Genomic DNA, 144,179 nt, shown 5'->3' on the forward strand with positions numbered 1-144,179 from the left:
CCTATCGGACGACTTTGCTTCATTAGAAGCAGATATCTCTTCTCAAGAAGTAATTAATGCTATAAAATCTCTAAAAAAGTCCAAAGCTCCAAGACCTGATGGCCTTACCGCTGAGTTTTATACCACTTTCACTTCTATTTTTGTCCCTAAGCTCTTGGCGCTCTTTAACTCTTTTATTTCAGATGCAAAGGCCTCCAGATCCTTTATGGATGCATTGATTATTATAATTCCTAAGCCTGATAAAGATCATTCCTACTGTAAAAACGTTCGTCCAATTTCTTTAATTAATTATGACTGTAAAATTTTCGCTAAAATCCTTGCCACCCGCCTTGAAAATATAATTTCCCAATTAATTAAAACCAACCAAGTAGGATTTGTCAAAGGCAAATTGGCATCGGATAATGCTAAAATGTTTGCTAATGTTATCTCTTATGCCAAAAAATTTAAATATCCCCTCGCCGCCCTTTCCTTAGATGCAGAGAAGGCCTTTGATCGTATCAATTGGCAGCGTTTGTTTGCAACTGTCCAATGGTTTGGTTTTGGGCCCTCTTTTATTTCTCTTGTTAAATTATTATACTCATGCCCCAGAGCTAGTATTTTTGTTAACAATCATTTTTCCAAGTATATCCCTTTGTCTAGAGGCACTCTTCAGGGTTGCCCTCTCTCCCCCTTACTTTTTATCCTCTGCCTTGACCTTTTTTGGAACGTATCCGGGTTAACTCACAAATTAAGGGTTTTCTGCATAACTCTATTGAAACAAAAATCTCAGCATTCGCTGATGATATCTTAATTTACATGTCCAACCCCACTGATTCCCTTCTACCTTTTTTGGAGGAAGTTATATTCCAGCATTTCTGTTTATAAGTTGAATCTTTCAAAAACGAAAGTCCTGCCACTAAATTCCATATGTTACCAGTTCATGTTTGACAATACTGAATTTGCCTGGTGTCCTTCTAAAATTAAATATTTGGGAATCTGGTTTTCCTCTTCCTTACATGCCACGATTAAGCTCACACTTAACGCTTTAATTTCCAAGATACAGTCACTCCTATTTGGTTGGTCACCCTTATTTCTATCATGGTGGGGTAGATTAGACACCATAAAAATGATGATTGCTCCACACGTTCTCTACACCCTCTCAATGCTTTCTGTTAAAATTCCCCTTTCCTACTTTTCCCAAATCAATTCAATATGTACAAAATTCTTGTGGAGTAACAAACATCCTCGTATTGCCCTTCCCAAGCTCATTCGCCCTAAGGGAGAAGGCGGGGTTTGCTTTCCTAACTTTAAAATGTATCACTCTGCATGCTTACTCAAACAATCCTTTGCATTAGCCTACGATTTTGGTATTACTCCTCCTCCCACTTGGATTATTTTTGAACGCTCCCTCCTTAAGGATTTTTCCTTTCAGGACGTCATTTTCATGTCCAATAGTACTTTTTTATCTGGCAACCCTATCTTAAAGTACTCCCGTAACCTGTTATACACTACCTTTTCTACTGGTTTCACACCACTCCAATGTTTCCTATATTCCTCCCATTGGTTTAATAAATTTCTTAAGTATAAGGGTTAATCTTTTTATTTCAAATACTGGAAAGAAAAGGGTATCCTCTACGTACATCAGCTGTTACATCATGGTTCCGTTCGCCCTTTTCTCGCCTTACAAGCTCAATACCAATTACCAGCCTCCAGCCTCGCTCAGTATACTATTATTTCCACTGCTTTGCATTCTCACTTGTCCACTCTTGTTTTACCTGATGTTACACCATCTCTTACCCCTTTCTCTCCTCTTTTTATGCTCTTTCCTTCTCACAAACCTAAAGCTGCCCTTGTATATAAGTTACAAATGTCTTATATTGTTGAAAGACCCAAATCCCACATTGAAACTGCCTGGGAATCTGATTTATCTGTTTCTCTCCCTATTACGACTTGGGATAATTTGTGGTCTAAAATATACAAGGTCTCTGCTGCTGCACGTATTACGCAATCCTTGTATTTTATTTACAACAGAGCCGTTATTACTCCTGTTTGTATTTCTAGATTTTTCCCATCCACTTCTCCAATGTGTTGGTCCTGTTCTACTGCTATGGGTACACTAATTCATCAACTATATGAATGTTCTAAGGTTCACTCGTTTTGGAAATCGGTTTGGAATATTTGTATGAAAGTTTTTCATTGTGCTCTTCCATTAACCTTACAAAATGTTTTTTTTTGGTTCTTTATCGCCTGATATTGTTGTCACATCCCCTGTTTCCCTGTTATTTGATCTTTTCATTGCACTTGCTTTTAAAGTTATCTTATCTTCCTGGAAAGATAATTCTAACATATCTTTAGTAACCTGGTGGAATTTTGTTTGCGATGAACATAGGATTTCTTCTGTTTCCTCTATTTCCCTTTCTCAAAAAATTAAGTCTGACCTCCTATGGTCGCCTTTTACTACGTATCTTTCTACTTCTCCTCCTGCTTTATAGTTTCCCTTTCCTTTCCCCTCCTCTTCTTTTTTCTTCTCTTTTCTTCTTTTCCCTCTTTGTCTATCTATCTATCTTTCTCTCTATCTCTTTCTTTTCTTTTTTGATTCATTTCTTATCACTCTGCTTTTTATTTAGTTATATTGTATTTGATATATTATCCTCTGTTTATTTTCATATTTTACGCATACATTCGGTATTTGTATTTGTATTTTATTGGTTTTTTTCCCTTTTCTTGCAAAACTCCAATAAAAATCTTTTAAACAAAAAAAAAAAAAAAAAAAAATACCATGGACCTCTACAGAGATGCTGAAAGAGAATGACAGCAGTACTAACATGGCTGCAAATCTAACTGTATCAGAGAGGGTCAAAGCCTGGTTCCCCTCTAGCACAATGAACCTTGAATTACGGCATGGGGCGACCTCGACAACCCATCGAAATGCTCTTCTGTCTAAACAAAGGCTTGGTGTAGTTTACATAATGAACTGGACCCATTTGGCCTGAGCTCTGGTCTGGTTGTCATTGTTGATTCCACCCAAACAGAGCTGTCGCCGAACAGACAATAACAAACAATGACATTTTGTGCAGTGCACCTAGTCCTTGTACAAAATTTGCCAAAGCCTGATAATGTGCCTATAAAAAAGTGTAAGTGTAAGCAAACCATTTCCTGAAAATATTATGGAGACTTGTAACCAAGCATATGATGTTCTTTGAATATTATTACCAGTCAAATTGAAGATAAACTGTTTCAAGTGTCTGTAAAAAGGACATGCAATAAAAAGGATTTGCATGGACACTTAAGGTGCAAAATGTGTTTTTCTCAGTGCATGACATAATATACAACACTTTGTCAGTCTGTCCATCAGACATTGTAGACCTTTTCCCTCAAAACTATGAGACACCATTTTACTACCTCTTTCTTGCACGCCTTTTTCATTCTTTATGTAACTTAAACTGTAACTTTTCCACATATGACTGGAATTCAAACATGGAACTTCACTCAACATCTGTCAAACTGCTTGCAGTCCAGGAACCACTTGCATGTATGTTGCTCCATATTCTTTTGTTAATCTTGCTTCTGTTCTGATACCGCCATAGGAAATTCATAAGTATCAGTGTTTCAAATATTCTGCTTAAACAATCAGGATGGGTAATAAACTATTTAATTCATCAATCGCTTAAATTACTATATTCATATTCTTTTGAATCATTGCAATAGCATTCATAATGGAATTATAACAACAATAGTAGCAGTATCCTGTGTGGGATACTCCTTGCCTCCTTGTCGTTAATAGAACTCATTTTTGAAACACAAGCTAGAAAACCTTTTATTCTACGGCAGGACTGAATGCTCAGATTATGCTTGTTCAAAGCTTATACACAGCCACAGAAACAATATTCACAATAGGTTTGTAATACAACTTCCTAAATGTTGATTCTGAGGACCAATCCGCTGCTTTAATGAGATGTTCTATTCTAGAGCATAACAAGTAAGCTTTGGAAGTCATACATCTCCTAGCAGAATATGCTCCAAACTTCCGGACATCCAGTGGCGGATCCTTGGCTATCACAGAGGAGTGTTACCCCATTGCTTTCAAGCAGTGCGAGAAGAGGTAACATAACATGATAATAACTTTCAGTTATTATCATTTTATGTTTGTGCTGCTTTGCAGGCGGGCGGTTGGGTGCGGCTGCTCTGCTCTCGGAGCAGAGCAGGGGAAGAGTGGTTTGCCCATTCCTAAGTGCACAATGACTGCTTGGTCAGTGTAGTAAGTAACACCAATATACGATGAGAGTTGAAAATGAAGTTTATTTGTCTTAACAGGTGCTGCGCAGCAGCCGGCTCCATCAACAACAAAGTCACAGTAACTGCCACATATTCCAAACATAGAATTCCAAGTAGAATGCCTTTGGCCACGACATCATGGCACAAGCTTTCTAAACATAGGAGAAAGACACTACATTATCCTCCTCCTCATAAACGATAAAACACAGAAGAGAAAGAAAAACAAAAAGAGAAAGAAAAGAAGAATAATGAAAGAGAAGAGAAAGAAGAGGAAAGCAAAACTCTAATACTTAGCAGGAACAAGGCATTGATGGCAACTCCTGCGTAAACCCACCATAGTGGGAAAAGAAGAAGAGGAATCCTCAGCTCGACTACACAGTGAATTTTGATTGGTGCAATTTTGATTAGTGCGCCCAGTGACCTTTACAACTCTAGAGACATTCCACCTATTCTTAAAATGAACTCTTAAAGCATTGCCACATACCTTCTCTAGAGTGAAAGGTTCAGAATATTTTGAGCTGCCCTTTCTACTGTGAACAGGAATCTTAATGTGTACAATATCGACAATAGCAAATGGTTGAGAAAAAGATCTTTTCCTGGTGTCAAAATATGACTTCTGGCAATATTGGGCTTGAGCCACATTATGTCTCACAAACTCATCCACATCACACCAAGAGTCCATTTTTACCCATTTGGACATCCATCCAGGACAAACTTTTGAGTAAGGTTTCCTCCGTCGCAATATTTCGTAAGGGGACACTTTGGTAGACGAGTGAGGTGTGGTGCGATAAAACCATAACATGGATCTCACAGCATTCTGGACGTTACACTTTCCAGCCAAAGCCCACTGCACACAGTTGTTAAGTACTCCATTCATACACTCCACCAAGGCGTTGGTTGGTGGGTGATAGAGTGCACTTTTGGAATGTGTAATACCACCTTGGCGAAAAAAACAATCAAACTCCTGACTGACAAATTGTACCCCATTGCTGCTTAAAATTGTGGAGGGAAACCCTTCACGCAAGAAAAGATCTTTCAAGAAGTCAATAACATTTCTTGAATTGGGTTCATTAATAAAACGTACTTCTGGCTATTTCGAATAATAATCTATGGCCACAAATGCAAATCTGGAATTAGCAGGAAGCATATTGAAAGGTCCAATCCCAATCTTTTCCCAGGGCCTATTAGGTAACTCAATGGGTTGAAGAGGTGGTGTTCGGACCTTCAAACTCTTCTCAGAATTAGAACACACAACGAACTCCCCAACAAACACGTCAACATCTTTGTCCATTTGTGGCCACCAGAAGTGTTCATGTAATCTTTTCTTAGTAAAGGTTTTGCCTAAATGACTTTCATATGCACCCAAGATCCACCTAGCTCTAAGCACATCAGGGGGAACCAATCTATCGCCACATACTAAAAGACCATCCTCAACAAAAAGTTCACCAGAAACTTTAACAAAGGTCTGCATGGAATAGTGAGTATTTTTCTCCCTTGGCCAACCACTTCTCCCACATTTAATAACCCCACAAAGTAAAACATCTTTGGATAGTTGATCTCTCCACTCTGTTTCACTAACAACACATATATCGTCCAGCACAAGAGAAGCAACAAACTAATCTTCATCATCATCACAGTCATTTTCATTATCATACTCAACAGGGTGGTTAGAGAAATAATTTGATCTCACATTCTTGTTTCCAGGGATTTATGTAACCTCAAAGTCGAATTGCAACAACTTAGTTGATAAACGTGCGATCCTTGGGGTATGTTCCTTTAGTCTGTCTCCGGAAAGGATGGATACTAACGGGCTGTGATCCGTTCGCAATTTGAAATGTTTTCCCCAAATGAACTGACTAAACTTTCTTATAGCCCACCAGCATGCTAACAACTCCCTCTCAATAACAGCAAAATTCAATTCCGAACTCCGTAGCACCCTAGAGGCATAGCCTAGAGTGTGCTCTCGTCCATTGATGTTTTGGGTGAGCACGGCACCCAGACCCAGGCCGCTGGCATCAACTGTGATGGTGCACATAGCATTTGGATCAAAAGGTTTGAGTACCTTGGGACTAGGGGTGGGCGAAATTTGCGTAATCGCATTACGCAAATCTCCGCGAAACGGTAAAAAATCTCCACGAACACGCAAAAATTCCGCGAACATGCGGAATTGCTTGTTTGTGATGCTTTTTTACTGTTCGCAACCGCTGTTTGCGTGCTCGGGGGAAATATCTTGCGAACACGCATTTGAGAACGCGAACAAGAAAAACATTTCACAAACTCACAGAACGCAGAATTTTGGGCAATTTCGCGTTCTCCGCGGAACACAAAATTACCCAAATTCCGTGAGCGGAACGGAATTTACCACCCAGGCCTACTTGGGAATAACTAGCTGATGCTTAATCCACTCAAAAACCTCTTTACAACGGTTATCCCAGAGAAAGGAGACATTTTTATTGAGCATATGGACAGAGGTTGAACTCCGGAAGCATAATCCAGTATAAATTGTGAGTAAAACTCACACAGGCCAATGAATGACTTGAGGCCAATTTTCTCCTCGGGAGCGGGACTGTCTACAATGGCTTTAACAAGACCTGGTCTTGGTTCAACACCATGTTCAGAGAGAACATATCCTAAATACTCCGCTTTCTGTACTCTGAAAATACACTTCTCTTTTTTCAAAACAATACTTCCATCACGCAAAGCCTTCAATACACAAAACAAGGTATCATTATGTGAGTCACACGTTTCACCATGAACTAACACGTCGTCTTGGAAAACAACCACACCTTTAACCTCTTGTATGCTCATGACGAGCTGAGCTCGTCATGAGCCCCACCCGCGGGGGGAGAGCCATGCTCCAAAACAATGCCCGATTTTATATATTATAATCAAACTATAAATAAAGTTGTGCCCCCTCCCGGGTGGCCAACAACTTAAAAAATGTGCCCCCTAAGGGGGAGCGACCCTTGCCTAAGGGGTCGCTCCCCAAAACTAAATACAACTCCTTAAATGGCCCCCTAAAGAGTGGCCCTTGCCCAAGGGGCCGCTCCCCAAACCAACAAACATTGCTATTTCATAAAAAAAAAAAAATCCTGGCTGGTGGTGTGAATGTTTTGTATGTGTCACATGTATGAAATGTGTATGAATGGCCTGTAAAGAGGTTGGTGCCTTGACGTGGCTTTACAGCTCACGAGCTGTGAGTCTGTGGTTCAGTTTCTCATACTTTCAATTATTGGCAGTGCATTTCATGTTTGTGAAATAACTTGCGAATACAATTGTATGTACTGAATCATCACTCACCCTCGTGCCAAATCCAACCAGTATGTGTGTGTGCTTGCGGATTAGATGGCTGTGCAGTAATATTTGTCTTTTTTCTCATTCTGCAGTAGGGTGTACCTTGTCCCTTTTTGTGAATGTTGTAATGTGTTGCTTTTCCTTCTGGATGGTGTCAATGGTTTGGTGTGTATCATGTATGAAAGGTGCATGAATGGCCTGTAAAACAGTTGGTGCCTTGTCGTTGCTTTGCAGCTCACGAGTTGCGAGTCACTGGTTCGGTTTTTATGCATTTATTTATTGACAGAGCATTTCATTTCGTTGAAATACCTTGTTAATAAAATTTTATGTACTGAACCATCACTCGCCCTCGTGCCAAATCCAACCTGTATGTGTGTGTCTTTGAGGAATAGATAGCCGTGCTGGAATGTTTGACTTTTGAGTAACTCTGTTAAGGTGTACATTACAGCTATGAATAACTTACTAAATGTAGATATTATTGTTAAACCATGGGAGTATATGGTCATATCTTTCTTGTGAATTCTAAGGTTTTTTTTATCCACAATGTCCTGCAAACTTGAAAATGTCTGTCACAATTTCCATGCAATATTGTCCCAAGAATCTCACGCTCTCGAATTGAAAACTTAATTCAGTCAAAACAATTTGGTTTTGCAAGGGGGTTCCCATGAGTTTTTGGCCCGGGGCTCGGTGGCCATCTAGGGATACCTATCTAACCCACAAATTTCTGCAAACTAGACACCTGGGGGACTCCAGTGAGGTATGGCTTGCGTGGGTCCCTCATCATTCTCCTACCCAGAATCCACTGCAAAGCTCAATTTTTGTAAAAAAAAAAGCTTTTTTCTAACATTTCTATGTGGTAAAGTTGTGGGATCTGCGTGGATCCTCAAATATCCTCCCACCCAGCGTTCCCCCAGGTCAGACGTTGAAAATGGTACCTCACTTGCGTAGGTAGGCATAGTGGCTGCAACTGGAAAAGGCCCAAATCATACGGTGGAGACTTAATTAATTACCTACAGCAAATCTACCTTATTTTGTGGGGGTGGGGGGGCACCTGTGTTTTTTGCCCCAGGCTTGGCGGCCATCTTATGAAAAGTACCAAACCCAAACAGTTCTGAAAACTAGACACCGGGGGGAGTCTAGAGAGGTATGGCATGCATGGGTCCCCCCCACGTTTTCCTACCCAGAATTCCCTGCAAACCTTAAAATTAGGTTAAAAAAATACTTTTTCAAACAGTTTTGCGTGGGTTCTCCGTGCCGGTACCAATGTCCTACAACCCAGCATTCCCCTTGTTCTCCTGAGTAAAATGATAGGTCACTTGTGTGGGTGGGCCAAAGCAGAACAGGCCAAAAAAGTATTTTTAAAATATTGTAGAATTCGACATTTACAAGAATGCACCGTGAATTCTACTGTTTTGGGGTCATCCTAGTCACAGGCCTTTGGCCCACCCACACATGTGAGGTATCATTTTACTCGGGAGAACAAGGGGAACGCTGGGTGGTCGGACATTTGTGCTGGCACGGAGATCCCACGCAAAAATGTATGGAAAAGTGTTTTCTTAACCTAATTTTAAGGTTTGCAGTATATTCTGGGTAGGAAAACGTTGGGCAACCCGCGCATGCCATACCTTGCTGGACTACCCCGGGTGTCTAGTTTTCAGAACTGTTTAGGATTAGCAGTTTCCAAAGTTGGCTGCCGAGCCCCGGGCCAAAAACTCAGGTGCCCCCCCAAAAAATAAGGTAGTTTTGCTATAGGTTATTATTAAGTCTCTACCATACGATTTGGGCCTTTTCCTGTTGCAGCCACTATGCCTACCCACGCAAGTGAGGTACCATTTTTATCGGGAGACCTGGGGGAACGCTGGGTGGGAGGAAATTTGTGTGAGCCCAGTGATGCCACGCTTTCCCACACAGAAATGTGTGAAAAAACTGATTTTTTTAAGCTAAAACTGAGGTTTGCAAGAGATTCTGGGTAAAGGAACGCTGGAGGATCCACGCAAGCCATACCTCCTTGGAAGCCCCCGGGTGTCTACTTTTCAGAAATGTGTTGGTTTGGTAGGTTTCCCTAGATGGCCGTCTAGCACGGGGCCAAAAACCCAGGTAACCCCCCCTTGGAAAAGCTGGTGGTTTTGACATAGGCAACTTCAAAATTGCATTACATTACAGCTATGAATAACTTACTAAATGTAGATATTATTGTTAAACCATGGGAGTATATGGTCATATCTTTCTTGTGCATTCTAAGGTTTTTTTTTATCAACAATGTCCTGCAAACTTGAAAATGTCTGTCACAATTTCCATGCAATATTGTCCCAAGAATCTCACGCTCTCGATTTGAAAACTTAATTCAGTCAAAACAATTTGGTTTTGCAAGGGGGTTCCCATGAGTTTTTGGCCCGGGGCTCAGTGGCCATCTAGGGATACCTATCTAACCCACACATTTCTGCAAACTAGACACCTGGGGAACTCCAGTGAGGTATGGCTTGCGTGGGTCCCTCATCATTCTCCTACCCAGAATCCACTGCAAAGCTCAATTTTTGTAAAAGAAATAGCTTTTTTCTAACATTTCTATGTGTTAATGTTGTGGGATCTGCGTGGATCCTCAAATATCCTCCCCCCAGCATTCCCCCAGGTCTCACGTTGAAAATGGTACCTCACTTGCGTGGGTAGGCATAGTGGCTGCAACTGGAAAAGGCCCAAATCATACGGTGGAGACTTAATCAATTAGCTACAGCAAATCTACCTTATTTTGTGGGGGGGGGGCACCTGTGGTTTTTCCCCAGGCTTGGCGGCCATCTTATGAAAAGTACCAAACCCAAACAGTTCTGAAAACTAGACACCGGGGGAGTCCAGAGAGGTATGGCATGCATGGGTCCCCCCACGTTTTCCTACCCAGAATTCCCTCCAAACCTTAAAATTAGGTTAAAAAAACACTTTTTCAAACATTTTTGCGTGGGTTTTCCGTGCCGGTACCAATGTTCTACAACCCAGCGTTCCCCTTGTTCTCCTGAGTAAAATGATAGGTCACTTGTGTGGGTGGGCCAAAGCAGAACAGGCCAAAAAAGTATTTTTAAAATATTGTAGAATTCGACATTTACAAGAATGCACCGAGAATTCTACTGTTTTGGGGTCATCCTAGTCACAGGCCTTTGGCCCACCCACACATGTGAGGTATCATTTTACTCGGGAGAACAAGGGGAACGCTGGGTGGCAGGACATTTGTGCCGGCACTGAGATCCCACGCAAAAATGTATGGAAAAGTGTTTTCTTAACCTAATTTTAAGGTTTGCAGTATATTCTGGGTAGGAAAACGTTGGGCAACCCCCACATGCCATACCTCGCTGGACTCCCTGTCTAGTTTTCAGAACTGTTTGGGATTAGTAGTTTCCAATGTTGGCTGCCGAGCCCCGGGCCAAAAACTCAGGTGCCAGCCCAAAAAAATTAGGTAGTTTTGCTATGGGTTATTCTTAAGTCTCTACCATACGATTTGGGCCTTTTCTTGTTGCAGCCACTATGCCTACCCACGCAAGTGAGGTACCATTTTTATCGAGAGACCTGGGGGAACGCTGGGTTGGAGGAAATTTGTGTGAGCCCAGTGATGCCACGCTTTCCCACACAGAAATGTGTGAAAAAACTGATTTATTTCAGCTAAAATTGAGGTTTGCAAGGGATTCTGGGTAAAGGAACGTTGGAGGATCCACGCAAGCCATACCTCCTTGGAAGCCCCCAGGTGTCTACTTTTCAGAAATGTGTTGGTTTGGTAGGGTTCCCTAGATGGCCGTCTAGCACGGGGCCAAAAACCCAGGTCCCCCCCTTGCAAAAGCTGGTGGTTTTGACATAGGCAACTTCAAAATTGCCTATGTCAAAACCACCAGCTTTTGCAAGGGGGGTTACCTGGGTTTTTGGCCCCGTGCTAGACGGCCATCTAGGGAAACCTACCAAACCCACACATTTCTGAAAAGTAGACACCCGGGGGCTTCCAAGGAGGTACGGCTTGCATGGTTCCTCCAACGTTCCTTTACACGGAATCCCTTGGAAACCTCAATTTCTGATGAAAAAATCGGATTTTTCTCACATTTTTTTGTGGGAAAGCGTGGCATCACTGGGCTCACACGAATTTCCTCCCACCCAGCGTTCCCCCAGGTCTCCCGATAAAAATTGTACCTCACTTGCGTGGGTAGGCATAGTGGCTTCAACAGGAAAATGCCCAAATCGTACGGTGGAGACTTAAAAATTACCTTTAGCAAAACTACCTTATTTTTAGGGGGGGGGGGGGCACCTGAGTTTTTGGCCTGGCGCTTGGCGGCCATCTTTGAAAACTACCAAACCCAAACAGGTCTGAGAACTAGACACCCGGGGGAGTGGAGGGATGTATGGCATGTGTGGGTTGCCCAACGTTTTCCTACCCAGAATTCCCTGCAAACCTTAACATTAGGTCATAAAAACACTTTTCCATACATTTTTGTGTGAGATCTCTGTGCCGGCACAAATGTCCTACCACCCTGCGTTCCCCTTGTTCTCCCGAGTAAAATGATACCTCACTTGTGTGGGTGGGCCAAAGCAGAACAGGCCCCACGCATGCCATACCTCCCTGGACTCCCCCGGGTGTCTAGTTTTTAGAACTTTTTGGGTTTGGTAGTTTCCCAAGTTTGTCGCCAAGCCCCGGGCCAAAAACTCAGGTGCCCCCCCCAAAAATAAGGTAGTTTTGCTATAGGTTATTTTTAAGTCTCCACCGTACGATTTGGGCCTTTTCCTGTTGCAGCCACTGTGCCTACTCACGCAAGTGAGGTACCATTTTTGTCAGGAGACCTGGGGGGACGCTGGGTGGGTGGAAATTTGTTGATCCACGCAGATTCCAGAACTTTCCACCACAGAAATGTGAGGAAAATGCGTTTTTTTGTAAACATTTTTACTTTGCAAGGGATTCTGGGTAACAGAACCTGGTGGGAGGCAGTTGAGTCACCCCATTCTGAATTCCCCTGGGTGTCTAGTTTTCTAAAATGTATAGGTTTGCTAGGTTTCCCTAGGTGCCGGCAGAGCTAGGGTTCAAAAACGAAAGGTAGGCACTTTGCCAAAAAAGGGCCAGTTTTCACTGCGAAATTGAGGTGCGACCACGTTGCGTTTTGCGCTGTTTCCTATCGCAGGCACTAGGCAGACCCAGGCAAGTGAGGTACCATTTTTATCGAGATGCCTGGGGGAACGCTGGGTGGGTTGAAATTTGTTGATCCACGCAGATCCCAGAACTTTCCACCACAGAAATGTGAGGAAAATGCATTTTTTTGTCAATTTTTTAGCTTTGCAAGGGATTCTGGGTAACAGAACCTGGTGGGAGGAAGTTGAGTCACCCCATTCTGAATTTCCCTAGGTGTCTAGTTTTCAAAAATGTATAGGTTTGCTAGGTTTCCCTAGGTGCCGCCAGAGCTAGGGTTCAAAAACGAAAGGTAGGCACTTTGCCAAAAAAGGGCCAGTTTTCACTGCGAAATTGAGGTGCGACCACGTTGCGTTTTGCGCTGTTTCCTGTCGCAGGCACTAGGCAGACCCAGGCAAGTGAGGTACCATTTTTATCGCGATACCTGGGGGAACGCTGGGTAGGTGGAAATTTGTTGATCCACGCAGATTCCAGAACTTTCCACCACAGAAATGTGAGGAAAATGCATTTTTTTTGTCAATTTATTTAGATTTGCAAGGGATTCTGGGTAACAGAACCTGGTGGGAGGCAGATGAGTCACCCCATCCTGAATTTTCCTGGGTGTCTAGCTTTCAAAAATGTATAGGTTTGCTAGGTTTCCCTAGGTGCGGGCAGAGCTAGGGTTCAAAAACGAAAGGTAGGCACTTTGCCAAAAAACGGCCAGTTTTCACTGCGAAATTGAGGTGCGACCACGTTGCGTTTTGCGCTGTTTCCTGTCGCAGCCACTAGGCAGACCCAGGCAAGTGAGGTACCATTTTTTTCGGGAGACCTGGAGGAACTCAGGATGGGTGGAAATGTGTTGATCCATGCAGATTCTAGAACTTTCCACCACAGAAATGTGAGGAAAATGCGTTTTTTTGTCACTTTTTTAGTTTGCAAGGGATTCTGGGTAACAGGACCTGGTGGGAGGCAGTTGAGTCACCCCATTCTGAATTCCCCTGGGTGTCTGGTTTTCAGAAATGTATAGGTTTGCTAGGTTTCCCTAGGTGCCGGCAGAGATAGGGTTAAAAAACGAGAGGTAGGCACTTTGCCAAAAAAGGGCCAGTTTTCACTGCGAAATTGATGTGCGACCACGTTGCGTTTTGCGCTGTTTCCGGTCGCAGGCACTAGGCAGACCCAGGCAAGTGAGGTACCTTTTTTATCGGGAGACCTGGGGAACACTGGGTGGGTGGAAATTTGTTGATCCACGCAGATTCCAGAACTTTCCACCACGGAAAAGTGAGGAAAATGCATTTTTTTGTCAATAGTTTAGCTTTTCAAGGGATTCTGGGTAACAGAACCTAGTGGGAGGCAGTTGAGTCACCCCATCCTGAATTCCCCTGGTTGTCTAGCTTTCAAAAATGTATAGGTTTGCTAGGTTTCCCTAGGTGCCGGTAGAGCTAGGGTTCAAAAACGAAAGGTAGGAACTTTGCCAAAAAAGGGCCAGTTTTCACTGCGCAATTGAGGTGCGACCATGTTGCGTTTTGTGCGGTTTCCTGTCGCAGGCACTAGGCAGACCCAGGCAAGTGAGGTACCATTTTTTTCAGGAGACCTGGGGGAACGTGGGGTGGGTGGAAATTTGTTGATCCACACAGATTCCAGAAATTTCCACCACAGAAATGTGAGGAAAATGCATTTTTTGTCAATTTTATAGCTTTGCAAGGGATTGTGGGTAACATAACCTGGTGGGCGGCAGTTGAGTCACCCCATCCTGAATTCCCCTGGGTGTCTAGCTTTCAAAAATGTATAGGTTTGCTAGGTTTCCCTAGGTGCCGGCAGAGCTAGGGTTCAAAAACGAAAGGTAGGCACTTTGCCAAAAAACGGCCAGTTTTCACGGCGAAATTGAGGTGCGACCACGTTGTGTTTTGCGCTGTTTCCTGTCACAGGCACTAGGCAGACCCAGGCAAGTGAGGTACCAATATTTTCGGGAGACCTGGGGGAATGCGGGGTGGGTGGAAATTTGTTGATCCACACAGATTCCAGAAATTTCCACCACAGAAATGTGAGGAAAATGCATTTTTTGTCAATTTTATAGCTTTGCAAGGGATTGTGGGTAACATAACCTGGTGGGCGGCAGTTGAGTCACCCCATCCTGAATTCCCCTGGGTGTCTAGCTTTCAAAAATGTATAGGTTTGCTAGGTTTCCCTAGGTGCCCGCAGAGCTAGGGTTCAAAAATGAAAGGTAGGCACTTTGCCAAAAAACGGCCAGTTTTCACGGCGAAATTGAGGTGCGACCACGTTGTGTTTTGCGCTGTTTCCTGTCGCAGGCACTAGGCAGACCCAGGCAAGTGAGGTACCATTTTTATCGGGAGACCCGGGGGAACGCTGGGTAGGTGGAAATTTGTTGATACACGCAGATTCCAGAACTTTCCACCACAGAAATGTGAGGAAAATGCATTTTTTTTGTAATTTTTTTTAGATTTGCGAGGGATTCTGGATAACAGAACCTGGTGGGAGGCAGATGAGTCACCCCATCCTGAATTCCCCTGGGTGTCTAGCTTTCAAAAATGTATAGGTTTGCTAGGTTTCTCTAGGTGCCGGCAGAGCTAGGGTACAAAAATGAAAGGTAGGCACTTTACCAAAAAACGGCCAGTTTTCACTGCGAAATTGAGGTGCGACCACGTTGCGTTTTGCACTGTTTCCTGTCGCAGCCACTAGGCAGACCCTGGCTAGTGAGGTACCATTTTTTTCAGGAGACCTGGAGGAACTCAGGATGGGTGGAAATGTGTTGATCCATGCAGATTCTAGAACTTTCCACCACAGAAATGTGAGGAAAATGCGTTTTTTTGTCACTTTTTTAGCTTTGCAAGGGATTCTGGGTAACAGAACCTGGTGGGAGGCAGTTAAGTCACCCCATTCTGAAGTCCCCTGGGTGTCTGGTTTTCAAAAATGTTTAGGTTTGCTAGGTTTCCCTAGGTGCCGGCAGAGATAGGGTTCAAAAACGATAGGTAGGCATTTTGCCAAAAAAGGGCCAGTTTTCACTGCGATATTGATGTGCGACCACGTTGCGTTTTGCGCTGTTTCCTGTCGCAGGCACTAGGCAGACCCAGGCAAGTGAGGTACCATTTTTATCGGGAGACCTGGCGGAACGCGGGGTGCGTGGAAATTTGTTGATCCACGCAGATTCCAGAAATTTCCACCACAGAAATGTGAGGAAAATGCATTTTTTGTCAATTTTTTAGCTTTGCAAGGGATTGTGGGTAACATAACCTGGTGGGCGGCAGTTGAGTCACCCCATCCTGAATTCCCCTGGGTGTCTAGTTTTCAAAAATGTATGGGTTTGCTAGGTTTCCCTAGGTGCCGGCAGAGCTAGGGTTAAAAAACGAAAGGTAGGCACTTTGCCAAAAAAAGGCGTGTTTTCACTGCGAAAATGAGGTGCGACCACGTTGTGTTTTGCACTGTTTCCTGTCACAGGCACTAGGCAGACCCAGGCAAGTGAGGTACCATTATTTTCGGGAGACCTGGGGGAACGGGGGTGCATGGAAATTTGTTGATCCACGCAGATTCCATAACTTTCCACAACAGAAATGTGAGGAAAATGCGTTTGTTTGTCAATTTTTTAGCTTTGCAAGGGATTCAGGGTAACAGAACCTAGTGGGAGGCAGTTGAGTCAGCCCATCCTGAATTCCCCTGGGTGTCTAGCTTAAAAAAAGTATAGGTTTGCTAGGTATCCCTAGGTGCCGGCAGAGCTAGGGTTAAAAAACAAAAGGTAGGCATTTTGCCAAAAAAGGGCCAGTTTTCACTGCGCAATTGAGGTGCGACCATGTTGCGTTTTGCACGGTTTCCTGTCGCAGGCACTAGGCAGACCCAGGCAAGTGAGGTACCATTTTTTTCAGGAGACCTGGCGGAACGCGGGGTGCGTGGAAATTTGTTGATCCACGCAGATTCCAGAAATTTCCACCACAGAAATGTGAGGAAAATGCGTTTTTTTGTCAATTTTTTAGCTTTGCTAGGGATTGTGGGTAACATAACCTGGTGCGCGGCAGTTAAGTCACCCCATCCTGAATTTCCCTGGGTGTCTGGTTTTCAAAAATGTTTAGGTTTGCTAGGTTTCCCTAGGTGCCGGCAGAGATAGGGTTCAAAAACGATAGGTAGGCATTTTGCCAAAAAAGGGCCAGTTTTCACTGCGATATTGATGTGCGACCACGTTGCGTTTTGCGCTGTTTCCTGTCGCAGGCACTAGGCAGACCCAGGCAAGTGAGGTACCATTTTTATCGGGAGACCTGGGGAACACTGGGTGGGTGGAAATGTGTTGATCCACGCAGATTCCAGAACTTTCCACCACGGGAATGTGAGGAAAATGCATTTGTTTGTCAATTTTTTAGCTTTGCAAGGGATTCTGGGTAACAGAACCTAGTGGGCGGCAGTTGAGTCACCCCATCCTGAATTCCCCTGGGTGTCTAGCTTTAAAAAATGTATAGGTTTGCTAGGTATCCCTAGGTGCCGGCAGAGCTAGGGTTCAAAAACAAAAGGTAGGCACTTTGCCAAAAAAGGGCCAGTTTTCACTGCGCAATTGAGGTGCGACCATGTTGCGTTTTGCACGGTTTCCTGTCGCAGGCACTAGGCAGACCCAGGCAAGTGAGGTACCATTTTTTTCAGGAGACCTGGCGGAACGCGGGGTGTGTGGAAATTTGTTGATCCACGCAGATTCCAGAAATTTCCACCACAGAAATGTGAGGAAAATGCGTTTTTTTGTCAATTTTTTAGCTTTGCTAGGGATTGTGGGTAACATAACCTGGTGCGCGGCAGTTGAGTCACCCCATCCTGAATTCCCCTGGGTGTCTAGCTTTCAAAAATGTATAGGTTTGCTAGGTTTCCCTAGGTGCCGGCAGAGCTAGGGTTCAAAAACGAAAGGTAGGCACTTTGCCAAAAAACGGCCAGTTTTCACGGCAAAATTGAGGTGCGACCACGTTGTGTTTTGCGCTGTTTCCTGTCACAGGCACTAGGCAGACCCAGGCAAGTGAGGTACCAATTATTTTCAGGAGACCTGGGGGAACGCGGGGTGGGTGGAAATTTGTTGATCCACGCAGATTCCAAAAATTTCCACCACAGAAATGTGAGAAAATGCCTTTTTTTGTCAATTGTTTAGCTTTGCAAGGGATTGTGAGTAACATAACCTGGTGGGCGGCAGTTGAGTCACCCCATCCTGAATTCCCCTGGGTGTCTAGCTTTCAAAAATGTATAGGTTTGCTAGGTTTTCCTAGGTGCCGGCAGAGCTAGGGTTAAAAAACGAAAGGTAGGCACTTTGCCAAAAAGGGGCCAGTTTTCACTGCGAAATTGATGTGCGACCACGTTCCGTTTTGCGCTGTTTCTGGTCGCAGGCACTAGGCAGACCCAGTCAAGTGAGGTACCATTTTTATCGGGAGACCTGGGGAACACTGGGTGGGTGGAAATTTGTTGATCCACGCAGATTCCAGAACTTTCCACCACGGAAAAGTGAGGAAAATGCATTTTTTTGTCAATTGTTTAGCTTTTCAAGGGATTCTGGGTAACAGAACCTAGTGGGAGGCAGTTGAGTCACCCCATCCTGAATTCCCCTGGTTGTCTAGCTTTCAAAAATGTATAGGTTTGCTAGGTTTCCCTAGGTGCCTGTAGAGCTAGGGTTCAAAACCGAAAGGTATGCACTTTGCCAAAAAAGGGCCAGTTTTCACTGCGCAATTGAGGTGCGACCATGTTGCGTTTTGTGCGGTTTCCTGTCGCAGGCACTAGGCAGACCCAGGCAAGTGAGGTACCATTTTTTAAGGAGACCTGGGGGAACGCGGGGTAGGTGGAAATTTGTTGATCCACGCAGATTCCAGAAATTTCCACCACAGAAATGTGAGGAAAATGCTTTTTTTTTCAATTTTTTAGCTTTGCAAGAGATTGTGGGTAACATAACCTGGTGCGCGGCAGTTGAGTCACCACATCCTAAATTCCCCTGGGTGTCTAGCTTTCAAAAATTTATAGGTTTGCTAGGTTTCCCTAGGTGCCGGCAGAGCTAGGGTTCAAAAACGAAAGGTAGGCACTTTGCCAAAAAACGGCCAGTTTTCACGGCGAAATTGAGGTGCGACCACGTTGTGTTTTGCGCTGTTTCCTGTCGCAGGCACTAGGCAGACCCAGGCAAGTGAGGTACCATTTTTATCGGGAGACCCGGGGGAACGCTGGGTAGGTGGAAATTTGTTGATACACGCAGATTCAGAACTTTCCACCACAGAAATGTGAGGAAAATGCATTTTTTTTGTAATTTTTTTTAGATTTGCGAGGGATTCTGGATAACAGAACCTGGTGGGAGGCAGATGAGTCACCCCATCCTGAATTCCCCTGGGTGTCTAGCTTTCAAAAATGTATAGGTTTGCTAGGTTTCTCTAGGTGCCGGCAGAGCTAGGGTACAAAAATAAAAGGTAGGCACTTTACCAAAAAACGGCCAGTTTTCACTGCGAAATTGAGGTGCGACCACGTTGCGTTTTGCACTGTTTCCTGTCGCAGCCACTAGGCAGACCCTGGCTAGTGAGGTACCATTTTTTTCGGGAGACCTGGAGGAACTCAGGATGGGTGGAAATGTGTTGATCCATGCAGATTCTAGAACTTTCCACCACAGAAATGTGAGGAAAATGCGTTTTTTTGTCACTTTTTTAGCTTTGCAAGGGATTCTGGGTAACAGAACCTGGTGGGAGGCAGTTGAGTCACCCCATTCTGAAGTCCCCTGGGTGTCTGGTTTTCAAAAATGTTTAGGTTTGCTAGGTTTCCCTAGGTGCCGGCAGAGATAGGGTTCAAAAACGATAGGTAGGCATTTTGCCAAAAAAGGGCCAGTTTTCACTGCGATATTGATGTGCGACCACGTTGCGTTTTGCGCTGTTTCCTGTCGCAGGCACTAGGCAGACCCAGGCAAGTGAGGTACCATTTTTATCGGGAGACCTGGGGAACACTGGGTGGGTGGAAATGTGTTGATCCACGCAGATACCAGAACTTTTCACCACGGGAATGTGAGGAAAATGCATTTTTTTGTCAATTATTCAGCTTTGCAAGGGATTGTGGGTAACATAACCTGGTGGGAGGCAGTTGAGTCACCCCATCCTAAATTCCCCTGGGTGTCTAGTTTTCAAAAATGTATAGGTTTGCTAGGTTTCCCTAGGTGCCGGATAGAGCTAGGGTTCAAAACCGAAAGGTAGGCACTTTGCCAAAAAAAGGCCCGTTTTCACTGCGAAATTGAGGTGTGACCATGTTGTGTTTTGCGCTGTTTCCTGTCACAGGCACTAGGCAGACACAGGCAAGTGAGGTACCATTATTTTCGGGAGACCTGGGGTAACGGGGGGGTGCATGGAAATTTGTTGATCCACGCAGATTCCATAACTTTCCACAACAGAAATGTGAGGAAAATGCGTTTGTTTGTCAATTTTTTAGCTTTGCAAGGGATTCTGGGTAACAGAACCTAGTGGGAGGCAGTTGAGTCACCCCATCCTGAATTCCCCTGGGTGTCTAGCTTTAAAAAGTGTATCGGTTTGCTAGGTATCCCTAGGTGCCGGCAGAGCTAGGGTTCAAAAACAAAAGGTAGGCACTTTGCCAAAAAAGGGCCAGTTTTCACTGCGCAATTGAGGTGCGACCATGTTGCGTTTTGCACGGTTTCCTGTCGCAGGCACTAGGCAGACCCAGGCAAGTGAGGTACCATTTTTTTCAGGAGACCTGGCGGAACGCGGGTGTGTGGAAATTTGTTGATCCACGCAGATTCCAGAAATTTCCACCACAGAAATGTGAGGAAAATGCGTTTTTTTGTCAATTTTTTAGCTTTGCTAGGGATTGTGGGTAACAGAACCTGGTGCGCGGCAGTTGAGTCACCCCATCCTGAATTCCCCTGGGTGTCTAGCTTTCAAAAATGTATAGGTTTGCTAGGTTTCTCTAGGTGCCGGCAGAGCTAGGGTACAAAAATGAAAGGTAGGCACTTTACCAAAAAACGACCAGTTTTCACTGCCGAATTGAGGTGCGACCACGTTGCGTTTTGCACTGTTTCCTGTCACAGCCACTAGGCAGACCCTGGCTAGTGAGGTACCATTTTTTTCCGGAGACCTGGAGGAACTCAGGATGGGTGGAAATGTGTTGATCCATGCAGATTCTAGAACTTTCCACCACAGAAATGTGAGGAAAATGCGTTTTTTGTCACTTTTTTAGCTTTGCAAGGGATTCTGGGTAACAGAACCTGGTGGGAGGCAGTTGAGTCACCCCATTCTGAAGTCCCCTGGGTGTCTGGTTTTCAAAAATGTTTAGGTTTGCTAGGTTTCCCTAGGTGCCGGCAGAGATAGGGTTCAAAAACGATAGGTAGGCATTTTGCCAAAAAAGGGCCAGTTTTCACTGCGATATTGATGTGCGACCACGTTGCGTTTTGCGCTGTTTCCTGTCGCAGGCACTAGGCAGACCCAGGCAAGTGAGGTACCATTTTTATCGGGAGACCTGGGGAACACTGGGTGGGTGGAAATGTGTTGATCCACGCAGATTCCAGAACTTTTCACCACGGGAATGTGACGAAAATGCATTTTTTTGTCAATTTTTCAGCTTTGCAAGGGATTGTGGGTAACATAACCTGGTGGGAGGCAGTTGAGTCACCCCATCCTAAATTCCCCTGGGTGTCTAGTTTTCAAAAATGTATAGGTTTGCTAGGTTTCCCTAGGTGCCGGCAGAGCTAGGGTTCAAAACCGAAAGGTAGGCACTTTGCCAAAAAAAGGCCCGTTTTCACTGCGAAATTGAGGTGTGACCATGTTGTGTTTTGCCCTGTTTCCTGACACAGGCACTAGGCAGACCCAGGCAAGTGAGGTACCATTATTTTCGGGAGACCTGGGGTAACGGGGGGTGCATGGAAATTTGTTGATCCACGCAGATTCCATAACTTTCCACAACAGAAATGTGAGGAAAATGCGTTTGTTTGTCAATTTTTTAGCTTTGCAAGGGATTCTGGGTAACAGAACCTAGTGGGAGGCAGTTGAGTCACCCCATCCTGAATTCCCCTGGGTGTCTAGCTTTAAAAAATGTATAGGTTTGCTAGGTATCCCTAGGTGCCGGCAGAGCTAGGGTTAAAAAACAAAAGGTAGGCACTTTGCCAAAAAAGGGCCAGTTTTCACTGCGCAATTGAGGTGCGACCATGTTGCGTTTTGCACGGTTTCCTGTCGCAGGCACTAGGCAGACCCAGGCAAGTGAGGTACCATTTTTTTCAGGAGACCTGGCGGAACGCGGGTGTGTGGAAATTTGTTGATCCACGCAGATTCCAGAAATTTCCACCACAGAAATGTGAGGAAAATGCGTTTTTTTGTCAATTTTTTAGCTTTGCTAGGGATTGTGGGTAACATAACCTGGTGCGCGGCAGTTGAGTCACCCCATCCTGAATTCCCCTGGGTGTCTAGCTTTCAAAAATGTATAGGTTTGCTAGGTTTCCCTAGGTGCCGGCAGAGCTAGGGTTCAAAAACGAAAGGTAGGCACTTTGCCAAAAAACGGACAGTTTTCACGGCGAAATTGAGGTGCGACCACGTTGTGTTTTGCGCTGTTTCCTGTCACAGGCACTAGGCAGACCCAGGCAAGTGAGGTACCAATTATTTTCAGGAGACCTGGGGGAACGCGGGGTGGGTGGAAATTTGTTGATCCACGCAGATTCCAAAAATTTCCACCACAGAAATGTGAGAAAATGCCTTTTTTTGTCAATTGTTTAGCTTTGCAAGGGATTGTGAGTAACATAACCTGGTGGGCGGCAGTTGAGTCACCCCATCCTGAATTCCCCTGGGTGTCTAGCTTTCAAAAATGTATAGGTTTGCTAGGTTTTCCTAGGTGCCGGCAGAGCTAGGGTTAAAAAACGAAAGGTAGGCACTTTGCCAAAAAACGGCCAGTTTTCACGGCGAAATTGAGGTGTGACCACGTTGTGTTTTGCGCTGTTTCCTGTCGCAGGCACTAGGCAGACCCAGGCAAGTGAGGTACCATTTTTTTTTGGGAGACCTGGAGGAACTCAGGATGGGTGGAAATTTGTTGATCCATGCAGATTCCAGACATTTCCACCACAGAAATGTGAGAAAATGCCTTTTTTGTCAATTTTTCAGCTTTGCAAGGGATTGTGGGTAACATAACCTGGTGGGAGGCAGTTGAGTCACCCCATCCTAAATTCCCCTGGGTGTCTAGCTTTCAATAATGTATAGGTTTGCTAGGTTTCCCTTGGTGCCGGCAGAGCTAGGGTTCAAAAACGAAAGGTAGGCACTTTGCCGAAAAACGGCCAGTTTTCACGGCGAAATTGAGGTGCGACCATGTTGCGTTTTGCGCGGTTTCCTGTCGCAGGCACTAGGCAGACCCAGGCAAGTGAGGTACCATTTTTTTCAGGAGACGTGGCGGAACGCGGGGTGGGTGGAAATTTGTTGATCCACGCAGATTCCAGAAATTTCCACCACAGAAATGTGAGGAAAATGCATTTTTTGTCAATTTTTTAGCTTTGCAAGGGATTGTGGGTAACATAACCTGGTGGGCGGCAGTTGAGTCACCCCATCCTGAATTCCCCTGGGTGTCTAGTTTTCAAAAATGTATGGGTTTGCTAGGTTTCCCTAGGTGCCGGCAGAGCTAGGGTTAAAAAACGAAAGGTAGGCACTTTGCCAAAAAAAAGCGCGTTTTCACTGCGAAAATGAGGTGCGACCACGTTGTGTTTTGCACTGTTTCCTGTCACAGGCACTAGGCAGACCCAGGCAAGTGAGGTACCATTATTTTCGGGAGACCTGGGGGAACGGGGGTGCATGGAAATTTGTTGATCCACGCAGATTCCATAACTTTCCACAACAGAAATGTGAGGAAAATGCGTTTGTTTGTCAATTTTTTAGCTTTGCAAGGGATTCAGGGTAACAGAACCTAGTGGGAGGCAGTTGAGTCAGCCCATCCTGAATTCCCCTGGGTGTCTAGCTTAAAAAAAGTATAGGTTTGCTAGGTATCCCTAGGTGCCGGCAGAGCTAGGGTTAAAAAACAAAAGGTAGGCATTTTGCCAAAAAAGGGCCAGTTTTCACTGCGCAATTGAGGTGCGACCATGTTGCGTTTTGCACGGTTTCCTGTCGCAGGCACTAGGCAGACCCAGGCAAGTGAGGTACCATTTTTTTCAGGAGACCTGGCGGAACGCGGGGTGCGTGGAAATTTGTTGATCCACGCAGATTCCAGAAATTTCCACCACAGAAATGTGAGGAAAATGCGTTTTTTTGTCAATTTTTTAGCTTTGCTAGGGATTGTGGGTAACATAACCTGGTGCGCGGCAGTTGAGTCACCCCATCCTGAAGTTCCCTGGGTGTCTAGCTTTAAAAAATGTATAGGTTTGCTAGGTTTCCCTAGGTGCCGGCAGAGCTAGGGTTAAAAAAAGGAAAGGTAGGCACTGTGCCAAAAAACTGCCAGTTTTCACGGCGAAATTGAGGTGCGACCACGTTGTGTTTTGCGCTGTTTCCTGTCACAGGCACTAAGCAGACCCAGACAAGTGAGGTACCAATTATTTTCAGGAGACCTGGGGGAACGCAGGGTGGGTGGAAATTTGTTGATCCACGCTGATTCCAGAAATTTCCACCACAGAAATGTGAGAAAATGCCTTTTTTTGTCAATTGTTTAGCTTTGCAAGGGATTGTGGGTAACATAACCTGGTGGGCGGCAGTTGAGTCACCCCATCCTAAATTCCCCTGGGTGTCTAGTTTTCAAAAATGTATAGGTTTGCTAGGTTTCCCTAGGTGCCGGCAGAGCTAGGGTTAAAAAACGAAAGGTAGGCACTTTGCCGAAAAACGGCCAGTTTTCACAGCGAAATTGAGGTGCGACCATGTTGCGTTTTGAGCGGTTTCCTGTCGCAGGCACTAGGCAGACCCAGGAAGTGAGGTACCATTTTTTTCAGGAGACCTGGCGGAACGCGGGGTGGGTGGAAATTTGTTGATCCACGCAGATTCCAGAAATTTCCACCACAGAAATGTGAGGAAAATGCATTTTTTGTCAATTTTTTAGCTTTGCAAGGGATTGTGGGTAACATAACCTGGTGGGCGGCAGTTGAGTCACCCCATCCTGAATTCCCCTGGGTGTCTAGCTTTCAAAAATGTATAGGTTTGCTAGGTTTCCCTAGGTGCCCGCAGAGCTAGGGTTCAAAAACGAAAGGTAGGCACTTTGCGAAAAAACAGCCAGTTTTCACGGCGAAATTGATGTGCGACCACGTTGTGTTTTGCGCTGTTTCCTGTCGCAGGCACTAGGCAGACCCAGGCAAGTGAGGTACCATTTTTTTCAGGAGACGTGGCGGAACGCGGGGTGGGTGGAAATTTGTTGATCCACGCAGATTCCAGAAATTTCCACCACAGAAATGTGAGGAAAATGCATTTTTTGTCAATTTTTTAGCTTTGCAAGGGATTGTGGGTAACATAACCTGGTGGGCGGCAGTTGAGTCACCCCATCCTGAATTCCCCTGGGTGTCTAGTTTTCAAAAATGTATGGGTTTGCTAGGTTTCCCTAGGTGCCGGCAGAGCTAGGGTTAAAAAACGAAAGGTAGGCACTTTGCCAAAAAAAAGCGCGTTTTCACTGCGAAAATGAGGTGCGACCACGTTGTGTTTTGCACTGTTTCCTGTCACAGGCACTAGGCAGACCCAGGCAAGTGAGGTACCATTATTTTCGGGAGACCTGGGGGAACGGGGGTGCATGGAAATTTGTTGATCCACGCAGATTCCATAACTTTCCACAACAGAAATGTGAGGAAAATGCGTTTGTTTGTCAATTTTTTAGCTTTGCAAGGGATTCAGGGTAACAGAACCTAGTGGGAGGCAGTTGAGTCAGCCCATCCTGAATTCCCCTGGGTGTCTAGCTTAAAAAAAGTATAGGTTTGCTAGGTATCCCTAGGTGCCGGCAGAGCTAGGGTTAAAAAACAAAAGGTAGGCATTTTGCCAAAAAAGGGCCAGTTTTCACTGCGCAATTGAGGTGCGACCATGTTGCGTTTTGCACGGTTTCCTGTCGCAGGCACTAGGCAGACCCAGGCAAGTGAGGTACCATTTTTTTCAGGAGACCTGGCGGAACGCGGGGTGCGTGGAAATTTGTTGATCCACGCAGATTCCAGAAATTTCCACCACAGAAATGTGAGGAAAATGCGTTTTTTTGTCAATTTTTTAGCTTTGCTAGGGATTGTGGGTAACATAACCTGGTGCGCGGCAGTTGAGTCACCCCATCCTGAAGTTCCCTGGGTGTCTAGCTTTAAAAAATGTATAGGTTTGCTAGGTTTCCCTAGGTGCCGGCAGAGCTAGGGTTAAAAAAAGGAAAGGTAGGCACTGTGCCAAAAAACTGCCAGTTTTCACGGCGAAATTGAGGTGCGACCACGTTGTGTTTTGCGCTGTTTCCTGTCACAGGCACTAAGCAGACCCAGACAAGTGAGGTACCAATTATTTTCAGGAGACCTGGGGGAACGCAGGGTGGGTGGAAATTTGTTGATCCACGCTGATTCCAGAAATTTCCACCACAGAAATGTGAGAAAATGCCTTTTTTTGTCAATTGTTTAGCTTTGCAAGGGATTGTGGGTAACATAACCTGGTGGGCGGCAGTTGAGTCACCCCATCCTAAATTCCCCTGGGTGTCTAGTTTTCAAAAATGTATAGGTTTGCTAGGTTTCCCTAGGTGCCGGCAGAGCTAGGGTTAAAAAACGAAAGGTAGGCACTTTGCCGAAAAACGGCCAGTTTTCACAGCGAAATTGAGGTGCGACCATGTTGCGTTTTGAGCGGTTTCCTGTCGCAGGCACTAGGCAGACCCAGGAAGTGAGGTACCATTTTTTTCAGGAGACCTGGCGGAACGCGGGGTGGGTGGAAATTTGTTGATCCACGCAGATTCCAGAAATTTCCACCACAGAAATGTGAGGAAAATGCATTTTTTGTCAATTTTTTAGCTTTGCAAGGGATTGTGGGTAACATAACCTGGTGGGCGGCAGTTGAGTCACCCCATCCTGAATTCCCCTGGGTGTCTAGCTTTCAAAAATGTATAGGTTTGCTAGGTTTCCCTAGGTGCCCGCAGAGCTAGGGTTCAAAAACGAAAGGTAGGCACTTTGCGAAAAAACAGCCAGTTTTCACGGCGAAATTGATGTGCGACCACGTTGTGTTTTGCGCTGTTTCCTGTCGCAGGCACTAGGCAGACCCAGGCAAGTGAGGTACCATTTTTTTCAGGAGACGTGGCGGAACGCGGGGTGGGTGGAAATTTGTTGATCCACGCAGATTCCAGAAATTTCCACCACAGAAATGTGAGGAAAATGCATTTTTTGTCAATTTTTTAGCTTTGCAAGGGATTGTGGGTAACATAACCTGGTGGGCGGCAGTTGAGTCACCCCATCCTGAATTCCCCTGGGTGTCTAGTTTTCAAAAATGTATGGGTTTGCTAGGTTTCCCTAGGTGCCGGCAGAGCTAGGGTTAAAAAACGAAAGGTAGGCACTTTGCCAAAAAAAAGCGCGTTTTCACTGCGAAAATGAGGTGCGACCACGTTGTGTTTTGCACTGTTTCCTGTCACAGGCACTAGGCAGACCCAGGCAAGTGAGGTACCATTATTTTCGGGAGACCTGGGGGAACGGGGGTGCATGGAAATTTGTTGATCCACGCAGATTCCATAACTTTCCACAACAGAAATGTGAGGAAAATGCGTTTGTTTGTCAATTTTTTAGCTTTGCAAGGGATTCAGGGTAACAGAACCTAGTGGGAGGCAGTTGAGTCAGCCCATCCTGAATTCCCCTGGGTGTCTAGCTTAAAAAAAGTATAGGTTTGCTAGGTATCCCTAGGTGCCGGCAGAGCTAGGGTTAAAAAACAAAAGGTAGGCATTTTGCCAAAAAAGGGCCAGTTTTCACTGCGCAATTGAGGTGCGACCATGTTGCGTTTTGCACGGTTTCCTGTCGCAGGCACTAGGCAGACCCAGGCAAGTGAGGTACCATTTTTTTCAGGAGACCTGGCGGAACGCGGGGTGCGTGGAAATTTGTTGATCCACGCAGATTCCAGAAATTTCCACCACAGAAATGTGAGGAAAATGCGTTTTTTTGTCAATTTTTTAGCTTTGCTAGGGATTGTGGGTAACATAACCTGGTGCGCGGCAGTTGAGTCACCCCATCCTGAAGTTCCCTGGGTGTCTAGCTTTAAAAAATGTATAGGTTTGCTAGGTTTCCCTAGGTGCCGGCAGAGCTAGGGTTAAAAAAAGGAAAGGTAGGCACTGTGCCAAAAAACTGCCAGTTTTCACGGCGAAATTGAGGTGCGACCACGTTGTGTTTTGCGCTGTTTCCTGTCACAGGCACTAAGCAGACCCAGACAAGTGAGGTACCAATTATTTTCAGGAGACCTGGGGGAACGCAGGGTGGGTGGAAATTTGTTGATCCACGCTGATTCCAGAAATTTCCACCACAGAAATGTGAGAAAATGCCTTTTTTTGTCAATTGTTTAGCTTTGCAAGGGATTGTGGGTAACATAACCTGGTGGGCGGCAGTTGAGTCACCCCATCCTAAATTCCCCTGGGTGTCTAGTTTTCAAAAATGTATAGGTTTGCTAGGTTTCCCTAGGTGCCGGCAGAGCTAGGGTTAAAAAACGAAAGGTAGGCACTTTGCCGAAAAACGGCCAGTTTTCACAGCGAAATTGAGGTGCGACCATGTTGCGTTTTGAGCGGTTTCCTGTCGCAGGCACTAGGCAGACCCAGGAAGTGAGGTACCATTTTTTTCAGGAGACCTGGCGGAACGCGGGGTGGGTGGAAATTTGTTGATCCACGCAGATTCCAGAAATTTCCACCACAGAAATGTGAGGAAAATGCATTTTTTGTCAATTTTTTAGCTTTGCAAGGGATTGTGGGTAACATAACCTGGTGGGCGGCAGTTGAGTCACCCCATCCTGAATTCCCCTGGGTGTCTAGCTTTCAAAAATGTATAGGTTTGCTAGGTTTCCCTAGGTGCCCGCAGAGCTAGGGTTCAAAAACGAAAGGTAGGCACTTTGCGAAAAAACAGCCAGTTTTCACGGCGAAATTGATGTGCGACCACGTTGTGTTTTGCGCTGTTTCCTGTCGCAGGCACTAGGCAGACCCAGGCAAGTGAGGTACCATTTTTATCGGGAGACCCGGGGGAACGCTGGGTAGGTGGAAATTTGTTGATACACGCAGATTCCAGAACTTTCCACCACAGAAATGTGAGGAAAATGCATTTTTTTTGTAATTTTTTTTAGATTTGCGAGGGATTCTGGGTAACAGAACCTGGTGGGAGGCAGATGAGTCACCCCATCCTGAATTCCCCTGGGTGTCTAGCTTTCAAAAATTTATAGGTTTGCTAGGTTTCTCTAGGTGCCGGCAGAGCTAGGGTACAAAAATGAAAGGTAGGCACTTTGCCAAAAAACGGCCAGTTTTCACTGCGAAATTGAGGTGCGACCACGTTGCGTTTTGCACTGTTTCCTGTCGCAGCCACTAGGCAGACCCTGGCTAGTGAGGTACCATTTTTTTCGGGAGACCTGGAGGAACTCAGGATGGGTGGAAATGTGTTGATCCATGCAGATTCTAGAACTTTCCACCACAGAAATGTGAGGAAAATGCGTTTTTTGTCACTTTTTTAGCTTTGCAAGGGATTCTGGGTAACAGAACCTGGTGGGAGGCAGTTGAGTCACCCCATTCTGAAGTCCCCTGGGTGTCTGGTTTTCAAAAATGTTTAGGTTTGCTAGGTTTCCCTAGGTGCCGGCAGAGATAGGGTTAAAAAACGATAGGTAGGCATTTTGCCAAAAAAGGGCCAGTTTTTACTGCGATATTGATGTGCGACCACGTTGTGTTTTGCGCTGTTTCCTGTCGCAGGCACTAGGCAGACCCAGGCAAGTGAGGTACCATTTTTATCGGGAGACCTGGGGAACACTGGGTGGGTGGAAATGTGTTGATCCACGCAGATTCCAGAACTTTCCACCACAGGAATGTGAGGAAAATGCATTTTTTTGTCAATTTTTCAGCTTTGCAAGGGATTGTGGGTAACATAACCTGGTGGGAGGCAGTTGAGTCACCCCATCCTAAATTCCCCTGGGTGTCTAGTTTTCAAAAATTTATAGGTTTGCTAGGTTTCCCTAGGTGCCGGCAGAGCTAGGGTTAAAAAACTAAAGGTAGGCACTTTGCCAAAAAAAGGCCCGTTTTCACCTCGAAAATGAGGTGCGACCACGTTGTGTTTTGCGCTGTTTCCTGTCACAGGCACTAGGCAGACCCAGGCAAGTGAGGTACCATTATTTTCGGGAGACCTGGGGGAACGGGGGGTGCATGGAAATTTGTTGATCCACGAAGATTCCAAAACTTTCCACAACAGAAATGTGAGGAAAATGCGTTTATTTGTCAATTCTTTAGCTTTGCAAGGGATTCTGGGTAACAGAACCTAGTGGGAGGCAGTTGAGTCAGCCCATCCTGAATTCCCCTGGGTGTCTAGCTTAAAAAAATGTATAGGTTTGCTAGGTATCCCTAGGTGCCGGCAGAGCTAGGGTTCAAAAACAAAAGGTAGGCACTTTGCCAAAAAAGGGCCAGTTTTCACTGCGCAATTGAGGTGCGACCATGTTGCGTTTTGCACGGTTTCCTGTCGCAGGCACTAGGCAGACCCAGGCAAGTGAGGTACCATTTTTTTCAGGAGACCTGGCGGAACGCGGGGTGCATGGAAATTTGTTGATCCACGCAGATTCTAGAAATTTCCACCACAGAAATGTGAGGAAAATGCGTTTTTTTGTCAATTTTTTAGCTTTGCTATGGATTGTGGGTAACATAACCTGGTGCGCGGCAGTTGAGTCACCCCATCCTGAATTCCCCTGGGTGTCTAGCTTTCAAAAATGTATAGGTTTGCTAGGTTTCCCTAGGTGCCGGCATTTCTAGGGTTAAAAAAAGGAAAGGTAGGCACTTTGCCAAAAAACGGCCAGTTTTCACGGCGAAATTGAGGTGCTACCACGTTGTGTTTTGCGCTGTTTCCTGTCACAGGCACTAGGCAGACCCAGGCAAGTGAGGTACCAATTATTTTCAGGAGACCTGGGGGAACGCAGGGTGGGTGGAAATTTGTTGATCCACGCAGATTCCAGAAATTTCCACCACAGAAATGTGAGAAAATGCCTTTTTTTGTCAATTGTTTAGCTTTGCAAGGGATTGTGGGTAACATAACCTGGTGGGCGGCAGTTGAGTCACCCCATCCTGAATTCCCCTGGGTGTCTAGCTTTCAAAATGTATAGGTTTGCTAGGTTTCCCTAGGTGCCGGCAGAGCTAGGGTTAAAAAACGAAAGGTAGGCACTTTGCCGAAAAACGGCCAGTTTTCACGGCAAAATTGAGGTGCGACCATGTTGCGTTTTGCGCGGTTTCCTGTCGCAGGCACTAGGCAGACCCAGGCAAGTGAGGTACCATTTTTTTCAGGAGACCTGGCGGAACGCGGGGTGGGTGGAAATTTGTTGATCCAGGCAGATTCCAGAAATTTCCACCACATAAATGTGAGGAAAATGCGTTTTTTTGTCAATTTTTTAGCTTTGCTAGGGATTGTGGGTAACATAACCTGGTGCGCGGCAGTTGAGTCACCCCATCCTGAATTCCCCTGGGTGTCTAGCTTTCAAAAATGTATAGGTTTGCTAGGTTTCCCTAGGTGCCGGCAGAGCTAGGGTTCAAAAACGAAAGGTAGACACTTTGCCCAAAAACTGCCAGTTTTCACGTCGAAATTGAGGTGCGACCACGTTGTGTTTTGCGCTGTTTCCTGTCACAGGCACTAGGCAGACCCAGGCAAGTAAGGTACCAATTATTTTCAGGAGACCTGGGGGAACGCAGGGTGGGTGGAAATTTGTTGATCCACGCAGATTCCAGAAATTTCCACCACAGAAATGTGAGAAAATGCCTTTTTTGTCAATTGTTTAGCTTTGCAAGGGATTGTGGGTAACATAACCTGGTGGGTGGCAGTTGAGTCACCCCATCCTGAATTCCCCTGGGTGTCTAGCTTTCAAAAATGTATAGGTTTGCTAGGTTTCCCTAGGTGCCGGCAGAGCTAGGGTTAAAAAACAAAAGGTAGGCACTTTGCCAAAAAACGGCCAGTTTTCACGGCGAAATTGAAGTGTGACCACGTTGTGTTTTGCGCTGTTTCCTGTCGCAGGCACTAGGCAGACCCAGGCAAGTGAAGTACCATTTTTTTTCGGGAGACCTGGAGGAACTCAGGATGGGTGGACATTTGTCGATCCATGCAGATTCCAGAACTTTCCACCACAGAAATGTGAGGAAAATGCATTTTTTGTCAATTTTTTAGCTTTGCAAGGGATTGTGGGTAACATAACCTGGTGGGCGGCAGTTGAGTCACCCCATCCTGAATTCCCCTGGGTGTCTAGCTTTCAAAAATGTATAGGTTTGCTAGGTTTCCCTAGGTTCCCGCAGAGCTAGGGTTCAAAAACGAAAGGTAGGCACTTTGCCAAAAAACGGGCAGTTTTCACGGCGAAATTGAGGTGCGACCACATTGTGTTTTGCGCTGTTTCCTGTCGCAGGCACTAGGCAGACCCAGGCAAGTGAGGTACCATTTTTATCGGGAGACCCGGGGAAATGCTGGGTAGGTGGAAATTTGTTGATACACGCAGATTCCAGAACTTTCCACCACAGAAATGTGAGGAAAATGCATTTTTTTTGTAATTCTTTTTAGATTTGCGAGGGATTCTGGGTAACAGAACCTGGTGGGAGGCAGATGAGTCACCCCATCCTGAATTCCCCTGGGTGTCTAGCTTTCACAAATATATAGGTTTGCTAGGTTTCTCTAGGTGCCGGCAGAGCTAGGGTACAAAAATGAAAGGTAGGCACTTTGCCAAAAAACTGCCAGTTTTCACTGCGAAATTGAGGTGCGACCACGTTGCGTTTTGCACTGTTTCCTGTCGCAGCCACTAGGCAGACCCTGGCTAGTGAGGTACCATTTTTTTTGGGAGACCTGGAGGAACTCAGGATGGGTGGAAATGTGTTGATCCATGCAGATTCTAGAACTTTCCACCACAGAAATGTGAGGAAAATGTGTTTTTTTGTCACTTTTTTAGCTTTGCAAGGGATTCTGGGTAACAGAACCTGGCGGGAGGCAGTTGAGTCACCCCATTCTGAAGTCCCCTGGGTGTCTGGTTTTCAAAAATTTATAGGTTTGCTAGGTTTCCCTAGGTGCCGGCAGAGCTAGGGTTAAAAAACGAAAGGTAGGCACTTTGCCAAAAAAAGGGCCAGTTTTCACTGCGCAATTGAGGTGCGACCATGTTGCGTTTTGCACGGTTTCCTGTCGCAGGCACTAGGCAGACCCAGGCAAGTGAGGTACCATTTTTTTCAGGAGACCTGGCGGAACGCGGGGTGCGTGGAAATTTGTTTATCCACGCAGATTCCAGAAATTTCCACCACAGAAATGTGAAGAAAATTCATTTTTTTGTCAATTTTTTAGCTTTGCTAGGGATTGTGGGTAACATAACCTGGTGCGCGGCAGTTGAGTCACCCCATCCTGAATTCCCCTGGGTGTCTAGCTTTCAAAAATCTATAGGTTTGCTAGGTTTCCCTAGGTGCCGGCAGAGCTAGGGTTAAAAAAAGGAAAGGTAGGCACTTTGCCAAAAAACGGCCAGTTTTCACGGCGAAATTGAGGTGCGACCACGTTGTGTTTTGCGCTGTTTCCTGTCACAGGCACTAGGCAGACCCAGGCAAGTGAGGTACCAATTATTTTCAGGAGACCTGGGGGAACTCGGGCTGGGTGGAAATTTGTTGATCCACGCAGATTCCAGAAATTTCCACCACAGAAATGTGAGAAAATGCCTTTTTTTGTCAATTTTTCGACTTTGCAAGGGATTGTGGGTAACATAACCTGGTGGGAGGCAGTTGAGTCACCCCATCCTAAATTCCCCTGGGTGTCTAGCTTTCAAAAATGTATAGGTTTGCTAGGTTTCCCTAGGTGCCGGCAGAGCTAGGGTTAAAAAACGAAAGGTAGGCACTTTGCCAAAAAACTGCCAGTTTTCACGGCGAAATTGAGGTGCGACCACGTTGTGTTTTGCGCTGTTTCCTGTCACAGGCACTAGGCAGACCCAGGCAAGTGAGGTACCAATTATTTTCAGGAGACCTGGGGGAACGCAGGGTGGGTGGAAATTTGTTGATCCACGCAGATTCCAGAAATTTCCACCACAGAAATGTGAGAAAATGCCTTTTTTGTCAATTGTTTAGCTTTGCAAGGGATTGTGGGTAACATAACCTGGTGGGCGGCAGTTGAGTCACCCCATCCTGAATTCCCCTGGGTGTCTAGCTTTCAAAATGTATAGGTTTGCTAGGTTTCCCTAGGTGCCGGCAGAGCTAGGGTTAAAAAACGAAAGGTAGGCACTTTGCCGAAAAACGGCCAGTTTTCACGGCGAAATTGCGGTGCGACCATGTTGCGTTTTGCGCGGTTTCCTGTCGCAGACCCAGGCAAGTGAGGTACCATTTTTTTCAGGAGACCTGGCGGAACGCGGGGTGGGTGGAAATTTGTTGATCCACGCAGATTCCAGAAATTTCCACCACAGAAATGTGAGGAAAATGCGTTTTTTTGTCAATTTTTTAGCTTTGCTAGGGATTGTGGGTAACATAACCTGGTGCGCGGCAGTTGAGTCACCCCATTCTGAATTCCCCTGGGTGTCTAGCTTTCAAAAATGTATAGGTTTGCTAGGTTTCCCTAGGTGCCGGCAGAGCTAGGGTTCAAAAACGAAAGGTAGACACTTTGCCCAAAAACTGCCAGTTTTCACGGCGAAATTGAGGTGCGACCACGTTGTGTTTTGCGCTGTTTCCTGTCACAGGCACTAGGCAGACCCAGGCAAGTGAGGTACCAATTATTTTCAGGAGACCTGGGGGAACGCAGGGTGGGTGGAAATTTGTTGATCCACGCAGATTCCAGAAATTTCCACCACAGAAATGTGAGAAAATGCCTTTTTTTGTCAATTGTTTAGATTTGCAAGGGATTGTGGGTAACATAACCTGGTGGGCGGCAGTTGAGTCACCCCATCCTGAATTCCCCTGGGTGTCTAGCTTTCAAAAATGTATAGGTTTGCTAGGTTTCCCTAGGTGCCGGCAGAGCTAGGGTTAAAAAACGAAAGGTAGGCACTTTGCCAAAAAACTGCCAGTTTTCACGGCGAAATTGAGGTGTGACCACGTTGTGTTTTGCGCTGTTTCCTGTCGCAGGCACTAGGCAGACCCAGGCAAGTGAGGTACCATTTTTTTTCGGGAGACCTGGAGGAACTCAGGATGGGTGGACATTTGTCGATCCATGCAGATTCCAGAACTTTCCACCACAGAAATGTGAGGACAATGCGTTTTTTTGTCACTTTTTTAGCTTTGCAAGGGATTCTGGGTAACAGAACCTGGTGGGAGGCAGTTGAGTCACCCCATTCTGTATTTCCCTGGGTGTCTGGTTTTCAAAAATGTATGGGTTTGCTAGGTTTCCCTGGGTGCCGGCAGAGATAGGGTTAAAAAACGATAGGTAGGCACTTTGCCAAAAAAGGACCAGTTTTCACTGCTAAATTGATGTGCGACCACGTTGCGTTTTGCGCTGTTTCCTGTCGCAGGCACTAGGCAGACCGAGGCAAGTGAGGCACCATTTTTATCGGGAGACTTTGGGAACGCGGGGTGGGTGGAAATTTGTTGATCCACGCAGATTCCAGAAATTTCCACCACAGAAATGTGAGGAAAATGTGTTTTTTTTTCAATTCTTTTGCTTTGCACTGGATTGTGGGTAACATAACCTGGTGGGAGGTAGTTGAGTCACCCCATCCTAAATTCCCCTGGGTGTCTAGTTTTCAAAAATGTATAGGTTTGCTAGGTTTCCCTAGGTGCTGGCAGAGCTAGGGTTCAAAAACGAAAGGTAGGCACTTTGCCAAAAAAAGGCCCATTTTCACTGCAAAATTGAGGTGCGACCACATTGTGTTTTGCGCTGTTTCCTGTCACAGGCACTAGGCAGACCCAGGCAAGTGAGGTACCATTATTTTCAGGAGACCTGGGGGAACGGGGGGTGCGTGGAAATTTGTTGATCCACGCAGATTCCATAACTTTCCACCACAGAAATGTGAGGAAAATGTGTTTTTTTGTCAATTTTGTAGCTTTGCAAGGGATTCTGGGTAACATAACCTGGTCGGAGGTAGTTGAGTCAACCAATCCTGAATTCCCCTGGGTGTCTAGTTTTAAAAAATGTATAGGTTTGCTAGGTTTCCCTAGGTGCCGGCAGAGCTAGGGTTCAAAAACGAAAGGTAGGCTCTTTGCCAAAAAAGGGCCAGTTTTCACTGCAAAATTGAGGTGCGACCATGTTGCGTTTTGTGCGGTTTCCTGTCGCAGGCACTAGGCAGACCCAGCCAAGTGAGATACCATTTTTTTCAGGAGACCTGGGGAACGCGGGGTGGGTGGAAATTTGTTGATCCATGCAGATTCCAGAAATTTCCACCACAGAAATGTGAGGAAAATGCGTTTTTTTGTACATTTTTTAGCTTTGCAAGGGATTGTGGGTAACATAACCTGGTGGGAGGCAGTTTAGTCACCCCATCCTAAATTCCCCTGGGTGTCTCGTTTTCAAAAATGTATAGGTTTGATAGGTTTCCCTAGGTGCCGGCAGAGCTAGGGTTCAAAAACAAAAGTTAGGCACTTTGCCAAAAAAAGGCCCGTGTTCACTGCGAAATTGAGGTGCGACCACGTTGCGTTTTGCGCTGTTTTCTGACACAGGCACTAGGCAGACCCAGGCAAGTGAGGTACCATTATTTTTGGGAGACCTGGGGGAACGGGGGGTGCGTGGGAATTTGTTGATCCACGCAGATTCCATAACTTTCCACCACATAAATGTGAGGAAAATGCGTTTGTCAATTTTTTAGCTTTGCAAGGGATTCTGGGTAACAGAACCTAGTGGGAGGCAGTTGAGTCACCCCATCCTGAATTCCCCTGGGTGTCTAGCTTTCAAAAATGTATAGGTTTGCTAGGTATCCCTAGGTGCCGGCAGAGCTAGGGTTCAAAAACAAAAGGTAGGCACTTTGCCAAAAAAGGGCCAGTTTTCACTACGCAATTGAGGTGCGACCATGTTGCGTTTTGCGCGGTTTCCTGTCGCAGGCACTAGGCAGACCCAGGCAAGTGAGGTACCATTTTTTTCAGGAGACCTGGCGAAACGTGGGGTGGGTGGAAATTTGTTGATCCACGCAGATTCCAGAAATTTCCACCACAAAAATGTGAGGAAAATGCGTTTTTTTGTCAATTGTTTAGCTTTGCTAGGGATTGTGGGTAACATAACCTGGTGCGCGGCAGTTGAGTCACCCCATCCTGAATTCCCCTGGGTGTCTAGCTTTCAAAAATGTATAGGTTTGCTAGGTTTCCCTAGGTGCCGGCAGAGCTAGGGTCTAAAAACTAAAGGTAGGCACTTTGCCAAAAAACGGCCAGTTTTCACGGCGAAATTGAGGTGTGACCACGTTGTGTTTTGCGCTGTTTCCTGTCGCAGGCACTAGGCAGACCCAGGCAAGTGAGGTACCATTTTTTTTCGGGAGACCTGGAGGAACTCAGGAAGGGTGGAAATGTGTTGATCCATGCAGACTCCAGAACTTTCCACCACAGAAATGTGAGGACAATGCATTTTTTTGTCACTTTTTTAGCTTTGCAAGGGATTCTGGGTAACAGAACCTGGTGGGAGGCAGTTGAGTCACCCCATTCTGAATTTCCCTGGGTGTCTGGTTTTTAAAAATGTATAGGTTTGCTAGGTTTCCCTGGGTGCCGGCAGAGATAGGGTTAAAAAACGATAGGTAGGCACTTTGCCAAAAAAGGACCAGTTTTCACTGCGAAATTGATGTGCGACCACATTGCGTTTTGCGCTGTTTCCTGTCGCAGGCACTAGGCAGACCGAGGCAAGTGAGGCACCATTTTTATCGGGAGACCTGGGGGAATGCTGGGTGGGTGGAAATTTGTTGATCCACGCAGATTCCAGAACTTTCCACCACAGAAATGTGAGGAAAATGCATTTTTTTGTCAAATTGTTTAGCTTTGCAAGGGATTATGGGTAACAGAACCTGGTAGGAGGCAATCGAGTCAACCCATCCTGATTTCCCCTGGGTGTCTAGTTTTAAAAAATGTATAGGTTTGCTAGGTTTCTCTAGGTGCCGGCAGAGCTAGTGTGCAAAAACTACAGTTGGGCACTTTGCCATGAAAGAGTCAATTTTTAACTGCAAAATTGAGGTTTCACCACGTTGCATTTTGCACCGTTTCCTGTCGCAGACACAAGGCCGACCCACACAAGTGAGGTACAGTTTTTATCGGGAGAGTTAGGGTAAATCAGATTTGTAAATCAACTGTTATTACCTATTGAGTTTTCATGCATTTCTCACTTCCCAATGAAAGACATTGTGTAAAAAAAAATCATTTTGAAAAATGACCAATAATTCTCATGCTAGTATGAGTATTCCCAATTTTAAAAATTTGCAAATATATACTGTTTTTAAATTCTATAATTTGTACCCAATTCAGAAATACATAGGTGTCTTTCATACCGATTTTTCCATGTATACATTTTCCAAGAATAAGTGCTCTATACCCGGTAAATAATAAAAAACCATTGCAAGTTGCTGCTCAGTTTTTGGCTCTGGGTTCGTTGGGTTCTTGGTGAAACTACAAGTCCTCTATATCCCCACAACCAGGAAGGTCAAACAAATGTAACGGTATATTGCTTTCAAAGAGCTGTCAAAATTACAAGACGTTACAGGTGAAAACGTTGAGACAAAAGGCTGTTTTTTTCAACTAATTTTCAATTACTCCAATATTTAACTGTTAGTTTCTATAAAGAAACCTTCATGGATTTAGACAAATGACCCCTTTCTGAATTCAGAATGTTGTCTACTTTTCGAAAATGTATAGCTGTCCCGGATCCAATATTGCTTTCAAACTCATTTCTACCATTAACTGGAAGGAGGATGAAAGCTCTAAAAATAGCAAAAATAGGCTATGTCCCAGAAAAATGCCAAAACTGTGTGGAAAATGTTGGTTCTCTTACAAAAGACTGTCATTCCCTAAAAGCTGAGAAATTGGGAATTTCAGCCCCACAACCCCTTTTTTGATAACATTTGTAGGGAAAAACCCAGCGGCTTTAATTTGCAGCCCGTTTTTCCCATTTGTCTGAAAAAAACAAGAATTTTACTGTATTTTGCTTAATTTGTGGGACCCCTCCAAGGGAATCCACAAACCCTGGGCACCTTTAGAATCCACATGATGTTGGAAGAAAATGTGGTCAAAAAGTTACAGGGGCCTAAGTGCGCACTACCCCAAATTGCCAAAAAAAGGCTTAGCACAGGAGGGGAAAAGGCCTAGCAGCGAAGGGGTTAATATTTTTTAGCAATTTTGACATTATTCTCTGAAAAACTGTTGGCGCAGAGGCCACAGCAAACGGCATGCTGCAGTATTGGGTAGACCCAATAGGGGAAACAAAGGCAGTGAGATACCTAGAGGAAGGATCCAGAACCAACTGGTGATAAGCTGAAGCCAAGTCCAGTTTGCTAAACCACTTAGAACCATCGATTAACGATAGCATGTCAGGAATCTTTGAGAGAGGATGAGAATCGATCCAGATATTTTTATTAAGACTGCATAAGTCTACACAAACGCGAAGCTCACCATTTTTCTTCCTAGCAACGACCAAGGGAGATAGCCAATGAGACGATTCAATAGGTTCAATGATTCCTTTCTTACAAAAAACATTAAGTTCCTGTTCTAACTGATCCCTAACACTGAATGAAACATTTCTAAGCCTATGTTTAACAGGTATAGCACTGTCCTTGACTTTGATTACATGGGTAAACCCTTTAACCTGTCCAAGACCATCACCAAAGACAGAAGGATAACATTCTGTCAATTTGTCAATAGAGTCATCCAAACGAAGGATGGAAACTTGGTCCCTTGTACCTGCTCTAAGTACCATCTTGAGAAGTCCCTGGTGGAACCACCCAAGGATGTTTAAACCCTTGGTGGCTACATAAACGTTGCCCAAAATTTTCCTCCCCCCTAAATTCAAGAGTATCCTCAAAATATCCTGCCAGTTTAATGGTCCTCTCCTCATATGAAACTGGAGATCTATCTGGAGCTTATAAAGGAGGAGACCCCAAACCTCTTTGAACCTTTCTTGCGTTAACCTAGTTATTCTCGCACCCCACCCGAGTCAACTAGCAAGCACATTTTTTTACCACCAATTTCAACATCAACATATGGATCCACACACTCAGAGAACTCGTTAGAATCAGCATTCACCTCTCTGACTACAACAACCATGTCCCTTAAGACATCTTGTATGTTGCTAAAGTCATAAGATTTGCCTTCAGACATAGAGACATTCGCAACAGAAGAAGATGGACTTGTGACTTGTTTAGTATCCTGAGTAAAAGGAGAGCTATGTTTCCCATTCTGACAAACTTTAGCGAAGTTAACCTCCCACATATTCTATAGGGATGTATGACGTTACAACTCATACTTTTACAACGCATGCCATTACAACGATTTTTTTACAACGCAAAAACTTTTACAACGCATGTATTTACAACGCATGTTTTTACAACGCAGGTACCTTTACAACGCATACCATTACAACGTAAGTATTGGTAAGTATATATTATTTTTTTAAATTTAAAATAATTGAAAATAATATAATTTAATTTAATTTAATTTTATTTTATTTTATTTAGTTGATTTAATTTAAATTTAATTTAATTTTATTTTTACCTTATACCCCTGTACCCCAAAAACCCAAAACTGACCCTGAACCCTAAAAATACCCCTGTACCCCAAAAACCCAAAACTGACCCTGAACCCTAAAAATACCCCTGTACCCCAAAAACCCAAAACTGACCCTGAACCCTAAAAATACCCCTGTACCCCAAAAACCCAAAACTGACCCTGAACCCTAAAAATACCCCTTTACCCAAAAACCCAAAACTGACCCTGAACCCTAAAAATACCCCTTTACCCAAAAACCGAAAACTGACCCTGAACCCTAAAAATACCCCTTTACCCAAAAACTGAAAACTGACCCTGAACCCTAAAAATACCCCTTTACCCAAAAACTGAAAACTGACCCTGAACCCTATAAATACCCCTTTACCCAAAAACTGAAAACTGACCCTGAACCCTATAAATACCCCTTTACCCAAAAACTAAAAACTGACCCTGAACCCTAAAAATACCCCTTTACCCAAAAACTGAAAACTGACCCTGAACCCTAAAAATACCCCTTTACCCAAAAACTGAAAACTGACCCTGAACCCTAAAAATACCCCTTTACCCAAAAACTGAAAACTGACCCTGAACCCTAAAAATGCCCCTTTACCCAAAAACTGAAAACTGACCCTGAACCCTAAAAATACCCCTTTACCCAAAAACTGAAAACTGACCCTGAACCCTAAAAATACCCCTTTACCCAAAAACTGAAAACTGACCCTAAACCCTAAAAATACCCCTTAAAAAACCCAAACATATAAAATTTAAAATATAATTATATACTTACCAATACTTACGTTGTAATGGTATGCGTTGTAAAGGTACCTGCGTTGTAAAAACATGCGTTGTAAATACATGCGTTGTAATGGTTTTTGCGTTGTAAAAGTTTCGTTGTAATGGTAGTGCGTTGTAAAAGTTGCGTTGTAATGGTTGTTTCCCATTCTATAGATGACATTCTTACCCGGACAAGGGCATCCAGATTTAAAATGAGGGAAGCTACGAAATTTAAAACGTATGTTTGTTTGTTTGAAAAACTTGTTTTCATGCCATGTAAATGTGTTGTCTTTATCCTCTTTGGACCTTACAATATTAACAGATTCTTCTTTCATGGATGTGGATGAAGCTTTCTTATCTAGTTCCTTCACGAAGACTTGGAAAGTTCAATACTTTTTGCAATACGAATAGTCTCCTCCAGTGTGGGGGTACCTAAAGAGAGTAGTTTCTGTTAAATACTTTTGTCAGAGCACTTACAAATGTACTGTTCTCTTATCATTTGATCTCTAAATGCCTCAAACTGCGCAGGGCAGAAATGAAGTCCTCTACACTGTCTCCGTGTCTCTGTTCTCGCTTAAAAAACTTGTGTCTCATGACGACCAGACTGGGTTAAATATCGAAACGTAATTCCAATTTCTTAACTGGCTCCACAAATTCGTCGATCTCTTCATCATCAGCAGCACGTACTGAAGGGGGTAAATGTTTAAATATAGATCTCCCTTCGAATCCTTTTCTCTCAGCCCTGTAGCATGAACCACCTATGGCACCAAGATAGGTGATGAAAGCATCATACCATTTTGTCCATGAGATGGGAGGCTCACCTGGCATCTCAAGGAAAGGTGGAGGGGGAGAGACAGACTGCATGTTAAATTAACAACTATTTAGAGAGAAGATAAAAAAATGAAACTTATCTAGATAAGCACACAATTTGTGGTGTGCGTATCACCATGAAGCAAGAAGAATTTCCACAAATAATCTCATAACATACATATTATGTGCCTGGTGTGCGCATCACTGTGAAGCTATAACAGTTACTGCAGTAATCTTGTGAAGGTACACTGTAGAAGTACAGCATAAACTAAATTGTAGGAAAAAGTTGTTCTGTTGCTGCTCACATGGAAAAAGAGAAACTGAAGATGAAAAAATGCAAAGGTTCTACGTCGAGCTCCAAATCCGACAACTTTTTTGTAAAACAATTACCTGAAAGTGAACATGTTGCTGTTGTTCAAAAGGTGTGCGTGTCACCGACAACAAGCACGCAGGCTATTCAACGTGATTATAAATATCTTGGTTCAGCTCCGTAATGTCGTTGAATGTGCACTTACTGATGAAAATGAGGAAAACCAGCAGATAAACAAGTAGAATCAGTCTCGCCGGCCACAAGATGGCGCTTATGCTGGTACAAGCGCACACAGTCTCACCATCTACAAGATGGCATTTACGCTGGACCTGATCTGATCCGACGAACTCTCACCATTAAAACTGCAGTGACGCCAACGACAAGATAGTGCTGACGTTGTGCGTGTACCAACACGTCAGTAGGATATGAAATGTCGGAAGCCTTTTGACACGCAAAAAAAGTTTCGAGAACATCCAAGATGGCGTAGACAAAGAAGGCTGGAAAGCTAACCTTCAACTACAATCTGTGACGTGAGGGTTACCTCGATACCCTCTTCCTGCCGCTGCTGCTGTTTAACGAAAAATAAAACATAGTACCTCATATATTTCTGCTCCGGTGTGATAAGGCAACAATCGTGAACAGCATCCACCGAGACAATGTGAAGACAGAATTATTCAGATGCGCCAATGAGTAAAAGAATGAAGACAGGTATTTCTTAATTCCTCCATGGGTTCTGCAGACACCTGTAACTCGTCAGCATCGTCGCCACGTATTTTGTAGTAAGTAACACCAGTGTACGATAAGAGTTGAAGATGAAGTTTATTTGTCTAAACAGGTGCTGCACAGCAGCCGGCTTCATCAACAACAAAGTCACAGTAATTGCCACATATTCCAAACACAGACTTCCAAGTAGAATGCCTTTAGCCAGAACATCATGGCACAAGCATTCTTAACATGGGAAAAAGACACTGCAGTCAGCCCTCTCAGGATGCCCAAACTAGTCATGCGCACTTTCCCCGTTCTCCATGCAGGCTGCATTACAGCCTGCATGGAGAACATGCCCAGGACCCTATTCCCTGGTTCAACGTCAAACCAGGGCACTCAAAACCAATCACAGCGCTGCATTGCAACATTGTGATTTGGTGAGGGGAACCTGGATACCTACCAATCACAAAGCTGCAGTGCAGTGTTGTGATTGGTCATTGGCACCTGGCTTTGGTTGCTGGTTCTTGAGGAGAGCATGGGGCAGAGATGCGGGAATCAGATAGCGTTATCCTGACAGTGAAAACGTCCCCAAATGCACTCAGAGATGTAGTTTCAATAAAGTTCATTGACAATTTCTTGAAAATTTCCTGCAATGTTTATTTCAATTTTCTGTTTTTTCCAAATATTTGTCATATTTTTCAAACACAAATCATATTCATCAATGATTTCAAGCCCATGCCCAATGCATTTCGGGCTTAGCCCTTCATCAAGGGCTGTTATTTCTGTAAACAAAAAGGATATATACACAGCGTTATAAAGAAACGATAGGCGTCTTACTTTTGTAAACCACTTTTTGAAGCTGTTTCTTATTTGAAAACCTTATATCCCAAGGTGAACCTTGGTGAAAACGATGGTTGTAACCATGTAGTCATAGTACATAGAAGAACGAGAAAGGTAAAGAAAATTCTTAAGAACTATAGTCAACCGTGCTGGAAGATTATCGCAATAATAAAAGAACGCTGTGTACAGAAATGTCACGTTAGTGTCATCGCACTAATTCACCCAACTCCATATCAAAAACAAAACGGTAACTTACATTCCTGACCAGAGTCAGACAACGGTATGCTTCAAAAAATGTCGTGTGGCCAGTGAATCAATATACAAATTTGATAACTATTTCCACAATCGGAAAAGCGGTAAGCATTTAATACGTTCAATATAATTCAAAGAGAAAAGCTCACAAGTTCCAACGAAGGTGCCTAAAAAGGGTATAGCCCGGTGAGAAACAGCCGCCGTACATGTCAAAGGTGCATATATATGAAAATGTAACAATTTAAAAGAGGCTATCACATTATTGAGAGATATTTCACTGTCTTAATTTCAACCAACAACGATACGGAAATGTCACTTAGTGTCATCGCACTAATTCACCCAACTCCATATCAAACGGTATGCTTCAAAAAATGACGTGTGGCCTGTGAATCAATATTCAAATTTGATAGCTATTTCCATAATTGGCAGAGCGGTAAGCATGTAATACGTTCAATAATTATATTGTAAAAGAGAAAAACTCACAAGTTCCTACTCTGTGTATACGCGGTAGTTGAGGTCTCGTTTTTGGCATGTCTTATACCGAAAAAACAGCAACTGGGCAGATATTTATGCCCGACGCAGACAGCAAAAACCTAACACCGGAAGATCAACAGATGACACATCGTCATCAGATGAATCACAATTCAGAAGACAACCTCCATTTGGGAGACAGGAACACAGTAAAACGAGTGACACACTATCTACATCTACCAGAACATCTTAATCAACTGCCTCTAATGTGGCTATTTTAGTAACAGGTCTGACTCCATTAGAAGAACCAGGATGGGTCACAGAAAAAACTAAATCTAAGATCCTTGAGAAGCATGTGCACAAGGTGCTCTCTGAGTACCTGGAATCGCATGATTTACTCCACCCTACTCAATCCGGCTTCCGTACGGACCTAAGCACTGAGACAGCGCTTTTGGAAGTTTCGGAGGCTATTAAGGAGGTGCTGGATTCAGGTGGCAAGGCGATGTTGGTGATGCTCGATCTGTCGGCGGCCTTCGACACCGTCCCTCACGAGGGTCTCTTAGCCAGACTTTATGAGATCGGTCTGAGGGGGACGGTGTTCAGTTGGTTTCGATCTTTCTTGGCCGGTCGCCGACAAACGGTCTGGGCCTCCTCTAGTTCCGCTGAGATGCCGCCATTGGGTGTCGGAGTCCCTCAGGGCTCAGTATTGAGCCCGACTCTTTTTAACATCTTTATGACCCCTCTGGCGGCCCTAGCGGAGTCTTTCGGGGCTCAGATCGTTTCCTACGCCGATGACACCCAGCTCCTCTTTACGTGCGCCAGGGGTGTAGAGTTTGACGGAGAGAGTATCCAGGGTTGCCTTGGGGCCGTTTTTAACTGGTTCCATCTTAACGGCCTCAAGTGCAACTCGGATAAATCGGAGGTACTCTTCTTCGTTTGCAGCTTGGATCCAGAGTGGCAGGAATGGTGGCCGGATAATATGTATCCACCTTCAGGTTCATCCCAGGTGGCCAAGAACCTGGGTATTAAGATCGATAAGGACCTGTCACTGCGTTCGCAGATAATCGGTCTTACCGGTACCTGCTTCGGTTTGCTCCGGATGCTCCGCAAGTTTCTTCCCATATTATCGGAAGACCACAGGAAGATAACGTTACAGGCGATAATCGGTTCGAGATTAGATTATTCCAACATTCTGTATCTCGGCCTACCGGAGTATCTATTACAACGACTGCAGGTGGTCCAGAATTCGGCAGCTCGGGCCATTTTCAGTCTATCGGGCCGTGCTCGAACGTCTGGTCTCCTGCAGGCACTTCATTGGCTTCCCATCCGGAAGCGGATAATTTTTAAGGCCCTGACCCTGGCTCATAAAGCTCTTTATGTGTCTGGAGCCAAATACCTCCACAAAAGGGTAGTTTTCTATCACCCGACTAGACCTTTGAGGTCTGGGTCCCTGTTTCTTGCGGCGGTCCCTCGTATTAAGAGGGCTCGTATAGGTGGGCGTTCTTTCAGACTATTGGCGCCCCAGCTCTGGAACACTTTACCACTGACTTTGCGCAGTACCTCTAACTTACTGACGTTCAGGAAGTGCCTTAAAACCTGGCTTTTTGCTTCGTAGGTTGTGGTTTTTTAGGTGAGTCTGAATCCCTCTTTTATTCTGTTTCTGCCCTTCTTTTCAGTTGTGTTATGATACAGGTGTGTATTGAAAAGCGCCGGGACACTCTTTGAGTAGCCGTGCGCTATATAAAACTAATATAACATAACATAACATAACATAACAAGAGGATTCAATAGCAAAGAATACGAGGAGTCAAAAACCTTAGTTATTAACATTTCTAAATAGGATATTACCAGTTTTCAATCTCAGGTACTACAGAAGGTACATCATGGGTCCGATTCCAATCCTGGAAAAACGCTGTACAAATCGTGGTATGGAGCATTTTCCCCATACAACTCGTACTTGTAAGGAGGCCCCCAACCTAGGAAGTACGATCCGTACAAATAGACGCACTCCATACAAATTGTAAAAAAGACCACACAACTCGTATATACAAGCGATTCCGATTCGGATTGCCCTGTACGCGACGTTCCCATGTATTCCCGGCAGCAGTTTACAACCCGGCAAGTACGATTCGTATAAACGGCACTCCGTACGGCTCTTTTTTTACAAGAGCCAAAAAGTGCCGGAAAAACCTTGTGCGCCCGAAAACAGTATGAGACAGACCCCCTCATGTACGCGTCGTACACCCCATGAATACAGGGGTACGGTGCCTATGTATGGTGTGTACGGATGACACGGAAAGTGGGGTACGGTGCTTACATACGCATACTGGTCGTATACGCACCGTACCCCAAAATCGCATATGTGCGCACCGTACCCCAAAATCGCACATGTACGCACCGTACCCCAAAATCGCGTACGTACGCACCGTACCCCAAAATCGCATACGTACGCACCGTACACCAAAATCGCGTATGTACGCACCATACCCCAAAATCGCGTACGTACGGTGCGTACATGCGCGATGTTGGGGTATGCAACATACACACACCTCGCACGTGGCGGGACCCCTGTATGTCTCATACCCCTATACGACCCATACCCCGGTATGAGTCGTACCCCCAGAACGAGTCATACCAGGGTACGAGGCGTATAGGGGTTCGCTTCATTGCCCAGTACAAGTCATTCCCCATATACAGGCCATTTTCCATACAAATCGTATGTTGACAACCCGGTTTGAATCGTACTTGACGGATTGTACAGCCTTTTTACAAATTGTATGGTCTTTTTTACAAGTCCGTGTCGTACAGCTATTCCCGATCCGATTTGTAAGGATCGGGCCGATCTATATGTATTTTTCCCGTACAAATCGTACTACACGGGTTGGAAGGGACTTTTACAATTTGTATGGAAAAAAATACAAATACTATTTGTATGGAAAATAAAAATCCAGGATCAGAATCGGCCCCCATATGTATCTACCTACCACTCCAACTTATTAGATACTCAGGTCTGTACCTACAAATTTATGAGATCACTAAGGTTGAAACATTTCTTTTCTAATGTTGTTCAAACCTCTGAAGAATCACCATAGGATGCCCTAATGGGACTACAGAACAAGAGCAAGTTCGTACCACCTACCAACCATAAGTAATTTCAAAGGACATAGAACGGATTTACAAAACAACCAAAATCAAAATACATGAATCTTTCCATAATGGAACAACAAACAATTGGCCAACAATCCCAACATAACCATTCATCAACCAGATAAGGGTGGCACCCTTGTAATTATGGATACGGAATCTACCTGGAGAGTATAAATGAACATGTTCATTACACCAATACGTACAGTAAAATTGACAGGGATCCCACTAAGGAGTTCATAAAAATTCTAACTACCATCATTGACCAAGCGATAAGTCGGGGCATTATTGGAAGTAAAGAAAATTAATTCTTGATCAAAAGTAATCCAGCAATACCATATATTTATATGATCTCTAAAGTGCACAAACATCCCACCCATCCGCCATGCAGACCCATAGTGTCTACTATCAACTCGATTCATTAGCCCATCAGGCAGTATTTGGACAAACATTTACTGCCACTCATTCAAACAATGACCACTTACATAAAGGACACAACCAATGTTTTAACCATCCTGCAAGAACATGAAGCAAAATACACCAAAGAGACGATTTTATGTACAATTGATGTAAAATCTCTATACACTTCAATCCCCCATGACTTCGGGTTGGAGGCGGTTGCATCATTCCTAATATTGTCAGTAAATGGTTTAAGAGTTAAACATATTCCTCATGGATCTTCTCCATTTCACTGTTGTATAACATTTTAGGACCCTATTGTTATTTTCACGATTCATGCCCTTATATAGGTTATAAATCACCATATCCTTATATAGGCGTAAGAATCATAACCATATTTAGACAGAGCTCGTGCAGTCCAAATACGGCAGGGCTACTTCCACTAGTTCCGATAATCCACAACGATTTCTTGGAAAACTCTGCTTCAGTAGCTAGGGACTTCCCCTTGCTCGAATACTGACTTGTCCAAGAACTCATGGAGTTTTCAAAGAACTGAGAGTCTTTGATGACGTTATTATGTCCACCTTTATGTAAAACTCGGTACCTTCAAAGTATAAATATGCCCACACTTGCTATAGCAAGCACACGGTAGTTTGGAGCAGTTTGACTATCTACTTGCCCGACGCGCCCTGCTACTGCAAGTGCCGAAGGAAGCCGACCCTCCAACAGATGCACTGAGAGAGACGCTGTCTTTTCTCTTGCCGAGAAATCCAGCTCCAGTGTTTCCAAGCTACCCTTGCTGGTTGTTGGGAAATCGAGTCCTGAGCCTGACCTTCTTCATTCAAAATCAAGGTACGGAGCTGATTAGACCCTAAGAGAAATCTTGGACAGATTCTTGTCAAAGAATATTATATTTATGCTACACCACACTTACTTCTTCCCTTGTACTAAGCTTAGGTTAGGTACATCGGAGTAGGCGTATTTTAGAAGCACCAGTTGAGTACTTTTAGCCTCAGTTATTTATGTATGTATTTATATAGGGTCTAGGCACCATACAATGCTCTTACAGTATTATTTTATTCTACTCTTTTTACTGTATGCATTATATCTTGCAACCAGTTTTACGATTGTAGCAATTCATTTCTTATGCTTGAGAAAGAAGACTGTTCAATAAATCCTTTTATTGAAAACATCCGTCTATCTATTACTGTGCACCTCTGGTGAAACAAAGCATGCATGATTGACTGAGTGAAATATCTATATATTGTTTTCACGACTCTGAAGATCAGTTTTATCTTGGGAAACAAAGTTTTCATGTTTATGCGGTTGTCAGAAACTAAATCCCTTCTTGTGAACTCGAGAAAGTTTTTAGTGACCTCTGAGCTAGCTGGCACTCACAACTAAGTCTAATATATTTCGATAGAGACCTAGTCGACATAAGTCCTACGTCACATCTATATGATATATTATTCCAATGCGCAGAGCCTATTGGGAATATAGGAACTACACTACATGGCACCCAACGTTTGGTAAGGCACTAATTTAACTCTAGATACTAAAGTAACTCAGTCGTGCTTTTCACAGAGACCCCTTTTTCCCGTAAAATACTACAATAGACGTCTGGAGTGGTTTAAAGGATAAAATATCCGCCTTAAACTGAGTAGGACGAAAAATGCTATTTTTTTGTTTTTGGTTTTGTTCAACGTTGAAGGATACAGTGTTCAAAATATTGAGCACCTTATCTCTATTTCCTTGAGACTTGCTCTGCAAACTTTCATTAAACAATGTCGAATAACGACAACACCGGAGCTGGTGGAGCTGGAACTGCTCGACCAGGTTTTGACACCACAGGGTTTAATGAAGACGACGTGGTTGCTATAATCATCCCGGAGAACGTAAGGGAAACCATAGCTATAACGTTTATAGAAAATGGCCTATCAGCAAAAGGTGGTAAAGTTATATTTGTCATAGAGGCACATGAATATCGGCAGACTGAGTTATTCTATTCTTGGATTATCTTTCCACAAGCAAATCCAACAACACATGTGTTCCACTTCTACAAGATAGAGGAACCTCCAGTGGAATTCACTCCTTTCGAGGACATTGAAATTCCACTAACTTACCAAGAGCATCAGCTCTGGTTTAAAGGTGCCCTACAACATCAAAATCACATTACCAGGCTCGGTCAACTAGGTAGACCAGGAGCAACATGGCCGGTACACACCACATCCTGACATTAAACAAATGACAGGTTCAGAACTATTAGCTCAGCTAAAACAAATAATTAAAATCCATAGACAATTTGTACAATATGTCATGCAGACTCTAACAGTCCAACCTGCTATAAGAATTCCACAGCACACCCCTCATCAGGGGAACACAAACAAAATTACACCACACAGTCATCGGTAAATTACCCACAAAAAGGGAACAAATTCCAATCTGGTTAGCTCAAAAAATTTATCAGATTGAGGCAGTATTTCCCAATAGTACACCTCATGAAAAACACAGGATTCTTACAATCTGTTTTCCAATGGGGATCGCACCACACCTGGAGGACTGTGACACTTGGGGCACAGTCTTTGCTGCTATCTACACAAAAACACATGGTGTTCCATCCATGGCGGTAATACCAGATGTCCTGAAACAGATTCAAAATAAATACGGGGCAGAGCCTGCTGTAAATCTCGGTATGAAGTTACTAAAAGACTTCAAACAGGTCTCAGCTATAATATTAGCTAACATTAAAGGTGAAGCAGCATCAGTGGCAATCTGCCAAAAACTAAAAGAATTTGATGTAACTGAACAACCATATGAACTGGTCAGAATAGTAGAAAAATCCTATGAAGAACTAGGAAGGGATAGTTTGGGAGGGAAACCAGTAGAACCCGAACTAACAGAAAATCCTGAAAAAGTATTTATTAAAAACACACTCACAACTCCTAAAAAATAGTGGGATAATACTAGACAGACACTTTCGACAGAGAAGTGTTCTCAATCCAGAGGTAGGTCTCCTCAAAAGGAGCTCTCTGAAAAGAGGTATAACCTCAGAAATAAGGATAATTTAAGAAAACCTGATAGATATCAAGATACTGATACACGTTCCTCTCGTACCTTTTAGACTTCCTCGCAGAAATCCGAAAGAAGACGATGATCAGAACACAAGGAAGAACGCGTGAAGTCCAAAGACGATCAACACGTTCCGAAAAATAAGTCAAGTCAATTCACCAAAAAGAAGGTAGCAAGTCTAAAAATCAGACATGCCGAGGATCTTGAGGACACAACTCAAGAACAGGGTGTGGGCCCAGACAATGCTGGACAGCGCAGCAGAGGTTACCATAGCTCGCAAGATCCTGAAGGATCATCTGGAGACAGTGGATACATTCAGTTTGAAACTGCAGACACCAGGGTTAGTGTACCCCATTAGTTATATGAAGTAACACTCCGGATAGAGGGGGACATAACTAGAAAAATAAAAGCACTCTTTTGGGAAAAACTATCCCAGGGTTATGACATCCTTCTGGCTGAAAAAGACTGGCCACCTGAATTTGTCAGGGAGTGCCCACATGGGGAAGAGATCATTATGCCAGCCTTCTCAAATCATATTCCTATTCATAAAAAATATACCTATGCCAGAAAATGGGCTGTGGCCCAGGCTCCAGCATTATATAAAAATCATGTGGGATGGGATGAGGACTCTCCTCACTATAAGATCCAGTTAAAAACCAACCAACTGCTCAGAAGCAGTATCCAGTTAAACAAGAATCTAAAAAACAGGTCAGGGAGATCCTAGATCAACTTGAATACCATGGGGTGATTGAAACATGCACCTCGTCCATGAACAATCCTTTGTTTCCTGTCTCCAAACTAGACAATACATATCGTCTAGTTTTGGACTGCAGACATTTAAATTCCTGTTGCAAAACCTTTGCAGTACAAAATGCACGCAGTGCAGCACTGATGAATAACATTGTGCACAAAAAATATAAAACAACATTAGATATTTCAAATGGTTTCTTCTGTCAAAACATTGCACCTGAAAGCAGGTACTTGACCGCTTTCTCAATAATGGGGACACAACAACACTTTTGTTGTCTCCCCCAGGGATTCAAGAACAGTCGAGGGTTATTTTCAGCCAGAGTAACAGAGTTAATGCAAACGTATGATGATGAGGCATTATCGTATATCGATGACATATATCTCACAGATGATGAGTTGGACAGGCACTTGAACAGAGTGAACACCATAATACTTGGATTCGCCTCTGAAAGGTACAAATTCAACTTTAAAAAATCAAGAATTGCCCACCTCAATGTCCTATTCTTGGGATACAAACTTTCAAGTGAAGGCAAAAGCCTGTCAGCAAACTTTTTAGAAAAATGTGCGCTGCTCCAACCTCAAAAAATGCTAAAAAATATACAGTCAGTTCTAGGATTCCTGAATTTCGGAAGAACTTACATTCTAAATTATGCAGAAAGGGTTAAACCTCTGTATGAATTAATCAAACCTGATTTCAAACCCACTAATTGGACTCAAAAACACACAGAAATTTTGCGTTCAGTGCAAACAGACATGTTAGCAACAACCCATTTACAGACATGTGTAAATGAACGCAACCTTGTAATCCGAATCATCCCAGGGAGATACCGATTCACATACCTAACCTTTAATGAAGGTGAAAAGGTACCAGTAGTTTACAAATCACACTTGTACACACAAGCTGAAATGAAATTCACTTCAACAGAATAAATTCTGACAGCGGTTCAGACTGTGGTAGGAAAAGAGAGAGCCATTGCGCAGGGTAAACGCATAAAAGTCGTTACTCCTGTACCTGCCTTAGAGGAGGGGACAAAGGCAAGCATTCCAAATGCAAAAGCTCTACATCCGAGATGGATACAATGGGTGAATTCTCTTGCTGCAACAGACGTTGAATACATTTTTGACCCTTACTTGAAGACACAAGAATTTCTCCAATACGAACAAGAATGTCTTCTGCCCACTGAAATTCTGCCTCTAGAACATTACGGCTGTATAATATATACGGACGGATCAGCACGTCCCACAATTGGGGGTAAACAAGCTTATAGTGCTGCGTGCGCGATTTTTAAAGGTCGCTGGCGCGATGGTAAATTCAGACCCATGGTCACAAAAACTCAATCTCTCAGAGACTGTACAGCTCAGTGAGCTGAACTACAGGCTTTCAAGATGGCGCTTGAAAATACAGACTGCGAATTCCCCACACTCATAGTGTGCAATTCGTATTACTGCGTCCAGTCTTACAATGAATATCTGCAGAACTGGATTCAAAGTGGATTTAAAGACGCAAAAGGTGGCACCATCAAGCATAAATTGCTTTGGGAACAAGTAGTTCTTTCACAGAAAGAACTACAAAAGACTCACGTGATCCATACACTGAGTCATCAGCGCGATGGCATTCACGTTGAAGGGAACTCATTGGCTGATGAAGCCGCAAAGGCGGCTGTGCAAATGTCTTCTGTAGCTGCAATCACTCGTTCAAAAACAAAAATAGACGGTGAAACCATGCTTGCTGTCAATGCCACAAGCATAGGCAGCGGAGCTGCGTTACCTCTAAACTATCCACTCAAGTATACATACATAATTGATGCAAACTCTGTTCCTATTGCTCGAATCCCTGGAGTGGGGGATAGGGTAATCCCAAACAGGAATAAGAGAGGTGCTCTGATTCATGAAGCACATATGGAAGAGGGTCTGATACATCAAGGGATCTCAAAATCTCTATTAGAATTACAAAAGATGTACTGGTGGCCAGGGATGAAAGCCGACATTTACGAATTCAGAATTAATTGCGATGACTGTTACAGAGATCACAACTTGGAGCGCCACCAGATTCCTGATTACAGTGTAGCCAGCCTGGTACAGACACCATTGTTAGATAGCATTAGACTATCCACGCTCAAACGTCCCTATGGACAAAAGCGGTCCCACAAATACTAGGACAAGATTAATTTGGATGTGGCCTCAGCGCTCGGCTGACCCCCGAACTGTTATAAAAGATTTGCGAGTCTTTATTGGCACATACGCAATCGGCACGCTACATTCTGACCAGGGTCCTGCTTTTAGCTCTCGGGCTTACAAGGAGGCCATGGCCAGTTTGGGCGTTGCATTGCGGTTTTCGAGTCCATTCCATCCTGAGGGAAATTCGGTTGTGGAGAGAAAAAAACGTGACATAAAGCAATCTATAACAGCTAGGGTATTAGGTTCGGGTGACGGGTGGGTTAAACATCTGATAAGTGTCCAACGTAGTCTTAATAACCTGTCAAGAAATTCTCTGGGTGGAATCACTCCATATGAAATCCTTTTTGGTACTAGAATGATGGTTGAAGACCTCGATCATCATACTTCAGTGGTAGAACAAAAACCCTTTGATATCAAAGATCGTTTGGCTGTCTTATAAGACTTAAATGAAACAAGAAGAAGTCTAAGTAACACCATCCAAAAGCCAACGACCACTGAAGAAAAACCACCTGTCCCAGCAAGGCCTGTCTGGATTCCAAAGATTGGGGATCTGGTCAGAGAAAAAATAGCAGATAAGAAGGAATTTGGGCCTTCTTACAGAAAACCAGTACCTGTACTAGCAATCCACGGATCAAGAACAGTGTTACTGCCACCCCTTGCTGGAAGAAAGGAGAACCGGTCCGTATCAATTGACCTGGTAAAACCACACCATGTGGCCAATAATGAGTAGTAGGCCCAGTGGACTCCCAAGATGTAGCAGACGACCAAATCTTGCTACTATCCAAGAGGTTCAAACTGAAAGACTCATCACCTTTGAAGATTCTGCAGTGAGAATATGCAATAAAGCCATGGAACTTGTGCCTCTTAAAACCCAAATAACAGTTTGTCAAGAAACTCCCGTCTACAATGATGTAGTATCTGACTATACTAACATGTCAAGGGAACAAGCAGCTCCAGCGATTTCAAATAATCTGGATGCAATACCAACTATTGACAGAACTGCCTCTGGCTATTTCATCAACTTCGATACCTTTTCTTCGGCTCATAGGGTGGCTGACGTGTTTGCAGGGCTCTGTCAGCACGGTCGGTGCTCTTTTGAAACTATTTGCTGATTTTTAATCTTGTTATTTTAAAGCTGGTTCGTTTTTTAAGTTTTGTAATTTGCTGCTAAAATCACTACTGCTGTTCTAATTTGCCATCTTGCACAGTGCCTACCTTGTGGGGGACCTGAGTGGTCTCCTGAGGCTCCTGGGTGCCTTCCCCTGGTCGGGTCCGTCCGTGCGAGCGGACCAGCCATCTTGGGGGTAGTTTGGGACACGCTCTAGTGCTCGGGGATGCACGCTCTGGGCTCCATAAGAAGAGGGCTGGAGCGAACGCGCAGCGGGCGCGCCATAGGCAAGCCCGTCTGCGCCCGTCCACGCCACGGAGGCGCCCAGTGCCAGTTATGCTGCCCGTCTGGGTCACACCAAGGACTGTTTACAATCTTCCGGCCCGGTATACCCCAGGGAGACTCTGCTACATATTGGTAAGCTTCACGCAGACAGGGGGACTTTTAGGCTGTTGCCTTCGGCCCACCCACGGGCTGATTTTCTTATCAATGATCTCTTGTTGTGTGGGCTTTTGAATGTGAGATCCCTGCCTAGGCATAGTGCGGAGATTCAGCTGCTAATCGAAACACATGAGCTTGATGTCCTGTTCATGACTGAGACATGGACTCGCCCTGATTGTCTAGTTGACCCTGGCTGGGCGTGCCCGTCTGGTTTTACATTCCTACATCTACCCAGGTCTAACGGGAGAGGGGGGTAGGGGTTATTTACAAAGCCACTTGGAAGATTGGTATTATTGACATGGACCCGGCTGAGGGTACGGAACTGCTGGGCTTATCTATTCAGAGTTGCTCCGGGACTATCTTTTCCGGAGTCTTATGCTATAGGCCTCCAGGGGCCTTTAGCATTCAGCAGCAACAATCGCTATTAGCAACCCTAACTAATAAGGCAGCCTCCCATCATAATTTGATAATTTTAGGGGATTTTAACCTTTGGCAAATGGCAAAATGGTTCCCTGGATGCAGGGTTAGCAAATTTGCTTCACTCATGTGAAAGCTTCGGACTGTATCAACAAGTTACTGCAGCCACCCACAAGGCGGGGCACCTCCTGGATTTGGTGTTTAGTGTCTCTGACTTGGTGGTTATGGGGGAAATCCTGCCTATGGATTGGACAGATCACTCCCTTGTCAAATGTTATGTCAAAAGCAAGGGTTCTCAGACAAGGACTCCACAGGTGATTAAGGAGTTTCAGTGTAGAGATTGGAAGGCTCTTGCCCGACTGAAGTCCTCCGGCATGGTGTTTGAAGTGGGAGAGTGTTTTGCTTTGGATAAGCAAACGGAGGAGAACTATGCCTCACTCTGCACTAAGATTACGAAGGTGCTGGATTCTCATGCCTCCCTTAAAGTTCGTAGTTGCAAGGGGAAAATCTCTGCCTCTTGGTTTAACGACACGCTGAGGAACCTGAAGCGTGGTTGTAAAGAAGCAGAGAGATGCTAGAGGCGCGAATATGAGGAATCTTACAGGATACAGTGGAAGCTTAAAATCTTAGAATACAAGAATCAGATTAGGAAATCTAAGGCTGACTACTACTCTTCCGTGATCTGTACTGATACCAATAGTTCTAGGAGCATTTTTAATATACTAAACAGTCTTATTAGCCCTGAGTGTTCTAAGAACTCCATTGTTCCGTCTCTGGAACTTTGTGAGAATCTTGCCAAATTCTTTAAGGAGAAAATCGAGCTAATCATTGAGGACTGGGAGGACTCCTCTATGACTGACTGTCCGTTGGCCACGGGTCATGGGGCACTGGCAGACAAGACCAACGAGCAGGTTTGGTCGTTGGGTGAACCTCTATTAGAGTTCCCGCTATTTACGGAAGAAGCATTCAGTGGGTTGGCAAGGGGGATCTCTTCTGGTTCTCCTTTGGACCCAGTGCCTTATAAGATCTGGAAGGAGTTGGAGGAGGAATTATTTCCCACTCTCCGCCTGATTTGTAATCAATCTTTTGCCATGGGTACGGTTCCAGCCCATTGGAAGCAGGCGGTGATAGCTCCCCTGCTGAAGAAGCCTTCTTTAGATCCGGTTTGTTCCAAGAACTACAGACCCATTTCCCTGCTACCTTTCCCTACTAAAATTGTGGAGCGCTGGGTCAGTCTAACCCTCTCCAAACACCTGGAAGAGCATCACTTATTAGAGGAAGATCAATTTGGCTTCCGACCGGCTCATGGGACCGAAACAGCACTGATTAGTGCCGTGGACGAGCTTCAAAGGCGTGCAGACAGGGGACAAGCAGCGGTTTTGATCCTGCTTGATATGTCTGCCGCCTTTGACACGGTTAACCATGGGATCCTGCTGGGGTGGGAGGTAGCGCTCTGAGGTGGTTTCGGTCATTTCTGCAGGACAGACAGCAGACGGTGTCCTTGCCTCCCTTTCAAACGGCTTTTTCCAATGTCTCACACGGGGTGCCACAGGGATCAGCAATTAGTCCCATTCTTTTTAATTTATATTTAAGACCTCTGATCTCACTTATTAAAGGCTATAAAATTTAAATAATAAACTACGCTGACGACACGCAGATGATCCTCTCCTTTGAGGGAGTGGATTCTATACCTGTGGAGGTATTCCACAACTGCCTATGTGATACGTCATGCTGGCTAAAGAACAATTCCCTCCAGTTTAATGCTGGGAAGACGGAGGTGCTCTTCAGCACCGGGAATAAGATCTCCCGGCCATTTCCAGAGAACTTTAGGCCTCCTGAGACAGAGACTTAAGTGCGGCCAGTGGAATCAGTTCGCAACCTAGGGGTCATGCTTGATCAGAAGCTCAGCATAGAGACACACGTCAATAAGACGACCTCCTGCTGTTTTGCTATTCTGCGGTCTTTGTGGAAGATCATGCCATTATTACCATCTCAGGCGCGTGCCCAGGTGGCAAGGTGTACGATCCTCAGTAGGCTGGACTACTGTAATGCCTTGCTACTGGAGTCCCCTGGCTTCCTTTTGGACAGGCTCCAAAGACTACATTCAGCGGCTGCTAGGCTGGTTCTGGGGCTGCCTAGGAGAGCACATGTGCAGGCGGCCTTGGCAAAGCTGCAATGGCTCCCTATGCGACAGAGGGTAAAATTGAAGGCCCTCTGCCTCATTTCAAGTCCTTACATGAAATAGGCCCTCTACCCCTGCAATCCAAATTTGCGTGGTATTCCCCAACCAGGCTGCTTCGTTCCTCAGCGGCTAGGTTGGTGAGAGTGCCTAGTTTTAGGAAGACCAGATCGGGGGTAGATCTATTGAGGTGGCCGCGGCCAAGCTCTGGACTCTGCTTCCGTGCGAAATCAGGCAAATCAGGGAGCTTCTCCCGTTCAGAAAAAAGGTTAAAACCTGGCTGTTTCCTTAGTACGTGTAACTTGCCCGTCCTGTCAGGTTCTGTCTGTCACTTCCGCCCTCTTTGAGCCACCAGCGCCAGGATGCCTGCAAGGTGATAGTGCGCTTTATAAGACACATAAATAATAAATTAATTATAAGACACATAAATAAATTTTCTGGGGATCCCAGTAAACCTGAAACGGAGCCAAAAAACAAAACTTCAAGGAACAATTAATGGAACTTGGTCAGGGGCTTGCAAATACATATCTGGTTTCACCATGGGTTGAATTTTGGATTGGATTAGGTGTATTTTATCTCCTACTATGGCTCATTCTTGTTTTAAATTTGGGAAAGCTGATTCCTCTACCTGGTGGTATAGCATGGGATAGAACTGATTTTGACATTTATGGCCCTGTCAAGCTGCTAAAGATTCCACATGAATTTAAGGTTTCCTTGAGTGATTTTGTTTTACCTAGGACATTTTCTGATGATTGGGACTTTGAGACTCTTAATAACATGATGACAGACTTAGAAATGTCAGCAAAATGTGCAAAACATGAATACTTAGAAGGTTCATCAAATTATGAAGAAATGTTTTGTTTTAATCATTTTGGTCATCATTATTTGCACAAATCGGCAAATCCTAGAAATGTTTTAACTTATACTCATTGGGAACATTGTCCAACAACTCCAAAAGGTAGTTCTAAAACATTCTATTGAAAATGTCCATATTTTACAAGTTTTAATGTCACAAACCCAGAAAGCTTTTACTTTAAAAATGTTAATAAGACAGGCATGAAAAGCATGTTGACAAACACTAAACAGATTTATTCTGTGGCCTTTTATACTCAATTGTCCATATTGGGCTTTGACTTTTGGAAAGACAACATTGAGACAAAAACAGTTGGGGCACAAAAGACTGGCAGGTACAAGGTTAAGAAGCATTGTTCAGAGCCTGCATGATCCCAGAACAAATCATGTTTTTAAATGAAACTGTTCAACAGACATCTTGTCTTGGCCTGGCTAAAATAAAAGATTTAAACAAACCGTCCATACCTAAGCACACACCTGATTTTAATAGAACTACAGATGAGGAGGTAGACGTAAATTATATTTTACAACAAAACAGAACAAATCCTGATTGCAAAAAATTGATGGCATTGACTTATGAGAATTCTTACTTGTCCTCGCAAACCACGTCATAAACGTTTCATATACGCCGGTATTTACGCTGCTTACAATGAAGCATGGAAAGTCACGCAAATGGAAACAGCTGAACGAATATGAGAAATTGATCGTATTAATTTAGAGAAAGCACTCTGTAGTTGACAATGGGTTAACAACTCTGTTGTCCAGAATGTATTCTTTGGACAGCATTGTATCCTCTTCCATAGACATAATGGAACAGGAGTTGCTAATGTTACAACATGGCCAGTCTCAATTACGTTCTATAATGCTGTTAGGCTGGACGTTACCAAACCTTTGTTCTGACTATGTGCCTTGGCGTCTAATCAACACCACGTCATGGTTTTCTGTATTTAACCTTACAGATAAACAAATCTCTTAGGCACAGAGGGGAGCAGACTATACGGTGCTGACCATAGAAAAACTGGAGAGATTACCATTGACCGTTTCTGAGAAACCATCAGTTGAATGGATAATACATGGCACCATCACGATACCAGTGACAATTTTCCAGTTTCAATATTGCTTACAACACATACCAGCGAGCCTGTATGAAAGGTTGGGTAAGGAATACATAAAGTCGACCTGGGATGTACCATACACACACAAATGTTGGAGTGGGGAAAAGGAGGTATTTCTTGGTGGTAAAAATTGCAAAACCACCATAAGCGGTACACTTCTGTGTCAAGGCATTAATTTACATGGAGCCTGTGAGGGTTCTTCTAACAACTTATCATGCCACCTGCAGGGATCCTCAGCAGCAGTGATAGATCCAATTTTAGGCAGCTTTCCAATGGGAGCTACATAATGCTGAATGATCACAGCTGTTGTGGAATGATTGCAGGAATAGCCAATCTCGTTAGTGTGTCAGCCAGAGTCACTTGTTGTATGCAAGTATTGTTTCCAAAAACTAAGACAGATGGGGAGTCACTACTATGGCCTTCACTGAACATCTCTTCTATACGAATTGATACTTTAAGCAGAATAAAAGCCATTCTTTTCCAAAAAACTGTGCCACTGACCTCGTCCAAAAAGACGTATGATCTGCAAGTTGCAAGGTCCTCTGCAGAGATACATGCATTATTATCAACAAACTGCCCAATACATTTCGCAGAAATGTTAGGTCGTATCTTAAACATGTCTGATACCAGCGGTATTGTACATGTATTTAAGACTATTTTTTTGGGACTCTTAGCACCATTTAAAGTAGTCCTGGGCATTTTTCCTAACTTCGGCGGCCTGCCTCTCATCTTGGGACTCGTAGCAGGGATCCTATTTTTATTCCTACTGCTCCGTTATGGCAAGTCCGGCCACCAGCGATACCCAAATTACCATGGAGAATGCTCTTCTGGCAATGACGTATCGTGTAAGAATAACACAGATCCTTGGCTTGGCTCGTTTGAGAGATCTGAATACCACATGGTTCCTGTCATTCAGACCAATCTGGCAAGATTGTATCTTACCTGTTCTACGATGCCTGCTTTGTGGAGAGGAATGCATGTTAGAGATCTGTCTAACACTTCCATCGGCAATGCCAACGGATGTTGACGCATTACTGGGTCCAGTAACAGCTCATGTATTGTGTTGCCCTCAACGGCTACCAATCCTGATGACGGCATTCATTGAGATTTCACCGGCAAATCCAGCTGAAGGTGAGATACGCGGACCAACAGGCACACAGGTACCATCTGCTGCGAACATTGCTAATGCGACTGACGCTGACTGTGATTTTTCACATCTGTGTACAATTGACCTTCTTAATGAAGTGGTTCAACTTTCATCTACTGTGGTAGACCATTTCTTTGCTAGCCTAGACGACTTAATGTTTTCTCCTGACACCGAGAATAACTTTTGAAGTAAGCACACAGCGTTCCTTGAAATCTGAAATTCGACCCTCACTTCTAACTTTGGAACTCTATTTTCTACAATTGATTTGACTTTTTTCCAAAACTACTGCAAGTGCCGAAGGAAGTCGACCCTCCAGCAGATGCACTGAGAGAGACGCTGTCTTTTCTCTTGCCGAGAAATCCAGCTCCAGTGTTTCCAAGATACCCTTGCGGGTTGTTGGAAAATCGAGTCCTGAGTCTGACCTTCTTCATTCCAAATTAAGGTACGGAGCTGATTTGACCCTAAGAGAAATCTTGGACAGATTCTTGGCAAAGAATATTACATTTCTGCTACGCCTCATTTACTTCTTCCCTCGTACTAAGCTTAGGTTAGGTACATCGGGGTAGGCGTATTTTAGAAGCACCAATTGAGTACTTTTAGCCTCTGTTATTTATGTATGTATTTATCTATGGTCTAGGCACCATACAATGCTCTTACAGTATTATTTTATTCTTCTCTTTTTACTGTGTGCATTATATCTTGCAAGCAGTTTTATGATTGTAGCAGTTAATTTCTTATGCTTGAGAAAGAAGACTGTTCAATAAATCCTTTTATTGAAAACACCCGTCTATCTATTTCTCTGCACCTCTGGTGAAACGAAGCATGCAAGATTGACTGAGTGAAATAACTATCTATTGTTTCCACAACTCTGATGATCAGCTTTATCTTGGGGAAACAAAGTTGTCATGTTTATGCGGTTGTCAGAAACTAAATCCCTTCTTGTGAACTCGAGAAAGTATCTAGTGACCTCTGAGCTAGCTGGCACTCACAATTAAGTCTAATATATTTCAATAGAGACCTAGTCGACATAAGTCCTATGTCACATCTATAGGATGTATTATTCCAATGCGCAGAGCCTATTGGGAATATAGGAACTACACTACATCACCCTCTATCAAAGTTATTTTAAGTGGAAGGATGAATATTTTATTAAAACCTTTTTTAACTTCCTTGGGAAATTGTGCAGCATCTGCCTATGCAAACATTTTCATTTATCGCTTCAAGATGGACAATATTTTAAATCAACATGAATGGTCTGATAACCTAATGGGCGAATTTTGCGAATTCGCAATTTTGCTAATTTACGAATTCGCAATCCGCTTATTTTTTGTGTTCGCAAGGGTTTCTGCCAGTTCGCGAGGGTTTTTTACGAGTTCGCAAACGCGAACTTACTTGTCGGGTCGCAACGGTCGCGACCATGTTGTTTCTACATCTGGTTCATCACAGTACCCTCTGTTTCACCACTGCCACCCTCTGGTTCACCCATGCCACCCTCTGGTTTATCACTGCCACCCTCTGGTTCACCCATGCCACCCTCTGGTTCATCACTGCCACCCTCTGGTTCATCACTGTAGATTATGGGGGGAAAAGCACACCTGCCCTGCCTCAACTGACATGAATTAATTTGGGGTTGATTAATGTGTCACTGAATTTGAGCTGGCACCTGCTTCCTTAGCTGTAAGTGCTTCCTGATTAATGGTGAGCTTGAACTTCTGCACCTGCTAAGTGCTTTCAGTTTTGCAAAATTCGTTAGCACACCTGCCCTGCCTCAACTGACATGAATGTATTAGGGGCTGATTAATGTGTCACTGAATTTGAACTTCCAGTCTGGCACCTGCTTCATTATCTGCAATTGCTTTCTGTTGCAGTGTAATTTTTTTTAACAGGACCTTAGTGGCATACTTGTAGCTATTCTCTGAGCCTGCTGTGAGGGTCAGAGCAGGGTCATAGAATAGTTGCAAGTAGGCAATTGAACTCTGGAGGGGCCCCTCAGGAAGTACTACAGGGAATGGTTACTAATGATGAGCTTGAACTTTTGCACCTGCTGAGTGCTTTCAGTTTTGCAAAAATCGTTTTTATGCAATTTCAAGTGATTTGCGGGGCGCGAATTTGCGCGAGATCGAATTCGGAAGCCGCGAATTCATGCGAATATGCGATTTGTTTTTTGCGGTGTGTTAGTTCGCATGGTTTTTTGCGTTTTTGCGAGCCACTTGTAGCGCAACGACACGAAGTTACCCTAGCGGTCGTACATGGGCGCGGCCATCTTCTTTGCGTGACATATTTCCGTTTTCGGGCGCTATGTGTAATCTCGCAAAGTGTGCGGCTCGCTAGTACAAGTTCGCGTGTGATCGCGGGGGAAATCACGCGTGTACTTACCCACGCGGTCATGAACGGGCGCAGCCATCTTGTTTTTCGTTCATTGCCATGGTTCTGGGCATCCTTTGTGTATCCTCTCTCAATCTCTGCCATCCTTTGTTTGTTTGAAGTTTTCTTTAATCTATTTTACTTATTATCTATCCCTCTATTTTTCTAGCTCTATATTTTTGTGTTTTCTGCTACTTTTGGTTAATTTTAAACTACTTTTTTAAACTCTTTTCTTTTCTTCTTGCCTATTCTATTTCTTATTTCTTATTTACCTTCCTTTCTGCCCAGACCATGGTAAAGGGAGCCGGGAAGCAGCCCGAGAAGGGGAAGGGTCCCGCACCCCGTGCCCGGCTCCCGTGCGGGCGTTTGAGGGGGGAGCTAGTGATGCCACAAGAGATCTTTAGGGCGGAGGAGGTGGCCGCATTAGTGTACTATGTACAGCGCCACCTCCCCAGGACCATCGTGGCAGGCGGCAGGATCGCAAGGTGCTACGGGATCCGGGAGCGCGGGAAGCGGTGGGAGAAGGTGTGCCGGGCCATGTATGAACACTCTCGGGTCCGGCACACCTACAACCAGGCCACCCACCGTTGGACGGATATCCTGGACTGGGAGCGCGACCTGCTCGACCTGCTCGGCGTCGAGATCCCCGGGCTTGGTGAGTAGTAGTAGCTATTTCATCACTACTCTGTTTTCTCCTGCTCTGTGTGTTATTATATTGCAAATTTTTGTTTTTTACCAAGAGCAATAATGCTGCCGATTACAGTGTAGGTAAATTATATTTCAAAATCTTCTGTGCATTTCAGGTGCACTGCTCTCCTTCTCAGTAGCGTTGCTACTATGCTTATTTGTTTTCGATTTTGTGTTCATTTCATTGGCCAGAGAAATTATGTATGAGTGTAGTTTACAGAACTGCATAATGCTAGACACTAAGGGGCAGATTTGCTATTACTGGCGCATTCCTGGAAAGTAGCAGGGATGCACCAGTAATTTTGCACCACGCCACCACCACCCATGGTGCGCCGTATTTACAATGCAGTGCACCATGGGCCCAAAATGTCACCGAAGCGTTACGCATCTGTGCCGTAAAGGCGGCGCATTGCTGGAGTTGCGTCGCAATGATGGCGCAGCTCCAGCAATGCTCTGGGGTGCCCTATCTCCCCAATTCTGCATCAAGCCGTACGTCTGCTTCAAGCAGGCGCAGGGTTTGAGTGACATCATTGTTGTAAAAGTGACTGATTGAAATCTTGTAGATTTCCCTCAGCCACTTTTAGGATGCGTTCCTGCGCAGGAACGCCCTCCCTTGCGCCGGAACGCCCCCTGATGGCGCAGGGCTTTACAACGTGATGCATCTCCCATATGCGTCACGTTGTTAATATACGCCGCACCATGGCGCCTCTTTTGTTCTGCCGCTGCATCACAAAAGTCACGCAACAACGGAGCAAAAGAGCCGCAAGGGGCTTGTAAATCTGCCCCTACAGACTCAAGTCCAGTCCTTCCTTTGTACACCTGGCAATAAGAAGAAATAGTGGCGGTGGATTGATAGTTTGAGTATTTTAATGACTGGTTAATGTAGTAGGAAACTTTTTAGTGTTGTCACTGATCTGCAACCACAATGGAGTTTGTCTGTCACTTCCCGTGCTGCAGACTGCTGCCTGCCAGTCCTAGGCGAACCTTTTTAGTAGCTTGTTTAGTGAGTTACATAACTTTCCAAGTCGACGGTCCGCAAATCAAGCAATACTAATATCGTAGTAGACCACATGAGATAGGTCAATATATCCCGTGGAATAGTTGTCTATTTGCTATTTCGCCAAAATATTTTGTTATTGTTCTTTTGAAATGTTTGATTTGGTTGACAACAATCATCCATGTTTTCAGGTCTTTCTTTCTTTCATGTTGTACATCAGCTCCCCCCCAGGGGCAAGAGGACAGAGGAGAAGGTGGTATCGGCTGCTGCTGCTGTAGAAGGCCAGGATCGGTCAGGCGAGGGCTCCTTTGCTGGCCCCGGTAAGTTTTCATTTTAATATAGAGTACCTATTTTTTCCTACCGTTCCTCATTCAATTTTTTCTAAATCGTCTTTGATCTTCTTGTAGACTGTATCTAAATTCTCATCCTGCCTCTACTATGACTCCCTGTGGTATTACTAGAGTATTCTTATTAGTCTGTCTGTGTAGCTAACTAAGATTGCACAGTTGGCAAAAAGTGTTAAACGAAACTCCCATTCTAGTCAGCAATAGCTCTATGCACTGAGTGCAGTCCTCTGGGATTGTCCATAATGTCTTTTCAAGTCTTCTAAATGTTTATGCTTTGACAATTCCCAACAATAAAATGTGAATGACCACCAAGAAAGAATAAGATACTACTTTACTTTTGGTTTGGATAGGAGGACAATCCATACTACCACTGTTGCAGGGACAGATCTGCACAAACAGAACTATGGACACTAAATAGTGCATTGTTTATCAATTATAATAGGCGCAGGTAGACTTTCCACATACCTCAGTGATAACAGACTTTGAAGAACCCCCAATCTCCTTACTGGCTAGATTGTGTGGCAGAGTCATTTAGCTCCCGAATTCATCGATGATTGATCCCCAGTGATGATTATCCAACGCAAGAGTACGGAGTCAGAGTCCAGAAGTGTCAGAGGCACGGACTCATGCTTGCAAATTGCAAAACCTTTTGCTCAGTCACTCTTGACCAAAAACCAAAGAGTCTATTTAAGTTTTAAAGCTTTATTAAAATCAAGTTTGTCATAAAAGAAAAACGGTTGATTAAAAATGGAAAAGTGCTTAGTGATTTATTTCACACATTTATTGTGGGCGAGCCGAGCCCTCACCTGGTTTGAACTTAAAATTTTCTTTTTGGTGCTGAATCGTTGGTCACTCCGTCCTAGTGATGATGATCTGATCTTGCTCTTGTTATGAGAAAAATGGTGCGTGTTAAAATGCAAGCATTCATCAGTTGTGCCAAAAACTGCAGCAAGACAACACCCTTCCCTGGAAAAAGGGACATTTTTACTTTAGAGTTGACAGTCACAAATTATTAGATTGGCTTCTGTATTCACATTAGACAAAATACTAGTGAGTGGTGTATGTCTATGACATCTAACATTCTTAAATGTACTTTGTAGGTGGAACATCTGGTGCCGGGGCCAGCGCGGAGGTGGAGGAGGGCACTTCTGGGGAGGAGGCGGTGCAAGTGCCAGAGGAAACTGCTGTGAGGGTTGCCACGGTAGTGGCGGGCAGTGGTAAGCTCTTATATTCCTTACTTATTGAGATTGCAGACTGCAGAGTGTGCTCTCTGCACGGGTGTAGTATATATGTTGTACAATTAAGTTTCTATACTGTTAAGAAGCCTTTCAAATTTAGCACAAAGTTTTTATCAACCAGGTAGTAGCCTCCTCCAAATTTATTTCAACTCAGCTGTGAATTTTTTTTCGAGAATCCAAATCAGATCTGAGATGAACTTGATGGATGGGATGAACGGAAAGCGAAAGAAGGGTGTAAGTAAGTGTGGAAGGACGAGCAAGTTAAAAGTAATGATGACTGACAAAGAAGAATGATACGTGTTTGATTGGTGCCAGAGGTGGCTGGGAAGGAATATGATGCATGGGTGGGTGAAGGATGAAGCAAGGATGGGTGGAAGGAGAACAGCCTGGGTGGGTGAAACAGAAACTGTATGTGTGCGCAAAATATCCTTTGGTTGAAATTCAAATGCAAGTCAAGCACGGATGTATGGCTTGCGGTTTCCCAAATAAAATGAAAAGGTTGTTTTCCCGTGAGAAAACATAAGGTTTGTCCAGATGAGAGACATGAAGAAGAATGATTGACATATAGTTTGAATGGATGGATGCCTGGATCATGGTACTATATGACTCTTAGATAGCATATGTGTATCTAGAGAGAGTAGACGGTCACTGAATGAACTAAGTGTTACTTTGAAGAGCATGTAACACCGCAACCGCACGTCCGTTCCAGTGTAGGAAAGGCAAGGAAAAGAAGTTTTAATTTTGTCCGAATACTACCCTGAATAGTAGCAGTAGTTTGTATTGCAAGCACAGCATATATCCGGCTATTACAATGGCCACTCACTACCTCTGTTAATAAGTTTAGTAGAACTCGGTCATTCATGTGTGGATGTATCACTGTTCACTCAATAAAAAGCAAAGCACCTAAAGTCATCCCATATGTAAGCAAATACATATCATGTGCAGTGATAGATAATCAGATTATTTATCTTCTTCATTTTCCTTTTCTAGTATTCATTGGCACTGTAGGGTGAAAGTTAAATTAATTAAGCAGTAGCCCTTTGTAACAGAGTATTCTCAGTGCCACCCGTAATAGAAAAGTAAGAGCATCACCACCTGCATGTTCTGGACCGGTACAGTAACGCAAGTCTGTCTCCCTCATCATGGCGGGCGTCTGTTTTTCTCGGGTGCAAGTTGACTGCGCTGGCATTATGCCGGCTTGCAGAAGTTAACGTACCAATTTTGCTAAACAAGAGAGAAGAAGAAGAATAAGACTGGTGTACTTTCATAGTCGACTCTAATGGAGTGAGTCCATAGTGCTCGTAGAATTGATTCCTTAAACTCCCACTAATGTTAGAGCAAGGATGAAGAAGTGGGAGGTTAGATAGATACTGGCCACAATAGTTATGTACTGCGCTTGCAAGTTGCTAGTTCTACTGTGACACAACTTTCTGCGGAATCATTTTGTGTTAATCTTAAAGAGCATTGGTTACAGACTATGTCTTTCTTTCTTCATATAGATGCTCCTTCCAAACCAACAAGGAAGGAGCTGGCTAAAAGGGCCTGGCAATGGAGGCTGGAGGCGACTGTCGCCGAATATCGGCGGCTGGTGGCCCAGGAGGAGGGGGACACGCAGTCGACCACAACATCGACCGGGACAGCTGCATCCTCCTCCGCACTCCCTAGGTCAGCCAGTCAGCGCAGCAGGTCTCCAGCGGTACGGAGACGGAGTACCGCAGCAACCCGCCACCGCCGAGCAGCAGCAGCAAAAAAATCAGCTGCCCCCCACAGCAGTACCAAAAAAAGGTTGCACCGCCTTTCACTCAGGGTGTCCTACCTCGAGCAGGAGCTGCTGAACACCAAAACCCTTGCTCGAGACCCTCGGCAAGGAGCATGCCGACCTGGCCCGAAAAGTGAACAGCAGCCAGCAGTAGGAGGAGACTGTCCCATGCCCCTTTTTTAAAGACTTCTGGGGGGTGGGAATTGGAGGTTGGGTTTTTGGGACTTTTCACAGACATTCGTTGGGGTTAGGGAGGGGGAGTGGTTTGGGTCTTGCGGGAGATTATTTATGTTAGGGATATAAATATACTTTAAACTTTATCTTAGCATACGTGTTTTTTACTGCTTTTGAGGCTGGTGGGTGGGGGTTTAACAGTAAGTATGTTTTCTTGAAACTTGAGTGGCATCTTGATTCAAGTTGTGTAAGTAATTGCCCAAATTTTTTCAAAACTAAGTGCCTCTCACAGAGTAAGTGAATTCAATAGTCCTAGGACTTTACTAGTACTACCGTCAGTATCTCGTCTCTCCTAATACTCCATTATACTACCTCCCCCTAAACGCTTATCTTACCTGTAATTTGTGTTTGGAAATAGGGCTAAGCACAGGGCTGGCTGCACGGGAAATGGCGATTAAGGTTGGCAATCCTGTGCGGATGAAATGTCATCATTGCGGTGGTACTAGTGGTGTTACAGTGGCAGTTGCAGCATATGAAAAAAAAGAAAATGAAACCTTGTTTGTCCTTACCGTAGCATTAGAACGGTACGATAGAGAATATAGCAGGTGACAGTACACTAGAACAGTGCCACAATGTAGCCTAACAAATGGTAAAGTATTGAAAGTATAACTACTACTTGTGTTGAATTTCTTTGACATTGGCTACTACTACACGAAATAGTACTGAAGGTGAAGGACACAGCAGCGTAATCATTTGCCACGTCTAGGAGGAGGATGTTCTTGATGATCAATCAAGTTGATGGCGCACATGAGAATCTGCTTTTATTTGCCAATAGTCATAGGTCTGTGTTAAGCTGAGTAAGAATATATCCTCGGATTCCTTCACCAGCCTGTTGCTATGACCTTATCCTCCCCAGCAAGTGTGTGGAATTATTGCTGTCATTTAGTCACACATCAATCAAAACCACACAGCCCGGGGGAAGAGGGTTAGGGTTTGGAAAATGAATGGGAATGGGGGTTTTTGGGAAAGTTTTGTTGAGAGAAGAAAAAAAAGCACAGCATGGACAAACAATAATTGAAGATAAACAAATCTTTGGGTACAAAGCTATCCATAAATCCTTTAAGTGACATAAAGGAAGTGCATGCACTACTGCATGCATGGTTACTGAAAAGTAAGTAGTACTTTCGACAACCGTGAATGAAAGAATGCGACAGTACAGGGCTGCAGTAATTATGCGTTTTCACTTGCCTATCTCTGCACTCAGAGAAACACTTCATACATTAAATTAGGTTTGAAAAATAGCAGAAGTAAAACCTATACAATGGCTGTAGGGTTGAATTTAGAAGCAGAGATCAAAGAAATGCAGAGTCACACTCATAGAAGTTCACAGCAATAACATTACTTAAAAGATAATTAAAAAAGAACGGATACTGTATCTGTATGTTGTTGTAGTTGTCCTGTTGAATTTGGGAAGTTGCATGCATCCAACCGTTCCTCTTATTAGCGGGACTCCTCCATTCCATCTGACGCTCCGTCCATCAATGTTGGTGACCAGAAGACACCCTGTCCACTGCCTGCCTGGCGGATGCTGAATTGCGGCTCGCTAATGTGAAGCCTGACTTCACCCTTTTTTTCCCATTGCACAGGCTGAAACCTGGCCTGTAATTATTGATGAAAAAACAGGAAGTGATATTAGAAAACCACTGACAAATAAATATAAGGTATGTACGCTGTGTAGTGCAAAAAGTCACACTTTGAGTTTCCTAATAGACAGTACAATATTTTTATGTCTGAGTCTCCTTTTGAAGGATAAATAAGTATGGGCGAATTAATTTAGCGGATCTTTCCCCTCAAGCTAGGTGTACTGTAAACTGTGTTTTAGAACAAAATTAGACCTTCCCAGCAGTGCTCCCAGACCCTTACTAAACACAGTCGCAAAAATGTAGAAGACCCCCAATCAGATCTCAAAAAACGTGCGATACTGCTACCTGTCAGAGGCCTAGTAGAAAAGAGTGACAAAACGTACTTTGAAAGTAAATTAGGCCCAAATCCCCTCTTACCCACCATGGATTGTATTCAAACCACTTGCAAGCAAGCAAAAGTATCCATACCCAGCATTGCTCCTAGACTCGCAAACCCCCCCACAAACACCAGGAACCCCCACAAACAGCCCCCCGAAAACGGTAGAGTGAGCGAAATCACAGAAAATGGAAAAACTTTTTCCCCAGGGATTGTCTCCAAAACACTTTCTTTCGGGTATTAGACCTTCCCAGCAATGGCCCCAGAACTGTCAACCCGGGCGAAAACAAGTTTAATACCCCCAACAAGCCAAAAGGAAAAACCCGGGAAAAGCCACACTTAGGAAACTTTGGGCCTACCTGGAATGCAGTCCAAATGAGCTCTGCAGCTTGGCCCTAACTCCCTTTTTCCACTACGGATTTTCTGAAAAACAAATGCAATCAACATTAGACTGTGGCAGCAGTGCTCCCAGACCCCAAAACCCACCCCCAAAAACCTGGAAGCCCCCCAAAAAGCACCCCAAAGACAGGCAAGTGAGCAAAAACTCAATATACTTTTTCACCTCCGATTTTCTCCAAACCACTTTTATCCGGTATTAGACCTTCACAGCAATGCCCCAGACCCGTCAACTCACCCGCAAAGAAGTAAAACACCCCCACAAGTGCAGAGTCTTTCTTCATTGGGCATAATCCAGCCATCTGCTTTGAGGGAAATAGGAGTCTGGAGGACGAGGATAGAGGAGCATGTTCTTGTGAACTTGTGAACCTGAGGAATGCAGACTGCGGCACCTTCAAATCAATAAGCAAATAAGTGAAGACAGTTCTGCTGATGGGCTTGTTTTTGTGATTAGGTGATTAACGTTTTTTTTATATAGATTTTGCAAAACAAAGAAAGACAGACACACAGGAATAAAAGTGAATAAGGACGAAAAAGAAAGTTAGTGATTCATTGACTCATTTTCAGGGCTCGGTGTCAGGGAAGAAGAGTTCGTCCTCAAACTCTGCTAATTGAGACAGGAGTAGGTCAGTTAACAGAGAAGAACTTCCCTCATCTAAGTTGGTGTCCTCCTCGTCTTCTTCCTGCGTGCATTCTCGTATTTTGTAATCTGGTGGTATGAAGTGCTGATTCATCTTGATCATTGTTAACCTCTCCATATTTTTGGGTGAGAGACGGGTCCTTTTGGAAGTTACAATGCCACCAGCAGCACTGAAAACACATTCAGAAGACATGCTTGCGAGTGGGCAAGATAAGTAATTTATAGCCAGGTTGGTGATCTCTGGCCACACATCTCTTTTCCCATGCCAATACGCCAATGGGTCATGATGAACATAGACCTCTGTTGAGTCATTCAGATAGGCCTGCACCATCGACTCAAGGTTCTCCAGGGTTCCTCCAATTTGCTTACTTTTTTCTGGGACCTTTTGAGAAGCAAACCCAAGCTGAGTTAGCCAATCCTCTTCTTCACACAATATTACTGTTGTGTCTGGTGCAGATGATACGGTTGCTGGTGTCGTTAACGGCTGAGAGGGAAAATCACTCACTTCTGCCACAGATGCAGAAGTGGATTTTTTTGACTCCGGATGGCCTGCTGATGCTGATGTACTGCCTTTTCCTTCAATTTCCTGCCATTCTCTGTCAAACCGAGTGGCTGACACAGCTAGACAATGTTTGTACTTTGTAACATCTGCGTCATCAAAAGGAAAGAATACTCTGCCTGCCACTGCCTTTTTGTACCGTGGATCCAGAATAATAGCAGAAATGTAATGCTGTTCTGTGTGTATTTTTTCAAGACATTCATCGCGAAGTAGGCGCTGTAATAACTTCTCCGCCAACTCAAATGCTTCTTGCTTTCCATATTTTTGAAACGTAGAAGACACCGCCTTCAGTTTGTCCTCTAGCATGCGCAACAATGGGATAGCTTTTCCCAAATTACAGTCCTCCCTGCTGACTGCACGCGTGAAGACCTCAAAAGGACGAAGCATGTCTGTCAGGCTTTTAACTAGCTCCCATTGCTCCACCTGTATCCTCAGGTCTATCATAGGTGTACCCAGTTTAAAGAAATACTGATCGACTACCGCATACTGCTCATACAGACGCTCAAGCATGTAGAAGGTTGAGTTCCAACGTGTTACCACGTCCTGGATGAGTGCTTTCACTGGCACTTTACGTTCATGTTGCAGGCACCTCAGCTGCTTCCGGGCCTTAAAAGAATGGTTGAAATGTGTGCACATTCTTCGGCAGGTGGTCAGTAACTCGTAGACTGGACTTTCTTCATGCAAGAATTTTTTAACAACCTGGTTTATACAGTGGGCCAAACACGGCACTCTGAAATAGTTACCCTTATCCATGGCCTTAACTACATTAGAGCCATTATCCGTGGAAACATAACCAATCATGCGTTTTCTTGGGGACGGCCATTGAAAGACCTTTGTCTTAAACTCATGCAAAATGTTTTCTGCTGTATGAGTTTTCTCCATGGCAAACATGGCTACTGTTGCATTTTTACGAGCAGCTTTATAAACTTTGTCCGTGTCAACACCTGCGTTTAGCTTTGCTTTAACCCCTGAAAAAGAGACCCAGTGTGCAGTGATGCACATGTAATCAAGGGCTTGGCAACTGGTCCACATGTCTGTTGTCAGATGTATAGTGTGAACAGCACTCTTCTGCAAAGCTGCCCCAATCACCTCCAGCACATCTTCATGTAGTGCTGGAACCGCAACTCTGGCAAAATAGAACCGTCTAGGAACCTTCCATTTAGGGCAGAGCGTTGCCACCATTTCGAGAAAACCCACCCCTTCCACAAAAGAAAAAGGGAGAAGGTCCAGCGCTAGCACTTTAGCCAGCTTAGTGTTATACAGACGTGCCGTTGGGTGGTTGCGTTCAAATGGCGCATCTGAAAACAACATGCTTCTAATGGTGGGCTGGACCATGATTTTACGGGATGATGATGACTTTTTCGACCCAGTTATGCTCAGTGATGATGATGAACTTTTTCGCATTGGTGTCTCATTCTCTCCCACATTCCTAGTGTGGCTCATATATCTTGCAGGGGGTGTGCTGCTGACAGGGGTACTGGGTGTAACTGAAGGAATGTTTGACGCTTCTTCCTCCACGTCATCATCAGATGAAACATCAACGGATACAATTTGTTGGCTTGCAATTCGGGCTGCCTTGATCTCCCTTAGGTGCGCATGCCATTTGACAGTGTGCTGTCTTTCAAGATGACCTCTCTGGCCTCCGGTACCATAGTTGGTACCAAGCTTACCATGACTAACTCGAACCTTACAAATGGTACAAATGGCTAAGTCCCAAACTGCGGACTTCAAATGTCTGTGGGGGGTGGAGGAGGCGATACTGGGAATGCTAATGCCAGATGAAGTGGTGGATGTGTGTTGCCGAAATTTACTACGTTGTGCACTAACAGCACCACTAATTGAGGAAATGGAGGTCGAGGTGGATGGAGGTCCCCTCTGGCGAGAAAATATGGAAGCTGTAGGTGGTGGTGTACTAGTTAACTGCATTGGTGGTGGTCCCATTGACACGTCGCCAACATCACGCTCAGCAGCATTTCGAAATAGGGTAAAAATGTCTGTTTGCTGCATGCCCGCTGAGGCTGGAGTGACGTGTATGATGACTGCGTCGTCGTCGTGAGAGTCTTCATCAGCAGGAGTTTACGCCACTTCTTGTTCAGCGTCATCATCACATTCCATAACTATGAGACTTTCGGGGACCTTCCTTTTACGCTTAGCTACCTTTGTCAGATCATGGTGTGCCTCACTCTCAGACAGCACTGTTGGTTCCCAATTTTGATCCATATCATCAGAAGGAAGGGGGCTTGAATAAGATGTAGACACCATCCTTGATCTTTTCCTTGCTGGGGATCTGGAAGACAATGAATCATCAGGAGGAGTGGCTTCCTCAGATGATAGTACCTCAGCTTGAATGTCGATTTCCTGATGTGCCCCTACTTCGGGAGGAACAACTATTGTGGGCACTTGTGCCGCTCCATGCACCTCTGCTTGTGCCTCTCCTTGCGCCGCCTCTCCGTCCACATGTACTTGGGCTTGTACTTGCACATGTGGTTGTTGTTGCGGCTGTGGTTGTTGAACACTCGTCAGATGAGTTACAACAACCTGTGTTGATTGAGGAATGCTGCTACTTTCTTGCAATGAGCCAACATCACTGGTCGATGGTGATTGAACAACTATACTGGCTGCCTCTGCAGCACTCAAGGGCTTGGACCTAAGTTGGCATGGTGGTGGTGGCAGTGAGCCCAATGGAGCGGAGGTGCTGCTCCCAGCTTGGTCCCTAGCAGACCCCGCTGCTGCTGCAGGTGTACATTTTGTTTCCCCCAAAAAATGTGGCGGTCGGCACACCAGTCTCCTTGGTAAGTGACGCCACTTGCTTCTTCTGCTCCTTACTGGCAACTTTCTTGCTAGAGGAGCTAAGGGCAACTTTTTTGGGGGCCATCTTCTTCAGATGTCAGATCAGCAGGCCGCAGTTGCACAAGTTGCAGAGTTGTCTGTGGCCACACGTGACGTTGTGCTGCACACACCGCAGCAGGACTTCTTCCTGGCACTGATGAGGAACAATGAGGCTGATGATTCGTCTTTCTGCACCTAAAAGCAAACGAAGCCAGAGGAACATCAGTTAAATAAATGTTGCATATGTAGCGCTTCAATTAATAGTTTGCAAGTAAGCATTTTTATTATACCCACCCCCCAAAATGGAAAGACCAATAAAATGCAGCACTGGCAGAGTACCCCTGGGCATAATGGATGAAAGCATGGCAGACTGGGTGCAGGCCTATGGCACAACAAAGCACAGTGCCTGGCTTCAAAATGCCCCCTAGACCCCCACCCACATGGCCAGGCCCTGCCTGGACCAGGCCTCAAAATGGCCCCCACCCACATGGACAGGCCCCCACTCCACCCCACCCCAAAAAGTCGAAAAACACACAAGAATCACCACAATCCAATGCCATCCATGCCCTCCATGATGTTTACATTAAAGAGACCCCACCGAAAGACTCAGTCCATGCACCACTGAGTACCCCTGGGCAAAAGGCCCCAACAACAGCCAAAAAATCGAAAAACACACAAAAATCACCACAATCCAATGCCATCCATGCCCTCCAAGATGTTTACATTAAAGAGACCCCACAGAAAGACTCAGTCCATGCACCACTGAGTACCCCTGGGCAAAAGGCCCCAACAACAGCCAAAAAATCGAAAAACACAAAAAAATCACCACAATCCAATGCCATCCATGCCCTCCATGATGTTTACATTAAAGAGACCCCACAGAAAGACTCAGTCCATGCACCACTGAGTACCCCTGGGCAAAAGGCCCCAACAACAGCCAAAAAATCGAAAAACACATAAAAATCACCACAATCCAATGCTATCCATGCCCTCCATGATGTTTACATTAAAGAGACCCCACAGAAAGACTCAGTCCATGCACCACAGAGTACCCCTGGGCAAAAGGCCCCAACAACAGCCAAAAAATCGAAAAACACACACAAATCACCACAATCCAATGCCATCCATGCCCTCAATCATGTTGAAATTCAAGACACCCCACAGAAAGACTCGGTCCATGCACCACTGAGTACCCCTGGGCATAATGGATGAAAGCATGGCAGACTGAGTGCAGGCCTATGGCAAAACAAAGCACACTGCCTGCCTTCAAAATGGCCCCTAGACCCCCACCCACATGGCCAGGCCCTGCCTGGACCAGGCCTCAAAATAGACCCACCCACATGGACAGGCCCCCACCCCACCCCAAAAAGTCAAAAAACACACAAAAATCACCACAATCCAATGCCATCCCTGCCCTCCATGTTGTTTACATTTAAGAGACCGCACAGAAATACTTGGTCCATGCACCACTGAGTACCCCTGGGCATAATGGATGAAAGCATGGCAGACTGGGTGCAGGCCTATGGCACACCAAAGCACACTGCCTGGCTTCAAAATGGCCCCTAGACCCCCACCCACATGGCCACGCCCTGCCTGGACCAGGCCTCAAAATGGCCCTCACCCACATGGACATACCCCCACCCCACCCCCAAAAGTCGAAAAACACACAAAAATCAACACAATCCAATGCCATCCATGCCCTCCATGATGTTTACTTTAAAGAGACCCCACAGAAAGACTCATTCCATGCACCACTGAGTACCCCTGGGCAAAAGGCCCCAACAACAGCCAAAAAATAGAAAACCACACAAAAATCACCACAATCCAATGCCATCCATGCCTTCCATGATGTTTACATTAAAGAGACCCCACAGAAAGACTCAGTCCATGCACCACTGAGTACCCCTGGGCAAAAGGCCCCAACAACAGCCAAAAAATCGAAAAACACACAGAAATCACCACAATCCAATGCCATCTATGCCCTCAATCAAGTTGAAATTCAAGACACCCCACAGAAAGACTCGGTCCATGCACCATTGAGTACCCCTGGGCATAATGGATGAAAGCATGGCAGACTGGGTGCAGGCCTATGGCACAACAAAGCACACTGCCTGGCTTCAAAATGACCCCTAGACCCCCACCCACATGGCCAGGCCCTGCTTGGACCAGGCTCAAAATGGCCCCCACTCACATGGACAGGCCCCCACCCCACCCCAAAAAGTCAAAAACACACAAAAATCACCACAATCCAATGCCATCCCTGCCCTCCATGATGTTTACATTAAAGAGACCCCACAGAAAGACTCGGTCCATGCACCACTGAGTACCCCTGGGCATAATGGATGAAAGCATGGCAGACTGGGTGCAGGCCTATGGCACAACAAAGCACACTGCCTGGCTTCAAAATGGCCCCTAGACCCCCACCCACATGGCCAGGCCCTGCCTGGACCAGGCTCAAAATGGCCCCCACCCACATGGACAGGCCCCCACCCCACCCCAAAAAGTCGAAAACACACAAAAATCACCAAAATCCAATGCCATCCATGCCCTCCATGATGTTTACATTAAAGAGACCCCACAGAAAGACTCAGTCCATGCACCACTGAGTACCCCTGGGCAAAAGGTCCCAACAACAGCCAAAAAATCGAAAAACACACAAAAATCACCACAATCCAATGCCATCCATGCCCTCCATGATGTTTACATTAAAGAGACCCCACAGAAAGACTCAGTCCATGCACCACTGAGTACCCTTGGGCAAAAGACCCCAACAACAGTCAAAAAATCGAAAAACACCCAAAAATCACCACAAGCCAATGCCATCCATGCCCTCCATGATGTTTATAGTAAAGAGACCCCACAGAAAGACTCAGTCCATGTGCCACTAAGTACCCCTGGGCAAAAGGCCCCAACAACAGCCAAAAAATCGAAAAACACACAAAAATCACCACAATCCAATGCCATCCATGCCCTCCATGATGTTTACATTAAAGAGACCCCACAGAAAGACTCAGTCCATGCACCACTGAGTACCCTTGGGCAAAAGGCCCCAACAACAGTCAAAAAATCGAAAAACACACAAAAATCACCACAATCCAATGCCATCCATGCCCTCCATGATGTTTATAGTAAAGAGACCCCACAGAAAGACTCAGTCCATGCGCCACTAAGTACCCCTGGGCAAAAGGCCCCAACAACAGCCAAAAAATCGAAAAACACACAAAAGTCACCACAATCCAATGCCATCCATGCCCTAAATGATGTTGAAATTCAACAAAACAGTTGTATCATGCACCCATAACTAACCCTGGTCCTACTGGATACTGTGGCTACCCACAATATATTTTATATAATGTTCTGAAAAAGTTCCAAAATTGTAGTTGCAGCAACTGTAATGCCCTAAACAAACTTACCTGTGAATTTTTTAATCCAAAAGTGATCCAAAGAAAGTCAAAAAGGCCTCAAATCCAAATATCCAGCAGCATCCACAAAAAGTAATCCTTCCAGGTCAAGATCCAAATCAAAGTGACCAGGACATGAACGAAGCACTGAGAGGAGCCTGCTGGACAGGAACAGGAAGTTGGAGACTGTGGGGGCACTTCCTTTCTCCCACCCCCCCAAAATGGACTCCTTGCAAAAAAAAGTGCAGGCAAATGTCAACCTGAGGAGTTATTCTGATAAAAATCATCATTTTCAGAAGGTTTATGCTGCCTGCTGGTGGATTTCTTGTGCAGAATTGCAAATTTTGCAATTTCGCGAGCACGAGATTGTTGCTGCCCACCGCATCTACGTGTTCGCAATTGTTTACTCCCGCGATGCGTGATCAAGGGCCTTTATGACGTACTCGCCTTGAGAAACTCTCGCTGTGCAAGGTGGTGGGCCGAGATGACGTAATCGCGGTCGACAAACTCCCGCGGGATCACGCAGCAAGATCCAAAATGGCGCAGCACACGCAAACATGGAGAAAAACAACTCTTCAAGCGCTGAATGACGGTAAGTGAACGCCGCGCGCCGCAATATTGTATTTGTCAAGCGCGACCAAGCAAAAAAATCCGCTGGGTGCGAATTTGCGGCAAATTCGCGAGAATTCGTGGATCGTGAATTTGCCGAAAATTCGCAAATTCCGCGAGCGGAACGGATTTTACGCCCATGCTTATATAAGAGATACATTAATGACATATTCATTCTATGGAAGGGATCTGAACAAGCCTTACTTCAAGCTATAGCCAATTTGAACCAGTTAAATTACAGAATCAGTTTTACCCACAAAATACACAAGGAACAGATTACGTTCTTGGATGTCATGATACACAATGTTGCTGGGACATTGGAAAGTACAGTTTAAACGAAAGCCACCTATCGGAATAATCTTCTACACTTCAAAAACTTTCATCAATATTCTTTAAAGAAACATCTACCATATTCCCAGATACTACGATTAAAAAGAATATCGTCCACAGAAAAATCTTTCAACGAGAGTATGCAGAATACCTTAACTAAATTCAGAGAGCGAGGCTACCCCAAAGAAATACTAGAGGAAGCAGAGTCTAAAGTTCAAAAGTTTAAGCGATTCAACTTGTTAAAACAACAAGTCAAATCCAAAGAAGATAACAGAATGGTCTTTGTCTCAAAATACTCCACTGAAAGTCAGCACATCAAGAGAATCATCCTTAAACATTGGCCCTTACTAACCCTTGACGAGAATTTCAATGGAATATTTTCCAACCCACCAAGATTCGCATATCAACGTACCAAAAACATCAAGGAACTATTAAACCAGAAAGAGGATCAAAAACGTCTTACATACAAGGGTACTTTACCATGCCACAATTGTGGCAATTGCAATGCCATATTAAAAGGTAAAGAATTCCAACACCCCAACCAAGGATCAAAAATAAAACTAAGGGTGACAGCAACGAGTGACAGCAGTAATTTGATTTATATGATCAAATGCCCATGTGGTTTGGCCTATGTGGGCGAAACGAAAAATTTAAACTCGGTTAACTGAGCATAAAAGCAACATCCGCACTAGAAGTTCAAAATCACCATTGGCTACACATTGCACTACCCATGAAAACAATCCCAGTCAGTTTCTGTTCCTAGTGTTGGAGCAAACCCAGATTCTCCAAGGAAGAGACAACACACAATATCTACTATGTAGAGAGATATTTTGGATGAACTTTTTTTATACAGTACATCGGAAAGGACTTAATGATCGTTAAATCATGAGGACATTTGTAAATAAGTGGTATTGTTGTTGGTTGAAATTAAGACAGTGAAATATCTCTCAATAATGTGATAACCTCTTTTACATTGTTACATTTTCATATATATGCACCTTTGACATGTAACGCAGCTGTTTCTCACCGGGCTACACCCTTTTTAGGAACCTTGGTTTGGTATGAATAATTAACCATGTTGTTAATATCACATTTTTTCGGGGTCTTTTTTCCTTCAAAAATCACCCGACCGTAGTATTTTTTCGACTTCGCTCGTGCGGTCACGTGACACCCTCGCATGTCGATTTATGGTGTAGTCAACAATCGTATGTGGAAGCTGAACGGAAACACCCAAGGAGACCCACGGTTTCTCTACTCGGGATAAGAGGCATTCTCAACTCATCGCTGTTAGTTTTTTCCGCAGAGAGAAACAGGACAATTGACCGATTTTCTTACGTTTTGCTGTTTTTTCAGTATAAGACGTGCCAAAAACGAGACCTCAACTACCGCGTATACACATAGTTGGAACTTTTGAGTTTTTCTCTTTGAATTATATTGAACGTATTACATGCTTACCGCTTTGCCGATTGTGGAAATAGTTATCAAATATGTGTATTGATTCACAGGCCACACGTAATTTTTTTAAGCATACCGTTGTATGACTCTGGTCATGTATGTAAATTTTGTTTTTGACATGGAGTTGGGTGAATTAGTGCGATGACACAAACGTGACATTTCTGTACTCCGTGTTCTTTTAATATTGGGTTAATCTTACAACACGGTTCACTGTGGTTCTTAAGAATTTTTTTTACCTTTGCATGTTTTCTTGTTCTTCTATGTACTCTGACTACATGGTTACAACCATCGTTTTCACCAAGGTGCACCTTGGGATATAATGTTTTTCAAATAAGAAACAGCTTCAAAAAGTGGTTTACAAAAGTAAGACGCATATCGTTTCTTTATAATGCTGTGTATATCCTTTTTGTTTACAGAAATAACATTCCCTGATGAAGGGCTAGACCCGAAATGCACTGGGCATGGGCTTGAAATCATTGATGAATATGATTTGTGTTTGAAAAATATTTGGAAAAGAAAGAAAATTGAAATAAACATTGCAGGAAATTTTCAAGAAATTGTAATGAACTTTATTAAAACTACATCTCTGAGTGCATTTGGAGACGTTTTCCACTGTCGAGATAACGCTATATGATTCATTTATCTCCTCTCACTTAGGAGGAATTACCAAATAGCACCTACCCACCTCATTACATTGTTCACACCATTTACATCAGGAGCGCGATTGTTCTTCAGTATATGGTTAATATTGCAGAGATGCGAGACCCATCAGGAAGGTAGGTTTTTTGAAGCCTTGTGCGGCCCCCTCATCCCGCCCCGCCCCACCACCTTCGAGCAAAATTGGCGCCACTGCAGACATCAATGCCAGCTTCTGAACTCATCCATTTAATTCACATGGAAAGTGTGACTGATGCTCCTAGTTTATTTGGTTTCTGTAAAACAATGAGTAGTCGGCCCTTTGAAGTCTGAAAGAAACTCCCTGAACTATCCTCATGCTTTCAAACCTTGCACTACATGCAACCTAGATTTATCAGGAAAGGCTGGATACAATACGCATTCAGAAAATGTCTTTGTACGAATGAAAATATGAAAAGAGGAACTCACAGGAGAATATTCTCTACCTGCTAAATCCAAATAGTAGATACTCACCTACAGAATATCAAACAAAACAACCTAGTCAGATTAGCAGGCAACAGTTTTTTACTTACTTCTGGTTATTTGGCAATCTAAGAACTTTAGTACAATGTTCATATTCCATGATACATCGACTTAGATGGTTAGTCAGTCTGATCCCTCACAATAGTTTACATATTATCAGGTGCTCGCCCACCCATTCTATCAGAGTATGTCTCACTGACATGGCTGATCGAAAATGATTTAGTCACCTGTAAACAAATCCATTGGAAGTCAACTGAGACAGAATTTGTTTTTATCAAATGCAACGCTGAGATTGAGGGCACTGAAGAGAGTGTCAACCAAGATGGCCATCAGCTAATGCTGCTGCGACCCTCCCCCTACTACAATCCCTCTATTAATCTGTACATTCTGGGCACATGTACTTGCGAGACCTGGACCTGATTTACATCAACTGTGGGAGATAGCAAATAGTTTTTTTTATTCAGAGCCAAATAAATTGCCTGAGGGGCTCCTTTATGGGATCTAGGGCATGGGCCTACTTAGGCCTGGGCGAACTCCGGGGCCTGATTGCTCAGCCACAGGGACTTTCCCAACTTCCGGCTGTGAGCTGTGCAGCTCCCCCAGGCAGTTCTGGCTGTGGACTGCGCTGCTTGGCGCTCAACCACTGGATTCCCATTACGAGAACGGAGGCTGACATTATGCATTACTCCTTTAATGCAGTCCAAGCAACCGCTTACATCACAATATTAAAATGTTCACGTATAGAACAATAGCAGAGACAGAGACTAGAACATAGGAACACATGAAAGGCATGAGCCATCAACAATCTGCCTCTTTTAAATGAGGCTCCAAGCAGATAGGTTAATTTTCCTTCATTACCATTATTCCTTTTTATCTCTATTTTGAAGTTCCCTTGTGTGTGGCTTAACCCCACTCCCCCTTCCTACTGCCTCTATACCGATCTCCAATTTACTGAGATCCCCCTATACATGAACTTATTTTCCTCCACATTTAAAAGAGGCAGATTGTTGATGGCTCATGCCTTTCATGTGTTGCTATTGTTCTGTTTTGGAACCTTTTAATATTGTGATGTAAGCGGCTGCTTGGACTGCATTAAAGGAATAATGCATAATGTCAGCCTCTATGTCTTTAATGAAATCCAGATTCTCTAGTCATGTTAATATGAGATTCGCAATTCCTGCTGACATTGAAGAGAGGAGCCAGGCCTTTCATTGAAAACAGGGCCAGGTATTTAGGTATTTTCTCTCCTGGTACCGAGGTAGGCCTGCATCAGTGATGGGCCTGCATAAGGTCTCTCTGAGGGGGAACTACCCAATAGAGTGCTATCAATGGAACCTGACGTAGAGGTGCCACAAACAGTTGGACTGCTGGGCCCCGTGGTGGCCCTTACTGAGCTAGTGGTCACTGGCTCCTGAGACCTCAATTCTGACACTTGGGTGACCAAAGACAGCCACAACAATTTGCCTGTGTGGTGAGCTGAGATGGGCGATGGGCATCAATTGTGACACCTCTATCTTTTTTAACAGCTGCGACTGTGCCCTATTGACCTTGTCTCCTAGGGGCCCTTCCCTAGCTTCTAAACACCGCTGGCTCTGCCCTACGTGGATCTGGTTCACCGGTAACATAGGTTGTGTGACCCTAATCATTATCTGGCTGGAGGGAGCAGTCTCTGGGGTAACTAAATGGGCCTAATATTCGCAATGGTTGTTCCCCCTGGGCTTGATGCACACTAAGTGCATTTTTCTTCTCTTTTAAAAATTATCATTTGTTGATTCTTAAAATCTTTTTAACTTCTTATGTTTAAATTATGTTTTTACTATTTTTTAAATAGTATGATTGATTCCTTTGCACTTCTATCGCGACCCTTTTGTAAAATGTTTGAGCTTATAATTAAATGAAACTGCAATCATCCATGCTGACATTGATTATGTTTTAATGTATTGTCTAAATTTACTTTGTGCCTTTTTGGCTGGAATAGCCTCAATAAAGCTTAAATGATGATGACTAAGTGCCTACTGTCACCGGTTTGTTCAATCAGATTGTTCACCATTTTTTGTGAATTGTGTGTCTCTCTTCTATTCCGTACACTGAGGGTGAGTGCTGAGCTCTGAACACTTACTATGGGGAAGGCCGACAATAGGCAACGTAAGATCACAGTTGTTACTAGAAAGGTGAAAAGAAGTAATCTCCCAGATAATGATTCCTCTAGCATGCATGTTGATGGGGGAAAAATTGCAAAAAACACAGTTGATGGACAGAATGTAGAACAATGTCATACATTCACCCCAGTACAAGGATCTGGGCCTAAATCCATAGTTTTTTTGCACTCCACACCACCCTGGGTTAGACACTGGCTATATACAAATCAGCTCTGACCCTGTGCCTCGTGGGAACAGTCCAGTCCGAACTACCAAGCCATGATGGGGGAGGCTGCCCCTAACTCCCCGGATATCTGCACCATGCTAATTAACATGCAAAGCAGTTTTCAAACAATAGATCAAAAGATTGGATCTTTCACGTCTAGGGTTGACACCTTGCAGCATCATCTGGAGAGGTTTGCTAAGTAATTGAATGGGGAGGAGGGACATATCTTCGAGTATGATGAAAAATACGCTCTAAAAAACTACAAGACCTGGAAAAGGTTGTTGAAATGCCCTATGAGGAATTTGACGCACATTCATTCTGGAATAATCTGCGCACTGTAGGAACCCCAGAGTACATAAATGTGGGGAAGATGGAGCACTTTTTAAAAAAAATTTATTCATACCTTGTTTATTACTAATAACCTTTCACCCATGTTTTAACTGAAATGAGCCACACTCGTTGTAGGCCCAATGTCTACCGGTGCTGCCCTGACCCATCATTGCATGCATACTAAACTATAAAGACTGTGATATAAATATTAAATTAGCTCAATAATTAAAAGATAACTTTTGGGGACTTCAAGATCTCAATTATTCCTGATTTTATACTGGTTTTCCAGGAGGCACCCTGTGCTCTTCTCCCTACAAAAATAAATTTGCAGGGGATGGTATGGAATATGCAATGCATTCTCCTGCCAAGCTCTGGTTTACGTCTTATGGAAAGCCAATGTTTTTTCAGTGACCCAAAATCTAAGCTATTCTTTCTAAAAAGACTCAGGAGGGATCTTCAGCAACACTCAACGTCATGTCATCCCTTTACCCCTTCACTGCGGCGGCTATTCCGCCGCAGTGCTAAAGGGGCGGGGCGGCCGCGTGGCGGCCGCATGCTGGTGACGGAACCGCTCCGTCACCAGCCGCGGTTGAGCTGTGCTCATGACGGAGCGGTTCCATCACGGCCCCGCCCGCTCAATGGAACGTCCAGCGCAGGCGCGGAATTCGCGCCACGCAGGCGTGCCGAGTGGGCAGTAACGGAACCGCTCCGTCATCAGTACAGCGCGACCGCAGCTGATGACGGAGTGGTTCCGTCACCAGCAGGGGAGGGGTTAATATTGATGACAATGATTGACTAGACATACAGTCAAACACTGTTCACCTTATTATCTATCCAACATGCCCCCTCTCATTTCCTTTACAATAGAACATGCATCCTAATATTTATAATGTGGTTATGGTTTGCATATTTGTCAAATGCATAATGTGCAAGCTTATGTTCAGAATTTGCTAACAATTTCTCTCTCGCTCTGTCCTAAGTGCCCGGAACTTATCCTTAAAAGGAGTAGGCACTTGGAGCCTGCCACAGAACACTTCTATTGGTACTTACCTATGGTTGACCTCTGGCACCTCCATGTGAAGCTCACACTGAGGGTGTTTCTTTTTAAGTACTTAATTGTTTCCTTTACCAAGAAGTGGATTAATGTTGTAGGAAACTTACACTCTTCATTAGGGTTTACAGTGTGGGAGGGATGGTATTGGGATATTGTTGTGTTCCTGTTTCTTTTTCTTTCATTTCAACTGACTATCTGACACACCTCCATGGTATTATACTGCTAATATGGCTTACACAATATTCAAGTGCAAAAACCCAGCATGCACAGGTTGGGATCCCTACTCACCACACAGAGTTAACATGGCTTAAATCGATACAACAAAACTGATTTGTTTGGCCTTAACTAACTGCACACAACCAGACAAATACTTGCTTATCCCAACCGCCACTAGTTGGAGATAGTGCTTCTTCAAGAAACACATATCTGACTCGTCATACAGAGCACTTCCCCAAATCGTGGGGCACCACCAGAAACGTCTTTTCCCATAGCTTTCATGCTAAGGGGAATGCAATCCTAAAATGACCCACACTTATCACTATTGACATGAAACCACTATTGCTGACTCGGAAGGCAAATATATTCTATTTCATGGCCACAAACAGTATACTTTCTTAAGCACCTATGGCACTAACATAGATTCACCCTCCTTTAAAGAAGAAGTGCATAGCCTTCGCCTCTCTCTCTCTTCCTCCAACCTCTATGCTGTGGGGCCAGGGCGAAGGCCTGAACACTATACTAGATGTACCAAAGTGTAAGATCTCTCTACAGTTGGGCCCAAAATATTTGTGAACTAATGCAACAACATTCTCTAGTCAATCTTTGGCACAATAGGCATCCATTCTCATGCAAATAGTCATATTCCTCTACCGTACACACCTCCCACTCACATATTGACAATTGGTTTTTGCTTCCTGTACTGATATCAAAATGCTCCCAATGATCCTCTCAGATCAATGTCTGATTTTGCTTATTCTCATACCACAGGACATTCCAGGCTTGTATGACTTTAGATCTTCCCATCACAGGCTCTAACAGACATTGGATTTCGTGAAGTAATTCACCAAAGCATAACTGACATCTTCAAGACTAATGAGGGTTTTGTGGATAACCAGGTTATGCTGTGGGAGGCATGTAAGGCTTATATATGGGTAATGGTATTTTGAAAGCATCGGCCATTCTACACTCTACAATTAGAGGATACCAATACTAATAATAAGGACCCCTTGAAATGCCTACAGATTCAAACAACATTGCTTCAATATAAGGAGAAATCAGACAGGGAAGTCAAGTATTTAGGGAAAATCCCATAGCTCTGCAATATGGCGAGTGAGACCGGCCAGGAGGTACCCCGGCACATCTTTTGAGAAACTATGGTGAGACCAGAGAAACAATATGTGTGAAGGTGAGGATGAAACCTCACGCATATTGTGTAATGAGGAGAACTCTGATTCCTCCACCCCTTCAGTGATTATCTGTCAAAAGAGACCCAAATTTGGCTGGAGGTAGAAGAGAGCAGATTTCTCTAAATGCCTTTTGACAGTTGCAAAAGACAAAGAGGCGATAAAATCCCTACCAGGAGGGAAAACTTTGGGCCATGATTATCTAACGTCAGAGTTCTTTAAAGCATTTTCCTCTCTGATGGCCCCCGAATACTAAACATGTACAGTGAGAATCGTGTGCTAACCATAACCTTTTGCGAGACAATGCTAACAGTACTGCCTAAGCCAGGGAATATTCAGGAAGAATGCTCCTCTTACCGTCTGCTGTCTTTGCCAAATCTTGAGACAAAAATTATTGCCAAAATTATTGCTAGATAGCTTCCCCCCATGGTGAGTTGCATAGTCTTACCTGAACAATCTGGATTTATACCTGTTAGATTCACATCTGAAAAACTGTGCACATTCTTTGCTCTAATGCAACATTTGGACCTTGGCTTCCTGGCTGCTGCAGTTCTGAATGCCCAGAAAACATCTGACTCAAAGTCAAGGGACTTTATGCATGCCAAAATATCAAAGCACTGGGGCAGCACTGTTTGGGCGGATTAAATAGCTCTATGGCCAGTTGACTGTGAGCCTGTGGGTAGATGGGCTCCTGACTCCTTCAACCATGATAACCCATGGCACTTGGCAGGGATGCCCATTGTCCCCACTTTTATTCGTTACAACAATAGACCCTACAATTAGTATCCTGAAGTAGCGACACCACCAATGGCGACTATACATTGCTAGAAAAAGCTACTCCACATCTCTTAATGCTGATGATATCCTTTATGTTAAATATTGAAATTCCATTCTGGATCTAGTACTTAGAAAAATATTGCCATTCTCAGGGCTTCGCATTAATTGGGACATGTCACTCATGATTCCACTGACTGTTTCTGATAACAAACCAGTGATAAAATGTTCTCCTCTTATTAGCAATACCCCTACATGTTACCTGGGTATTCAAATGCATCAAGATCCTACTTTGGTCATTCAGGCAAACAATGAACTGGTAATACAGGAAATCAAACAACTGGGTGAACATTGGACATACCTTCCCCTGGCAGGAAGGTTAGCTATATTGAAAATGGCCTTTCTTCCTTGATTACTTTACTTGTATACCAAAATTCCACTTCCACTCACAAACTAGTTTTTTAAAACCATGCGTACCACCTTTATAGGATTCGTATGGGCAAACAAACAACCAAGGATCAGTTGGCCTATATTAACTCAACTATTATGCGTCCAGACTAACTGCCCCAAACTTGAAAAAGTACTATCTTGCTGCCAAGACAAAAGCTCATTCACTGGGTACACCTGAATTTCCATCTTCCCTCCTTCATTATCAAACAAAAAATATCATGTAACACTTGGTTAAATAATACGACTGTTCAAAAAGTTCCCCACCCAGGAACTCACCCGAACATCATGACCTGTGCAGTGTATGCCTGGCATGCCCTTGCAGGACATGCACAGAGGCGTAATATTAGCCCCTGTTGCCACCGCTGTGGGGGGCCTGAGCTCCAGGGGACCCCTACGGCACTGTGCATGGAAGGAGGGTCTCTCGCCTGAGAGATCCTGAGTGGGTCTGGAGCATGATGGAGCCCTTCAAGTTTTGTTACACCACTGGGCATGTGGGTATTACGGAAACATAGTCATCGAGGTTCCCTAACTGCAATTGCCCACTGCTTCCCCTCACTTATTAATGGAAGGCACATGAATAACTGACGTCCCAGGATATTCACAAAATAGGGGTCTGTTTACCAAAGGAGAATTTAAAATGACAGAGGGCCATATGTAGGTAATTTTTGTTTTGCGATTCTCAGATTGCGATTTTTTGGGAATCGCAATTAGAGAATCGCAAAACGAAATGTAGGTAGCATTAGCAAATTTTTTTGCGAATTCCAATTATACCTTATTTGCGAATCGCAAATTGAGATTCGCAAATAAGGAATACCTTCTCATTTATTCCTATGGGCTAGAAGGCCCATAGGAATGATTTGGAAGACATTCTCAATTTGCGATTCTCAATTAGAGAATCGCAAATTGAGAATGCAATTTCAGGGTTGCAAGGTTGTCAATAGGACGCCCTGTTGCACCCCTGAAATTAACATGTGTGCACATGTGGCCCACATACATGCCAAAAGGTGCATTTTTCAAAGAAATCTCAATTTACCACCAACCTGAAGTTGGTGGTATTTTGCGAATCCTTAAGCCACAATTCGCACAACTTGGGTGCTTCCTACATTGCATTTAAGGAATCGTAATTTGTAATTCTTTAAATGCAATCGCAAAATAAGGAATCGCAAATTTTGCGATTCCTTATTTTGCGTGTGGCTTTTTGTGTGCTACATAGCACACTGCCCAAATTGCGATCGCAAACCCTGAAATTCTGCGAATTTCAGCATTTGAAATCGCAATTGGGCTACCTACATATGGCCCAATAACCTTTAAGTAAAAGGCTGAGACATTGCCCCTTGGAATATTCCTATACTGATGTGTAAAAAACACTACAAACACACTTCCCACAATTCCCGGCCACTCCACCATCCATCACAGCCCTGACAATGGAATATGCTTTCCTTTCACCATGAGGCCTCATTACAAGATCGTACATTTCCAAGAAGGACTCGTCACAGGACTTTACCTTCCGTACCAGAGTCAGATAGGAAATCGATTTGGGCTCCACCATCACAGATAGATCCAATTTTAAAATATGTATGGCTGCAAAGGCAAACAAAATCTTTAAATAGCAGGAATAGGCTACTGAATTTTAAATGTCTTCACTGAATGCACTACACCCCGGCCCACCTGAAAGACATGGGCCTCACTAGTTAATAAAAGTGTTGAAGATTCCATTCTCCAATGGCTGACTATTTTTATGTAGCACCGTCCTGCTCCCAGATTTTCTCATACTGGGAATCAATCTTTGGACCTCTCTCCGTAATGCTTGATTTCCCGTTGCGTCCTTCCCCACTACAGGTGCTTCTAGGATACATCAGAGACCTTCCTAAACAAGGCAGAATATATGTAGCCTTAGCATTTCTACTGGTGTAGCATATAGTAGCCTTTAGATGGCACAGGGGTCCCATTCCCATTGTTAAGGAATGAATTATGGACCGCAGGACTGCAATGACAATATGGACACTTGATCCTCCATGTTACCCCACAACGAAAGTCCCTAAGATATATGGTCTCCTATGCATAACTACTTATTAGCCACAAGCATCCCAGAAAGACTTGGAAGATGAAGATTATTCTTATGTAAACTTAGTTATGATAGTATTATGATCCAGATGTGTGCACTTTGGGTGTTTGAATTAATAATTTATCTGATCTGTATTATGCATCCTTGTGACAGATGCCGGTGATATGCTGTTTTTGTTCTATATCAAAACTTTTGAAAAATGATATAAAAGAAAATGCAACTCTGAAACTTTTGTATCTAAACCCAGTCCTTTGCACCAACACACACATTTTTTCTAGAAAGCAAAATATCGGTTGTGAGTGGAGTTGGCCCAAGCTAATTTGATGAAAAGTGAAATTCCTGTCACTTCCCATTGTTGCCCAAAATTGTCAATGCCATGAGTGTCAACTTACCCACCTGTATCAAGGGCTGCTGGGTCTTTCAGGATCTCTAGAAACACTGGCAATGTGAGCAATAGGTCCCAAAATATTTCCAATAGTATTGGAAATCAAAGTAAGGCTTGCTTTCTGCCTCCTTGCTTGAGCTGCTACTCAAGGGATCATGGCAAACAGTGGAAAGCCTTATTGGAGTTTCTTTTTCCAAATACTGAACTAATGCATTTGTTGCTTTCACTAGCATATCCAGCCTCCAACTGAAGAATTACCTGCCTTGTCAGTTTAACTAAAAACTAAACAGGTCTATCGTGCTTGTGGTACAGCTGAAACACTTTAGGACCCAACATCCAATCGCTGGCATCTATGAGGTACCTGGAGTTCCAATCCGCTAGTACATTCCTTTGTCCCAGGATGTATTTCATGATTACTTAGATCTTGTGCTGGAGACAAAACTGCAAAAAACCTTTGGTTACCTCTGCCAACATTCTTCATCTTGTGTTGAGATATCTCAATGCAGAGATATTGTCCATTTTGAGTAGCAAACACCAATTATTCTTTTGAGGTTACAGAGTTTTTATGACAAAGGCCCTGCCAATAGTTCCAAAAAGTTGATGTGAAACTCCAACTTGGTTTGGGACCATTAATCTCCTTTATACATTGCCACACTTGACTTACTAGCCCCACTCTCTGACATCTGATTCTATAACAACCACTGGTTGCGAATCCAGAATGGCCTTGCTGTTCCAGATTACCATGTGCTCCTTGCACCATGACAACACTGCTTTGGCTTTGTTTGAGATATTTACCTGTACCATGTTCGTTAGGCATTTTCTCATTTTTTGAATTTTCAACCTCTGTAGGGCTCTGTGATGAGGAAGTCCAGGAAAAATTGCCTGGATCTTTTACGCTAGGAGTCCTACTATGCGGGCTATCAGTTACAGAGACAGTTTTTTTGCTCAGTGTGGACTTCAGTTCCCTCTTTATTTCTTTTATCTTTTGTTGATCAATTGCAGTCGAGCTTTGAGGGAATCCACATGGAACCCCAGGAACTCCATACATTATTTTGGAGTTAATATTGACTTCTTCTCATTTATGACATTCACTATGTAACAGATGGATTGCCCATGTTAGATGAAGCATCACTTGTGTCCGATATTGTGCTGTGATAAGAAGGTTGACTAGGTAAACTGTTAAGCAAACTCCTTTTGTTCACAGCATGTCCTCTACCGACCTCATCGCCTTCATGTAATTGATCCTGCAAACTTCAGAAATGTTCTGTGAGGAGCAAAAACATGGATCTTCAGATCAATGACTTTAAGGTACAAACAAACCATCTAATCTCATTCTTTGAGAAGATCTCTCAAAAAATGGATCTCCTTCATCTTGCAATGTATATAAAGGATCCAGGGCCCGATGTAGGTAGCCCTTTACCGATCGGAATCGGCCGAAAATACCGATTTTCGGCCGTTTCCGATCGGTAAAGGGCAATGGAGATGTAGGGGCACATTTTCGGTAATTTTACCGAATCGTTATCATTACCGAATCGGTAAATTTACCGAGTCGGTAATATTTACCGATTCGGTAATGATAACGATTCGGTAAAATTACCGAAAATGCAATGTAGGTAGCCTATGTTCCGGCAGCACATGGCTTACAGAATCGGTATTTTACCATGGAATACAAATCCATGGTAAAAAACCGATTCCTGTGTACATGCACATCTGTGCATGTACACATGTGCCATGTGACAGACAGACGTGCCCTTAGGGCATGTCTGTGTGCCACATTGCACACATGGCCGTTTTGGGGGTGCTAGAGGGTGTCAAAGTGACACCCCCTGCACCCTTGTGAATTCTTAAATTACCGATTTGGTAAATACCGAATCGGTAATGCCTAATCATTCCTATGGGCTTCAAAGCCCATAGGAATGAATGGGCATTACCGATTCGGTATTTACCAAATCGGTAATTTAAGAATTGTTAAGGATTCGGTAACGAATCCAGATGTTGGGACCTACATCCCATTTACCGATTTTTGAATACCGAATCGGTAGGATTCGGTATTTCAAAATCGGTAAATGGGATTTACCTACATCGGGCCCCCAGTGGTTAAAATATATGAGGTTTAGTATTAACCTGTAACGTCTACCTTTCTTCCACATTGTAGCTTCTTTGAGCAACAGGTCCGGTACCTATGAATCTATAACATTCTAATCTTGATGGGAAAAACTCTACTGCTTAAAAGCCCAATGTTGCCTTGTGGACCCATAGAATTACAATTAGAACTCATGGACTGTGTCTAGGACCCATGTATCTTGTATTATTCTTCCACAATTGGGCAAACACAATCACACACTTCCCCTCTAAACTACTTTGGAAAAGGGAAAGGTTTTTACATGCTTATCCAGATTCTGTTTCAGGTTGGAAACACCCTCAATAACGCCCACTGACATATCTGCCACAGTGACCTCTTGATATAGTTGGAATGAAAATTCCTCCTCTAGAGCGGCTATACCACCTCAATTGCTTCCTAGGTCTACACCCTCTCCAGGGACCTTGAGAGTATTGGCAGCCCGGCGGACGCCCCTTCCTTCACCGGGCCATGCCAAATAAGGCTGGGCTGAAATACGCTTTTAGCTGACAATTACACTTTGTCCAGCACTGTGAAGGTGTTAAGAAACTTGCTCAAATCTTCGTTGAAGAAGTCTCTAAATAAGAGGCCTACCGCTATCGGATCGACCTTCACTCCGGCCAGAATATCAAATTTACAGCTCATCCTGATCAATATTAAATGTCACCTCTCTGCTGAAATGGAACAATTGGCATCCCAGCTGGTAAATGGTATGTTGGGTCCACTCTGCCAGTACATCTGTGCCTATCATTATATCAGAGTCCTTTGCCTAAAAGGCTAGTCCCAGGATTTTGGTGAGTGGCCCTGACATGACTAACAATGTATTTTGCCACGCTTGAAATAATCTATATATGCCTATAAGTACTTGATAAGAAATGCCTTTTTGTTTGAGTCAATATATGTATGCAGAGATATTATTCATAAAAATAGCGCACATAAATATACTTACAGGTGTTTACCTACTTTTTAGGGTGAAAAAAATGAAATTACTATAGGGAATCTAAGTGACTGCTTCCTGGTGGACTCACCATGCCTCTCACTATTAACATTGGCTGAGTGGACAGATGCAGCCTAGTGCCCCTGCCCCCTACTTGGCCACTCATTATCCACACCCCTCCACAAGGACGCTACAAGGCTGATGCACCACTCCTTATCTTTCAGTATAACGCAACATATTGTGGCTCATCCTTCAATGAAGAGAGGAGTTTCTCTGATCGGAGTATGCCTACACAGCTGCATTCCATGGCTGTCATTGCAACATAACTCACTGGAAAGCACTTCAGTTTGACCATACTCTGGGCTCACTGTCACTTTCCAGCGATGAGCATTGTTTATTAATTCCCAACTTTCCTATCGTAGTTTCAGTTTTTTCACCCTGCAATGTAAGTAAACACCTTTGAGTATAAAAATATCTCTGCACTCTGGTGATCCTAGGCCTCTGTCAATTCCACACTGAAAGCACTTTATCCTTTCTGGCTGCAGAATTTGAAGGAGTTGTGATAGCACACACACTACTTATCACATCTTTGATAAGTAGCGTCATAGCCAAACATATATGGAGTGATGTATGTGTAATTACCTCTGCCTAATTCTGTATGCATCCCATACAGATATCCCTAGAATGCCATTCTAGCAGCCACCACAGTGGCCTCGATGTTTATGCAGCCCTCAGGCCATACATGCCATCACAACCAGTATGTACCCTCTATTATACAAAGTTATTTTCTCCCTTTTCCATGGTTCCCTATTTAATTTAGCAATTACCTCTGCCTAATTCTGTATGCATCCCATACAGATATCCCTAGAATGCCATTCTAGCAGCCACCACAGTGGCCTCGATGTTTATGCAGCCCTCAGGCCATACATGCCATCACAACCAGTATGTACCCTCTATTATACAAAGTTATTTTCTCCCTTTTCCATGGTTCCCTATTTAATTTAGCACATTTCATTAGTCCCCCGGGTTATTTTCAGTCCTGATGAGACCTTCATATACTGTGTGGGGTTGAAACGCCGTCAATACCATCTGAAGACAGACTTCTCAACTAACCATTCACTGGGGACAGTCCCTGGTTTGGCTAACTGTATTGAATAATATTGGCTATGTTATGTAAAATACCAATATACCTTTAATGTTCACACATTTGTCACTTCTCTTACTATGTTTGATTATGGTTTTCTCATTTGGGGTCTTATGAGAAACTCTCTCACCACTCACCAAATTGTGTTGTTCTGATTTTTTGTGAGCAATATATATATATATATATATATATATATATATATATATATATATATATATATATATATATATATATATATATATATATATATATATATGTATATATATATATATATATATATATATATATATATACATATATATATATATATATATATATATATTCACTGAAAAAACCATAGGTTTCACCCACATTATAGTTAGGAATTAGCATTTAAGAAACCTTAGAAATTCACTGAAGAAACCATAGGTTTCAGCCACGTTATAGTTAGCAATTAGCATTTAAAAAACCTTAGAAATGCCTGCAAACTGTCAGTCTAATGACCACCTGTATATATTGTGTATACCTTGTACATAAGTGTGAATACTGTATCTTGGCAACACTGAATTTCCCTAAATCTTGACTTTTGATGTTGGAATGATCTATCGAATGAAACTGCGTTGAAGAACACTCTTCTTTTCTTTTCTTTTCTTCCCTTATCTTTGATATCTACCTCTTCTTCTCTCTTCTCTTTCTTTTTCCTCTACTCCTTCTTTTTCTCTCCCCTTCTTTTCTTTCTTTTTTTTTGTCTACCCCCTCGCCTGAACCGACAGGTTAAAGGAAGGATGTAATTATGTAGATATGTATATAGAAAATGTGTAGATATAGTAGTAGAATAGGCCAATACGGAATCTCGACCGGAAGCAAAAATTATGTCTTATGATTAGCGTTCCTTATTATGGGTTTTGCTAAATTTAAATGAAATGAAATCCAGAGTAATCTAGATCTGTATTGCGACAGACATACAAGTTTCTGATATATCTTAGTTATGAGTTTTCGAGGTTCCCTTTGGACATCCGGGCTACACCATCCATATATATCTACACATGTCATTATTTTGTCTACGCCCTTTCTTTGAATGTTTATTTTAAACGTTTACTGTTTTTTGCACTGTTTCTTGCACTGTTTTTTGCACTGTTTATCTGTAAATATGACATTGTACATTCTATCATAGGACACCAGCCGATCCACGGCTTTATTCTAACGTAAATACTCACGGGTGAATCAGAATGTTGCCCCATAGGGATAGAACACCTTTCCAACATGGCGCCCATAGAGGCACATAGGGGTAGAGTCCTATGTTGATGTCAATGTCCACTGATCTTTATAATTATATGGGATGTTTGAAACCAACAAATGACACACTGACGAAGGCTAACGCCGAAACGCGTCTGTGCTTTTCTGTTCCCTAATAATTAATAAACTGGACACCTCTAAGGCTGTGAGTGCTGCCTCTTTCTTACGAAAATTGAAGAGTTTCGAGCGTAATATATATATATATATATATTTATATATATATATATATATATATTCACTGAAAAAACCATAGGTTTCACCCACATTATAGTTAGCAATTAGCATTTAAAAAACCTTAGAAATTCACTGAAAAAACATAGGTTTCAAACATGTTACAGTTAGCTGGACATTTCACTCATACAAAACCATTGAAATTCCCCCGTTATAGTTAGTTCAGCTAACTATAACTCGCGCGCCCGCAATGCACTGCTGATGACGTCACTTACTCAAAGGAAACTTACCTGCATCACAAACTCCATCCCCCAGAAGGCACCAGAGGACAGTGCGATGAAAACACGCCCATGGTGGGCGGGGATGGTATCAATAAAGTTGGAGAACAATTGATGGAGGTCTCAGGCGTGCTTTTTGTTTGCCCAAGAAGAAGGGGTGTAGGCCCTGAAATGCGTCGGCAGTGATAAAATTAACACGAAGGTAACAGCAGGCTGCATGTTATGGCCGGAGGGCGGACCATGGTCGTGTTTCCCTCCCAAGCTCCAGAGCGTTTGCTTTATACCTATCTAACACGGTTGCCTGGCCGTGGGGAAGAGAACCATCGATAGCAGGTGAAAACGAACTTCACTAGCTATGAGAGGCTGTTGTCTGAACTTTTCAGGACAAGTCAGCACCATGTTCCATATGCGGATTAAGCCTGCTCGCCCCTAATAGTGACTCACTTAGAGAAAAAAGGTTTAACTGTTTGAAAAACCACGCCAGAACTTACTCGAAGGAAACTTACCTGCATCACAAACTCCATCCCCCAGAAGGCACCAGAGGACAGTGCGATGAAAACACGCCCATGGTGGGCGGGGATGGTATCAATAAAGTTGGAGAACAATTGATGGAGGTCTCAGGCGTGCTTTTTGTTTGCCCAAGAAGAAGGGGTGTAGGCCCTGAAACGCGTCAGCAGTGATAAAATTAACACGAAGGTAACGGCAGGCTGCATGTTATGGACGGAGGGCGGACCATGGTCGTGTTTCCCTCCCAAGGTCCAGAGCGTTTGCTTTATACCTATCTACCACGGTTGCCTGGCCGTGGGGAGGAGAACCATCGATAGCAGGAGAAAACGAACTTCACTAGCTATGAGAGGCTGTTGTCTGAACTTTTCAGGACAAGTCAGCACCATGTTCCATATGCGGATTAAGCCTGCTCGCCCCTAATAGTGACTCACTTAGAGAAAAAAAGTTTAACTGATTGAAAAACCACGCCAGAACTTACTCAAAGGAAACTTACCTGCATCACAAACTCCATCCCCCAGAAGGCACCAAGGACAGTGCGATGAAAACACGCCCATGGTGGGCGGGGATGGTATCAATAAAGTTGGAGAACAATTGATGGAGGTCTCAGGCGTGCTTTTTGTTTGCCCAAGAAGATGGGGTGTAGGCCCTGAAACGCGTCGGCAGTGATAAAATTAACACGAAGGTAACGGCAGGCTGCATGTTATGGCCGGAGGGCAGACCATGGTCGTGTTTCCCTCCCATGCTCCAGAGCGTTTGCTTTATACATATATATATATATATATATTCACTGAAAAAAACCATAGGTTTCAGCCACATTATAGTTAGGAATTAGCATTTAAAAAACCTTAGAAATTCACTGAAAAAACCATAGGTTTCAGCCACGTTATCGTTAGCAATTAGCATTTAAAAAACCTTAGAAATTCACTGAAAAAAACATAGGTTTCAAACATGTTACAGTTAGCTGGACATTTCACTCATACAAAACCATTGAAAATCCCCCGTTATAGTTAGTTCAGCTAACTATAACTCGCGCGCCCGCAATGCACTGCTGATGACGTCACATATTACATCACTCATGACATGGTCAGTGACATACATCACTCATGACATCACTGATGACATCTCAAATGACATCACTGATGACATCATCCTTGTGAAAGAGTGGCAGACCTCCTCTCAGCGTACTATAACCTTTGATACACACATTCAAAAATAGAAACTACAATTTTCAAAACAATGGAGATACCAGTACCAGTTACAACAACCTATTTAGTAATTCTAACGTCTACATACACATCCACTCATTCACCAACAGTTCTATATAGTCACTCATCATATGTACTCATAAACCTATACATCCTGTTACACACCGATACTCATCCATAGTGTTACTCACACACATACTCAGACATGCAAATAAACTATCAAACATCCATTTACTTGCATATACAGCTATACACACACCACTACACTTACTTCTACAGAAACATACACATACTTACTCTCTTAAACAATCACTTATAGAAACACATACTTATTTATACATGATTTTTTTGGGGGCCTTGGGGGTCCTTTTGGGAACCCCTGAGCAGGCCTAGGGGGTCAGGGTGTTTCTACCCTGGCCCCTTTGCGTGTTTTTTGCGGTTCTTTCACTGCTTTCTTGTGCCTCGGTTCTACCGAGGCACAAGATGGCTGCCAACATTTCCTGGTTTGGAGTGTTGAGAGCCAATTAGCATTCAGCTGGTGCACGGGAGGGTATGCCTACCATACGCGTACCGTACTTCGTCTATAGATATATCTATGATTTTGCATTTGATTTTCTCAGGAACTACTGAACGGATTTACACCATTTAAAAAAAGCGTAGTCTGCGAGCCAAACTACCCTTTTGCCAAATTTGGTGTAATTCCATTCAGCAGTTCTATGCGGACGACATGCAACTGGTCTTTGCGTTTGAGGGCAAGGAGGCAGTGTCGCGAGAAACTTTCCACTAGTGCATGGCTTCTACGGCGGCCTGGCTGAGCCGGAATTCTTTGCAGTTTAACGGTTCTAAAAACGAGGTGCTGCACTGCTCTTCGGACCCCTCCCCTAGGCCTTTGCCATCGAATTTCTTGCCGTCCACTTTTCAGGAAGCAGGCACGTCAGCTCAAGCAGTCAGAAATTTGGGTGTGATGTTCGACTCCAGTATGCAGTTGGATGGGTCGGTAAATAAAACAGTTGCCACCTGTATGGGTCTTTTGCGGATGCTGCGGAAAATACTACCGATGCTCCTGGCACAGTCCAGGCCAGAAGTAGTGAGAAGTATCATACTAAGTAGGTTGGACTACTGTAACTCACTACTTCTGGGGGCTCCAAAAACCCTGGTGGCAAAACTGCAACCCGTGCAAAACCTGGCGGCCAAGCTTGCTCTTTCTAGGAGCAGGCTTGCCTCTTCTTCACAAGCACTTAGGGAGCTCCATTGGCTTCCAATCCCTCAGAGGATTGAGTTCAAGGCCCTTTGCTTGGTACACAAAGCCCTTCATGGGCATGGTGCCTCCTCTATGCAGAAGCTTTTTGCTTGGTATGTACCTACTAGACCCCTCTGCTCGGCTTCAGCATACATGGTGTTAGTTCCTAAGATCCTTAGGTCCCGCCTAGGTGGCCGCTCTTTTAGATTTACTGCGGCAAAACTATGGAACTCGATACCATTTGACTTGCGCCGCACAGAAGATTTTATACTTTTTAAGAAAGCTTTAAAAACTTTCTTGTTTCCTAGAAATGATTAGAACCTTTGTTTAGTTCCGCAACTGTCTGCACATTGTGATTCGTCATCTCAAGTCCAAGCGCCAGGATACCCGTTGGGTGACAGCCATTGCGCTATATAAGAACACCAATACATACATACATACATACAGTTCGGGCTGTAGCCTCACTTAAAGGTCCCTATGGAAAATTGCATTAGGAAAACACGTTTTGGAACCCCCTTTTTTTCTCAGCCCCCGCTTGACGAATCACTCAGAAATTTACAGGGAAGGAGCGGAGCGCCCCATATTCTTGGAGAATTTCGCGAAGATTCGTCAACCGGCACCAAAGTTATTCCAAATAGAATGTTGCGGATTTCCTATATATATATTGTTTAACTTGATTGATTCTAAGCAGGAATTTCCTGTTGAATTACATTGTTTTTTTCAAAATGAGTTCAGTGTGAACGCTTGTTCCAAGTTTATACTTGATACCCATGTTCGCATGGACATTTGGGTCGCTCTTGTACTTTCATACTCCAGATCAACTTGCAGCAGTAGTACCCTACACTAAACAAACTAAGAAAAGCAATACAATAATAATTCAATTAATTTCCACAAGTATATAATGGTGATAATAATATTGAGAGACACTTAATATGTACACCGAGCAACAAAGAAAGAGACAGCAGGATGGTGTGTCCCAGTTTTGAGTATATAGGTCTACATGGATTGGTGGACAGACTAATGATGTGTTGTACATGTTCATGTGACTTGTAGTTTTTATTAATTTACTTTACTATTGCCTACTATATAAAGTCCATAATGAAAAAGAAGCATAATCTGAGCCTCTAGTCCAGCCTTAGGAGACAAAACCGCTACCTGGTAGTGCAGCATCAGGCAACTAGAGAGAGACACCGTAGTTGCATCTGACTCCAATAGTTTTTATCAAGGATCCTCAACAACACCTTAGATACAATAATAACAGGTCTGCACAGAGGACATGGCCTACCGGCTAGAGCAGTCGACCTGGAAGCTGGGGAACCAGCTCATCATCCTGTTATTTTGGGAAAATCACTTAATCTCTCCATGCCCAACAAAAACATGTATGTGTTTGTCTGTAACACAACTGTGCTCATATAAAGTGCTCTGATTTATTCGGGTCTAGTTTGTGCTATATAAAACTCCCCCCCAAAAATACACAATTCCAAAATGGCAGGTACTATTCTAATTTATGAGCACAAAGGTTATCTCAATTGTATAATAATAATCCTTTATTTAGTCTTTGGTATTCTACATGAACCCAGCTAATCTGTTACATCCTAACATATTGCTCTCTGTGGAGGGCCTGTGCTGACATGTTTTATTCTTGACATCTAATTAAACATAAGCTCTTCAAGCTCAACATTTCAATGCCTATTGTTTGCAAGTTGTGCATTACTTCTTAGTCCAACCTAATTTCATGGATGCTTTGTCCTTGCCTTGATTGCATAATTTTCTGTGACAATGCGCTTTTCTGTGAACTGTACTCTCCAATTTACTTATTTTTCACTTACCTACCTTTCTGTGCTCATCTTTGAATGGAATTATATCACTTACCTGGGATTTTATCATGCTTTATATTAACGTACTTGTGCCTGAGAGCAGACAAGAGAAAGAAAGAGCTGATAATAATGCTGTTTTTCAGTTTTGTACTGAGTCATATGTTTAAGAGTATTTACAAACTTAAAGTTTAATATAACTTGCTCCATATTAATGGCTCAAATCAAAACTGAAGCCTCTTTCTTACATGGCTAAACACGGTGATTCACACAAACTTTTGACCGAAAATGAAACAAACTATTACATTTTCATATTAATAAGATCTGCCACCAAGTACATCTTAAAAAACACATTTATGAATTTATCAAAATCTTTGCAACACCAAAGAGTGGGTAAGTATCTTTGAGTACATGTGATTATTAGTTGGAGGTGGATGGTAATCTGTCTCAAGAAATGATGTCACTATTCTTGTGGGGTCCAGTAAAGGCTTCAATAATTTAAACCTGAGCTCAACTCCTGGTAGCTATGGCACAGAGAAGACAGTCTTAACTTCAGAAAATATGTAAGGAATTTGGAATAACAAAACAGTTAAAAAGTTGACAACACAGCACAATAAAATCGAACTCCAATTTATAGAAATAGAGAATATTTTAATCAACAAAATGATCCCCAAATTTGAAAAATCCAATAACAGGGATCAGTCATATTCATATTTAAAGTTTTAAGTTAAAATATTGCCATAAAATTGTTAACAGCCAACCGTGATTATCTGGTCGCGCTTGACCATGACCTGGGCGCAATTTAAGATCGATCACAACAGAGCACAGATCTGAAAAGGCCAGGCCCATAAGTTCTGGACCCATTCTAGAATCACAATCCAGTGGTTCTTTTTAGGGTCATGGAAGCGTTAAGGGGAGACGATTTGTTGTTAATGCCAATCAATCAAACAAGAAATATTTTAGACACATAGTAACTACACACAACTACGTAAGGGTAGTTAATATATTACAAAGCCAAAAATAATTAAACATAAAGTCACCTCAAGATGAGAGTGTAGAAATACATCAGAATCAGGATGAAGCCAAATCTGCGTATCCAGTTTAGACAATATAACATATGTAAAATAATTAATTCAAGAAATAAGATGCAGAGTATCAGAAACCATGAGCCCAAGTTTCCCTGCATCGTTGGTTGATGAGTAGAAACAATAATCTATCCCTACTCTATCACAAAGTCAAAAAGTCAAAGTCAAAAAAGTTTATTTGTACTGGTACTCAACAGAGGACCACAAAATATACAAGTTACATATAAAATGAGATTCAACATTATCAATACAGAGATAAGAACGATTTTAAAAATTTATACAAGTTAAAACAAACAAATTCATTCGGAGGTTGCTTGCAGAGAGCAATAAGTTCACTCACTGTCGTGATTCTACATGAGCAATATATTGGTGCTAAAAATCTAGTGCGCGCAGAAATTACAATCTGGTTCGGACATACAAATAGAACATGTTCCAGAGTCTGATCACCCCCAGCGCACAATGTACATAAAGCAGATTCCCCCGGGGACCATCTTCAAATAAATGAAAGTAAGGGAAGAATGCCTAGTCGAAGCATAGTGATTGTTCTCCTAGCTCCATGTGTTAGGGTTAGCCCGATATAAGGCCGACTTTGTTTAAATTCTAAGGAATCAGCAAATAGTTTATAAGTGGGTAATTTGGTGCAGTGTCGGGAGTCCACTTCGTAACTGAGCTTTGGGGTAAAGCATTTTAAGAACAGTTTTAGTTGTGCTGGTGACCAATTTTGCAGCATATCAACGGTAATATTTGCTACACGAAATGCTTCAGCCATGTTCCCTCTAAAAACTTGCTTTTTAGCATCGGACTCAAAGGTTTCTTTTTTCAACAGTGACCTTAGTGTGTTCTCTTTTGCGTGCAATAAGTTGTAGGCCCACCTTATTACATTTGCAATTGCTACTGCATAAGAACTGGTCACTGATAGTTCCAGTCTCAGTGCTTGGACAGGAACTGCATCTGACAGTTTCATAATTTTCCTTAAAATCTTCCCCTCTTTCCGATCCATAAAAGCCCATTGTTTTATGGGGATGTACTCCGTCGCGTAAGAAAGTACAGGAGGTATTTTTACTTTATAGATGTTTATCAGAGATGAAAAATGTCTATTCCCTGTTGCGCTATATAGTCTCAGGAGGGCCGCTACATGTATATCTGATTTCCTTGACAAATTATTCAATTGCGTGATGTTAGATAAGTTTTTTGAAAGGATCCTGCCAAGGTAGGGATAGTTCTTAACTTCTTCTATCTTTTCCCCTCCTAATCTCCAGGTATATTTCGCACTTTGTTTCCTCCCCGAGAAGGCCAGCACTTTTGTTTTTTGTATATTTGGGACTAGATAATTTTCTTTAGAGTATTTGTGTAGAATGTCTAGTGACATTTGTAGTCCGAAGGGGGTAAGATCCAACAACACTATGTCGTCAGCATACAGTAAAGCAATTATTTTTTGATCAGCAATTTTTGGAGGTAGGTTAGAACCCAATTGCAGGTAATGGCACAGGTCGCTTAGGTAGAGGGAGAATAATATTGGGGCTAGAAGGCACCCTTGCTTTAGTCCATTTTCAGTTTTAATTCTTTCCGTATAACCTCTTTCTCCCCCCATTTGAACTTGACACCAAGTATTGGTGTATAAGCTGATTATAGACTGTAATAGTTGTTCATTTATGCCAAGTTTCCTGAATTTTTCCCACAATGTTGGTCGGTCTACCCGGTCAAATGCAGTAGAATAATCTATGAAGGCAGCGTATACAACCTGATTTTTTTGTGTTATATATTTGTCGATGATGGTTTGAATAACTGCGATGTTGTCAGTTACCGAATGTTTAGGCCTGAAGCCTGCTTGAAACATCGGTATCCGGCCAGTCGTGAAGGCCCATTCTTTTAGACGATGTAAAATTTCTGCTGCAAATACCTTGCCCACGGAGTCCATAAGTGCTATTTGACGAAAATTGCTTGCCCGGGTTTTGCTTCCCTTTTTGTGGATCGGGATGATTATACTTCCCTGCCATGATTTTGGGATTTGGCCAGTATCTAAGATGTAATTAAAAAGGGGATGTAACAGCTGACTCCATTCCTTTGGGGCAATTTTTAGTGCTTTGATCGGAATCTGATCTGGGCCAGACGCTCCTGTTGATCTTGCTTTACGTATGTTTAGTTCCACAGATGTTGCGGTGATTTTATTTAATGAGAGTTTAACTTTTTCTTTGTTGTAGACCCCACTGCTTTCTGATGAAACTATTGAGTTTGGTCTGTAAAGATCTGTCAGAAAATTTTCCCAGGCATCCGGAGGGACCGGTATTGATTGTAGTTTCTTTTTGGATCCAGTAAGTTTTCCTATTAGGTACCAATATTTGCGCTGGTCGTTCTTGTTAGCCGCTATCTGTATATCTACCCAGTTACGATCTTGTACAGTTTTTTTATGTCTCAGATTCTCACGTCTTAGTTGATTTTTGGTTTTATTTATTTCCTTTTTTATTTCTGGAGTGGGATTCATATATTGGGCGCGTATATATTTGTTTAGTTTTTTCTTTACCTCAGAGTTCTTAAAGGTGCGGTTATTTTTATCTTTATTCTTACTGTTACCAGCTGAATCCTTTGCTATCATCTTAAGGATAAGAGATCTGTACTCTATTATGGTGGATTCAAAATTTTTCGATGGGATTTTCTGAGAACGTTCTCGTTAAAAGTTTTGAATAATCAATCAGAGACATAATTTTGTCGATGGTATTAGAGTTCCAGAATATGCGTCTCTTATCTTTATTCACCACTACATTGCTTTTTAGATATGTTATATGACAAGGTGCAGAAGATTTAGGTAACCAATCTGTTGTCAAGTGCATTTGGGTATGATCGCTTTCTTGACAGAACTGGTTGAGCAGATATGAAACTGTTTCTAGCAAGTCATAACTTGTGATTACATAATCAATTATAGAGGAAGTCCCATTTCCCCGTCTGGTATAGTTTGCAGGGATATCCCCTTCCATGCTACCATTCAATATTACTCCATTGATGTTTGTCAGAGTTGATAATAACAGTTTCCCTCTTTTGTCGGTCTGTATGCCCTCAGGGAATTGTGGAGATATTATGTCCAGACCTTCTTCTAAATGTAGTTTTGCCCATTTATTAATTTCAAAATTAGAAATGTTACTATTGAAGTCGCCAACAATTAAAAAGGATGAGTGAAGATGGTTTTCTGTTATACTCTCAATCCTTTCCATGATATTTAAGAGTGTTATATCATGCTTTTTTCCTGGAGGAGCGTATACATTAAAGATGAGAATTGTTTTAGGGTGAGCTGTACTGTGTGTTTTAACGGAGATTTTGATGCACTGGAGGTTGTTTGAGTTGGTATCTAATATTTCCTGGGCCCACAGATATTCTTCCCTTAGCAAAATAGCTAAACCGCCTTTAGCATGACCTCGATGTGTGTTTATTGCCGGGATTTCGTAAACATAATAATTTTGAACAGTTGTAGGTTCGGTTGCCCATGTTTCTTGTAAAATCAAGATATCCGGCCAATTTCTAGTGGCCATGGACAATTTGTTCTTTATTCCACCTGCGATGTTCCAGGAGGATATTTTTATGCCAGTGCTAAACAGATTGTTGTTGAGATCTCTTGGGTTTGTTGCTATTTAGAGTCTCTGATACCCAAGCCCAAGACTTTGTGCTATTACCGTTCTCAGGTATTTTGGGAGCTTGATACCAAACGGACCGTTGACCTTTGTTCACCAGAATTTTTAGTTTCTCTTGCCCTATAGAATAGGTGTCCGAGTGCTTGATTGCTAGGTCTTCCAACACTCCATTATCTCTTGGAAATTGTTTCCTGTATGAATTGGAGAGTGCACTAATTTGGGCATCATACCCAATTGAAACTGTACTGACCATTGATTCTTTTTTTTCCACAACATCATAGCCTTGTTTGTATAGTATCTCCTTATCATTCAAGATGATTTCTGGGATAACAGACGACCAAAATGTTACCCTTGCTAATTTATTGTTGTCTTTAATAGGAAACGTTACTAAATCAAGTTCGTGGCTACTCAGTGATTGTAGAGACTTAATATGGCGTAGTAAGTGTATTATCCTTCTTCTGTTGAGTGGGGATGAATCACTAGGAAAAAGTTCTTCGAATTGTATAGTTTTGGGAGAAGACTCTTTTTCTCTTTGTTTGTTCCTATCCAGATGTTCCATGGTTTTATTATTATTATGATTTTGAATTGGGTCCTCTAGAGGTCTAAAAGAGACGAATTCTTGAGCTCTTGGATCTAGTTGTAACGACTTCTCTTCAAAGTTTTTCCTAGTTACTGATTTTGGTATACTTTCAGATGCTGTTATTTTTCCAAATTCTTCCTCTTCCAGGTTTTGTTTTCTAGCCGACTGTCGAAATTTTAGTTTGTGAGCTTTCTTTTTTTGAATCCTCCTTATTGGTTTTTTTCTCCTTCTTTTCCTTCCTTCTATGTTACTTTCCAGATTCTTTTTATCTGTAGATTTTCCATTATCTTGTGCTGATATATTAGACATAGGTATTTCCTGGTTATCTGATATAGAATTATTTACCGGTGTAATTGTTTCGCTTCTTTTTTTAAATATTGGGAAATTGTTAATTTTTTGCTGATGTTTTTCTTTGAAGAGTTTTTTTAAGGAATATATTGTTGAATCATTTGGATGTTTCATCTTTTGTTTTTGTTGTGTTTGGGTCTTAGAAGTTTGAGTGCCGAAATCACGTGTACTTTTCTTCTGTTCATTAGTATGTTCTTTCAATATATCACTTTGCTCAGATCTTGTTTTCGTTGGTAAATTGTTTGCCTCTACTAAGCGGAGGTCTTTTTTCTTTTTCTTATTAACTAGATGTTTTAGTATCCCTATCTGAACGTCCAGGGTTTGATCAGAATTATCAAGAATATTTCCCAGAAAAGAGAGAACAGATTCTAGAATCTCTTGCAATGAAAACAGGGCTTTTGATATGGGTGGTGTCGAGTCGATAATGTTGTTATTTGTTTTGGAGTTGATATTGAAGGGATCAAATGAGAGATCAGTTAAGGTAATTGGAGGAGATGTTTTATCTTTATTGTTCTGGCTTATTGCATGATCCAAGTTTTGCAGTCCTAGAACTGATTTGTTGACATTTAAATCAACCGATAGCGCTGAGCTCCCTTCAATTTTAATAGGAGTAGAAGTTTTTAGAGTAGTCTGGTCTTGTTGAGGGTTAAGTAGATCAACTGGAGTGCAAAGTGATTTACTACTTAGATCAGTGACTAGAAGACGCAGTTGTGATTGTTGGTTAGGAATCGTTGGAGTGCATTCTAATTCCCTTAAAATTACGGAAACGTTGGAAGAGGTTTCTCTGGCGGATGTATTCAATTCTTGAGTGTCTTTCGTTTTAAGTGTGGTAAAGTATGTACTAATTGCCGGTGTAACCGTTATCCGACCAGGTTTAATTGCCTTGTCGGTAGATTTCCGAACAGCATTTTCTGTCCCCATTCTTTTCATAAATATCGTACAGGAACGTAATTTTTTGAAACCCATGTATTTGCCTATGTACTTTAGATTGTTGCCGGTTATGGGTTCTCAGACGATAACACCGATGTAGGTTCTGATGTGAACTATAGGTTGTAAGTTGACTTACCGAGTGCTGTGTTCTCTGTAGTAATAATCGGGGTGAAAAGGGGGGGGGCCCGGCCCGTCCTCGCACGTCCCCGGACGGCCACAGACGGCCCGCCCTTTGCCCGGGCTTATCCCCGCGCTTGGTCCCGCGCGCGTCCCGCGTCGCGGGGATCGCGATGTTCTTTGAACGTTTCGTTGGGGGCGTGTCCGTGGGCGGGTCGCCTGGGGGAAGAGGAACCAGCTGACCTTCGCTAAGGTTTCTGGTCCTCGCAGTCCCCCAGGCTAGGTGCTCTCGCTGTATGCGCCCCGGCCTCAACCCCTCTGACTCCAGCTGGGAGCGACAGGCAGAGCGTGCCGAGTGCAGCTCGCGCTCACACCAGCGAGTCAGGGGGAGGCAGCACCACGACGCGGAGAACTACAAGCGTCAGCCCCAGACAGCCAACACAGACTTCAGACAGTGAAAGAGATTTTCTTGCACAGCGGTGCAGAGTACGACGAATCAGCAGCAGTTCTGAGCTCCAGTGAGTGGCTCTACTCTATCACTAAGATGACATCCCTACTTAAGCATTTTCAGAAAATGGATGAAAAAGGTGTCAGCATGTGGAGTCTTCCTAAGAAGTTTCTCCACCATCTAAAGGTCAATTAGCATAAAGCTATAGAGAAAGAGCTTGTTCTAAGATGCTCTCTCTCTCTGAAGGCAGAGTAGGAAGTGGGCACTATCCCTACTCCCAACATATCATTATTTTAGGTATCTTTCCCAAGTGTCATTGCGGGTCAGGCCATCTGCCTTGGGTACAATCCTAAAGGTAGTTTATCATGGGATAACAATGTTCTTGTTTTGCAATAGTTTGTCCTTGGTTCCCAGGCCTTCTCCAGTGTGAAGCTCAATAGCCTTCCGTTATCGACTCAAGTTTATGATGTGACTTCTTCTCTCCTTACCTGACTAATAAAACTAAGACATTATTCTAGCTAACAAGAGCTTTTATTTCGCCTGCAACACAAAACGTTAGAAAGACCAAATTCCGCAACACACATGACATTCTGCTATTAATTCTGAAGCAAGAGTTTCCAGGGAAATAAATTTCAGGCCTTCAAAATTCAACTAACATAAGAAACTAGAATATGAGCTTTACGAATTTACGAAAAAGAGGCACATTCAATGAATGCATTTACCTACATGTAAAATGACACAGTTAATAAACACATTTAGTGCATAAATAATTTTCAGGTGCATAACACAAATTCTTCACATTATTGTTTCCTTTAGTTGCATTCACTTTCTACGTTAATTGTCCATGTTACGGATGTATGACGTTACCACGCATACATTTACAACGCCTACCTTTACCACGCAATTTTTACAACGCAGGAACCATTACAACGAACTACCATTACAACGCATTTTTTTACAATGCAATACCTTTACAACGCATACCATTACAACGTAAGTATTGGTAAGTATATAATATTTTTTAAAATGTAATTAATTAAAATTAATTTAATTTATTTTAATTTAATATTATTTTTAATTTATTTTTACCCTGTACCCCTGTACCCCAAAATGGTAAGTATATAATATTTTTTTTAATGTAATTAATTAAAATTAATTTAATTTATTTTAATTTAATATTATTTTTAATTTATTTTTACCCTGTACCCCTTTACCCCAAAACCCAAACCTAGCCCTGAACCCTAAAAATACCCCTATATCCCAAAACCCAAACCTAGCCCTGAACCCTAAAAATACCCCTTTACCCAAAAACCCAAACCTGGCCCTGAACCCTAAAAATACCCCTTTACCCAAAAACCCAAACCTGGCCCTGTACCCTAAAAATACCCCTTTACCCAAAAACCCAAACCTAGCCCTGAACCCTAAAAATACCCCTTTACCCAAAAACCCAAACCTAGCCCTGAACCCTAAAAATACCCCTTTACCCAAAACCCCAAACCTGGCCCTGAACCCTAAAAATACCCATTTAACCCAAAACCCAAACCTAGCCCTGAACCCTAAAAATACCCCTTTACCCAAAAACCCAAACCTAGCCCTGAATCCTAAAAATACCCCTTTACCCAAAAACCCAAACCTGGCCCTGAACCCTAAAAATACCCCTTTAATCAAAAACCCAAACCTAGCCCTGAACCCTAAAAATACCCCTTTACCCAAAAAACCAAACCTAGCCCTGAATCCTAAAAATACCCCTTTACCCAAAAACCCAAACCTAGCCCTGAACCCTAAAAATACCCCTTTACCCAAAAACCCAAACCTAGCCCTGAACCCTAAAAATACCCCTTTACCCAAAAACCCAAACCTAGCCCTGAACCCTAAAAATACCCCTTTACCCAAAAACCCAAAAATATATTTTTTTACTATAATTATATACTTACCAATACTTACGTTGTAGTGGTATGCGTTGTAAAGGTATTGCGTTGTAAAAAAATGTGTTGTAATGATAGTTCGTTGTAATGGATCCTGCGTTGTAAAAGTTGCGTTGTAAAAGTAGTCCATTGTAATGGATCCTGCGTTGTAAAAGTTGCGTTGTAAAAGTAGTCCGTTGTAAAATTTGCGTTTTAACGGTTGTTTACCCCATGTTACCCTCCAAAGGCTTAAGCACATCACGTTTCGAGTTAATACATTTCACGGTTCCAACACCCCACGTTAATACAACAAAAGATTATCTACAGATGCGCTCTACAAGTGTGATTATAATGCACCCCTACAAATAAAATGTGATTTCTGCTACATCAGGTCTGATACAGAAACCAAGTTCAACCTATTTGGAAGTTGTACTTCTGAATTTATCTCTGAAATGGGACTCCAGTATCCTTCACGGGGCAAGGCAGCACTTGCCAGGGATTGGCTTGCCAGGTTTCTCCTAGCCCTCCGGAGGTCTATGGAGCCGCAAAGTTTCTAAGTAGCAGGTTTTGCTGGATGTTAGGAAAGTACACTTTGACAAAGCCAAGGGTTCCAGGACCTCCGGAAGAACAAACACCCACAGTTCAAGACTGACGCGAGCATACGCCACCAGCAGGATCCAAGGCAGACCCAGCTGGAACTGGTCAGCTCAGCTCTGCAGGAAAATTTACTCCTGGCCCCTAATGAACAGGAAAAAAGTTCCCGGGGGGCATTCAGACACATTTGGTCTGCAGTTTCTGTGCACCCTACTGCAAACAACCCCAAAGTTTAGCTTTCTTCCTGAAACTAAGATGGCAGCACCTGTCTTCCCTTGTGAAGATCGCCTGTGCCCACCCCAGTGCTGTGGCCATGGCAATGAGAAAACCCTTGTCTGTGTTCACTTAAAATCAGTTCTGGGGTCAGCTCTTCTTTCACTAGGATTGGTGCCTGTCAATGGGGACATAGGAAAGTGGCAGGTCCAGGTGTTAGCTACATCTCCCCATGACAGTGTAGGCCTCTTTAAATTTTACCAAGTTCCTGAGCCCAGCCCACAGACTATCCTGTCAAGGAAATGCAACACCTTTCCACAACCAAGGACTTTTGAGCCTCTTCTGGGATCATGTTAACTCTGTTCAGCTGCCATATGACAGTTGGAGCTCATACAAATGGGCTTTTAGTAGCTAGTCAAGAAAGGCATAACTGTATAAATGTACCTTTTCCAAATATTTAGTAAAAATCCAGCTTCACCAGAGAATTGGGCTTGTAATAAGTTTTAAAAAAAAGTCCTTTCCACAATAAGGGCATGTTTAACATTGATACATATTCTACATTTACATACCATACACCTATTCATCTGGACAGTAAGATCTAACCAACGCAAGTATCGAAAAATTGTTTTAACATTGTCCAGTAACTTTAGAATAAAGTTTTTTCCATAAAGTTATATCTGGCCAATTTTTAACCCACTTTTTTTCACTTCACATTCATGAAAAATCACCAGCTCCACCTTAATCAGGTGTCGCAGCACACCCGGACGGCATTCGGCTGTCCGGGTGGGACCCCGATGATGAAGCATGTCACCAACCAGGTTGGTGAGTGAGGGGTCTTCTAACAAAAGAACATCTTTCTTTTGTACACTCCCTCTCCCCACACTCCATTGAGACCTTGACAGGTCCTTTGGTGGTACTCCTTCTTTTGTTTGTTTATTTCAGGGTCAAAGGGATCAGGAGTATCCCCCTCCACTTTGTGGAAAATCCCTCACTCGCTCTTTGTTTTTGCACGTTTTATAAAGTAGCACAATTGCGAAATGGGTGTTTTAGGCATACTTGCAAAGAGCATGTGCAAATGATGCACCTTTCTTACATATGTGGTCCTTGTGTCCATGGCCCTGACCTGTGCGTCATCTCCCTCATTTCATCACCGTGCCATGTACATTAAGTAAGAATTCTAGCCCGGCCAGTAGAGATTTTTAAAAATGGTGGTCAGCTGTTAGCCAGGGCAGTCAACGTTACTACCTATGCCCCACCGGAGGGAAAGATAACTATAAATGAGGCCCTAAATTGTCATCTGGGGTTTTAGTTTATCATCTGTAGATTAGGCATAGAACTCTGCAGCATGCACTTAAGTCACTGACCTATATTGCTTCATTTTACAACTCATGTGAAGTCTTTCATGCTAACTCGTTGTGCAAATGTATTTCTGTATGTTCTGCTATAGAATTGTACATACAGTCATTGAAAGGCACAGGTGTTTGTATATCATTTGTTCAATAGTTTAGCAGCTTGTAATTGCTCCAGATACAGTCAATACCCAATTCACTGACCCTCAATGATGATCTCAGAAACATTAAAGGCAAAGTCAACCCAACAGTAAAACCTGTGACCATCATATTGTACATTTAGCGCCTGTTATGCGGTACCAGATCTGACGTGGTGATAAGTACAAGAATAACCTGGAAGGCCAGACTAGTGGTAGTAACAAACGCAAAAAGGGAGCAATTCCTGGTTACACACGTTTTTCCACCTTTTTAAAGTACAATTGTAATAACTGGCTGCAAAATCATACCTCGTAGCAGAGGCACATTTTATTTGCTCAGGGACCTTCAGGGACGTATTTCAATTCTACATAATGCGTCATGAATAAGAGGATGTTCATTCAACTAATAATTTCATTTTATTAATAGTTATGTGGATGCAAGACGAGACAACATATATGCAACTTGATTTTTAGTAGTTTTGCTTTATAGAGCACTTTGCAGCTGCTTCAAAGCACTTTATAACAGAGGTGCATACAAGGGCAAGGCACGCCACGGGCATAGCATGGTAAAGATCTCGAATGGTCTATTTCCTCTCCTGTCTGCTGAATGCCTGCTTGAAAAGAAGCGTTTTCAGCTGTTTCTTGTACATCATGTGTTTTGCTCTCCTTGTCTTTGTTAGAATGTCCTTGAGCAGAGCTTTGTGCTTGCATCAGTTTCAAGGAAGGACACCTGCAGCACTGTCGACATCTTAATATTAGTGCAGCAAAGCCGAGGTCAGACAGACTCTAAAGTCCCTTTATCAGTGTACAAAATTCAGATCTCAATCCGCCATACCAAACAATGCCTTGACATTTGCAAAACGCGCTTTTATTTTTTGAAGAGATTTTAGTCATTCCTAAGTGACTGGGCCCATATGGCAGCTGATAAAACAATATGTCAGACACCAGGCTGCCCACAATGGCTCTCAGCTGCATCTGTGCTGCCAGCGTGCCCTGCTTCTGTTTCTTAATGCAGCCGACCTTTCCTCTTGTCGGCTCAGCGGGAGATATGGATGTGCCTTGCCGGCCCTGTAAAGTGCGCAGAGAGTGAATTTTATACAAAAAAGAAACACTGGAACCATTTCATGTTTTAAGATGGTGGAAACGCGGAATATTCCCTGAAGTCAACCTATCAGAACTGATTCAAGTCAGGCAAGGGTCTCATTCAGTGACATTAAAATAGGCCGTGTTCCTGGAAAGCCGTGTATGGTGTACCCAGTCTAAGTTCAAACCATAATTTTAGAGCAACTATATACTTTGCACAATGGTCATTTTTAAGTATGGCTACAGACATCTTGATTTATTTCCTCACGTTAGCAATTCTTTAAAAAGTACAATAAGAAATACAAAGAAAGAGAGGGCTGTGGGTCAGTCACTTTTCCAACTAAGAGAGAAGAAAAAAACAGACGTGAGGGATGATTGATGGATGCAAGCTAGTACGAATCAAAAGCCACAACAACTCACAACTAACTGCCAGGCATAGACTCCATGACGGCAATGGCTTTAAATATTGGTTCTACCGATTACGCCTAGGAAGTGTGCTAATACTAGGAACCGTGGGGCATATTACCAACGATTAGAGATATGTATCGCTAACGAGGCTTAGCAACAAATTTTTTAACGCTAAGCATCGCCGGAAATTATCGCAGAGATAACTTGCTATTCGCAAGGTTTATCTCTGAAGTGATACAAATCCTCGCGCAAACTGCCAAATGAGAGATTATCGCTGGAAAACCAACGATAATCTTTTGAAGTTTGGCGTTAGCTTGATGATAGGGGCTCACAAACTTAGCCATGATTTCCACCTTCCATAGGATATCATGGCTAAGTCAGGAAAATACCAGGTGTAAAAAAGCAGCGCTAACCGCGGTTAGCGCTGCTTTTTTTATCACTAACAGGGTTAGCGAAATCCTTGATAATAGGAGAAATGTCACTTAACAACATTTCTCCTATTATTTTTCTCTGGAACGCCCCATTTGCATCTCATTAGAGATGCAAGGGGAAGCGTAGAGAATAAGGGTGCTAAAATGCAAATTTGCGTGTTAGCACCCTGTTGCTGATAGGGAGATAATTTTATCTCCGTTTTCTTGGCTTTTAAAGCCAAAAAAGCGGAGATAAATCCCTTGATAATATGCCCGTGTCCTAATAACCACTGGTGAATTTCAGTGTGTTTCTTTAGTTTAAAATGTAACATTTTAACTTACATTTTCACCTAACTATAACTTCACTGTTGGACTTGGTCCTCTCTGCAGGGTTACCCCAAAAACATTTTGCCTTCATCACTCCTATTTTTCTGAAGTTGTTGTTGTTAGCCTTAGGAATCTGTGCCCTTTACCTTTGTTAACCAGCGCCAACTAAAGTGCTTGTGTTCACTCCCTAATACAGGATAACATTGGCTTACATCTGTTGGACATATTTAAATTACTTGTACATCCCTAGTAAAGTGGTATACCATATACCCAGGGCCTGTAAATTAAAGTTAAATTGTGGCCTGCATGACTTATAGTGACACCAACTTAAGGAGCCCATCAAAACGTGGCTCAGGCCTACCATTGCAGCCTGCCAGCCGTTTTAAATTGCCAGCTTGACTTGGCAATATCATCTCATTGCCAAGTCTAAAGCTCCCATTTTATGCGATATAAGTCTCCCATCAGGTAGGCCATATACAGCCCATAGGACAGAGTGCATTGTAATTAAAAAGTTGGGCATGTACTTTTAATTTTTATATGTGTTGATAGTGAAAACCTGACAAATTCATGTTTCACTATTGTGAGGCGTACCTCATACGATAACATTGTGCTACTTTATTGCATTTAATAAGTGCTAACTTTAGATTGGGAGCAGGCAGGAAAGTCAAGAAGGCTCCTCCCTCCAAGGATGAATGAAGGCATCTGGCTCAGCTTCCCAGAACGCCCACACAGTGTCCACTTGACCCACAGTGCACACCCCAAAGAAAGTAGGCCTATCCCCCTCCCCTCCTCTATCCTATCTCTTGGTTTCTCTATATTTTTCGTATCAATGAATGCCATTGATTCCCAGCAGCTGATGGATGTAGTTGGCGGCCATTGTTATTCTTGTCTTTTCAAAATAATAAAAGATTTAAACCACAAAATCTTCCTCATCCCTACTCAATTTACATGAAACACTACAACTAGACAAGTTAGTGAGCTTAATTTGTGTGATTGGTCTCATATAAGGCAACATTCGAACCATGCTTAACAGAGGAATTCAATCCCACTAATAATCTTATCATCAAGATAAGTAAAGCAACTGTCACTAATATTATTATCACTTTATACTGGTATGGTGATTTGAGCATCATGGTTTCTCTCAAGTCATATCAAAGGAACACAAAATCAAAAGCAAAAAAGCAAATTCAGCTTGTTGTTTCTGCTGTGTAAATTAGCAAAACTTTAGCAATTCAAGGAAAAATACATCAGTTCAGTTAATTTTAGTCTTTAAACCTAAGCCTGCAGGAAGCTTCCTCTAATAACGACAACCCTACTTTTCTACTGGAGGCTGGACCGTAAGAGTTTTGCAATATTTCAGAACATGATCAGAGTCTGGAAGTATGTCACTTGAGGTCAGGAATTCAATAAAATAAATCAATCTTCACTGTGGTAGCACTATTCATGGCGACTTTTAAAAAACATTCTGTTGATTCTCAGTACGATGCAATTCAGCAAAGTAATTCCATTCATGAGTTGAGTACTTTCTGCTAGGCACCTGTTGTCTTCTTGAACTCCTCACTACTGGCAGTTTAGTTTCACTGTTGCTTTGTTCACTTGTCTCTGCTTCTTAATTGATCATTCTTCAGACGCAACAACCCTCAGTCTCTCGCTATTTTTCAGCCACTTTTCTCTTATTTGCTCTCCTATGGCAGAATTGATTGGACCTTCTTCATGCTCAGGGTACACACTTCCAGTTTCTGTGTCTGAGCATTAATTTTGCACTGGAATTTGATTCTAGTATTTTGTTTATTTATATTTATTTATTTTAGGAGTTTTGTATAGCGCTACCTGGACCCAGGGGTATCAGAGTGCTTCACAACATATACAATAATGTACAAACATAGATCAGGTCCGCAATAACATAGCTGCGATTACGGTGGACAATAACACCTTTTCATCAGATGAGGATATCAGGAGGGCCTTCAGAGAGTTTTTCCAAGCTATCTATCAGGAGGATAATGAGATCTTACCAGAGTCTATTGAGGGATGGCTGAGGGATATTGATCTACCCTCTCTTTCCTCTGAGCAGTCTCAATTTTTGGACAGCATTATTACTGAGGAAGAGGTAAGGTCCGCCATTAAAAAAAGTAAGAAAGGGAAGGTAGCCGGACCCGATGGGTTGCCGGCTGAAATCTATAGAGCTCTGGAAATAGAAATATCTCCCTTTCTTACTACTTTATTTAATCAAAACCTACTCGAAGGTCAGCTCCCCCCTGCATCTTGGGACAATGCCTCCATTACCCTCATTCTGAAACCGGGCAAACCAAGGGATGCCTGTGGATCTTATAGACCAATATCAATTTTAAATGTGGACTACAAGATCTTTACCACTGTCCTGGCATCTAGGCTGGCCTTGATCACGCCCTTGGTCCTCCATCCTGACCAAAAAGGCTTTGTGAAGGGGCGACATTTATATAACTTAACTTACGACCTGATAGGAGCCATGGATATGGCATCGACCGAGAACCTTCCGTTGGCCGCCCTTACGTTGGATGCAACCAAGGCCTTCAACAAGGTCAATTGGGTATACATGTCGGAGGCCTTGGCCAAGTTTGGCGTGGGAGCGGGGTTCCGCCGGGCTGTTGGCCTACTATATCGTAATCCAACTGCGCGCTTGTTAGTAAATGGAGATCTGTCGGACCCTTTTACCATCTCAAGAGGGACACGGCAGGGTTGCCCTCTCTCCCCCCTACTATTTGATTTCTATATCGAACCCTTCGCGCAACAACTGAGGGATGAGGTTGCCATCAAACTTTTTTCTTATAGAGGGTGGGAGAGAAAGGTAGCCCTATATGCCGATGATGTGCTCATTCTCACGTCAGAGGATAGTACCGCACTCCCAGCAATTCTAAAAATTGCCCATGCATTCGGTCAAATATCTGGATATGAGATCAATGCTGCAAAGACCGAGATGCTTGTCTGGAATGACAAGGTGAGCGTTACGGAGGTACAGGCAGACTCTTCGATGCGGTATTTGGGCTTGAATATCGTGAAAGATATTAACAAACTTGCCCAAGCCAACCTTTTAGCTGTAGTAAAAGAGTGTCGTAAGCTCTTGCAATCATGGTCCCACCTTCCACTTTCTTTAATTGGGAGGGTCAATTTAATTAAAATGTCGATTCTACCCAACATTTTATTCAATACCATTCCCCTACATTTTGACCAATCTTGTTTAGCTAAATTTCAGTCAGACATCACATCTTTTATTTGGAATAACCACCTGCCGAGAATAGCCTGGAAAAAACTTAGACGGCGAAGGGACAAGGGGAGCTTGGCTGCCCCTGACTTAAAAATATATGCATGGGCTTCCCAGCTTTCCCACACCCGAATGCTGCTGAAAATGCCCACAGACTGCGGGGTGGGCTCAATGTTTTCAGCTATGTTGGATGGGGAAGGTGTCAGTCAGTCGGGCTTTCTTTTTAAATTCGGCAATCCGAAATTAAAAAAAAAAATCAAACTGAAGGTCCTACTAGGACTTGCAAAAATGTGGGCTGAAGTAACAAAATCTATAAAACTGGGGTATTTCTGTGATAGAACACCGTTATGGGGGCTACCTGAAAGTCCCGCTTGGCTAGGAGATAGCTTAACGGTATCCTTGAGAGAGGCAGGCCTGGAAGTTTGGGGAGACCTCTTTTTTGAAGGGGACTTGCTTTCATGGGAACATCTCCAAATCAAGATCGGCCCCAACCTTTCAAGGTTTAAATACTTGCAAATGGCCAGCTGGACTCAAGCCTATAAATCTTTACCCCCTAGAGGGAACAAGTTTACACTTGGAGGCTATAGCCTACTAATTACTATGCTAGTGAACAGCGGACCAGCTAAAAAAGAGATCTCCCAGTGGTATAAACTTATTCTTGAGGAAACGGACGGGGACTTTAGTTTACCGGACTCGCTGTGGGGCTCTTCAATCATCGGCTACAATCTGCAAGAGCTCTGGTCTGCTTCATTTGAGCTTTTATGGAACATTGTGAAGCCTTCCTGGCTACGCAGAAATCACCTTTATACCCTGCATAGGGCATATTACTCTCCCCTTAGGCTATCTAAATTAACCGAAGGTAATTCAGTTGCATGTGCCAAGTGTGGGCTTGTGGCTGCATCGGATGCCCATATGTTTTTTGAATGCCCCCGTTTAGATACCTTTTGGGAAGCAATCAGCAACACTCTTACAACATCATTGGGTGCCCTGGTCACCATAGACTTGCCTCTTGCAATTTTTGGGATCCTTGATGGAGTACAGAGCCCTGCCAAAAGTTTGCTGTTCTATGCAGTGCTGCTAGCAGGAAGGGAGATCTGCAAGAAATGGAAGGACCCTTTACCTCCCTCCTTCAGTGACTGGCAGGCGTCTGTCTTGCAGACCTCACGTATGGACCTGGCTAGGTCTGGCAACCAGAGTAAGAGGGCCTTTTGGTATCTGTTATCATTGGCGCAATGAATTGCTGGGTTTTTATTTTTTATTTTTATTTTTTTCCCCGGGTCCGATGCTTACTTTACTATGGTGTCCTTTTGCTCACACCATCAGTACAGCCGTTGCCCGGTCCTAGCCCGGCCCGTGTTGGCTGTTACTCCTACCTAGGTTAACGTTGATCAGGTAATCGGTTGGTCTTATGCCTTTCGGTGGAGCCCTTTACAGCTGAGGGATGTCTGGCCCCCACTATGTCCGCTCCTATCCCTGCCAGTTTTGATAAACTGAGATAGCTGGTCGAAGGCTCATCCGTTCTGGCATTTGGATCCATGGTGGTAATGAGGACAAAAAAAAAAAAGAAAAGAAAAGAATAATGTACAAACAGATGATACAAGAGAATGGCCGAACATGGGGGTTCGAGCAGGGGGGGAAACAGGCATATGGGCGAAGGGGGAGACAAGAAGAGGGCGCAAGTCAAATCTGATGATCATCCGAGCATCTTAGACATTCAGACCGTTTATACACCAAAAGTTTTCTTGATCCGAGTCAGTGTCGAAATTTAAGGAAAGATGGAGTATCGGCTAGGGAGATACCTAGGCTCTGTCAGTTCACTTAAGAGCGGTCGAGGAAGAGGGCTTTGAGTAGGCTCTTGAATTGTGGAAACGAGGGGGGTTGTTCTGATGTGGGGAGGGATGGAGTTCCAGATTTTTGGGGCGTTTCCGGCAAAAGATTTGGCTATGGTTTTATGCTTGCCAGTTTTAGGCGGGATGAGTAGTAGAGAGTTTGAGCTCCTGAGGTTTCTGGACTGGCTTGCCCTTTTGAGTTTGGCGGCCAGCTATTCCGGTTTGCCTGTGTGCAGGGCTTTGTGCGTGATGCAGGCTGTTCTGAAGGTGGCTCGAAACTCAACTGGGAACCATCTGAGTTCGCTGAGAGGTGGAGAGATGTGAATTTCTTAATTCCAGTGACCATTCTGGCTGCTGCATTGAGGGTTGTCTTCAGGGGGCGAGGTGGGTACTTGCTGTCCCAGTCAAGGTAGCGATCCCGTAGTCTATTCTGGAGAGGACAAGTGCCTGGGTGGCTTTTTGAAGGTCCTTGGGTGGGAGGAAGGGTTTTATTGTGTAAAGTAGTTTTAGGTTGAGAAAGGCACTTTTAGCGGATCTTGTGATGTGTTTCTTCATGTCCAGTTTTGGGTCTAGGGTGATCCCTAGAAATTTTACTGAATCCGCCAAGGAGAGGTTACCATTGAGGGCATCAATGGCTTTGAGCTATTCTTCGATTTGTGGGTTATCGTCTTTGTTGGAAATGAGTAATATTTCCGTTTTTTCTTGGTTGAGTTTCAGGTGATTGGTTGTGAGCCAGTGTTGAACCTCCTTGAGTATGTTGTTAAGTCTCTGGATGTCGTCAATTGAGGTGGTTTCCAGATAAAGCTGTGTGTTGTCTGCATATAAATGTAAGGGGATGTTGGATTTCCTGAGTAGAGAAGTAAGGCGTTCAATGTAGATGTTGAAGTACTGACCCTTGTGGAACACCTCTGATGACAGAGTGGAGGTAGGACTCGAAGTTTTAGATTTTTATTCTTTGTGATCGGTTGTGGAGAAAGGAAGAGAACCAGTGGAGGACCGTCTCTTGTAGGCCGGCCCTTTCTTGAAGAATCTTTATGAGCAATTTGTGGTCAACTGTATCGAATGCGGCCAATACGTCTAGGAGGATGAGAAGGCAGCATTGATCCGAGTCGAGTGACTTGAGTAGGTCGTCTATGACATTGAGGATTGCTGATTCGGTGCTGCATGCCTTTCTGAAGCCTGATTGATGGGGATCTAGTAGAATGATGTTATCCAGGTGTTGGGTCAACTGTGGGAGTACACATCTTTCCATGATTTTGGACAAAAAAGGTACCTTCGAAACAGGTCTGAAATTATTCAGGTCCTTGGTGTCTAGGCCTGTTTTTTTTTAGAGGTGCCGTGACTTGTCCTACTTTGAGGCAGTCAGGTACGATACCGGAGCTCAGTAAACCTGTTGATGATCTTGCACCATAATGGGGCTAGGACGAGCTTTAGGTCTTTGGCCAGGTGAGGAGGTAGCTGATCCAGGGCGTGAGATGAGGGCTTAGCATTGGAGATTAGATTGACTATCTTTGCTTCCTGGATGGGAATGAAGGAGGACCACTGTCTTGGGAAGTTCACAGAGGCGCTAACAAGAGTTTTGGACACTTTGATCTCGTTGGAGGAGATGGGATTTGTGCCAACGGCGAGGTCAATCTTGGTGATTTTGTCATTGAACAAGATTGCGAAGTTGTTGCATCGATCTTTGGATGCCTGAGTTGAGGAAGGTGTGGGTTTGGAGGTTGGATTTCTTATGATATTAAAAAGCTCTCAGAAGAAAGCTGCCTTTTTGTTCTTAATGTGATTTTTGTACATCCTGCGGGCTGCTCGGAGTTGATCGCGGTGGAGGGCTGAGGGATTATTCCTCCAGATTCTTTCTGCAGCTCTTAGCTGTCTTCTTTCTTCGTTGATGTCAGTGGTGAACCATGATCTAGAGGGGATGTTCCTGGATTTCTTTAGCTTCAGGGGATCAATTTTATCCGGGATGAGCATCATATTGGATTTGTAAACAGAGGTGAGTTCGGTAGTTGAGAGGTGGTCAGTGGAATTGGGGAGCAGTGAGCTAATTCTTTCTTCTAGGGCCGCTTGCGGGCTCTGGGCTGTGTTCCTGAACCATTTGGGAGGATCTAGCTTGGGAATTAGATTGGTCAAGATCGCATGGTTGATGTGAAAGAGAACTATGTGATGGTCGGACCAGTCAATGGGGAGGATGTGGTCAATGGAGATTAACTTGCTTTCGGCTATAATTTCGTAAAGGATAGCTCCTCTATGATGTGTTTCTTCTGAGCAGTTTTGGGTCACATTGTTAACTAGTAGTTGGTTGTTTAGGGTTTGAATGAGCGGGTTCTTTGTTTCATTCCATCTTAGATTGAGGTCGCCCAGAATTATGTTGTTAGAGTTGCCGAGTGTGCAATGGGCAATCAGGTCGGAAAGGTGAACTCCAAATTCTGAGGAGTTGCCTGGGGGATGGTATAGTAGATGGCAAAGTGTAGGCCTGGTATCCTGTGTTTTGATGTTGACTGAGAGACATTCAAAGGAGCTGTACACACAAGAGGAAAATTCAGTGATGTAGATGTTGTTCTTGTGGATGATTGCTATGCCCCCACCTCTTCACTTGCCTGTCTTTGTTGATCACCGAGAATCCGGGAGGTACCAGCATGTCCATGCTAGGGTAGGAGAGATTATTGAGCTAGGTCTCAGTTATGAATGCTATGTCTATGTCATGGGAGAGGATGGCTTCCGCTAGTTCGGTTGCATGTTTTGAGGCTGATCTGCAGTTCAGGAGCATGCAGTTGATGGGGGGTTCGTCTTTGCACCTGTTCTCACTAGGTTGGACTCTAGGTAGGAGGGCTAGGTGGGCAGGGGGTCTGGGGACTCTCGGAGGAGGGTGTTCACCTCTGAATTCCGTAATTACTTGGATTGTGGATTTAGGGGAGGAATTCATTGGGGAGGTCATAGGATGCGGTAAGGTGTGCCAATTCCTGAGGTGAAAGTGAGGTGGTTACTCTTCTAGGTCTTTCGTAGCAGCTATCCTTCCCCTTACTGGGGGACCCGGGTCGAGGTCGGGGGGGACGTGAGGCTCTGAGGGGGGTGGTACCTTGCCTAGACTGGGTTGGGTGAGACTGAATAGCTCTGAGGGTGGCTGGGTGGGCTTTTGGGTAAAGGATAGATTGGATAGAGTTTCATTCAGGCCTCGAATCAGGATTTCCAACTGAGTTTCTAGAAGGGAAAGGCATTGCGTCGTGTTGTCTAAGGAGTGAGGAAGTGTCTGTGGCAACATTATTCTTGGGTGGGGGGAAGGGACCGGGGGGTGGGTGAGTGTCTGGGGCTGTATTGTCCTTGGTGGAGGGGGATGGATCCCTGACTTGATGGTAGTTAAAGGAGGGATGTGAGTCACGTTCCTGATGGTTATTGTGGGAGGGGCTGCCTGGATAGTTTTTAGTAGGGTTCAAAGGCGTAGGGAGTGCTGCCTCATGACAGGTGACAGATCTCGAGTGGCGAGGGGACGGGGGGAGCTGTGAGTGGGCTGAGCTAGAGGGTGATGTTCAATCCTAGATGTTAGGGGGGAAGGGAGGGGGTCACAGGTGGGCGAGCTGTCTGATAGAAGGGGAGTGGGCGGTAATAGGAGAAATAGAGTTACGATGGGGGCCTCGGCATGGTGGCAAGAGGGATCTCGAGGCAGCTGAGAGAGGGGTCCGATGTCTCTCCTGTCGTGGGTAGCTCTCTGGGGGGAGGGATGGGGTTGATCCAAATTGTGAGGTGATCATGGGGTCCTTTTTTGGTGAGAGGAAGTGGGAGTCGAAGACCTCAAATTGAGCGTTCTTAGCCTGTATTAGGACTGTACCATTCAAGAAGATGGTTATGGAGATATTGCCGTTCTTCGACTGGTGATTCGGGAGAGAGGTTGTCAGTTTGCGGCTGTGGGGGTAGTGGTGGTTTTGGAGATGCTGAGATGCGTGTTGAGAATGATGTGCCAAAAGTCGGGTCTATCCGTGTGGAAGATGAGGTCCATTTTTATCTGCCCTCTGGAGAAGCAGTGATAAGTGTCTGCGAATAGTGTCTCGGGATGTTGTCTGAGCAGTCTATGTTTGAAGCGTTTCTTCGCTTTACTAGAGAGTTTGAGGGGGAAAGCGATTGCGAAGGAGTTCGGACCATGTGGAATCAGGAAGTTTGGAGTGCGCAGAGCGGCAACCGGTTGAGTGCTCGGTGGCATTTTTCTGTGTTGTGAAGGAGTCGGGTTTACTCCAGGGGTTGATAGGATGGAATGTTGTGTGGAGGAGAGAGTGTTGACTGTTCAGGCGGGGGGAGGAGGGGGTTAGGGGAAAGGGGAGTTGCCTCTCATAGGGGGAGCAGAGGGGGAGGGGGTGAGCTGAGAAGGGCTTCTCTGGACCTGGGATTGGGCATTGGAGTTGGTCTTGTCTCTAGGTAAGGGGGACTATGTCGTTGGAGGTATTCTCAATTTGGTGGCCGGGTACCACTGTCAAGTTGGGCTTGAGGATAGGAGACTTAAGCCCAGAGTAGACGTAGTGAGAGCGCATATGTTATCCTAAGGGACCTAGGTCCACGTTGGAGGAGCGTTGGGTCAAGTCTGTCAGGAGACCAGTCTTTTATTGGACTCTAGTGGCCCTTAGGATCACTGACTACACTAACCTTTCTTTCTTGATGCGATTTTTAGAGATATCAAGGTTGGCGGAGGTCTTGTTGTGGCCTTCTTGTAGGTCGCTATCTGTAATGATTCTGGGGTTGCTGGCCAATCCTCGGTCAGGCATCTGGGACTTCTGATGTGTTTTGTCTTGGGGCTCTGTTTCTCTCTTGGGCGGTCCGTATCCTACAGGGTCTCAGGAAAACCTCTTTGCTTTGTAAGTGATGTTTGTAGTCACCGAGTTGGTTATCTTGGTGGGTCAAAGAGTGTCGGCCACTGCCCTGCCAGGCATCAGGGGTTTCTCATGTGTGGGGGCCTAGGGGTCCACACACGTCTCAGGATAGCTGCTGAAGCGTCATAGGTCTCAAATGACCTTGAGATTCATCTCAGTCTCTTAGTAGAATATTGGATGAGGGCATGATTTGAAGATTATAGCCATAGTGATCTGTGTAAATGCTTCAGCCACTTTCCACTTTTATTTTCATCTTCAGCCACTTTCAGTGTCTCTTCTGGCGGCTATTAGTGGATCAGACATCAGGAGCTCATCTTAAAATGCCCGATTTTCAATTAAAGGTCGAGAAATTATTTAATCTCAAACTCTTTGTCGCGTAATTGTTGTGGATAAATTGTAAATTATTTAACTTTGTTAGCGGGTTAGGGTGATTGTAGCAATTGAGATCTGTGCTAATGCTTGGCCGCTTTCTTTTCTGGTGGCCATTATGGGAACAGGCGTCTTAAGCTTGGTTCGCAGTGCTCATTTCTCTACCGGAGCTCGAGAAGAATAGTTTCAGTTCTCTTCCGTGCATAGTTGCCTTGAGATGCCCAGCGGTAGTAGCAGAAATTGGGAGATAGTGAAGATAGAGACAATCGTGGGTGCCTTCGCCATTTTCTATTATGGCTTAGGCCGCCATTGCAGGGACAGGCATTTAGGTCTCTCACCACAATGCGTCCCGGGTCTCATCTGCCATCACGGAGTGTCCCGGGGCTCCTCTGCCTCCACGAAGTGTCCGGAGTCCTTGTCTTTCGGACTATCTGTGTTTCTTTCTGTTTTGGGCGGCATACTCTACTTGTTCCCTGGCTCCGAGGACCTCCGGGAATGGTCTCACTCGGGTGCACTTCCCACACTGTCTCTCGGGTGCACCCCCAGCACTGCTTTCCGGGTCCTTATCATCGCTGGATCTTCCTCTCCGATCTTCTTCCAGGATCTGCGTTTATGCTCGGTGAGTAGACTCAACATGGCTATCATCAGGGGGGGGGCTGCTGTGGACAATCTGGACGGGATTTACACTTTGGTGATCCCGGACCTGGAGCTCATCCCAGCAGCTCCTTCTTTGCGGCCATCTTGTCATTGCCAATGATCCAGCGTGGCTCCCAACAAAACCTCCAAACCATCACTATTCTACCTATGAGCTATTCACACTTTACTTCGACAGTGGGGCCCATAACACCGCGAGTCATTCATACACACAAAATCACCCTGCTCCCAGGATTAGTGAAGACAAGAGGAGAGATGCTTGACTTTAGCGGAGTGTCTTATTTCATTCTAAAAATGTATACACTATATACATCTGCAGTCTATCAATATTATCATGGTTTTATTCATTTAAAGACATTTAAACACCCCAGCATTTGATCAATGGATCAGCTAGTAAAAGTTAACGAATGGACAACAAGACCAGCTTAATTCTCCATTTATTTAATTTTTATTTAGAGACTAGATCTCCTAGCATGACCTTAATTTATTTAGCTTTTATTTCAATAATCAAAAAATCATATAATAGCCTGAAAGAGAAAGTTAAATTTAAACAATCACCTTTATTAACAGAATATTACCAAGATTTTGATGAATGGACATCAGGGTTAGGATAGCGATGTTCCCAAAAACCACCTCTCTATTCTTTCTTGGTGTTCACCTCCCATCCAGACTCCGCACCCATCAAAAGTTAAAGTCAAGAAAAATTTCAATATCTTTGCACCATAGGAAAGTTCGTCAGTCTGACAGCATGTTGTGGTGTGAAAATAAAATCAAAAGCTTTTTTCTTACTTCCATACGTCCTCTTTTATACCCTTTTCCCTAACTTATCTATCTAAGATTTGAAAATTTTAGGGTCCTCATTCACTCTCATTGGTCCTTATAAGGGGTGGATGAGCATAACCTCATCTCCTGATTGGCCATATTTCCGCCATGTCATCGTTATAAACAAAAATAAGGTCTTGATTGTTCCTTAACAGTTTTTTCCACTTGTGTCCTTTAAATTGTCAATTTAGGCTTGTTTCCCATGCTCACAATGCGGACATACAAATTTTTGTCACTCATCAACATCCCCAGGCCACGCTGACCTTGACCCACGCTGTGCAGGCACAGGCTGCTTGCACTTCTCTCGAACACAGTCGCGCATGCGTAGATCACCACAATTTCGGAGTCTCGCAAATTTCGATTTTGGAATAGGCCTCATGGGCCACAATGGGAACTATTATAGAAACAAACACAATTAAACGTTAGATTTCGAAGTATAGCCCTTCTGTTTACCTTCCCCCATTCTAAGGTAACCCGGTTAGTTATTACCTAGTGGTTTTGCAACAATTAGGCATGATTTACTTACCATTCTCCATCACTTCTGCCACAATAAGACATACAGAAAGCATATACACATAGATTTTCATTAGAATATAACATTTGCGTACCAGATTAGTATAATAATTTCACTTAATTAGTAGATTAAGATTCGCAACACAAGCAAATTAGTATCCCAGGTGTATTTGTGTGTGTGCATTCTATTCTATGTTGGTTAATTTCAAAACCACACAATTAATACATATTACTGTTATGGGGACGAGACTTTGGGAGGGGTATACAAAAATGTTTGTTTTCACCCTCGCTCCATCACCAACACTACTACTAGAAAACAACGAAGAAGAACAACTAAAAACAAAGGATCTAACAGAAAAACAAACCAAAAAAACTAGATCCAAAAACACAGGACCCATTATAAATCTAATAACAATGATCAAATTGCACAAGATACAAAACACACACTCCACGCCAAGAACCATAACAAACCAGGAAAATGATCAGGTGCTAAAAAGAAATGCCACGCCACAAATGGACGACAGAGAAAATCCCTGGCTAAGATCTTTCTCCCTCTCAGGCAACGGGAAACTTCTCGAAGTACTGGAGGAAAAAAACATTAATCAGGAATTTGCAAGCATCATTACTATCTCAACAGAGCATACAGCACTAACAAAAGCAGACATGGAATCACCCGATAAGTGGCGCAACCTTAGCTCACCAGTCCAAAACATTGACTGAACTAGGATGGAACCTAAGTGCTCAAGCACAGGAAAAATAAACGCAAAACCAAATGAAAGTTTTCTGACACAACAAAATAAAAGAAGATAAAGAACATCAAGCAAGAGATCCTTGCAGCCAGCCGGACTCTTTATTACACTCCTACATACCTTACAAGCCTCGACAAGGGCATTGGTAATTGAATCAGATAAACTATACATACAAATAGACCTGATGAATATAGTGGCCACACAAATCTCAGGGACCCACACCAAACTAGAAAGGCTCACAAACCGAGTTCAAGCCACTCACTATTTAAAAGAAGCAATATGCCAATGTGGACCAATCACAGACAGGATAAGCTATCTACTGGTAATTCTGGAAGAAATAAGAAGTATTAAAAAAGCGCACTTAGCGACCATTCCAACAACAAATAAAAACAGCCAAGCAAAAGAGGTAAACATTGACATTGAACACCAGAAAATGAAACTACACGAAACTTTTGAGGACGGTACTACAGGGTCAGGGACATCAGACAAACTCGAAGCACCCACAGGAGGAATAACGCGCTTACAGCTACAAACAGCATTGAGTAGGGAACTAATAAAGGAAGACCACACAGTAATAAAAGGAAACACAGATGACCAGAAAACCAAAGGCAATCAAAAAGACAAAAGAAAAGTGACAGGAAAGCAAGGAAAAAAACATGTCAAGAAACAGACCATATCCCATCTTTAAAAAAAAAAAACTCACGTCAGAACCTAGCTCGCCCGATACTCAGGAGGATATCATACTAGATGGTGAAGGTCCAACCAATTGGGACACAGAAGAAACAGAAGTACTAAGCGCACACAGTCCTGCACTACAATTATCGTCAAGAAGTGCTCAGAAAAGTACAGCAATAGATAACACTAATCACGTTCGCAAAGTGGCAACAAAAGAAACAAGATTCACAAAAAACAAAAGGGAACTTAGTAGCGGTGCACAGATCAACCCAAAAATGCCACTTCATAACCGACAAAATAGTGCAAACAGCCACGGAGGTCTATGTAACAGTGCAGGAAATCAGGAACAGACAATGTCTGGTTGCACCATGACAATTATACAAATCGTAATAAAACAGGCGGAGAAGGAAAAAACACGAGAGCCATAACCAGTGCGCCGGCACAATAACTCCCCCAATGAACAGTGTTACGGTAATTGCTCAAGGCAATCAAGAAAAAAACAAAATGGAATACCATCAGGCCTGCCCCAACTCCACCCTGGACAGGAGCCTGCATTCACATAATATGCAAATAATTTAACCTAGCTCATAAGCTCATAAGCTCATAAGCAAATTCCAGGGTTATATTACCAACCAACGAAATACAAACCACTCCAGAAGCTGCACACTTACTGGACTGGTAAAACCCCTCCCCCTAACTGACAAAGACACTCAAAAAATCATCTTTACTCCATAATACACATCACATGGTCGACATGACAATGCTTAATAGGGGGAACATACTAAAACTGACGGCAGAAATACCACGACTAAAACATATAGAATCCACAGACCTCCTATTGGTGGAATTCCTAGCCAACAAGGTCCTCAAAAGTCATGAACATACTTTAACCACATGGCAGTCAGAAGACACAGTACAACTGATACTGAATCATATACAACATTTTGGCACCTGGGGCATAAAACCAACAGGACAACCCAAGAAATGCTATCCTCAGCCCCTAATGGCAAGCGTACAATTAAAAAAAAAAACATTACTCAACATGAAGCTACCGAGGAAAACTCTGGCTTACTCTGTCCTGCAGAATGCCCGAGGAAGTAGCCCCAATACAGCACCTAAGATTAGCTACTCAGACACGAAAAATTATCCCAACAATTCACAGGGGCACTGGCTCGCTACAACATTACATGCACATAAGACGCAGGGAGAAGATAACAACAAAGATAAAGAAAGATCAATTACATTTCCTATCATGGAACATAGTGAGAGTTCAAAAACAGTTAGAAGATGGCATACCACCACAAGACTGGGAAGAATATGACACAATAGCGCTTAAAGAGACATGGGCCTTGGACAATCTGCCATTGGAAGGCTACACTCATTATTTAATAGAAGCAACAAAAACAAGCATTGGAAATGCAATAGGTCTCGCATTAGGAAAGTTTGAGCTATTGGTCTTATAAAATTACATTTTTTTTATTTATGCATTTGTTAAAATAGCTAAATTAATAGCTCTGTCATTTACAATGCCAATAGTTATAACTTTCGCAAATGTGACACCTATAGCATTTGTAATGCAACATGTTTTTTATTTACGTGACTTAGATGTATTAATATTACAAATAACAATGGCTTTTATTTTTTTTTGTTAAATTGTTAAATACTGTATTTAATTTGTAATGGCAATAGCTTAAACTTTTGTAAATAACTTTTGTGAAGATTATATTCAGTGTTTTTTATTGTGACGAAAATCCAAGAACAGAAGTGAAATATTAACATCTTTTTTGTGATTTGTAATAAGGCTTGAAAGCTTGAAAACAGCTTGAAACAGTGTCGCCTGTCGTGAACTGAGGGCTATAACTCACTGTGTAATGCACTATGTAAAGGCGACCACAAAATACAGAAACTGTGAATTGAACTTTACAGGTTTGAAATTTAAATGATTCCTTTCTGAGGCCGTACATAAATAATTCATATGTGGGAAAGAAGGGTGGTGGTTGGTGTGGTGTGCATGTATAATAGAGATTGTTTGGAATGAATACCGGGAACGCAGCAATTAATTTGCACCGGTGGTTTCCAGGGCTCAGTACGGGCACTTTATTCTCAGTGTCGGCGCTAATGACAGTTCACACATGGTGGCGCTGTCTGTTTAATTATAAGATGAGAGCAACAACAGTATTTAATAATTCAAAATACATTGAAAATGGCAATTGAGACTATTCCATGCCATTCGTATTGGGAGTCCTGGAATAGTTTGAATTGTTACACTTGTAACATTGCAATGTGTTGTAGTTGTACTGGTACTTTTATTGGCAGTGCAGGCTGCAGTGGCATCCAAAGAAGGGCCCTGACACTTACTTTTTTTTCAAATATAAATCACGCACTAGTTTCAATAACAATATAGAATTATGCAGAAAAGGAGGCATCTGTGTAAATTTAAGATGATACAGGGGAAGCAGCGAGGAGAGTGCTCTGATTGTGGAAAACAAGCAGCAAGGAGAGAGAGAGAGAGAGAGAGAAAGAGAGGGAGTGGGGGAGAGAGAAAGAGAGAGTGGGAAAGAACGAAAGAGAGAGAGTGGGAGAGAGAGAGAGTGGGAGAAAGAGAGAGAGTGTGAGAGAGAGCCAGTGGGAGAGTGGGAAAGAGAAAAAGAGAGAGAGAGTGGGAGAGAGAGAGTGGGAGAGAGAGAGAGAGAAAGACAGAGTGGGAGAAAGAGAGTGAGAGAGGGAGAGTGGGAGAGAAAGAAAGAGAGAGTTTGGGAGACAGGGAGAGAAAGAGAGGGAGAGAGAGAGAAAGAGAGAGAGTGGGAGAAAGAGAGAGTGGGAGAAAGAGAGAGAGTGAGAGAAAGAGAGACAGTGGGAGGGAGAAAGAGAGAGAGAGTGGGAGAAAGAGAAAGACAGAGAGTGGGAGAAAGAGAGGGAGAGTGGGTCAGAGAGAAAGAAAGAGAGAGGTTGGAAGGGAGAGAAAATGAGAGAGTGGGAGAGAGAGAGAAAGAGAGAGGGTGGGAGGGAGAGATCGAGGAAGAGAGAGTGAGAGAGAGAGAAAGAGAGAGAGTGGGAGAGAGAGAGTGGGAGAAAGAGAGAGAGTGAGAGAGAGAGAGAAAGAGAGAGGGTGGGAGGGAGAGAGCGAGGAAGAGAGAGTGAGAGAGAAAGAGAGAGAGTGGGAGAGAGAGGAAGAGTGAGAGAGATAGAGAAAGAGAGAGAAAGAATGAAAGTAAAATAGAAAGGAGAGAGGAGAGACGCAATGAGGGACAGAGAGAGACAAAGGGACAACGAATTTGCGTGAGATAGAGGTAGAAGAGAGAGAGACAGAGTGAGAGATAGAATAGAGAGTACAGAGGAAGATGTTGTTGCTTCTTTGCGCCTGTCTATCACAAAGCATGGGGCCAGATCAGGCCTCAGGAATGGAGTGGCAGTTTTTGCAGTCTGGATGAAATAGCTACGCCTGCACCCTTTGATCGCTGGTGCACGGGAGTATCAGATCTGAGCTGAGACTTTACTCTGGAATATATTTGTTCATTTTGTCCCGGTTTTTAGATCCCGATCTTTACATTCAGATATAATTACAGCAATATTTCATGCACTTTGTCTCCGCACTTCAAGGATAGCAGTGGTGATTTGATGCATCTGATATTTGATGGCACTTTTTATTCAGATGGTTCCAGGAGACGACGTTGGTATTATGTGTGATTTCTTCTAATTTTGAACAGGGGTCGCATCGCACTAATCCCGGTCTCAGAGATGAGTAGAACCTCAGGCATCTGACCGGTGACAAGATCATTCATGAGTGAACTATCGGTTCTGAGACATAGAACAGAAGGAGAGCCAAGATAGCGCTGTTGGTCAGAGTGCACGGGTGCATTTGAACGGCGCTATGCGCAGGGCATGGCCGTGCCTGTGAAAGATGACAAACAGGTGACAAGTTCATTCATGAGTGAACTATCGGTTCTGAGACAAAGAACAGAAGGAGAGCCAAGATAGCACTGTTGGTCAGAGTGCACGGGTGCATTTGAACGGCGCTATGCGCAGGGCATGGCCGTGCCTGTGAAAGATGACAAACAAGCAGATCATAGATGGAATCGAAGCTGTACCGAGGTGGGGGCTAAAGGAAACCAAAAGAAGTGAACAGTTGCAAAGGGACAACAAATACAGTCAGATGAAGGGCAGGGCGACAAACAAGAAAGGAAACAAGACGGAGGGCATTGCTGTGGGGAGGGGGGGAGGAGAAATGCACACGGCGGGCAGGGGAGGGGGCGGAGCGGGGAGAGCGGCATGAGGGTGTGAAGCAGCCAGGGCCTTTGAAGTGAAGCTAAGCTTCACTTCAAAGGTGTGGGAGGAGTGTGGCTTTGGGAACAGATGGCGATTTGATGATGTGCACGCGCATTTTAGGTCAATGCGCTTGCGCATTGACCTAAAAGCGCACGGGCACAGCACCAAATCGCCACAGTTAGTTAAACTTTGTTTAAATCCTATAGTCTCGCTTCTCTCAATGCGCATGCGCATTGATAGGTCACGAGACCTAAAAACAGAGTGCTATGGCCCCCCTGAAGAAGGAATGACAATTTCAGTTCAGATCTCCAAACTCAAGCCAGCATTTAATCAAACTCTCACAAAGGAGGAATCTGGGATTCAGAACAGTGCTATTGATCAATACATACATGCATCCAAGCACAAACAAAAAAATGCATTACATTTGTTACTATTAACAAAGGTGGCAGATGTAAGAAACATGCAACCTCCCTGGGATATAATCATAACAGGCTACTTCATTTCCAATCTGATTCATACACCGGTCAAAGACGACAAACTAACATCTGACAACGCATACTGGGATGTGCCAACACAATTCCAGTTGGCGACATATCACCCTAATCTCACAGGTCAGGAACTCGTGATTATGCTAGAGTTCCTTGGAATGCAAGGCATTAATGGAAGAAAAATGGGGGACTCCCCCCGAAATTCACATTCCACAGAGAAAATGCACAATCAATACTGGACTACACAATCATCTTTCTATCACTGTTGACGCTCCTAGTTCAGTTCTCAATTAACTTCATGATGCAGGGTGATCACAGCCAACAACACATACATTTCAGGGTACATCCTTGATGGCACAAAACCAATTAGATACTAGATGGTACAACAAATACAACAAAGTTAAAATGCCTGAGGTAGAAAAACACATCCCTACAAGAGTTAAATCACACTATAATGAACCAAGTAATGACCAGTTGTAAAAAAAAAACATCAATCTTATAAGCTCCTGGACAGACTTTACATCCAATCTGACATCACTAAGGTCAGATAGTCAAATCACAGGTAGAAAACTGGGAAGTAAAAATAAGCCACTTCACACAAACTGAAAGCATTAGAACTGGAACTTCAGAAAGCAGTCAGGAATAACAAAGCCACTGACACAGATCAACAAGAATGGGAAAAGGTACGTCAACTTAGAAAGGACGACAAGAAACTACTGAAAAAAGAACAACGGGCAAGGCAAACTGGACCAAACTATTATTTAACGCAAAACAAACCAACACGAGTACTTTCTGGGACCAAGTAAACAACCTGAGTAGGCCAATCAAAATCATGAACAACTCAAATGTACAAAAGGAGGTCAGGGCAGAGTCCCTGGCCAAAATATTTGAAGGAAAGATTCTATTGCAGCCAATGTAACAACAACCTATAGGAACAACGACAATCGCAACAGCAAGGCCACCCAACGATAAAGACTCAGATCAGAAAATGTAAATTGATGACACCATAGATATAATAAAAGAAGAAGTAACGGGGCACAGGGACCGAACAGCATCCCCCAAGCAATCTTCAAAGGAGGAACACAAATTCTGGGGGACATATCTCACAAACCTATTCAACTAAGTAAAACTACTAGGCAGCATTCCACCTAGCTTGCAAAGTTCCATAATAAACCCAATTCACAAAGGGGGTGACCAAACAAACCCAATAAACTACCGTCTCATTGCACTACTCTATGTTGAAGCTATACCCTATGCATCGAAGATTCTGGCAGAGTTTACAGAGTGGTCGGAGAAGCAGAACTTGATCCCATCCAACTAAACCAGATTCAGGAAAGGAACTGGTACTACGATGAACATATTAGCAGTGTCACAAATAGCTGACAAATGTAAAAGGGAAAGAAAAAGATTACAACTATGCTTTAAGGCAGCCTTTGACACAGGCTTGAAACAAGGATGTGTGCTGGCACCCCACCTATTCAATTTGTTCATGAGTGACCTAGCACATAGGTTGAATCGGCCCAACACTCACCCTCCCTCCGTCTTGGGGCGTTATCCCTGTTGCACCTCCCATATGCTGCGATGTGGTTCTAATGAGCATAACACAGGTCGGCCCCCAGAGGGCACTAATAGAAATGCAGGACATTGTAAGAAAGAACAAACTGGAAATCAATATATGCAAGTCAAAAACCATGCTGATCCAAAACAGACCGAGCTGTAAACTCACAATCTGGTTGAATGGCAAGATGCTGGAGGAAGTTTCAAGCTACAAATATCTAGGAGTCTACCTAGATAACAGATTTAACCAACAAGCTCAGAAGAATTACATGAAAAAAAGGGCTGGTGTGTTAACTTTTGCCTTCAGCATTCTAGCAAAAAAATTGGAATGGCCATCTTTTAAACCTGCTAGCAGTGATGGCAGCAAGGCTCCTGCCAACACTATACGGAGGTAGTGTCACTCAACATGGGAAAGACTCCACACTTTTGAATAAATTGCTTGTTTAGATCTATAAACAAACTTTATAGGTGTTAAAAACAGCCTCTCCAGCACAAGTGCGGCTGGAATTTAGATTAATCAACCAATCATTAGGAAGGATGTATTCAACAGTGAAAAGCTGGTACAAAATATAACTCAATCGAGAAAACTCACAAATCAGTAAAGCACTTTGAAAAAATGTTGAAACAGATAAAAAAAATCCTCATAAAACAAATATCTACACAAAGCCCTCCAAACCACCCTGTGGGATAAAAACCTGTCTTTTTCAGCCTTCAGACAAACCACCAACAAAATGGCCTGATTTATGTCGCTGGTAGAAGACAAAAATGGTTGTATGGGGCCCATAGAATCCCTCAAGCATTGAATACGGAAACATTCCACACCTACGAATATTCTAAGTTGGAACACTACATATGTCTCCCCAACACATGCCATTACATCGTCTGCCTTTACAACGCAGTTGTAATAACGTAAGTGTTGTTACAACATGTTACATTACAACGCAAACTTTAACCACGCATACACACCTTTACAACACATGCCTTTATAAAAAATGTTGTTGTAAAAGCATGTTTTGTGAAAGCATATGTGTGGTTAAAGTTGTGATTGAAAATGTCAGTATTTTACAGGTAAATGTAAACGCTATGTATGTATACATTACCGTTTTTTATTTATAAATACATGTAAAACAAAAATAATGTACTTACTTTTATATATGTTTTTATATATTCCACACACAATGATGTCTGTTGAAATATAGAAAACCATATATATAAATCCAACAACACCTCAACCCCAACCCACCCTAAAATTACCCATGCCACCCCTAAACCCCTACCCACCCTAAACCCTAAAACTACCCTTGTCACCCCAAAATCCCTACCCACCCTAAAACTACCCTTGCCACCCCAAAATCCCTACCCACTCGAAACCCTAAAACCACTCATGCCACCCCAAAACATATACCCACCCTAAACCCTAAAATTACACTTGCTACCCCAAAACCTATACTCACCCCAAAACCCATAGCTAGCCGAAACCCTAAAATTCCCTTGCCACCCCAAAGCCCATAGCCACCCTAAACCATAAAATTGACCATGCCACCCCAAAACCTCTACCCACTGTAACCATAAAATTACCCATGCCACACCAAAACCCTTACCCACTCTAAAACCTAAAATGTCCCATGCCACCCCAAAACCCATAGCCACGTAAAACCTAATATTACCCTTGCCACCTCAAAACCCATACCCACTCTAAACAATAAAATTACTCTTGCCACCCCAAAACCCATAGCCACTCTAAACCTTAAAAATATCCTTGCCACCCCAAAACCCATAGCCACCCTAAATCCTAAAATTACCCATGCCATCCAAAGCCCATACCCACCCTAAACCCTAAAATTACCCTTGCCACTCCAAAACCCATATCCACACTAAACCCTAAAATTTCCCATGCCACCCCATAACCCATACTCACCCTTAACCTTATAATTACCCACACCACACCAAAACCCATACTTACCTAATACTTACATTTGAAAAGCATATCCATTTACCATTCATGCCTTTACAGCTGTCAAAATAACATAGATTTAGTTGTATCTGTGTTAAGTGCAGTCAATGAGGACAACAGTTTACATGTAAATTTATCAAAATTAATGCAAATCTATGGGTAAATGTTAAACTGATAAAAAAAAAATGAGTATCTCCTTGGTGATTTTCAATGGTGAGGTTTTGGTGCATCGCAAAATATCCCTGGATAGCACATGGTCATAAGGGGTAATTTATCTTAAACTTAATCTGTTTTCTGGAGCAACACATTTTCCAGGGCATGGGTCCCAAGAAGAATAATGCTACGTGCGAAACGTTTTTGCACGGTCTAACATGTCGCATGATGACCATATGAGAAGTTTGGATGCTCTGTGCAGCTTCGCTTTAGCTGCTGTCTTTTTCAGCTTTTACTGACCTTTGTCCTCCTCAGTTGGTGTGGTCGGCTGGGTGAAAATCAGGGTTCCACAGCTTCTATGCATCTTGCATACTCAGAGTGAGACATTTGTGAGTGTTTAAAAGGGACATCATTTACGTCAATTCACCAAGAAACAAAGCTTAGACAAGAGGATCAAAGAAAATGTTAAGGGGTTTCAAATTAATTGACCTCGATGCGTTTCGGAAGATGATGAAACAGTGTCTTCACCAGATCGATGCAGTCACTTTACCCCGGAAGTAACGTTTTTTAATAGGTTCGTTCAGAGTTATTCTTTACCATCCAGTGGTGGTAAATGCTAGTCGAGATCTTTTACAAAAGTGGTTTTGCATACCTGGTCTTCTCAACTACAGGCAGTAACCTCGTGGCACAGTTATTTCACTCAGCAGTCCAACTGTCAGTCAAAGACAAAAATGCACCAATATTTGTCTTCGCTTCATAAGTGTCTTTCATTATCGAGATATGAAAAGCAAAAAGAAGGCCCAAGGCCTACAGAGCGCTTTACATAGTTTTAATGGAAAACAAATAGAAGCAGAAATTATAGGGTGAACAAAGAATAGGTTACAATTCAGAATATCAAAGTGGATTTGCATCTAGCACAACATCAGCAATAAACCACAAATGAAAGTAAAATAAACCTAACTATAAAACAAAATAAAAATAATAATAAAGTACATCATTCAAGGGCGGTCAAGGCTTAAGTGTACAGGAGTAAAAGCAGAATCACGGTTACAGAATGTGGAGAGAATGTAGTGTGGACCACATGGGGGTAGTTCAGATTCAACTATGGATTATTGGTGTATGTTGCGCATTAGACATAACAGAAGGTAACCGGCCACATTAGTCTGTATCATAACTATTGGCCTCACACAGAACTCCAGGTACTTAGACCATCTAACAGGAAGTATGGCACGAAGGAACAAGCTTCCTCATCTTGACTCAGGGAGCCTTTAATTGCAAATGTAGCCAAGCACCTTATAGTGGAATGCAGAGGCCTCTCTATCTGTGCATTTTTCACAGTCTACACCAGGCTAAGAGCACACTTTTAGTAAACTGATCTAAACCAAATGTTACACCTATCTCTGCTTAGAGTTGTCTTCAGGCAAACACCATTTCATGTGTGGGTTTCAGACATTCCACGATGAAGGAATGTTCAGAGCTTTTTAGGTCTCGCCAGGCGTGCAGCGCATGCGCTGCACCGTCTGGCGAGACCTAAAGTAAGAGAGGAGATTTCAGAAGGGGACTTGAAGCTCCGTCCATCATTTTCATTGGGTCGCATCAGCGTTTATGCTAAACGCTGGCTTCCCATTGAAAAGGATGCTTTTGGGCCACTGCCCTTTCTCCCTTTTGGAAGGCCCATCCGGACTGGGTCGTCTGATTCACGGCTGTCGTGACGCACTTTCTTATTTTTAGGGGGGGGGGCATATGTTTCTAATTAGCTTGGCCTTAGCACGGCCATGCTAATTAGAAACAGATGGCCCCTCCTAAAGATAAGAAAGTCTGCAGGCACTACCCTGCACAGCCAGTGTGAGCGAGCAAGCCCGCATGGCTCTCCAGTCACCCATTGGAGGAGAGGGGGAGGGGGCATCGCAGGGCAAATTAGCATCATGGCCTGATTGTATGTATGGAATTCTACCTATACAAAGCCTTTAGCTTTATTCTAGCTATTTTCCATCGCTGTTTGCCTCTTGTCTTCCTTTCTCCTTTCCCTGAAATAAGTCTACATCCTCCGTCCCCACTCCATTCTTTGCCCCGTAGCCTTCCCGTCGCAGCCCTTTGCGTGCTCGCCGCGCGCTCCACTCTCAATATCTTCCAAACCTCACAGGCACTAAGCAGAGGAGGGGAATTTATGGCTGTGTCACAGGTCCATTTACCCTAATGGGTTCCCGGGCTCAAGTGACTCGTAATGACAGTTTCCAAATCACACTCCTGCCGGCACAAGCTAGCACAGGAAAGTTATGACACAAGCAATCTGTTCGCTTTCCTGCCCACTGACAGCAATTTGCCATCCGAGTTCCCACTTCTGTACATTTATGATTATCCCTGTCTCTGGGGCGGCAGTGGCCCTGCGCTCTTTATCCTCCTCAGAAAGGACGGGTTCTTGACATAGGGAGGGATCTGCGGCACGCAGCAGGTAAGTGCATCCGCCTGGCCAGTGAACCGCAGAGTCTGGCTGTAGTGCCCCAGGGGGCTGACGTCACTGAGACTGCTCACGCCACCAGCATCCCTGCATTCCTTTCATACCACTGGCTTTATGGAAATTCTTTCTACCGCACACTCGTAATGCAATAGCTGTGTCGCATGTTCACGAGGAGGGTGGTGGGTGAGCAGGATCAGGGGAGGGCCCACGGGGACCTAAATGAAGGCAGGTGGAATGTTAGACAGCCCGGTGTTGCACTGAGTGAGCTAATATGACTGTTCAAGGTGGGTTTCAGGAACTTTCCATTCACGCTTTTTAAATAAGGTTAAACAATGCATTTAATGCACAACTAATTAAATAAATGTGTTGGCTACACCTGGAGCAATGTGTTTTACAAACATGCAGCTTGGAAGAGCTTATGGGATATTCCAGCATTATGTATACAGTGGCATTGCTTTCTTTCTGCAGAAATCCTATCAAACCATACACCTATGACTGCTCGAACAGCCAGGTCTTCAGTTGTTTCCTGAAGGCGAGGTGATCCTGGGTCAGCCGTAGGTGGGTGGGGAGGGAGTTCCATGTCTTGGCCGCCAGGTAGGAGAAGAATCTTCCTCCGGCGGTGGATCTGCAAATTCGTGGGACGGTGGCAAGGGCGAGGCTGGCGGATCGGAGCTGGCGAGTGGGTGTGTAGAATGCGAGGCGGCTGTTGAGGTATTTGGGGCCCATGTCGTGGAGAGCCTTGTGTGCGTGGGTGAGGAGTCTGAATATGATCCTCTTGTTGACGGGGAGCCAGTGCAGGTCTTTCAGATGGGCAGAGATGTGGCTGTGATGAGGGATGTCCAGGATAAGTCGTGCAGAAGCGTTCTGTATGCGCTGGAGTCTTTTCTGGAGTTTGGCTGTGGTTCCAGTGTAGAGGGTGTTCCCGTAGTCCAGTCGGCTGGTGACGAGGGCCTGGGTGACCGTCTTCCTGGTTTCGGTGGGGATCCACCGGAAGATCTTTTGGAGCATGTGCAGGGTGTTAAAGCAGGATGACGAGACAGTGTTGACTTGCTTGGACATCGTGAGGGAGGAGTACAGGATGAAGCCCAGGTTGCGAGCATAGTCCATTGGCTTGGGGGCGGTGCCCAGGGCAGGGGGCCACCATGAGTCATCCCAGGCAGAGGGAGATGGTCCCAGGATTAGGACTTCCGTCTTGTCTGAGTTCAGTTTCAGACGGCTGAGCTTCATCCATTCCGCAATGTCCTTCATTCCTTCCTGGAGGCTAGCTCTGGCGGTGGCGGGGTCGTTGGAGAGGAAGAGGATCAGCTGAGTGTCGTCGGCGTAGGAGATGATGTTTAGGTTGTGTTGGCGTGCGATGGCTGCAAGGGGGCTCATGTAGACGTTGAAGAGGGTGGGGCTGAGCGAGGATCCTTGCGGAAAGCCGCAGATGACTTCGGTGGCTGCGGAACGGGGGGAGGCGGATTCTCTGGGTTCTTCCGGCGAGGAACGAGATGATCCACTCCAAGGCTGTTCCTTGGATTCCGGTGTTGCTGAGGCGTTGTATCAGGGTGCGGTGACATACGGTGTCGAAGGCTGCTGAGAGGTCCAGGAGGATGAGTGCAGCTGTTTCCCCGTTGTCGAGCAGGGACCTGATGTTATCGGTAGCTGCGATGAGGGTGGTCTCAGTGCTGTGGTTTGCTCGGAATCCGGACTGCGAGGGGTCGAGGGATCCGTTTGTCTCAAAGAAGGTGGAGAGTTGTTTGTTGACGGTCTTCTCGATGACTTTGGCAGGAAAAGGGAGGAGCGAGATGGGGCGGAAGTTCTTGAGGTCCGTGGGGTCCGCGGTGGGTTTCTTCAAGAGGGTGCTGAGCTCGGCATGTTTCCAGCTGTCCGGGAAGGTGGCGGATGCGAAGGAGCTGTTAATGATGTCCTGGAGTTGGGGTGCGATGATGGAGTCGGCTTTGTTGAAGATGTGGTGTGGAATGGGGTCGGTGGGGGAGCCGCAGTGGATGGTGTTCATCGTGCGGGTAGTGTCTTCGGTGCTGATCGGTGTCCAGTTGCAGAGGGTGGTGGTGGGGGCGCTGGTTCGGTGGGTGGGTGCGTGGTCTGTGCGCCGAAGCTGTTTGTATGACGGCGATCTTGCGGTGAAAGAACGAGGCGAGTGAGTCGCAGAGGTCTTGCGAGGGTGTGATGTCGTTGTTGCAGGCGCTGGGGTTGGAGAGCTCTTTAACGATGTTGAAGAATTCCATGCTGTTGTGGGTGTTGTTGTCCAGACGTTCTTTGAATGTTGTCCTTTGGTGGTGCGGATCAGCTGGTGGTGTTTGCGGGTGGCGTTCTTGAGGGCTGTAATGGTCTCCGTTGTCTGGTCGTGGCGCCAGGCTTTCTCGAGGGTGCGGCAGGTTTTCTTGGAGTTTTTGAGGTCGTTGGTGAACCACAAGGCTTTCTTGCTGCCGGGTCTGTTGGGAGGGTTCTTCAGTGGCGCGAGGTCATCGGCGCAGTTGGTGAGCCACTACGTGAGGTTGCGGGCTGCTTCATTGGGGTCCCTCGTGTTGGTGGGAGGGTTCTGGCTGAGGGAGGTGGTGAGTTGGTCGGCGGTGATCTTGCTCCAGCTTCTGCGGGGAACCTATTGCGGGTGGTGGTGGGTCGTGGTTCTCCTGAAGTTGAAGTGGACGCAGCTGTGATCTGTCCAGTGTAGTCCGGTGGAGTGGCTGAAGGAGATGTGCTTGCTGGAGGAGAAGATGGGGTCTAGCGTGTGACCGGCGTAGTGGGTGGGGGTGTTCACCAGTTGCTTGAGTCCGAGGTTGGCGAGGTTGTCCAGAAGGGCGGCGGTGTTGCTGTCATTGTTGTTCTCCAGGTGGAAGTTGAGGTCTCCTAGGAGGACGTAGTCTGAGGAGGTAAGGGCGTGCTGGCTGATGAAGTCTGCGATGGCTTAGCTGAATTGTGTGCATGGTCCCGGGGGTCTGTAGATGAGAGTGCCTCTGAGGGTGGTCTTGGGGTCGGTGTGTATCTGAAAGTGGAGGTGCTCGGCGGCGGTGAGGGTGTCGTCAGAGTTGGTCGTGATTTGGATGGTGTTTTTGTGGACGATGGCGATGCCTCCTCCGGTTTAGTTGACGTGGTCCCCTCCGGGTGATCTTGTAGCCCTCCGGGATGGCTATGGCGATGTCGGGGGCCTATGGTGCCCATAAATGTTGTTCCAGCTCAGCAAAGGATAAACAGGTGATGATGAAAGGATAGCAGTGAAGGGAGGAATCAGCTGCCAATTTCCGGGCGAAGTAGAGCACCTCTGAGGCAGAATGCAGAACCTCAGACAACAGTGTCCACGGATATAGCCTTTGGTGAGTTAGGGAGCTTGACAGTGGTCACAGTGTATACACAGAAAGACAGGGTGGACTGGGAGGCAGGGGTGAGTGCTGGAGTGTACAGCATAGTGCAGTGTGCAGAAAAGGATGTTTGGGGAGGATAGCAGAGTAGCTCCTGTGTGGGTGTGTTAAGAAAGTAAAACAAGCATTGGCATAGCCAATAGGTCTCGCCTTTGGGACTTTATAAGCGTATAGCCATGCAAGTTGATGTTGTTGTGCCAATGATATTCTGCTGCATAACTAAAAACATGAAAGTTCCCAAAAGCGAGACCTATTGGCTATGCCAATGCTCTCTGCCCCGCCCCCCCACACTCTTTTTTTACTTTAATAAGCATGGCGCTGTCTTCCCGGACACAGCGCTATGCAATGCAATAGGTTTTGCTTTTGGTATTGTAAATAACAATGCCTTTTAATTTTTTTAAAGGCATTGCCATTTACAATGTCAATAGCTCAAAATTATGTCATTGCGAGACCTATTCCAATGCAAATGCTTGTTTTCACTTTCACTGGGTTTGAGCGAAATCCGACGAGGAGAGGCTGAGCTGCAGGGGCAGACAGGCAATGTATTCCAGCGGGCATTTTCTCAGTGGCTGGAGGCCGTGTTAATGGCAGTAGGCACGGGGAGGGGGAGAGGGGCAAGGAGAGAGAAAGTGATCAGAGACGGAGAAGAGATGAGCGAAAGAGAGATAGTCACAAACTGCGAGTTGCTAAATTCAATGCTCAAACACAACCATTCCCCAAATAGCGACTCGCAATGTAAAATTGTGATGATGCTAATTACGAAACGCTAAACACTCGGAGATAACGTACTTGGTTGAAAACATGCATTTTGCATGCACAATTAGCACAATTAGTGCACACGGCTGAAAACATTGAAAAAAAAACTTCCTGGTAGAGCAGAAGAACCCCAAACCAGGAAGTTGT

This window comes from Lissotriton helveticus, chromosome 6, assembly GCF_964261635.1.
Source record: "Lissotriton helveticus chromosome 6, aLisHel1.1, whole genome shotgun sequence".
NCBI classification, from domain to species: domain Eukaryota; kingdom Metazoa; phylum Chordata; class Amphibia; order Caudata; family Salamandridae; genus Lissotriton; species Lissotriton helveticus.